Here is a 144,179-nt window from a genome sequence, read left to right on the forward strand (position 1 = left end):
CTTCTCGGCAACAGCAGCTCATGTAACCGTAAGATTTTCCGGGAAATGCTGGCGGCGAACACTGTGCACGAAGACAGGCTTTGTGTTTTTTTATGTATCTTCATTTTATAGTGCTGCAAGGAACCGAGTGGACAGCGCCAATAAGAAAGACCTAAAGCTGCAGCTGGAAAACGCTATCGTGGTAGAAAGGGTTCGTGTTTGAGTTTCCGCGTAACAGCATTACATTTTCTCGTATATTCAAATTACAGTCCTACGCTATCATGTCTGTAGGTTGCGTGTAAGTATGACTTTAAGAATTTATGAAAGCATTTCACTTTGCGAAATTCACTTAGTTCAGTAACACGTCTGTTCCACAAAGAGGGCCTTTGTGGATCAGGATGATTGGTTGGATATGACTTACTTTCGGCCGGTGACGCGGTCGTCAGCGCCAACACCGGATTTTCTGCGACAAGGGTTCTTTAACCCTGTCGTGTTAAAATATCCTTTCGAACTTCTATGGTGCTTGGTAGAATTGAACTTGCGTTAGGTATAGACTTCGTGGCGGAGCTACTACATCGTGCAGCTTGTGCAGTTTGGAGTGTGAGAAAGGAGCCTCGCTGCATGCACGCTTCGGCGTTCGCTGTACGGTGTGTCGCAACATAGCTACAATACTAATCGCACTGACGTCGAAATTCTTCACGAGATGCGTTCAGCAGAAATTGTGTTCTTCAATGTCCTTTGCAAGAAACGTGGAAACGTCGCACCTTTAAACGGGTAAACTAACTCTGTTATTTCCAAGACACGCAAAGCGTGCCATTTACAGAGGAGAAAATAATAACTGCGATGGATCTCAAAGTTACGGATACCATAATAGAGAAACAGATTCATCGAAGGAAACAATCCATTGCGGGTAGGCAGTGCCTATAAGATCCTGCTCGTATAATGATGTCTAGGTGGACGTGTTGGAAGTGCTCTGCGGGATGGTAGATTTCTCGGAGGGGCGAAATGACGTACCGAGTAATTTTGGAACTTTGGCATTAATTCACTTGCGCGCCCAGGTACAACAGTCACGCTGTATGAACAGCCAAACATAGCGGTCAAGCTGCCTGAGAAGATGTAAGAAATGCATTGAAGGCACAGAAACTACGTTCTGCGGTGGATATGTCGTAGTGGACAGTAGTTCCTGACTAAGGGACGGGAAGTTGCTGTAGCTTCTACGAAGAGACGCCGTTGAGCAGCTGCTGCAGTTCGGCGTGAGTTGTCACAGCTTCGGCGAGTACGTCATTAGTGGCGGGTGAAGAATTGATGGTGCAGGCAATGGGCATAGCGTCACTGATAACATTAGAAAAACTGAAAGCTAGGCGAGTTGCTATCTATTGATAATCATACTTTGCGTAGCGCGTGAAATACTCGGACGAAGGCAAGAACCAGACAACAGGAGTTCTCAACTGGTTCATTAAATGAATTTTATTTATTCCGGATGCCACTCACTTTATTGACGGAAAATGAATGTGCCTATTTTTTCAGCATGTGTCCGGGTACCAATTAATAGCAAATGCCGCCAACCTTCGTTTTTAATGTTTAGAATATCCGTTCTTTGTGGGGTGTTTTCTCCGCCCAAGTGGTGTTTCCAGGTTACTTTAAATATTAGCTCTTCAGTAAACAAACCAGCTGAGTGTTCGCGCTCGGTTCATCCTTTCGTTCGTCCGTTTGTTAATTCTATGTGCACTCTAAACTACGAAAATGACTGATAATATTATCTTGCCCGCTGAATGATGTCGGCAGTAAACTGGGCGGCAAACGACAGCGGATTCATCTGTACCTGCGGAAGTGTAACGTAGCGTTGACAGAAGGCACAATTGGGAGGTTCATGCTTGGTATAGATGGGGCATTTCTGGCTTCGAGAATATGGCAAAAATGTTGAGCTTCCTTATAGATGAATAGGAGCTCTCTGTACTAGAATGACAGTTCCTATACGTTCGTGTCATAGTTGTCTGTGTCATAGAGGCAGCCTTCCGGCTGGGGAATTTCATATAGAAGAATGCCAAGTGATCCATCTTGTCCGCGCGTTAACTTGGGGTTCCTCCTACGGCGGTGCTTGAGGCATCTGGGACGAGTCACATGGGACGCCGTCCTGGATGAGACATAGTGGCATCGCACAGACGATCTTCGCACTCCTGAAATTCTTGCGTGAAAAGTGGTTTCAAGGCAACGAACTGGTCACCTCGGAGACCAGCCAAGGCCTCCGTGAATAGAATCCTGATAGACGGATGCTTTAGGAACGCACGCTGGTAGAAGTTAAGCATGACAATTGAGCGGCGCAAATATTTGGCTTTTTTGGGCTGAGCATAATCTCGTAGGGCCAAGCTGCGATGCCGGCACAAATTTAGGTCATTCTGCTCAGACTTGGCAGCTCATAAAAGGCGAAGCCTAGTTTCCTGTATATATATCAGTAAGCTGTGGTCAGCAATATTGACACGTGCACTTATTTGTCTTTGTCGTGCGACGCGTTTCACTACTTAACAAATGTTATTGCACAGTGAACGACGCGCCTGCATGTATCGGAAGTTTCTGGAATGTTATCAATGCTTCCATCCGCTGTCTGTCACCGAACCTTGTGGAATCTGATCGCATGTGTGCGCGACGCGAATTATGTAGAACTTTATGGAAGGCAAGCGGGTCCCCGCGATTACTCTGGGACATTCGATGACTGATGTATAAAATCCACGCGCTTGACCCGCTGATCACATTTTGGACGATCGTTGACTGTGTTCTCCGCTATTGTTGTTCTTGGAGTGTAGCCTGTTTTTGAGGGCAAAGTTCGCCCAATAAAACGCTAGTTTCGTCTTTCCCAGTTTGGCTGCTTTCTTCACCGGCACTACCACCTTACAATATGGTTGGAAAGTAGAGGAAGATACTGGTAGTGGCCATCATCGCTCCAAGACAAGACGAGTATCTAGTCAAGACAGACAAAGCAGAAGTCGAGTAGAAGATATAACGTCGTGGGAACCTGGTATGTTGTGGGTGATTTATTGTATGTGACAAACGGAATAGCTGTCCAGAACAGTGCGGCGTTCAGGGAACGACAATACCGTCAAGGTCACCAGCCAGCCGTTGTCTTTGGTACCAGGGGAAGCACCGCATCATTTATGTTTACAGCAGATATTTGTACTCAGCTTCGGGGATGCGCAGTTGTTCTGCAGCTAGGTAAGGATGCGGAAGGAAGGCGGAAATTCTGAAGTGGTCCAGATGTAATGTAGTATTATGGCACACATCAAGTTAAAGCCTGCTTGGGCTATTGAGGTCAGGAACTTCGGCAAGAAAGGCGTGATAAGGCGACAAATTTTTTACGGAAAGTACCTTATTGCTTGAAAGATTGGTAGCTTTACGCTAGGCTGCAAATGAAAGACGCTGGGGCGTCGGTGACGTGCTCGTGGCGACACTGGGGAATAAGATTTTAGCACTCAAGGACAAAGAAACTGATTATTGGCTAAGAGATCTCGGCAATGATAAATTCCAGGTAATTCATAGCATATGTTTTTGAGTTGGATGCACAGATCCAGCAAGCGGCCTCCATGGTACAGAGGTTCGGTGCATTGAGCGAGAAAGATGCTGACGGACGGTAATCGTTTAAGTGGGCTCGTGGATAACAGCAAATGTCGGAGCCCCAAATTATTAGGAACCGCTGTCTTCTTATGCCATTTGGGAGAAATATGCGTTGAACTGACTTGGAACTTTCACGCCGTGGTTCTGAATTGACGTGAGCTTCCTTGACGTGCAGCAGAAAAGCACGCTTAATATTCGTGGGCTCTATTGCAAAAGCGTCGAAGGTTGTGACAGCGACCACTCTTATCTGGCTGTGATGAGTCAGGGTCAAGATCACAGGATTGAGGATGATAATGGGCTTTGCAAGCATTGATACACGCGCGGAATTCACTAAGCTGCGCCATTCTTACGCAGTTTCTTAGCCAAAGAGTTCTTTAGATGAGGGGCAACGTCCTTTTATTGACGTGCGCTACAACGCCGACAAGCCTCACCGCGCTCGCTTGTTCACTGCACGGCTGTGACAGGAATGATAGCAGATGTGTCCCGCATTCTCCTCAAATTTGGGCGAGACACATGATTGATAGACATGTGGTGACATACTTGGCGCAGGAAGAGACGCTCACGTGAAGCAGTTGTCGACCAGGTATGCCAAGCTAACGCCGTCTGTAGCAACATCCTCCACCACTGCTGCCACATTACCAATACTTCATAGGGAAAGAAAAAAAAAACTTGCCTGCGTAATAAAAAATTGGGCAGAAACACCTAAGACTGATTACGTGCGGGAATTCGAAAGCATTGTAGCCTCTTTTCTGAAATATATTTTTTCCGCGCGTTCCTTTCCACGCAAGCTCTCCCGGCGTTATAACTACATCGTGGTAAGGCCAAATAAACACGCGGCAAGCGTCTCAGCGCACTAGCTTGCCTGCGAAGGGTTCAGAACTGCAACTCCCGCTCAGCGGCATTCAATGGGATATTAATGCTTTTATTTTTATACACTCATGACATGGGCGCCGCCTCCAACCCATTGGTTGCGCCCTCAGGAGCCCCCACGACGCACGAACTACGGAACACCTTTAGTGAGCCATATGGCTGCCACGTGACGCACGCAATGACTTGCACACTAGGCACAGATTTTAGTCAACCAGAACCCTGGAGCCACCATTGCGTCGGGGAAGCGTGCCCTTCTCGCACTCCGAAGGCTCGACCTTAATCCCATACCGAACTTCTCGTAATTTTCTTATAAAAGGCTGAACTTTATTCAAAGGAACCTCGCTGCGAAATTTCGCGTCAATTATAGTATTTCTTGATACTTGTTTTCTCGAGAAAGAAATACCGACATTTGGCGTCGGCCATTCTCGGCACCGACATTCGGTCACGCTGCCGACTACAACGCCAGTTTTCACGTAGTGGGGAATATAATGCATTCGTATTAAAATAGCTGAAATGGCCTGAAGTCAAAGCTAGCAGCACCTGTACCTCCATCTGGATGTCATGTGATTACGCTTCACACAGTTGCAGATGCGGTTCTAACGGCGCTCAGAGGATCAATATTGGCACTCTCACTAGCAAGTACCGTATAAGGCGCTGGTTGATTAGGTCGTCGAATGCCAACCGACCACGAAATTCGCACTCCCTTTCCATAGGATCCCTGCCAAAGGAACATGAGCGATGAAAGCAGCCACGAAAAACAGATATGCGTCTGTACGTGCATGTTTAACTGCCTAGCCAACTTTGAGGTCGTATCGGAGTTCAACACTTCTTGCCTTCTTCTTGGCTGAGAAAATATGATGATCCCTCGCACTAAATGCAGAGTGCGTTTTGAAAGTTCGGGCTCCAAAGAAGATCTCCAAAGAAGTGAAATTCACAAACGCATGCACGGCAATTTTGAAGCTTGGCAATAAATCATAGTTTGGTGATGTCTACTGTAAAGAGTTAAGATGAAGAGGTATACAGTAGCCCTCGACAAAATCTGACATTCGGTCCGTTTTTTTCGTGAATCCTTAAATTTAGCAGAAAGGCATGCAATGGTAATTGTAGGGGACTTTAATGCACCACACGCGGCTTGGGGATACCGTTTCCAGGACGTCAAGGGTCGTAATCTATGGTTACACGCTCAGCAGGAGGGTCTTACTCTTGTAACGGATCCACAGGTGCCCACTAGAATGGGTAACAGCGTGAGCAATGACACCACACCAGATCTAACTTTTACAAATAACACAGCCGATGCAAAATGGATAAACACACAAGAAAACCTGCATAGTGATCACTTCATTGTAGCAACAACTGTACACGCAGGCCCATCAAAAAAGAAAGGCAGGAAAATAACGATTGTCAATTGGGATCCTTCCGCAAAATCCGGGAGGAGGAAGCTGATGAAGTCATACACAACATCGAGATCTGGACTGAAAAACTTCATCAAAGTGTGAAACGAGCCACCAAGACTATTCCGGAAAAAGCCGGGATAGAGGAGGCAGACAGCACACTCCTACATATGTGGGAGGCAAAAGGAAGCATGCAGAAAAGCTGGAAACAGCAAAAGCTTAACAGAAACCTCAGAAGGAAAATCGCCATGCTCAATAAGGAAATAGAGGACTATGCGAGCAGATTAAGGCGTCGAAATTGGGAGGCCACGTGCAACACCATGCAGAGACAGACAGGGCTACCTAAAATCTGGAATCGTCTGCGTTACTTTTTAGACCCGGAAAACAGCAAGTCCGCCCAACGACACTGCCTGCACAAAATATTTCGCAGGTACAAAGGCACGAAAGAAGAACTTTCACAGGAACTACAAAGGCTATACGCAGGAAATACAACAAAAAAACGACAGCATCAGTATACTGGTAAGGAAAACCGGGATCTTGACAGTCCCATAACCGATGCGGAACTTCGAGCGGAGCCATCAGGCTCAACACAAGATTCAAGCCAGGCCCGGATGGAATCACCAACAAGAACCTGCGAAATCTGGATGATGAGTCTATCTCGACCCTCACCAATTATATTAACAACTGCTGGGAACAGGGTAATATTTCACGCTAATGGAAAACCGCCCCCGTTACAATGATTCCAAAGCCGGGAAAGAAACTTCCACTTGAGAATCTCAGGCCTCTATCTTTAACGTCGTGTGCCGTCAAGCTCATGGTACACGTCGTCCTCAAACGTCTATCTAATTACATGGACGATAGTCGCCCTTTCCCGCACACCATGATCGGGTTTAGACCAAAACTGTCTACACAAGTCATTATGTTGCAAACCAAACACCAAATAATAGACGCGGCACCTCAGACACTAGACACCAAAGCCATCTTTGGTCTTGATCTTACGAAGGCCTTTGACAATATCACCCACAAGGCTATTTTATAAAACTTAGAAGGACTAGGAGTGGGACAATGAACCCATTCGTATGGTAAAGACTTTCTCTGTTGCCGTATTGCGCAAATCATAATCAGTGAAGTGAAATCCAAAGAGATCAAACTCGGAAACCGGGGCACACCCCAGGGATCAATCTTATCTTCCTTTCTTTTCAATGTAGCTAGGATTGGCCTGCCAGCAGAACTAGAACATATAGAAAGATTACAGCATAGCCTGTACGCCTATGATATCACCCTTTGGGTAACAAGTGGAATTGATGGGCATATAGAGGAAATTCTCCAAACAGACATACATACGGTCGAGAAATATGTAGTGGATAAAGGATTTAGATGCTCGTCGCAAAAATGAGAATTACTTCTATACCGACTGACACGCAGGGGCCGTAAGACTTCTACGGATAAACCAACCATCACGCTTTTTTAAATGGCAACCAAATATCTATTGTCGCCAGCATTAGAGTCCTCGGACTCCACGTATCAGCGAACGGTCACAACGGAGAAACTATCAGAATGCTAGAAAACAGTGCACAACAAACAATGAGACTAATTAAGAGAATAGCTAATCGCCATTATGGGATGAAAGAGGACAATCTGGTACGACTAGTCCATGCTTTTGTCATTAGCCGCATAGTATATGTAACCCCTTACATATATCTCCCAGTCGAAAAATTGAATACACCATTCAGACAAAAATCAAAGGCATCATTAGACGGTCATTAAAACAAGCCATAGGTTAGCCGATAAGCACATCGAATGACAGGCTCCTAGCCTTAGGGGTCCACATCGCGCTCGAAGAACTCATAGAAGCCCATACGATAGCGCAATACGAAAGACTCACACAAATACTTACTGGTATACACATATTTAACAAGCTTAGAGTAACGTACGCATCACCGTATGCCACTAAAGTAGACATTCCCCAAGACATAAGGAAGCATCCTATTATCGCACCGTTACCCAAAAACGTGCATCCCGAACACCACAGGGAAAGGCGGGAGGTAAGGGCAAGGACTATACACAGGACATTCCAACGCTCTCAGGACGTGGTGTACGTTGACGCGGCAGTGTACACGACTAATCAGAATATATCTATCGTTGCAGTGAACTCGGAAGGTCATCTTATGGTCAGCGGATCTATTATAACCAACAGAGCCGAGGTGGCTGAAGAGTCGGCCATTGCTCTCGCAATGGATTCCACACTGGCCACGATAATAGTTAGTTATTCTAAAACCGCCATGTTAAATTACGCAAAGGGGCCCATTTAGGCGGAATCACAAGGAATCCTCGCAAACTTCTGCGGTCAGCGGGTTGTCCATATCATCTGGGTGCCTGTACACTCCTCCCTCCCCGGCAATGAGGCGGCCGACACCGTGGCTCGAGGACTCACAAGCTGAGCCACTGGGGCGCCGCGGCTGGGGCTTACAGGAACCGGCTGGTTGGCTACAGGGAGATAACTTACTATTACAGATTGGGGAGGGTGCGTTTCCCTCCGGCACACCCATCACTTAATAAGCAGTAGGCGGGGGCATGGCGCCTCATTCAAACAAGTACGTGTCCAAATCCGGTGACTTATAATCTTTTATTACCGGGACCAATATTCGGCCAAATGTAAATTTTTCAAGAAACGGCGGTCCTTGATCACATTTTCTGGGCCTGTCCTCGGGCGCCGCGAAAGCGCAAGAAAAGTAAGGATAGGAAGCAGTGGGAGACCATGTTGCTCAGCTCGAACCCCGAAGACCAACTTCGGCCGTCCAGCCGGCCGAGCATGCCGCTAGAGCTCAAGGGTTTCTGGCCGCCATATAGGTGGGGTTGGCCCCTCCACCAATCTGCCGGCTATATAAACAAAAGTTATTTCTCTCTCTCTCTCGCTTGGTGATGTCTAACTTGCAGCCGCTAATTAACGTGTCTGTCATAGCCCTATTGGCACTTCATAGAAGTTAAGGCTAATCAGTCAACATCCACAATGATCACCGCCGACGTATTCCTAAATTTACCGTTTTGACAGGAACACAAGTTCTAGTGCCGCACCGCATGCCAATCCCATAACAATGTAACCATCGTGCTGGTTTCGGATCAAATCAGTTTAAGTAATCGATCTTGCTACCCTACCGAACATTGTTCGTACCTGTCACTCGACAGGTACCAACAATGTTCCCGAGAGGGGGTATCCAAGTGGTGGTAGACGCCGTAATCTAAACGTAGAAATCTGGTCTTTCAATACGAAACTAACTGCCCTTCAAGAGCAACAGTGTGTGAAAATTTGGGCCAATTTGCCTCTTGTAAAATGTCATCCGCCTATTTCATGTCCACTCCAGAACGAAGAAGTCGTAATGTGTCAAGCTCTCGGTGATGCATTCTAGGGACACTGGGCCTTGACCTGCGTGAACCATACTTCAGGCAAGTCCTCTCAAATTGGTGGAATCTATATGGCTCTACAATTGACGCCTGAGCTGAGGGAGCAGCGCTCAGGAAGCAGCTTTTTGTAGGCAGGCGATGCTGCTCTTGATGAAGCTTCTGCTGGCTGGCAGCTGCTGCTTGGGAGTTCATGCACCTTGAATACTTTCTTTAGCGCAAAACAACAGACACAAGAAAGACGACATGACAAGGCGCTGTCTCTTGCTTTGCGCTAAACAAAGTATTCATGGATTCGCACCAACTAGCCCGCCAACGCATTGTGCTGAACTATCATGCACCTCGTTGACAAGCTACGAGGGGTTCCTGGTGGTCCGTGGTAGTTGGTTCTCTCCGTCGCCCGAGCTAGCAGATGGGAGATAATGAAGCGACCGATCTCAAGACGAAGTAAAAGCATAGAGAACCATTTGCCGATGTATATCTTCAGTGAACGAGGTGCATAAAATGCATTAAAATAGCCTTAAAGAAGCCGCAGCCACAGTTACGGTACGGCAATTCGTGAACCGCTCCGGAAGACTAATGAGAAAACAGGCTGATATCCGCCCTGCTGCCAGAAAAGACGCCAGAAACCCTTCTTACAGCGGTCTAATCAGCTGCGCATTTCGAGACCAAACAGGCGCAGAGTGTTGCCGACGAATCAGGAAGCAATGCCTCACATTGGCGAAGCGGTGAGAGGACAGAAAGTATGCTGCATGTTTTTAACGATAGACGTTCGCGACACATTCTTCCTCAAACAAGGGTTTAAAGTAATTTTCCAGTTTGTAAAGTGCAATACGTTCGCCCTTGGGGAACAAACCATCTTGCACATCTGATGAAGTATGTGGAGGCGTTCTACTTCAGAGAATGCAGTGCGTGTAAAAACAGTCTACGCTGTTTTTGAGGGCGTTAGTGTCGGTTCTTTTCGTTCGCAGACGACCACAAGGAATACTAAAATGAACGGGGGTGCTTAGTGTGTATGCCATATATTGTGTTTGGTATGCTGACACTGCGTAGACCTGTATTTCTGAGTCGTCATGCTGGTAATAACAGCGCCGACCGCAAGAATATTCACACGCAACAATGATGGTAATGAAACTAGCACATCGCATATACTCAGAACGGATGAGGGTCCAAGAATAAGACTGTTAGTGGAAAGGCAGATCGAAAGCATCGACAACGCCACCAGTGACGCATCAAACGAATAAATCTAGACAAGCAAGAGAGAGAAAAAAAAAGGCAAAGTATAAACGCGGAAGTTAACGAGAGGATATTTCCGGTTGGCTACCTTTTAAGGGGAAGAAAAAAGGGAATGCGAAAAATGAGAGAAAAAGGAGAGAGAAACAAAAACACAATACAGAACTATTTTTGTGGGAGAGAGAGAGGTATTTGTTATGATAGAAAAGCTGAGAGGTCGGCCTCAATCAAAGTTTTGACCTTCTACTCGGCGTTAGAAGGGGAAAAGGAGAAAACAAAGATAGAATAGAGAAGATGTTGGTTATGAGGATGAAGATGGTAGTGAGAATTTTCCCCACTCCAAGACCCTTCAGTCCCTTGTCCAGTCTTGTTGTTTTTGTTGAGTGCCTTCAGACTATCAAGCTCATGACAAGGATCAGGCGAAGGTCCCAATAGAACATCTTCAGTTAATGGTCCAAGGACAAATTCTGAGAATGCGTCTATCAGCGATTTTCTCTGCATATCCAATCGCGGACAGGTGCGCAAGACGTGTTCTGTTGTCTCAGGAATACCACATTCCTCAGAATTAGGACTTCAGAAGAGGTTTATTGGCGGCTCCTAATGCAAAGGTACAGCGACCGCGAATGGGGAAACAGCCCGAATCACTGTCCAAAAAGACGCCAGCAATCAACAGCAAGAGCCGAGCCGAGCCGCGCGTTGGCGATGCGGCTGTGTCGCGAGACGCGTCTTCTTCTTCACAATCTCCCACCGGACAAAAAGAGTCAACCAGGCGCCTTAAGAATTGGAGGCAAAGGGTCGTGGTAGGGCTTGAGACGCGAGACGTGGACAATATCACGTCCACGCTGACACAAGTCTTCAGGTGGTGACAGTGGCTCAATGAGAAAGTTCACCGGAGATGTTTGTTCCAAGACTCGGTAAGGCACTTCGAATTTTGGGACGAGTTTCGAGGAAAGCCCAGGCGTTTGCAAAGGGACAGACAACCACACAAGAACGCCTGGAGCGTAGGTGGTGTTTGGAAGCGTGTCGGTGCGGTTTTCTTTCTGGCGCTGCTCTTGCTCTGCAGTAAAGGAGCGCGCTAGCTGGTGGCATTCTTCGGCTTGTCGGGCGACGTCGGACACAGGTAGACACTCGGAGGCCTCAGCACGGTATGGAAGGAGCGTGTCGATGGTACGCGTAAGCTCGTGGCCATACAAGAGGAAGAAAGGTGAAAATCCCGTACTAGGCTGAATCGCGGCGTTGTGCGCGAACGTGATGAATGGAAAGATGCGGTCGCAGTTACCATGGTCAGTTGCCACGTACATCGAGAGCATATCACTAAGTGTGCGGTTAAATCGCTCTGTGAGCCCGTTAGTCTGGGGATGGTATGCCGTGCTTGTCCGGTGAATAATATGGCATTCCGAAAGCAAACTTTTGATGACTTCGGAGAAAAAGGCGCGACCTCGATCGCTGAGGAGTTCTCGAGGTGCGCCATGCCGAAGCAAGAAGCGATGTAGGACGAAAGAGGCTACATCCCGCGCTGTAGCACTTGGTAAAGCAGCAGTTTCGGCGTAACGTGCCACATGGTCAACAGCAACTACGATCCACCGACTGCCGTCTGGCGTCATGGTAAGCGGGCCGTATAGGTTGATGCCGACGCGATCGAAGGGTGTGGCAATGCACGGGAGCGGCTACAAGGCACCTAATGGGCGTAAAGCTGGCGATTTGGGGCGTTGACAGTCAAGAGAGCATCGAACAAACTTTTGTACAAAATTGTACATGCCGCGGCAGTGGCAGCGGTGGTGAATTCGTTCGTAAGTATTCAAGAGTCCGGCTTGGCCAGACTGCGGATCGTTGTGGAAAGAGGCACATATTTGTGACCTTAAGCTGCGGGGAATCCCCAGAAGCCACCGACGGCCTCCAGTAGTGCAAGTGCGTCGGTGGAGCAGCTGGTCACGAATGGCGTAATGAAGTGCATGGCGTCGGAGGGTTCGGGATACAAGGATGGTCAATGATCCAGATAGATAGTCGAAAAGAGAAGCGATCCACGGGTCACAACGTTGTGCGGTGGCAAAGGAGTCCATTTTGAGGGATGACACGGAGTGCGCGGAAGTTGCTCCGCAGGCCGAGTCTGCAGGTAAAGGTGTACGAGACAGGGCGTCGGCGTCTGAGTGTGTGACTCCACCGCGGTAAACGACGCGAATATCGCACTCCTGGATACGCAGTGCCCAACGGGCCAGGCGGCCAGTAGGATCTTTCAAGTTCGCGAGCCAGCAAAGCGCGTGGTGATCTGTGACCAAGTCGAACGGGCGCCCGTACAGATATGGTCGGAACTTGCGAAATACCCATACTAAGGCCAAGCACTCTTTTTCGGTCACGCTGTAATTGCCCTCAGGCTTCGTCAGCGTGCGACTCGCATAGGCGACTACGTATTAGGGGTAACCGGGCTTTCGTTGGGCGAGGACGGCGCCGAGACCAACCCCGCTGGCTCAGTTATGTACCTCAGTTGCAGCTAACGGGTCGAAATGGCGAAGAATAGGCGGGGAGGTGAGAAGACGACGCAGCGTAGCAAAGGCGGAGCCACATGCAGGGGACCAAGAGGAGAGGGCGGCGTCACCGCGTAAAAGCTGAGTCAATGGTGCCAGGATCGATGCGAAATTCCGGACAAAGCGCCGGAAATATGAGCATAAGCCCACAAAGTTTCGAAGTTGTGTGATGGTCTGAGGCCTCGGAAACTCAGCGACTGCTCGAAGTTTTGCAGGATCGGGTAGAACGCCGTGCTTCGACACAACATGGCCTAAAATGGTGAGCTCTCGGGCGGCGAAGCGGGCACTTCTTGAGGTTGAGTTGGAGGCCAGCGTTCGTTAGACAGGTCAAAACCAGTCTGAGGCGGAACAGGTGAGTCGAAAAATCAGGCGACAGAACCACGACCTCGTCGATGTAACACCGAAATATAGACCACTTGAGGCCACGCAGCGTGTTATCCACGAGTCGTTCAAAGGTGGCAGGGGCGTTACAAAGCCCGAAAGGCAACACGTTGAATTCATATAAGCCGTCAGGCGTAATGAATGCGGTTTTCTGGCGATCTGCTGCAGCCATCGGGACCTGCCAGTACCCTGAACGCAAGGCGAGGGACGAGAAGAATTCTGCTCCCTGAAGACTGCCGAGGGCGTCGTCGATGCGCGGCAAAGGATAGACGTCTTTGCGCATTACCTTATTTAACCGACGGTAGTCGACGCAAAAGCGAATAGACCCGTCCTTGCGAACGAGGACGACAGGAGATGCCCAGGGACTGTGCGAAGGTTGAATAACATCACGGCGCAGCATATCTTTGACTTGGGTGGTAATGATACGACGCTCTTCGGCAGAGACACGGTACGGTCGTTGACGTAACGGCTGATGTGAACCGGAGTCAATGTAGTGCTGCACTTCCGACGTGCCGCCCAGGTGAGGTTCTCAAACGTCGAGTGAACTTCTAAAGTGGTGCAGGAGATCAAGAAGGTCGGCGCGTTCGGCAGGTGTGAGGGTATCGGCAATTGCACTCGAGAACGCATCCCTGGACGTCTCCTCAAGCGCGGAAATCGAAGATAGTTGGCCGGAGTCGACATAAAAAGAGTCTTCGGGGACATCAACCAAAGACGAGGAGTCGAGCGCTTCCAGGAAGCCAAGGCATTCGCCAACGAGCAACGTAATAGGCGCACAGAGGGGATTGTAAAAGTATATATTCCTGCAGCTGCTGGCCATGTCAAGCGTTGCGAAGGGTAGTGGGAGAGCTTTACGGCTCATGAAGACGTCGGACGGTGTGAAGAGGACCGTTGCATCAGGGATGGCATCGCAAGAGACGGGTACGATGGCGAAGGAGCCAGGTGGAATATCTGTGTCCTCGCGCACGGTAAGTTTAAAAGGGCGGTCACAATCTTCATCCAAGGTTGCGTCACAAGGGGCAAATTCAACTTTGGTGCGTGCGCAGTCGATCACAGCTTTATGACGGGGTAAGAAGTCCCATCCGAGGATGACGTCATGCGAGCAGGTGGGAAGAACAATAAACTCGACGATGTCAACAATGCCGTGAATGAACACACGTACAGTACAGGCTGCATGCGGAGTGACGTGCTGCGCGCTAGCCGTACGAAGCGACAGTCCAGAAAGCGGCGTGGTCACCTTGCGCAGCGAACGACACAGTTTGGCGGCTATCACAGAAACGGTTGCGCCGGTATCCACAAGAGCGAACGCAGGAACACCTTCTACGCAAATTTCGACCACGTTAGCAGGACAGGCGCCATCACTTAGACAGTTCGAATGGGGTGCAATTGTTGCTTCTTGAACTGCGACGTTCAGTTTTCCTAGTCAGGTGGTGCCGGTCGCCGGCGCATTGGGGAGGGCGAGCGTCGGCGGAGGGATGGCGAACGACGCGACGGAAATTCTGGGAGGTCATCACGAGCATACGGTTGGGGTGAAGGAGCGGCGTATTGGCGAAAGGGCTGGCTGCCGCACTGGAAGGGCCCAGAGGCATCGTCGAACGCTTGAGGGCGACGGCGGCAATATCGGGCGACGTGTCCAGGAGGGCAGCAAGAATAACAGATGGGACGATTGTCACGCGTCCTCCGAGGATTAGCTCTCGGTGCGGTCCAAGATGCAGCATGGGCTTCCGGTGGCACTGGTTGGGACTAGAGTCACTGGAAAAAATTTTAGAGTACCGCAAAGGTCGGGATTTGAGTGGCAACACTGAGCGGCCACCGCCATATACCTCCCAAGCCGACTGTGTCGCGGGAAGGCCGCCGTAATGGAAGAGCTTGATATTCGGTGACACATCGGGTTGCGTGTTTACTGAAGTACAAGTACTTTGTGCACGGAGATAATGGTTGCTAAGAACGAAAATAAAATTTTATTTTGTGCGAAGTAATGCAGCCGGTGGCTGTTTTGCACGCCGATCGTGTTTATACTGCTGGGACTGCGCTACGATTGTGGGCAGCAGCTTAGCGCTGCTATCGGGAGCTTCTGCGTGCGTTTTTTTCCCCTTCCGCAGAGCGAGCTACAAAGGAAACATTTCGTCACTTCTAGCCGGAATGAGGCAAGCTTGTACTTTTGGGCATGAACATCCTGGACCGCCGTCGGCTTCTATTGAATGTTTTCAAGCAGGACGAAGCAAACACCTGACAGTGTGACAGGCACGTACGTTCATTTTATAATTTCACAAGCTAAATCGGACACATTTAATTTAGTTTGTAAACGGATACCGCGCGTTCTCGATTCTGCTGGGTGACTTCGTCCGCCGTATACGCACGAGACACTGCGACTGCCGTGTGCGCACCGGTGTTTGGCCGTGATCGTAAGACGATCTGTGCACACCAGGCGTAAAAACCAACTTCGATGACCATTTTTCGCACTAAATCTTGTGGAAGGTCAATATGAGCCATTTGCGTGAAGGGTTTGCTACATTGCGACTTATGAACACGGCTGTATAGTGCGTACCCCATGCGCGGCTACTGTTCTCAACTTATTTATGACTGTTTTCTGAAACTGCCAAAATTTGCTGCCTGTGTAAAAAAGCAGGAACGCAGCACTATTTTTTATAAGTTACATAGGCGATGTATAGAAGTCTTGTGCTTTTGGAGCATTTTAGGTAACATGCATAGTGACAGAGTAAAACTAAAGCTACTGGGTGTTCTGTTGTTTTGTATTTCTTGTTATGCATCAAGCACAACATTATTTGGGTATGCACCATAGCATTTCAACATAAAACATATGTATGCTCACTTCAGTTCATTGCGTGTGCTCGGCTTACAAGCTGAAAGTTTGAAGCATGCGTTGTGAATATCACCTGGCCACTGGTTTCAAGTTCGAAATGCGTATGTATAAATGAGCAAAGGATAAGTGGAAAAAAGGAAGTATCATGGGCCTCGTATTGGCCATGTTGTTATTGACTGCGATCGTCACGATCTGGGAAAAACAAGTGCCATATATGGGGCGAGTGACTGGAGGCGAGAGCCCGCTCACGTGCGCGGAGAAATCATGCGAGTACCTGGTGTACGTGAGGACGCGGAATTGCCGCGCGACAAGTTTGCCTTCGCATGCCACGAGCACAGAATAACAGCGTGTGTTGAGCAACAAACGCGTACACGTGTACCCGCGTCAAGCGTGCAAGACGCGAACGATCCTTGCAATGAACTCCTATTTTTGTAGCATCGCTAACACCGCGTGCACTTTGCTTAAATATCTTCTAAAGCAGTGCCGAAAAGCACAAGCAAGGTGTACTTATACCTCGCACACGCCGGTGTTTTTTGTAGGCTTGAAGTTCTCCCGGCCGATCCTGTGTAACCACGCAGAACGACGCTGTCGGTCATTTTTCCCAGTCGGAATCTAGAAAAAAGTCTTTCCAGACTCAGTTCGATTGTTGCATCCGAAGGCGGAGCAGCCAGGCATGATTTCCTTGCAGTCAAACGCGGGCGCGACAATCGGATCACAAAGAACGTAGGGAACCTGCGCTGCCTGCGCTCTAACTCAGCCGGCCCGCCCGGCGCTTGGAAGGTATATGGCACCCCAAAGTCACGTGGTACAGTTGGGCCAAAGAACGCGTCGACGGCGCGGGGAAAACGAATGCGGCAGTCTGAAATTTTTTCCAGTGACCCTAGTTAGGACTGGGTCGCGAAAGACGCCGGCGGAGGCCTGCGTACTGCCTGCGCGCACGTAATGGTCCAACCACTGGCACGCGACGGGAAGCTTCGGCACCGCGCCGACAAGCGAACGCTTCGCTTCTCGTTGGTGGGAGGAAGAGGGCACGCAACCACTGGACAGAAGCTCCGACGCGCGCCGAAGCTCGCTCCTCGACTGCGGCGCACTGTTGCTGGACTATTCTGTCTTTATCCGTCAAAGTCCGGCCTAAAGCAGCCTGCTGTAAACTAAGCTTGAAACAATAAGTTAGTGATCTGTATGTGATTTTAGATATAAAAAACACCTTTGAATAATGAATATACACCTGCCGCAACAGTTTGTTTTATTTTTGAAGTAACAATAGTGTACAAAATGTCGACATCAGCGCTCGCGCGTCGTCTGTCTGCAAGATCGCTTTGCAAACACCTGCACGACGATGCCATGTCATATCAAAAACTGTTGTACCATTTCATTTATTGGTAGCTGATTGCACAGCCAAGTATGTAAAAATTTGGCGTGCAAAGTATCACTGAAAAAATCTGTGTTGGAAATATTACCACGTAGTAGCGACGGTAAATAAATAGTGCTGACTCAATCGCAACGATAGCGGCGAGAAATGTCGGCAATCGTCGAAAATCTCATCTGCGGGTCAAGCGCGTCGGCTTGCATACGTCAGTCGTCGAAAGTTACAGCATATTCGCTGGTGCCCACGTGCCTTCCAGAAACTACTACAAAATTCGTGTCGCGTATGCAATCAGATTAACAAGGCTCGTCGAAAACAGACAGCACCATCGATAGCATTCGCGAAAATTCCGATACGTGCAGGCGCGTCCTGCACCGAGCGATAACGTTTAAGATTTTTAGCCGGTGAAATACGGTAACCGGATACACATAAAGCATCCGTGTCAATATAATTGCGCTTGTTGGTGCATGAAAGAAACGTGAAAATGTGGATTCTGAGAAAATCAGCAAAAGAGGATTGAAACATCTGTAGCACTCACAAAAAAAAAAGAAAACTAGAACAGCTAAAATGTATGTAATTCGTATCTTGTCTCCCCCCAATTCTTGATTCTGTAAAATCTAGCCCATGGAGCACGTCTATTATTCTAGGTTGTTTTGATGCATCAGCAGCGCATCCAGAGGCCTTCACATTGATTGTATTGCTACAAAACATTTTCACAGTGCAAGGGCCATGTTCTATTGTAACTGGTTTCCACATGTCAAGTTTGTCTTTCATTACATTAATGAAATGACATACCGTCAGATAATACAAGCTTGAGAATAGGAGGGCTTTAATAGGGGTCTTTCATTTCCCTCCGCCAAGTCGTACTATTGAAACGCTTATTCGAATGTATGGAAGCAGCTCATTTGCATAGTATAACCATATATAAACAGGTTATTTTCACAATTTATGCACTTCGTCACAACAAAAAGAAAAATTGCAGTTTATTGTTTTCAGCCTGCTATGATGTTTTGACTGAGAAATATACATTCAATTTGTTCTGCGACGCACGCAATAATTGCTGCGGCATATTATTTTATTGCACAACACTGCATACAGTAGCCAGCCATTATTAAAACTCAGAAGAAATTAATAGCACAATGCTTATGATCAGGCACATTATTATGGCACTTTCTTAATTGACGCCTTTTTTATGTGCACAAAAGCTACTACACTGAAAAAGTATACTAGTACATACTTAAAAAGCATGATATTATACGACGATAATAATCAGTCATGCAAATTTTTATTGTAGTGCCCAGGAAAAGATAGAGAGCCTTTGTACTGGTGCACTTAACGGGCACTATGCGTGACAAAATGTACAGAAAACATGAATGTAGTAGACAAAAAAATGCAAGATAGAGAAACAAATAGGGAAAAAAGGAAACGAAAAGTAAAAGGGAGTTAATCCTACGTGATTATCTACAGATACACAAAACACAGGAAATGAACTCTGAAGTATGTTTTTGAGTCGAGTCTTACTTGCACAACCTTGCAACAAGCCCAGGCAACGAATGTGGAATGCTACCTGGTATACTGTTGCGGCACGAACAAATGCATATGATCAAGAAGCTTTAGGGAATGTATAATGTCATGGACCACCTTATAAAGGAACAGGAGGTGTGATTAATTAAGTGTTAAATCTAGAGGTGCGAGTTGAAGTATACTTGAGAAGGCTCAACTGTGGTCGCCAGAATGGCAAAAGTGGTGCTTTATATAGATATCAATTTATTCTGGATGCGTTTAATCAGGTCAGAATTAGATTTGCTGATTGCACCCCCTCCTACAAAGACATACTCTAGTAGTTGCAGGCACACAGTAGAATTTCAGGAACACAGCAGGTGAGTGGAAATGTTGTGTAATTATCTATGTGAAGAGAAGCTTAGCATTTTGTCAAAGTACACACCAAGATCTTTCATTTCATCGACACTAAGGAGTGGAGCGTCACGTAGGGTGTATCAAAATTTCACATGGTACGTTTTCTGCATATAACTTAATGCCATAGTGTTGGAAGCATTTAATAGTGCTTATTGTTTCTGCACAAGTTTGAGAGTGAAAAAATGTCATTTTGGAAGTCGATGCAGTGGTGAACACTGTTGACAGTCTGAAATAGTTTTAAGTTGGCAGCCCACAAAGTCATGCTGTTCATTTATTAAAATATTTTTAGCACTAACACAAAGCCAGGAATCCAATATCGATTCAAACATTTTTGAAGCACTGCAGAGGATAGATATAGATCGGCAGTTAGTAACTACCCATCTAGCACCTGACTTGTGCATGGGCGCATGGGCAATGTCCATGCTACCTTCCGAGTGCTAGAAAAGGTACTAGACTTTAGGGAACTATTGAAGGTGCTTGTGAGAATGGGGAACAAGTATGCTTCCATACGTCTTAACCCTTTCAGACGCCACTTTATCCCGTTGATTGAAAAGTTGCTTTCACCACATCTCTTGCATCTTTAGAATCGTAGAAAGTGTACAGCTGCAGAAAATATTAAGAATTTTCAATTGTTTAGCGAGTTTTGTCAAGTTTACAAAATTTCGACTCCATGCAAAAACTCACTATAGGAACACAAGATATGAGAACATGTACTATTTCGTGTTTTGAAAAGCTTGAAAAGCACTTATCCACCCACTTGAAAATTATGCCGGGTTAACGGCATTGTAAAAAGCAACGAAAGAAGTGAACCCGCTACATACAACATACTGACAGAGTAAAAACACCCAGCCGTCTACCTTCCCACTCATTTTGTTAAAACATTCTACATGTTATTCAAAATTGCAACACAGTTCCAAAAATAGGTGTTTCAAGATGTATGAAAAACAGTTTAAATACGATTACTTTCATCGGTGCTTTCGCTATTGATGCACTCTCCTGCTGTGCACAATTGTGTAGACAGCGTCTCAAAGGGTTAAGCTCCGCGGAAGAAATACCAACAACACCACAAGAAAGGGAAGGTTTAAGGCAAAGTTTAAGGCACTTCATATACTTGGAAACAAGGTTTTCATTGACTGATAGCGTACAAGGTGCCAGACTGAGAAGGAAGGTTACTTGAAGCATATTTCACACCACATAGCAAACTGAAATGTTCTGCAAAGGCATCAGCAGTGTTCGAGACAACACCACTATTTTCATGAAGAAGGCGCACGCCTTTGGCACTCTTTTTAGAAGAGAGAGCCCACAAAGCTCCAGAAATATCTTGAATTGTGTGTCGCGCTGGCTTCAACACTATGAATGTGGTCGTAGGGATGATTCTAATAATAACCTTAGTGGTAACTTGGCACTCTAGGCTAAAAAAAAGGCTGATGCCTGTATGTTAGAGCATCTGATAACCAGCCATCTAGAGCAGGAATTTGCAGGATGCAGAAGACACTTCCTTCCCCTCCACGCGCACACACACTTGCTCAATAACACAGCATGGCACACACGCACATATTCGACAGGTGCACAACACACAGGAGTGCCAATTCAGTCTGGTTCCAAGGAGGGAGAATCCAAATGGCCAGGGGGGTGGAGAGAAAGCTCTGTATGCCAGATATAATCATGGAGTTGTGGTGTCGGGCCATAGAGGCGCAATGAGGGCTCAGGCTGTGCTGACTTATTCAGACGAACTGAGGAAAGATTACTGCTGTCCAGAGAGTCGTCAAGCACCCTGCAGTATAGACTAGTGCAATGTTCCGCGGGTATTGCAGGGTGTGCTACTTGAGGGGTTTTAGGCAAACCTCGGAGGCTGGCATGAGCTTGCGACAACCGAAAAGACGGGAGTAAAGGGTGCTAGGTGTCCGGCGCTTAACAAGCTTAAGTTTGTTAGCGTCGCGAGTTTGGTACAGGAACTATACTGATGAGCAGTACTCAAGTCGTGACAGAATGATAGAAGTGTAGAGTGCTCGGAAAACAGGTCATCAGGGAAGGGAGACACGAGACACAAACCCAAGAATGGACCAGTGCTTACATACAGTGCTGGTGACATATGCGGAAAAGTTGAGAGAAGAACTAATTGTTACACCCAGAATGGGAAGGGCCCAAAAAGTCTTTGTAGAGGTGCCTCCAAAGAAGAAGGTTGGACGTGCAGCAGTTTCGTTGTGGCTAATACGCATGGTAGCACTTTTTACGGTGCTACTACAATGTTTGATATTGTAGGCCCAGTCGCTCACCTTTACGGAATGTATTTATTATAAGCACATATGCTGTGCATCAGCATATTGTTATTGTGGAAGTGTTAACTTGTTAATCAAACACATTCTGCGCAGATGCATCAGTAACTTGGTTTTGAGTAGATCTTTGCCCTGACTACAATTTATAGTATCGCAGCAAGAAAGATTTTAGTAGAAGCTCAAGAGATTCAAGCCGTTTAAGCATACACGCTGCACAAAGCACTGATGACATCTTTTCACCTTCCCCACAATGCATTCACACAATCTACACTATCCATAAACAAAAAGTGATAAAAAATCAATTACAGTTTCATTGACTCCGTACTTGCTGCTTCTGAAGCGGGCATCGAAGCAATCGTGGTATACGCTGCTACACGAGCGATTTATCCCCAACTAGCCCAAAAGACGGATGCACTTGAAAGAGTTGAGCGAAGGACTACAGCGAACTTGTACTGAACTGCATTCACATGCCGAATAGAAGAGCGCAGTGTCAACTGAAACAGGCGGCACGGCTGATTATGTAAGTACTTCCCATAGTTGGGCTACTAGTGTCTTTCGCTTTCGGAAGTTATCTTTACCGCTGGAAACATTGCAGAGCTTGCCCGTTAAACTTGAGTCACCCGACACCACACGAAACACGGCGCGGTTGACCAACTCAAGCTCCACACGGTTCATTCACCACTTCACACATCACACGAAGTAAGGAGTGCCATATTTTAAATCACTGCAGCACCTAACGGACCCGAAAATTCATTTCCTTCGACAGAGTTTCTCAGCTGAGTCCGTTCACTCGCCAGTTACGAACACCTGTCGAATGGGCGCGCTAGGCCTACGCGCAACGTAAACAACATCGGCGGTAGGCGAGTGCTGATTATCCAGACTTCGGAGCTCGTAAACATGTTTCCATTCGTTTTGAGCACAACAAAATACACATACAACAAGCACAGACGTTGCGGCAATCGTGATTCGGTTGGCTGTTTTAGCAGACGATCGCACTGACCCCGGCGGAACCCAGTGGACAAGGTGGATCAGTCGGCGTCGTTCGAAGTAGCTTCGGATCCACGTCGCACTGCCACAACCCACGGTCGTCGGTCGGTCGTGTCGTTGTCGGCCTACTATTACAACACTGTCTTTCAGGAACACTGTCGCGCGCGTCGTGCGTCCAAAGAACTCGGACAATCGTTGGTGCCGGTGCCTTCGCATGGTCGGCGATTACAGGCATAGCAGGCGGAGGCTGCGTGGCCTTCGATTGGTTGACGCCTGCAACGCGTCGCGGCCTCTCATTGGTGCACGCCGGCGCAGCTTCGCCGCGCGTCGGCAAACTTCTAGCATCGGCAGTAGACATAATCGCTGCGCGTCGTTACGCTTCACCGTGTTGCCGACCGACGCTTTTGACGCTTTTGAAGCTTCGGCGCGCGCCGAAGCTTTCCGGCGCGTGCCAGTCAGGGGCGTACCCAGGGGGGGGGGGCTTATGGGGCTCCAGCCCTCCCCCCCCCCGAAATTTTTTCGTGGTGTCCATGCGCCGCCGGCCAAAACAACCCTCGGCGCCGGAACTCATGCTCGATTTTGTCTAGAGTGTCCTTTTCACGCTCGAAAACAAAAAAAAAACATTTTAGCGCGAACATTGCGAAATCGGGGTGGATTTCGCGACAACGCCCATGCACCGGGAGTCACATATCGGAACGCAAGGAGCTCCATCCGAGCACAAAGTTCCAAAGGCATGGCGGCGGGCTTGTCGCGGCATCTCGCTGAGGCTGCGGAATCGGGAGCGCTTGGATTTCAATTCTGACACTTTATGGGCATAAAGTTCTAATAAAATTTTGATGCGAAAGGTGAATTGATATTTCCAAAGTCTTGCTTTAAATTTTCAATACCGGAACATTGTGGGCTTAATGATGTTATAAACATTTGACGCCAAAAGCGCATTGACTTTTTTACAGTCTTGGATTGGAACATACAACGAGACAAGCCAAATCAACACACTACCAGACAAGTTGACAAAACACGCAGCGAGATACGATAAGACGAAGCGTTGTGGTGGTTCACTTGTGCCGTCATGTCGCATAAAAAATTATCAGCATTTCTTTCCCCTGCGCCAAAGCATCCATGTCAAGACACTAAAGCCAGCCAGGGTAACTACGTTCTTCTTTATTTTTTCTATTTTGACTTTTAATCGTGAGGACATATTGAGCCTCTTAAATTTTTTTATTCTCGCTACTCTACCGGCGGGCTGCCAGAGCCAGCCAGAGCGCATGCGTTTTTCTTGTGTTGCCCCGAAACCACCGCGCGGCGTACTTCGGTGCGCGTTTGGTTTTCTCTGGCCCTAGTGAATTTTCGCCTGGCAGAGTTTTGGATGCTTTCTGGCTAGCAGACGAGAAAAAGAAACAATGGTCGCTCACCGCCATCACTGTGAAGACTTGACGGATTACACCGTGTTCGCTTGAACACGGTGTAATCCAGAAAGTCTCTCCGGATTCTTGTCTGGCCGGTGTAAAATACCGAGCACTATGCGTATGGGTCTCGGTGGACCAAGCGTCTCACGTTTTCTTCGATATTCATTCGGTAGGCACATTAGGTGCCCAAAGTAGGCATTGGACTGTGGCCAACATACTTTCACTTGCGTTTTTTTTTCTCATTTCTGTGCCTCCTCCCCACAAAAGGAAAAAAACAAGATACATTGTTGCGGCGCAGCGAATTGTCGTATGGCGACAGTTCATTACTTCTTTTGTGGAAAGTAATCGGCCACGGCACGTTTCCGTTGCCGGATAGTATTATTATATTATTGTGATAGCAATTATATGAAGACTCCAAGCGCATTCCTGCTGTCGCTGTCGCCCTCATGTTTCGTATCATGCATAGGGCAAAAACGTCGTGACCGCGTGCCGCATGCTGTATGTGCGAGTGAAACAGTAGGGGGGGGGTGGAATGGGTGAGCCGACGATGGTGGCTCAGTCTTGCGTGCACAAAGGAGAAAAGCGGGGAGCAAGCGCGCCGTCTTCCATCGCACGAGATACATCGGATGGTGTGGATGGTATAGGGGCGGGATCTAGGATTCTGTGAATCTGTGATTGCGATACATGTTTATTTGCCTTGTTTGACACATTATATACAGTGACTTTTGCTTAGATACATAGATTTAGTGGATACTTATACGTATATTTAAATATCTTGTTGCGAGGTTTTGTGTATACGTGCAGTGACCTTTCTTTCCAGTGACACTTTCTTGCCCTTTATCAAGCATTTGTATATTCCATTGTATCTTCGCATTTCTAATGAACGAGGGCGAGTTAAATGAAAGTGAGCCTACCCACCCCGCGCAATAATGGTTCGGTTCATTATCTGCGAGTCATGCGCATAGCACACAGGCATCTTTCATTTGCAAAAGTGACACGCAGATGTGAGGGTAAATGTTCTTTAATGCTCTCATACACTTGACTGAAAATGGTTGCGTGACGTAATGCACAATTCAGAAGTTGAGCAGCGGGGTGGCGTGAATGTTTTGACAGATGAAGGTGTTTCCCAAAAGGAAATTATTCGCCGTATGGCTGCCGTGTACGTTGAACATTGCATTTCATTGGCCGCTGTGAAGCATTGGAGCAAACGGTTGAAAAAGCACGTGAATGTTGCAAAGACGATCCAAGATCGGGTCAAAGCCATCGTGCAATCACCCCCAACACAAGTACAAAAGTTGGTGAGCTGATGAGACAAGAACGGAGGATAAACATCGACGAACTGGCAGAGCGTGTGAACATCAGTCGTGATTTGGTTCACACCATAATTCATGAACATCTCGGTCATCGGCTCTTGTGTGCGCAATGGATGCCCAAGATTTTGAACCACCACCAGAACAAGGTTGTACGCTGCTTTGAGTCATCTGATCCGGTATCGCAATGAGGGTGACGACTTCTTGTCTGCAATTGTGATCGGGGACGAACCATGGTGTCACTACTACGAGCCTGAAACACGACGACAAAGCTTACAGTGGAAACATTCGAATTCACCGCCCCCAAAGAAAGCAAAGGCCGTCATTTCTGCCGGAAAGGTGTTGTTTACAATTTTTTTCGATCGTCAGGGGCCATTACTAATAGAATTTTTTATAGCCGGAGAGACTATCAATTGTTTCCGGTATTGGGAAACGCCGGATCAGCTGCGTGTCGCAATCAAGTACAAACGACGTGGAAAATTGACGAATGGGTTCATCTTGTTCCACGACCTGGCTATGGTGTTGGGCTGTTGAGCACGATGTCGCGGAATCGAATCCCGGCCACGGTGGCCGCATTTCGATGGGGCGAAATACGATAACACCCGTGTACTTAGATTTAGGTGCACGTTAAAGAACCCCAGGTGGTCGAATTTCCGGAGTCCTCCACTACGGCGTGCCTTATAATCAGAAAGTGGTTTTGACACCTAAAACCCCATAATGTAATTTTTAATTTTTCCACAATGCCCGTCCCCACGTCGCTGATGTGGTTAATACAAAACTGGAAAAGTTCAAGTGGGAAACGCTGCAACATCCGCCAAACAGCTAAGACCTGTCGCTTTGCGACTTCCTCATTTTGGGGCACATGAAAAAACAGCTTAAGGGAAACAGATTCGTGTCGATACGATGACGTGAAAGAATCAGTTACAGATTTGTTGAAGCAGCAACCCAAGGAGTTTTATGATACGGGAATCACCCGACTCGTTAGTCAATGGGATAAATGTCTAAATGCTCACGGAGAATACTTTTAATTTAAATACCCCGTTTGTCATACATTTGCATTGGCTCACTTTCATTTGACTCGCCCTCGTATATTTTGCAGAACGGCTTTATATAGGTGCTCTCTGTTGGGACAATAATTTCGGTGCAATTACTCACGATACACGACCGGTGACAGCTGCTCCTGCGTAATACATTGGAATAAATGACAGCGTTATTGAGATTTTTCAGTGGCCGTTGCCTACATGCAAAAACGTAAACAATGGTTGTTGAATGACAAAGTTTCATTAACATATTTGTCCTCAACTTGTTCATTTCATGGTATTTACATTTTTCATATCAGTGGCATGCACTACTTTGCCGGTTTCGAACTGATATAGTTCTAAGGATCGTGTGACATTTTGTTTACTTATTAGACAAAAGCATGGAAGCATTGATATCAGTTATTTTGAGCACAATTTCTGGCACATACGAGTAAACCTTTTTATTAAAAAATACATATATTACTTGTTTTGTCAGCGCGTAGCGTTCAACAATTCGTTTGCAGCATGTTTGGCAATGGCAATGCAGTTATTATTCATGTATTTGATCGCTCAAAAAATTGTTTAAGAGGAAACTTTAGCTCGGGCCCAACTCCGACGCGGCCTATTCAAATAAATGTAAAACGGAGAAACGCGTTTCTGAGATAACCCCAGGATCACCTTTAATGGAATTTGTTGAATTTGAGAAAGTCAACTTCTAGTATCTGGTGAAAGCGGAAGTTTGATTTAGGGCCTGAATTTTGTTTAAAATATTCTGAAAATTTTGAAAGGGCGAAGAAAATAGAAGCAGCACGACGTTTACAAACTAAAAGCTCTTCATCAAAAACAGATATCGCGGTTCTTCAAACGGCATCTATTATAAGAGTCAAAGCGGACTAATTCGGTATGTCAATTTGTATCTTACGTGAATTAGTTACGTGGGCACAAGGGTTCTGCAGAAGCCGTATTTCGATAATGCTAAATTGTTTCAGATTCATTTGTAACATATCAATTTTGTCCGCTGTAGATGTACAATTATATGCAATTCAGAGAATTGTGATATTATTTTTCATCGTCGAGTTACAGAGCTTTAAACGTGATAGTTTCGTTTCCTGAAAATTGGAGATTTGTGCAAATTTTTAATGAAAATTGAAACCTAAATGAAAAATTCGAAGCCGGAAGACAGTAGAATTTAAGTTTTTGTTTTAAATGCAACAAACCTCATCAAATTTTGTGCAGTGGTTTCCGAGAAAAAACAAATTCACCTTCTACATGTATTTAGATAGGAGCATCCGAGATAAAGCTTCCTCTGAAGGAGGAGGCCAAGAGAGGCAAGACCCCCCCCCCCCCCGAACTAAATTTCTGGCTACGCCACTGGTGCCAGTGGTTAGGGCCTGAGAAGCGCGGGCACGGGCAGGACTGGCTGCGCATAGGTGAAAGGCGTGGCAACAGGCTGTACTGCCTGCACAGAGTTTAGATTCGCGGCTGCAGGCGGCTGATGGTGTGTGGAAGGGACAACTTGAGCGACCTATTCGGAAATAAGAGTGTGGAGCGTGTTTGGAGAACGGGAGGTGGGCTCCTTAGTGAAGGGGACTAAAGAAACTTGGCGGGCAACTTCCTCACGCACGAAGTCGTTGACCCGCTGAAAGAATGAGGATGGGTCGTACATGCTGTCAAGGCTCGCCAACGAGTCGTCGCTTCCCAGAGCACGCCGAGTCGAAGCGCGTTGCTTCCTTAACTCATCGTAACTTTGACGTAGGCTGACGACTTCGGACACAGTGCGCGGATTCCTGGCTAGGAGCATCTAGAATGCGCCGTCATCGATGCCTTTCAATCTATGGTAAATTCGCTCAGCTTCGAGCATTGCGACATTGACTCGTTTAAAAAGGTCCACGACGTCTTCAATGTAGCTCGTGAACGTTTCTGCCGTCTGCTGTGACCGAGCGCGCAAGCACTGTTCAGCGCGCAGCTTGCGAATAGCGGATCGGCCGAACATTTCCGTAAAGGTTCTTGAAGATTCACCATATGGGTATACGTCACTTTCGTGGTATGAAACCAGAGTTGGGAAAGACCAGCCAGATAAAAGATGACGTGTTTTCACTTCGCTGGATCATCCCACTTGTGCGCGCTCACCCGTTCGTACGACGCGAACCAGTCGTCTACGTCTTCGTTGTCGGCACCGCTAAAGATCTTTGGGTCCCGTTATCGTGGAACGCCGGTTCAGGTGACCGACTGTGGCATCGGCGCCATTTGGGATGAGCTGTCGGTCATGGCGGGTGGTAGCGTTGTTGATCGCAGCTCCAAGGTTTCAAGCGACGGGGTTTGAGTCCCAGCACCCCCACCAATTGAGAAAAGGTTTATTGGCGACTCCTAATGCAAAGGCACAGCGACCGGGAACGGTGAGACAGCCCGAAGCACTGCCCAAAAACGCCGCCGACGCCGACGACACCGGCTTTTCTGCGACACGAGCTCCTGAACGCTCTCGCGTTAACAGACGCCAGCAATCAACAGCGGGAGCCGAGCCGAGCCGGGTGTTGGCGATGCGGCTGTGCCGCGAGACGCGTCTTCTTCACAGACTGTTCGCCCGGCCCAATACTACTGCCACCAGGCGACGCGGCTGGGTCCTTCTGCAGCCTGCTCCTCCAAGATCATCAAAAACGGTGAGTACACCCTTTCATATCCTCTTTTCAGCTATCGTAAGTTGTTCGCGAATGTTCCAGGACAAAAAGCATGCATAAATTATCTGCGTAGCACCTACATTCTCTTAATTACACCGGTTTTAGTTACTACCACGTGGGAGCCACACGGTTTAGTATCACAACTATAAGAACACTAATTTAAATCCCTTCCCATCTGAAGAAATTTACACCAATCAGAAATAACAACTATCGGAACATAACCTTTATACCCCGGGCTACTTAACTCCAACATAATTTTAAAGCTATGACGCTTACTTAGCTGTATTTTTGCACATTAGCAAACCCCTTCAAACAGGCGACTTCACGCACCTCGAGCACATGGTCACATAATCCGAACCCATCCAGCTTAATCACTCGTAAGAAATAAATAATCTCCTGATCAGCATAGCCGCTGAGACCCCGGCCAACGCAACCGCTAATAAGTTCGCCACTATTTTCAGTGAAAGATCGATAATTTGCATTTTGAAAACCGTTCACAAAGTGCTCAATCAGCAGCCATCCGGGCAGCCATTTTTTTAACATAGAACCCCTTCATATGCGCTCTAGGCTCCATCAACCTACACAAAGCGAGTCAACACCAGCTGTCGTCCAGTAGAGTACAGAGAACTTTTGTGTTATAGTAGCGAAGCCACCCACACAGGGGAAATTCAGAAAATGTTTTCCAATGAATGGAAAAACAAGCTCGAAAACGACAAAATGGGGAAATCAGACAAATAAAAGAGCATACAAATGACTAAACTCCATATGAGAAACAATGGAGAACCTCGAATGGCCAACAATAACAGGGAAGGCCCCTGCAAAGGGAGACTGAAGCCAACCCCTAAACAACCCCTGAGCAAAGCAGACTTTTTCAATAGCACAAGCACTAAAAAAAAATCACCTGAGTCATCACTCCCCAACACCAACTACCATCAAGATACGTGGCGCGACCATGATGATTGGGACTCCACAAGAGAAGACCCTACTTAAAGTGAATGCGAACAAGTAGTGTTTGCCGGAAAGCATCACTACAAAAAATGCAAGAATCCAGCTCTAAGCAGCCCACTGCATTCAGACTCTGAAAAAGCAAGCTCTGACGGCAGAGTGACTAACAAACAACGAGAACACACTGTTGTTAGCGACGCACCGCAACGACAGACCGACAACTGCGGTATAATCCATCTAAACGGCGATAACGCCGATGCATCACCACCGAGAACCAGACAAGTCGTAATAGACATTCATGCCCACGAAGTAAACTTCTATAAGGCGCTTATTCAAGCCCAACAAGAAAGAGCACGACCCGACACATGTTCCGAACTGATGAAAGCCTTCCTAGAAGTTAAAACTCTGTTGTCTGACTTTGCATTACAAAAAGAAGCCCTCAAAGCAGAAGTTGAGCTGCTTAGGTTCAAGAACCAGTCCCCGCGGGATTCTCGATCGTACGCGCAAGTGTTCAAACAACCTCATTCTGCTGGAACGACCCAAACCGCTAATACCGAATGCGAATCATCTATCTTGCTGACAAGTTCAGACTACGCACTCACCTCAAGGTATATCATCGAAGCCGTTGCAAAGACCATTAACCCAGCCTCCATTAACCTTATCAATGATCAAATCAAACTACAAGGGTCTCGGGTTCGCATCACATCGACCAACAAAACAGCAATTGAGGCTCTTCAAGGAGAGATAAAGCGGCTTCCCGAAGCCTCCAAAGTAGAAATCCATGTTAGTATATTTACTTCAAGTATCTTCTTCCAGTACTTGCTAAGCATGCATGACTCGAATAGGCATTGCCAACTGGAAAGTTGTCCAGAGCAACCTAGTCTATAAGAGTGTGAATATTTTGGCAAGAGAAGTGCACCCTCAACCATTTATTTTCACTCTACTCTCTTGTGATATGCTTCATCGTTAGCTTTCTTCCTTTAACTCAGTACATGTCTAAGTCCTTAGCATTGCACAAAAGGAAAAACTTTGATACTCTGTACCTTGTGTGGCACAATTAAGTTATGATGTCATCGCGTAAGTGTGTTACATGATGCTTTGTATTATATAGTGTAAATTTCAAGTGTGTAGAAATACTCTCAAGCTTGGAATACGAACTCAATACAACACACTAGCTATTTATGTTCGAAAATGAACTATTTGGTATATTCAAATACTTCACAACCTCTGAATGTTACGTTCTGGTTACTGTTGTCTGTCTGCTAAACAAAACATCAGAAATAATTAGAAGTTAGAACACAAGTGTTATCAAGCAATACAGAAACAAAATGAGCAATGCAAGTTTTTTTCACAATTTCGCAAAAAACTCCTACACCGCAACTGGTAATTTTTGCTTCTAATGTTGTTAAATGTCAGTTAATCTTTATGACAGCCTAGTTATATAGCAGTTTTATCTTTTAATGCTGTAACCCGGGATATTTTCATTGCGAAGGGTCGTTTTTTATGTGTCTGCAGTGTAGAAATCTTTCAGCAGCCTTTTCTCCCAATAGGATCTTTTTTCTTCAACCATTTATTGATATTTGCAGCTAGTCATGCAGCAACGACTCTATTGTGAAGAGCTTGTTTGCGCGTAGGCTTTAACTTGTTGAGAGGCATGCACACTAGCTATTCACACTATTTTCTCTCACTTTTGGCTCTGTATTTAGGTGACATCAGCATTATTGCTAAAATATTTTATACAATATTCAACTACTGTTTGCGAGACTATTTCACCTTAATCATTTTTATACTCTGTTTTCTGCAACATACTATGTTCTTGTTATTACTTTATGTGTGAACTAACGTTCTGTTTCTTTGAGACTTGGCTTATATTCATATTACCTACATCAAAGTGGGGCACAACTTGTACTATGACGTCAAGCCCTGATTTCTGTCTGGTTACAAGGTCTCTGTCAAGATGCAGTAAACTGGGCTAACCATTCCACGATTGTATAGGAAAAAATAAAAGGAATTCTGTTACAAGATGGCTCTGTTGGTTAAAAGGCAGCGAATATTGACGCATGGCAAGAAGATACAAGCTTGCCCTAGAAAGAAGTGTTCAATCTTTGCATCATACCAGTAATAAGATGCCAGTAGGCTTCAGCATTTTTAATTTAAACTGAAAAAAATACACCAACTCTTTTTTAGAATTCAGTTTTAATGAAAAAAGGTCAAAGAGCAAATATACTCCCTGGCTATAACAGTTATAAGTGCGCAGCGGGGATCTTAAACATGTTCTTGATGCAGGAGACCTGCCAACGTCAACGTCATGTGCCAGCCTGCCTCAAAAGCAATCTTTACTCCTTTCGTTGCATTTGTTTTGCCTGTTGCTTTAACGAAATAGATAGGGGGATACATGAAGGAGTCGTGAGGGCCCTGGCCCAAGTTTTTGTAGTCATTGCAGTGTGGTGGACAAACTAATGAAAATGCGGGTCATTCTACGTAGCCATTTTTTCTATATTTGTTGGAGCTCTGTTGCTGCATAATTTCACTAATAAAGTATTTTTTCAATATCAAACACAGTCACTGATCCGTAGATGGTCCCAACTTCACATGGTTTGTTCAATGTGAATTTGAATTTATTACTCTTAAACAAAACATACAGGGAGGAGCCAGAAAATGCTACTAAGCTCCAAGCTTGGCAGGGTGACTTTCCCTTTACATGGCAGCTAGAGCGTACTCTTTTTACACACAACTGCGGAGAATGAAATCACAAGGTAAATAATGTGTTTTACTTAAAGCATTGTTTTACTTAAAAGGAAAACCAGGGATAAATCTGTGTTCGTTGCTTGTAAGACTAGAATGAAGGATTTTTCTCGCTAATATCGCGAACATTAGTACACGCAATGTCCTCTTTCTGAACACAAACATACTTAAACAAGTGAAATCACTCACGTCTAAATGTAATCGAAAAGAGCTGTTTGTAAGTGGTGGGATGAACTCCTTACACAAATTCTTGTTGGCAAGCACTATTTGTATACTAAAGGAGCCACGTAAGGACGAACAAGTAGACACGTTTGGCAAAATGAAAGTACTTTTTTATGACAGCAATCTGATACAGAAGTATCCCAAACAGCAACAACAAGGGACACATCAGCATAGGCAATACTACCTAAACGGTTCTTCATCTTAATTTCCTCGCAGAATAACAGCGCGATGCGCATATATTCCTGCAATATATTTTGCATTGGCATTGCAACATCTACGACCTCAATAAACTTAGGCATATATGTAGCAATGAAAATATTAAATTTGTTGTTTTACGTGTCAAAACCATGATATAATTATGAGGCATGCTGTAGTGGGTGGGGGATTATGGATTAACTTTACCACCTCAGGTACTTTAACGTGCACTTAAATCAAATTACACGAGTGCTCCTGCTCTTGCAGCTCCCCTATTAAAACGTGGCGGCTGGGGCTGGGAACCGAACCCACTTCTCCATCTCAGCAGCGCGACGCTCTACCTGCTAAACTACCACTGCGTGTTGCATGTAAAAATTATGCGGCTGCTTGTATAATTGAATCGTTTTTTCCTCGGCAGTAGCATGTTTATCATCAGGGATATGTCAACTAAACAAACTTGGAAGTATGCTGCTCGACACGGACTTACTTGAATGGATGACAGGAGAGCGCTTCATTTGAACAATCAACGGATCTGCTCATTTCTATGTTCAAAGGCGGCACTATTAGTGCTCAGATCAGTGCACTACTGCCACGACCGAGCGTTACCACAAAGTCTCCGTAGTGCTTACAGTGCTGTTTGCGGTGTATAAAAGCTACAGTAGCATGCACAGCAGAATGGCAGCAAAATAAACATACGTCCTTGTACTTTAGGTGTCACCTTTTGCCAGAAAAGCATACATTTTAAACTACATCAAAACCAGCAGGATCTTGACTTGTGGCTCACAGTTATGAAACGGCAGATTCAGTTAAGATTTCAAGGGGAGAGCGATGTAAATGAGATAAAGAGTGGGAGGGTAACCAGAGTTAAAGCCTTCGCTTTGCTACCGTGCACCAGTGGAAGGGAAAGGGGAACTAAAGATGGAAAGAAGAGCGGGGACAAAAAGAAATGCATGAAGAAAGGGCGAGCGGGATCATAGTCTTTCTAATACGCTAGTAGGCCACTGCCACATATATAGGTGAACAAAGTTTTGACCGACTTTTGATGCGACGACAGTTCATGTCGGCATTCCAAGACTGTCTGTTCTGAAAGTGGCATGTCGTCCATGCGCGTCATTACGGCCGCTAGCGACAGCCGGTGCGCACTGTATCCAGGGCAGTGTCAAAGTACGAGTTCTATGGTCTCTTCGCCGCCACAGTCACTGAAAGCTGCGCTCTCGCCCATAACGACTCGTAAGGCAAAATATCTTATGAAAGCGACACCAAGACACAATCGGCAAAGTACGGTTGACTCGAGTCGAAGGAGTCCATGCAGATAGGGGGTGCCTCATAATCACATCGTGGTTTTCGCGGGTAAAACCCCATAGTTTAATTTTTTCCAGAGGGGGGTCGAAGTCGAAGGCACGGGTCTAGTCGGTGCAGACGTGTGTGCTTCAAGCTTGGTGTGTTTCATAAAGATCTTATGGCTTTATTTGATAGCATAATAATTTTTTATTGCTGCGTCTGTTCATAAGAATTGTAAAGGTTTGCAGAACCTTATATCAGAAAGTATTGGTGTCCACAGATTTAAATTACCTCCTATTACAGTGAAGATTTGCTCAAGCGCCCCTGTCATTTCCCAAGGCAATACGTTCTTGAGTTCTATGAATACCTTCATTTTCTGGATCGCTGTTTCAACGTGAACACGTGCGCTAGCAATTTTCAGTGTTTTGCATGCACCTGCAGCTGAGAATTGGTGCAGAGAACGCAAGAAAGGGTTGTATAACATCCAGCCCTAGCTTTGTGCACATTTCATCTACGTTAGGTACCTTATCAACTATTACGTTATCCTGAAAGCTTGTCAGCTTCAAAAGCGCCTGTGATTTCTATAGCAAGCCTTGTCGGATGCCCTAACACCGAAAGCACTCGTTACAAACATTATGAGACCTGCAGGCGATACACCCACATGGACTTTAGCACTATGTGTTCCATTTAGTGAGCGTGTGTAAGTATTCTGCTTGAAGCACAGCGACTCTTTTCTATCTCAACCTTTGTGCAGTCGAGAATTACAAGCACCTGTGAGAAATATGAAAAGCAAATGACATGTCTTTTTTTAATTTCTGGTGTTGGTGGACCAAGAAATGGCATTTTCCAAGACTGCAGCAAGGCTGCGCAATGTGCAGTGAAAGAGCCTGCGCGCTGTTGTTTTGCTGATATCATAAAAGGCACCCGAGAAATCAAATGAAAGACAAGTGTTTATGCGCACATGGACAAGTGCAACACGCTCAAGCACGGACACCTCAGAGGCATTATTGTCAATTAAAGCCAACTCATTGCAAATGTAATGAAAAGTTTTCACATACTGAAAACCTTTGAAAGCTCGAACAGCGTTGTCTGTAGACACCAACTCTACAAGGTTCAGATTCCTGTTTACAGTGGACAAGCAATCTACCTGCACAGATTTTTCGGTGACACTCTTGTCATGGCTAGATGCTGCAAGTTAGAGAAAGGCCTCCACTGCATCTTTTTCTTTATGTACCGTGTCAGCCCCCAGCTCTGGATTCTCTGGTAGCTTCATGCCTCGACTGCTCCACCTGTACTAGTGAAGATTAACAAACTATGCATTCAATGTGTGACAGCATACCATGCAAATGTCTTGTCTTGTTCTGCTGCACCATCCAGATACCGTTCCTTGTCTCCAAGCTCAGTCGACGATAGCTTCTGAAGAGCAGCCAAGCTTAACACACACTAATAAATGTGAAAGGTGTGTGTGTGTGAATTACTGCAAACTAGTGCTGTTGATAATGAATAAGATTTAAATGCATAAATTTACTGCAACGTTGTGACCACCTTGACTCGCCAAGACATTTCTGTTCTGTCACTGTTTTCTGTCAGCAGACTGCCATTGATGCATGATGGCAAATGACAAAGCAGAGTACAGTAACAACAATACTAGGAATTTCTCTGGAATATAGGGCAGAATAGGAGACAATGTTCATTTCTTCAATATTATTTTTATGCAGTGGTTGTTGCTAGGAATGCTGTGTATCAAGGTGCATAACTGCACCTTGAAACTGCCCTGATTTCCATTGAATCTTTTGCACTAATAACCACCATACAAGTCACTACAGCAGCAATTTCTTTCTTAACAGAAATGACTTCAACAGAACAATATCGTCACGTTGAATTTAAACCCGAGTGGAATGTAAACAAAGCAGTTCGTCACTGTACACAAATATAGCGCCAAATAATAGCTGTGCTGCATGTCAATGTTGCGCTGGTGTATCTTACCTCTATGTGATGTTCATACGGAATGTTGTTGTGCCCAGACACTTTTTGGGTCTCGAAAGTCACTCCTGCTCACAAACTAATCACAACGTTTGTTACCATTGAAGAAGTGCCTGTTGATGTTAATAGTGCAACTGTCGATATCTGTTTTAGGCTACAAAAAGTTACGGATTGTTCATAGTAAATTCACGTTTAGAATAACGGACACCGATGGGCTAAATCTCCGATGATAATGTTGCTAGTATAAGTACACGTCTTCAAATTATACAAACCCTGAGAATGCCTTGCAGATGCACGTTTGTTACGTTCTTGGGCTGCTTGCATCCTAGACAAGTTCTTTATGTCATGAGGCCGTACAGGTAAACGTTGCGATTGTCAACTGCAGTCGTCGTCTAGCAGGCTTCCACACCTGCGGGGCTGCATGCCAAAGAAAGAATTAGTTTCGCTGAGGGATATTTTTTGCAAGTTCTCTAAATGGTATTAATTAGCTACCGATATTCTGCAATGCACATTATTTGGTGTTTATATCATCCTAGCCATAACATTTTTCTAAAGCATATTGATTATTGCCTTAAATACTCATATATTGTCGTTGCGCTGAGGCAAGTGCGCAGCTAGAGCTTGGCCGCGCGTTGGCGCGTGGCGTGCAGCCCAGGACGTAATCACATGTGGTTCTGGTGGGACGAGACATAACTGTGGCGACACTGCGAGCTGCTCCCGTTGAAACACGGTCAAATACTCACTACACCCGCCCATGTAAATATACTGTAGCATTTCTCTAGAGCTGCGTCATAGAGCTCCAAACTTGTAATTTTGTATTTTAAATGCCCGTAACTTCGCGTTGCGCTGGCCACAAATGCGCAGCACGAGCTTGGCCGTGCGGCAGTGTAGGGGATGCAGCGAGAACAAAAACATGCGCTACTGGCGAAACGAGACACCCCGGCAACCACACACTACGAGTTGATGCAAGCGAAATCTGCGCAATCACTTCCAACGCTCGCCCACGTGCATATACTCGGGATCAAAGCCACGCCGTTGTTCGTGCTGCTGCAATACACTGCCGCAAGCTCTATTTTTCTAAAACATCGATTTTCCGTAACAAAACAAATGAAAGAATGTACATCACCAGAAAACTTTCGTTTTCTTTCGTGACTCCAGAAGAAGTCACTTGCGACGAAATGCGCACTGTACACTTTCATCGGTGGCCTGACCGGCTTGCCAATTCTCAACTTGACTACCTATTCTTTCTTCTTTGCCCCATCTTAAGGGAACGAGTGGAGGCGCACTCCGCTTGCAGCTCTTTTGCTGCATTGAGGCACGTAGCACATGCGATTGCTCTTGAATTTGATCATAGAATTAAGCCCACGGTGATCAAGACCACTGACCACCACGAAGAAAGCATGCAAATGTGCTACTGCCGCACCGCCCGCAGTTACTACTATACTTTTTGAAAAAAAATAGCCGTTGGGCTCAGGCTGGTGCGATAGTCTACGGAACTTGCGAATACTCGGCGCTCGCACCCACCGACCCACAACGCTTCCCTGGTCGGATGCTGCGCGCGGACTTGTCAGCAGCTCCACTAGATAGCGCGTCCAGAAGGAAGCCCCTGGATCATCTAAAACTAGCGCCAACTACGTGCAGCGCCTCCAGGTTTGTTGCAAGGGACAAAAATCTATGACGATTGTGATACTGCATAATGCAAAACTTGAGCGTAGCTCTATGGGGGATTTTATTTCGCGATATGTTGAGCCATTGCATCGACCAGAGCCGCACTGGCAGAGCCGCAACGCGCGGTGCTATATATAGGCAGACCACACAGTTGCCGCTTCACGCCAGTTGCAGCGCGTGCAACCGTAATCTTTACTGCAAAACGCTTGCGGCGAACGCTATGCGCGAAAGCGAGCTTCCTGCTTCTTTCCCCCGCACGGCCGGTGGCGCCGCTCCCGCTGACAGGCGGAGGCGAGTGCCATCTTGTGGTCCTTCAAGGTGACTTCCTATGCTTTCCTTCACAAGCTTCTGCTGCACCCTCCTCGTACACTTTCCTTGTAGCGCTCTCCTCGCTCTCGCTGTATTTGAGCCACCGCTGCGCTCCGCGTTCGCTGGATCATCCTTCACTTTGCTCGTTCACTCGCTTACGCCGAGGGACGACACCGAGGCAAACCGACACTCAATGCGGGAACGGGCACCTAAGAGTTCCGCTGGCATTGCTAAACATAACATACTTAACGTGGCCTCATAGCTTTCAGTGCTTTTCTTGTCCTTCTGATTCTCTTCTGATTCCGTTCCATTCTTCTCACTCGGCACCTCCGAAACCTCTTGCCCGAGCGGCCACCAACGTCACTCCGTAACAACGCGGGCTGAAGTCGTCGTCCAATCGCGTAGCATGGCGCACGATCAAAGTCTTTAGCTAGTTTTAGAAGATCCAGGCGCTTAAAATAAAAGTGCAAGAAGGGAGTCCCGTCGGCCCTATGGCGCCTTTCGCAGCGTTTGCACGCACTGGTCTGCCATGCATGTGAATGGCAGCGCCACTAGAAAATGCGCTGCTTGCTTGCGCAGCTGGCGCCGCTAGATGGCAGTGAGTATTGTTATATGATAGTACACTCCTCGTGCATAACTCGTCTAGACTTTGAACATACGTTGTGTCGCTATGTCGATTCTATACGAATGTCAATATCATTGCAATTAATTGTGAGAAAGGTTCTGTCGAATTTTTTTATGTTACTCCTGTCTGATTCACTGTGGAAGCAAACTTTTGCATTTAGGCTGCTTATATATAGTAGTAAACTGGCAAACTGGACACTCTCATCAAGCGGACATGTTCACAGAAATCTTGGCACATGACCTACTGATACTACCGTAAAATTTACTGCGTTTTCATGAGAAACCAACCAAGGTGCATGGCGGCTGCTGCTGCTGCTCTAATTGTGGCCATGCTGTCCCTGCAAACTTCTTAGTCTCATCCGCCCACCTAACTTTCTGCCGTCCCCTGCTACGCTTCCCTTCTCTTGGAATCCAGTCCGTAACCCTTAAAGACCATCTGTTATCTTCCCTCCTCATTACATGCCCTGCCCATGCACCGTTTCTTTTTCTTGATTTCAACTGAGATGTAATTTAATCGCGTTCGTTCCCTCATGCAATCTGCTCTTTTTTTATCCCTTAACCTTACACCCATCATTCTTCTTTCCATAGCTGGTTGCGTCGTCCTCAATTTAAGTAGAACCCTTTTCGGAAGCCTCCAGGTTTGTGCCCCGTAGGTGAGCACTGGTAAGACACAGCTGTTATACACTTTTCTTTTCAGTCATAATGGCAGCCTGCTGTTCATGATCTGAGAATGTCTGCCAAACGCACCGCAGCCCATTCTTAGTCTTCTGATTATTTAAGTCTCACAATGCGGATCCGCGGTCACTACCTGCCCAAGGAGCATGGTATAGCCAAGCGCAACCATTTTGTAAAACACGCATATCATGCGGTAGTCGCTCTGTATATGTAGGAACTCGAACGCCTTAGCATGAACTTCAGCAAAATTGCCGCGTGACTGGTTGCTCGAGGCGCATGGCGTGAATTCGCGCACTTCTTTCACGCTCGGAAAAACACTTGTATTGAGCAACAGGAAGCTGTATATGCTGTTTTTCATGTTGTTCTACAATTTTCTCATTTACATCTTTCATTTATACATAATAGTTGTGAAAATGGTTAATTAAGCAATGTTAATTGTGTAATTTAGTGGAATTAAAGATAATTATCGGAGTATCTCGATGCGATGGCAGAAACGTTACCTTGGTGCTGTCTAGCTACGTGGCATTTGCTTGCATTTAAATCTTGCTGCACGATGGTTCGGACAGCCTGTCTATCACTTGGCAGGAAACCACAGGACGGCGCACTATTTAAGCTAATCTCGGCATGAATTTGCGCTAAATGTAAACCGCTCTTGCACTTTCATTTTTTTTACCAAACCATCATTTTGCTACAATCTCCAGAATAATCTTTAGATTTATTCTCAAGTAGATACGCCTTGCTTACTCATCGGCTAGAATTCGTAATTGCAATTGGTGCTGCAAAATATTTACTTAGAAAGCTATGTAAGGGCAACTTTAGTATTAAACGAGTACGTATTTCTATTTCTCTTTCAAGTAATATCAGTGCTTTTGAGCAACCCAGCTTTATAAGGAATGTTATTATGTTATGTGCAGCCGTCAATTTTTCCAAAATTTTTCATTCTAAAGGACGCTTTGTATAACGGTTTTTCGGAGAGATGGAGAAACGTGGGGGATCTGTATATTCGCACCTGCTTCACCTATAAACTTGCCTTTTGCGTCCCTTTCCCTAATGCGAAGCAGCAGGCCCATGCAAGCTGTACCACAATTTGGCCTCGCTGCCTTTTTAAACATAAATGCGCATTATTTACGCCGTTTACACTGTAGCTGCCATGTACAGCGCACACCTGCTTCGGGCTATAGGCGAGGCTCCGTGCTAGGCGGACTGTAACGCCTGCAAGAAATAAAAAGCTTCGTCAACTTAGTGCCACCACTCGGCTAGGCATATTGGTAGTTTGGTTTTCTTCGCCATGTGCTTGAGAGCACGCATTGTTGCGTAGCCCGGCAGGAAAAACCATAGTGGGTAATTTTTTTTTCGCACGCGCATAAAATGGCTACGCGAAATGCATTACCACGACCGAGGTAACTAAATTATAAATGCGACTGGTATTATTCGTCTTCGGGCAATTTGAATCTTTCTACCTATCTAGCCTTAAGTTTACTACGACGCACTGATTGGTACTGTCCTCCAGCTTGTGCTATTAGTTATGCGCTAGTGGTCGCTACATCTTCGTCATTCAACCGTCGTCATCGGACGCTCGTCGTGCCATCCTGGTCAAGCTATTGTCGTAGTACAGTCATTGTCATCTCACCATTGCCATGCCTTCGTCATCCTGCTGTCGTCTGTCGCAGTCGCTCTCATCGCTACCATCGTTATCATTTCAGAAATTTCACACCAATGTCTTCATGCTGTCGTAGTCATAACGCCTTCGTCGTTTCATCGATGTGATTCCTTCTTCCTAATTCCAGCGTAATCATGCTGTCGTCATTCGATTGTGAATGTCATCGTTGTATAGCCACCCTCGATATTGGACCACGGTCGTGATATCACTGTCATACCGTAATCGCGATGCCTTCTAATCAGTCAGTTGTCGTCAATCAGCCTCGTCTTCAGGTTCTGCTCATACGGTATTTCGTCCCGCCGGCGTCGCCAAATACTGCTGTTCTGACACTGTCATAGTGTCACTGTCGTGATGGTGTCCTGTCTATTTATTTATTTATTTATTTATTTTTACAGATAGTGTCAATTTATGACCATAGTAGGCAGGATTATGATTGTATGATGTATGATTTATACAATGTAGACTGAAGGATAAATATACAATATGCATAAAAATGTCACAATGTGCACGTTTTCTAAGCATGTTCAACGCGCATATCTATAACAATCTTTGTGCCCACAAGCTGTAAATGAAAAATATAAAGTACAATATACCGCCACCAAACCACTTTCACTGTTCCATCAACGCCATTTCTACTTCCTGATTCTATAGTTGCCACTACATCGTAGTCATGCGGAATGGTCATGGCCGACCCTGCCGAGTGTGGCTCACAGCATAGTGGATCTGTCCATGAGACAATTTCTGTCGCATGAAACGAAGCAATGAAAATTTCAAAATAACCTCCAGATGTTAAACAAAGATGTCTTCAGCAGTAAGGTCTGTCCCTAGACTGCTTGAATACTTATCGTAATGAAGTCGACTGAAATCATGAGCTAGTTTTATATATAATTATTTTGCAGTGAAACTCCTTTACCTCAGTGCAGATATTTGGGCTTGTTGGTGTAACATTACGAAGTGTTTATTGTAGCACAAGAACACGAGGAGGCAGAATAGTAAACAGACACGCACAAGTACTGTGTGTTTCTGTTTACTCCTCTGCGTCCTTATGTTTTTTGCGCTGCAAGAAAAACTTCAGAATTCTCTACCTCATGTCCACACATTGCAGATACTGCTTGCTGCAGCCTTGCCGAGTAAAAGATTGAGGTAATTGAGGATTGAGGCATAGGTAATTGCCACTGGTCCCATATCACTCGCATGTGCCCAACGAGCAGAACGAAATGCTAAAAGTGAAGAAAATGACAGTACAAGCTGGAATATTTGGCTACAGAAGTAGTGATGAAGAAATCGGTAACAGAAGCATTTGAATATCGAGTAACAAGTGAAGTGGTCAAATCCAGGTCGGAGCGTTAGCCTGAGCGGCGATGGTTGAGCTACAGAGTCGTGATGAAGTCGGTTTAGGATAATTTAGGTAGGCTTCAGAGAAGTGCGTAAATTTAATTATACGGGCGTCGTTTCAAGCGAAGAGCTTCGTAATTGCTGCTGCGTTTGCATCCTGATATCGTTTGGATTGACATTTGAGGAAAACATAAATACTGCACTTAACGCCGATCACCACCTAAAGGTGAGGTCTGTCGAAACATGTTTTCCAGCGCACTCTTGCAACCTATATGAGATCATGTATCTTCGCACGTGCTTTTGCATGGGTTCTAATTATCGGCTGACGAGTGTGTGACGAGATTACAGTTTCGCAGCTGAGGACTTAATGCGCCTCTTATACAAAATTGCAGGCCGAGTAATTATAGGCTAATGGTATTTTGAGAGTGCATGCAAAGTTATGATCAACTCAGTTACCAACCACAGATGGCCTTTTGCACTGAGCCAAATAGACGTCTCTGGGTGGAGCCCATATCTGCACTCATTTTGGCAGTATTTTTTAAGCTCCCGTGTAGCAGAAATATACGTGCGAAATAAAAAATAACAATAATTTTGTACACAGACGGCCCAATTATATGACTGGTGTCAAGACGCAGATGCCACCTCACTTTCTACTATTGACAGTAGATTTCATTTTGAAAGTTATTTACAATTCATAGACGGCCGTCATTTTAGGATGTCACACAAACAACGCCAGCACAATAACGTCAACATGAAACACCGAACGTCTCAATAGAACCATTTATAATGGTTTTATGCAATTTACTGCAGTTCTGTAATTTCTTTGTAACAGATTGAAAACATTCTAGCGTTAGCAGCCCAAGATGGCGGCGCGTCAATGCTTCGGTAAAGTAAAATATCAAAAGTGCGTTCGAATATAGTTATTATACAGTGTTCTTGCTTGTTCAGCTACATTAAAGCTACCAGCGTGGAGTGCATTTTATCACACCACGAACTTGCTGTATTATTTGTTTTATTACCGCTGCAATTTTTCTGTAGGCAGGCATGCTGATACTTGTTTAAGAATGTACTATTTTTGTCTCCGTTATTCAAGAGCGATGGATGTGCAGCGTTTGCAACAACACTCTCAGTGGACCCCCATTTACTTGTATTGATGGAGATATACAGCCTTTGAGCTAGTGGCGGAGAATATATCAGCAGATATTCGGCAGCGTTCCGTCGCTTTGTTATCGCTATGCTGCCTGCGTTAGGTTGAAGGGTTCATTATTCTTTGACGAGGAACAGGTTACAATCCTTTCTCTGATTGTGAGGCAGAATTCATATAAATGCTTTTCAGTTTGAACGTACACGAGTTGTTTGGCGGTGTTTATCCGCCATAGAAAATGCGATCACTTTTTTTAATTAGGCCTCTATTTATGGAGCATCACATTCCTTGTGTCATAAACAGACGCACGAACTGCATCAAGCACACATACCAGTAAACCGCGAATACGAAAATGTGCCAGAGTTTAATTATGACTCTGCGCTCGCTATACGTGGACAAAATTGCGTAGGCATATTTTTGTTCCTTGTTATTCTCATGAGATTGCAGGTATCCTAAGGTCACATTCGGCCTCTTTCACATGCTGCGATTAGAGAAAAATAAAGAAATATATGTGCGATCGCACGCGTAGGAATGCGTTTTTTAGACAGCTGGTGCGGCGCCCAGAGTTGCTTGCTGCCATGCATTGTGACAGACGGCACAGAATTATTTTAATGTAGTGAGAAAAACGTGCACGTTACAATACTATTGACCTGTCATAATTAGGAGCAAATAATACGCTTGTGATTTAAAAAGTTTTGAAGTTTAAATTTGTATTGGAGTGGGCAACCAGTGTTGGGCAGTACAAAATATGCATGTGTCCTCAATGTTATCTTAGATACTGCTTGGATATCTTCTATCTGTATCATGATTGGTCCGGAAAGACGTGTATCAGTATGTCTATTTGCGATACATGAAATAATGTATGGTGTATCTTAAGATACGATGTACTGCTATCGTAGCATTTCCGCGCGAAACTATAAATGTTGGCTGAACTCCTCAAGCTGATACTGGTGCCACTAAGTACCTTGAATAAAACCAAAGGCAGCAACAGTTTATCTTTCCCCCAGAGCCCTCCAGAGAGGGCAGGCGATAAGGACTGCGCGTTCCTATTAGTCGATAAGGATCACGTGCTGGCGCTCGTGCCACGTCGACAAAAGCAAGCGCATGAACGTATGCGCGCAGCCGGCCTTTTATTTTCTCGATCCATTTTTTGTTTTGTTTTTGCTGGATTCGGTACTATGAACTTACGGTGCCATGATACTTGTAGCAACAATACTGTGCCGCATACGTCAATGCGTGCGGCGTCTTTGGCACAAATTCTGATGCCGCTATAGAATCGTTATCGAAGTTTCTCTTGCGTGGTGCTATAAAACAAAGTCTGGAGAATGCTAGATGTTAGGAAGGAGATTAGAGAAAGATTGTAATACCGAATACACCGTTTTTCTCATCAACGTCCACAAGAGCCGGTTGAAGCTATTTTCCACAGGCATTGAATTTTCTATTGTCTGATCTTATTAACAGGTAAGTTGACAATTCTTCATTCTTAAATTTCATACCTATTAGTGGTGCTGCCTGTATCGTGTTTCTACGTATTCACTGTGATTGTGTGATACGGAACCACCGTTCTATCTTACTGAAATATTTGTTTTGTTTTTTTAGCCCACCTTCAAATTTCTTACTGTTACAAGTCACCAGGTAGTCGTAGTTGTAAGTGGCAGTAATGTAAATAGCAGCAGTATGCTGCAACGCTTTATGTAAAGGGATCACATATGAAACGTTTCTGGTCTCCACATTTTTCCCATAGAAGCAAAATCATAAAAGGGTTGCACTTAATGAGCAGTCGCTAACGAAAGCTCTGCGCAAGTAGATAAGTAGAATATGAAAGGTGATTGCAGCTTTATGTTCTCTGTGTAAACGATGCGTTACAAAAGATGTCACTCCCCTCGTTGTTGATGCTATACACCGATCCGGTGACCCGGTATTGCATAAGTAGTAATACTGCTAGGGTAATATTCCTCTAGAGGGGCGTCGATGAAGAACACGCCTTTGATCTGGCGCGCGCATTCGACCACATGGTTCAGTGCTTGCTCTCCTTGTAAATATATTATAAATACGTCTCCCTGTTGTATTTGCGTTCACGTAACACCTCGGTGAAAGTGCTGGGCATCTGACTCAAGATGGAGCGCCGCAGTGGTCGCCAAGTCACCACTCTAGGCTAATCTTCCGCCGGTGAAACTACGTCAGCTGCGGCCGCCATGGTGCAGCCATCATCCTGGCTGCACCATGTGATCCTGGCACCTTTTCCAGCGCTGATGGCGACGACGTCGACGATTGGATTCGACTCTTTGAGTGCGTAAGCGCACATTACACGTGGTACTCGACCTTCCTGCTGGCGGACCTAATATTTTACCCAAACGGAACTGCGGAGGTCTACTTTGATAACACTGAAGATGAGCTCACAAGCTGGAGCTTTTGTAAGGCCAAACTACGCCAGTTGTTTGGCCAAGCTTCAGGCTGCGAGCGTGCCACCAAGAACTTGCCTCACATGTGAAGACTTCTACCAAGTCGTACCTGACGTACATTCAGGATGGGCTGGCCTTTTGCCGAAAAGTTTACGTCAAGATGCCAGAAGCCGATGAGGTCGCGCATGTTATGGAAAGGAATCGCGGACTTTGCGTTTAACCTGACCGTGTTTAAAGACTCTTTGATGGTCAACGAAATTGCTGCTGAATGTCGACGCTTCGATGATGCTAAAAGCCGATGCACCGCCCACGACTTCACCCGCCTTCCAAACACGGGAGCGACATCAACGTGGGAGGGTGTTCGTATCACGTTTCACGGATATAAGAACAGGCTGTTTGCCAGCTTTTGACATCGTTGCAGAAGTTTTAGTTGACGTTGCGGTAGGGTGCGTTGTCACTCTGCCACTATAGCAAGTCAATTATGGTATGTAATTCTATAGGTAATTACCGTTCAAAACAAGGAATAATACAGGTGCTGTAAGGGTACAAAATGCTCAACATATGTAACGTTTATTGGTTTCTGTGTTGGCAAAAAGAAATTCTTCCTCGAAGAAGAGATACAATATAACGTGTACGAAATATTGGAAAACAGGTTGACGATACTGTTTACTGAAGTGACGGGCTGAAATATGCAGTCGTTGACAATTCATTACGATAGCCGGCATGTTAAGCATATCAACTTTAATGAGCAGGTTAGGTTTGATAACATTGTCCTGCTCCCAGTCATCACGATTCGAATGCGTGGAGAACGCCTGACATGCCAATTTGCTTCCGATGAGGAGGTCTCGACACATTTCACCGTATTGCCGAAGTCCTTGGCTTATGACTTCTCGAACAAGCTTGTGCTGCTTGCACTATCTACTCCGAAACCATCACCAGGTGCCAACCCAAGTTGAACCAGAAACATCTTCCGCGAACACTACAACCGTGGCCCGGTCCTGTCGCCCGCTCTGACCACGTCGACGACCTTCTCGTTCACCTTCACCACGCCGTTCCTCGTTCCCGTCCTAGTACCGTCGTTCTCCTTCAAGAAACTGACGGCTGCAGGTCCTGGAGGTGACGCTGCTATTACTCCCTGCCTTCAAAGTCCTCTGTTGACTCTCGCTACCCATCAGAACCTTCCATAATAATATTCTTATTCAGTTACCCTGACAAACCGTTTGATATCTTTGCCAAACAAAGCAGCTCACCTTATTCTTCTAATAAAATAATTTACACTCTTGGGTGTTACGACCCAGAACCACAATTTGATTAATATAATCCGATTATGACTCCGGATTAATTTGGACAACCTGGAGTTTTTTGATGTGCAATTGATGCACAGTGCACGAGTGCTTTTGCGGCATCCTTCCATTAAAATATGCCCGCGGCGGCAGGGACCGCGACTTGGTGCTTAGCAATGCAACGCCATAACCTCTAAGCCTCCACAACGGGTACCGTTTTATTTTTTCCTTTTACATCCGGCAAGGCCCTATCTGACGTAAAGGAGGCTGTTTCTACAAGATTTTGCTAATACGTACTCTCTTTGTTCTTGCATAAGCGGTATTTACAATGCCCTCTATAAAAGTTTCTGCTGCTTACCGCACCCTCATTTCTCGCAGAAGAGACAACTCTTGAAAGATATTTTCTTTCTGCAGTGTACATAGTGTAGTGTGAGCATTCATGTTTTTTTACATTTATACATCTGTAGAACCAATTACGTGATGGAGTACTTACTATGCATTATCATGCTTATTTGTGCAGCACTGTTGAAAAATGCATATTGACGCAGCGAATATTTTCCACATTCCATGTCTCGGAAAGATGCTTCTGTTACAATTCGGCCCTTTGCTTTGAAATGTTGTATTGCCTCCTACAGTTTGCGCAAGCATGCCCCCCCAAGAGCCTTTGGAAGTTGAAGGGTTCAATGAAAGATGAGAAACTAAATAAATGTACAAGAGTTTTTTTTCCTGTGACCCTCATCGAAATGCCACAGTCACGGCTAGTAATTCAATGTTCCATCATGTGTTAGCAGCAGAATGACATAGCGACAATAGCAGGCGAATAAAGTGAAGAACAATTCGTTGTTTAAATACTTTTTTCTTGTCTGTGTGAAGGCAAGAATTGCAATCAATGAGTGTGTCATTTAAAAAGAAAAGCTATGTGCGGCCCTTTATTGGACCAACTGCATATTGTGTATACCTGAAATACAATTTTTTTTTCAAAATATCAGAGTGAATCCGTCTGCCAAGTGGCATGGTACTTTACTATTTATAAAGGTAGTAATGACACAAGAGTATCCTTATATCGGTGTACACACTAAATATGTGGTCATAAATTTATTCGAAACAATATTTCTGCACACTTGATTAGCTGTTGACGTGCAAAAAACTCTTATGCTTCAAGGATACAGACATTCACAGAAAGGGATGCAACTGGCTTGCTTCAGTGCATAGTTTTAATGATTTTTTTTTACCGTGTGGCCTTCTACTGTTTCAGGGATATAAAAACAGGGTGTTTGCCACCGTTTCACATTGTTGTAGGGGTTTTACTTGACGTTGCGGTAGGATGCATTGTCACTCTGCCGCTATAGCAAGCCAATAATGTTATGTAACGTTATAGGTAATTACCGTTCAAAGTGAAAACATAATTAAGACACATCAACAAATTTTTTTCAGTGACATGAAAATAACCTTGTACATTTATGACGGTCTGATACTAAGAAAATTTAGCATACGTACTCTTGAAGATATGTACAGTGCTGATACGTACTTGAAATTGCAATATCGGCCAGTAGTAGTTGTGAAAGTAGAAATTTATATTTAAGATAATCGTGAAAGAAAATTGTTGATATGCTCGAATATTGTTGTATATTTCCAGTAGTCGTACACGCTGTTTCGCTAGATATCGGCTCTTTGCGATCTACACGGAGCTAAACAACCAGCAGCACAATAATGTATGTGAAAATTTAGTACATATTGCCATTGTTCATAACATAACTGAACAACTATAAAAGCTACACAAAAAGTAGTGAAGCAATTGAAATCTGCTTAGACAACTCTATAAATAGCCTAAATATGAAACCTCTTGTTCAAGTAACAAAAAAGTATTACGAGGAGCGTCTCTCCTTAACAATTAACAAAATTGTGACGACCACAAAATGCCATTTCGTCTCGTGGGGATCGAATACCTCGTCGTAATGGGAACTCGCAAAGGTGCGTAGTAAGTACTAGGTCTGTAGCATACAAAGCAAACGTGAACATGCACCCTATTTGCAACGCAGTATGTCAACGAACGCATAGAAATGGGAGAACGGAGTCTGCAGTACAAGTTCTTTTTTTTTTTTTCTCGCTTCGCGTGTTGGTGCTACGTACCGGATTCCAAAAATTCACGTCTCCGCCCATTGAACTTGTTAAGCGAGATGCCATTTCCCGAAACAAGCAGCGAAATAGCGCATGGTGCCATTTCGTCGAAAATCTCAGCCGGTGTGACGTGCGACCGATTCGTCACAGTCGAAAAATGTATGGGGGTATCGACATTGTGACGGCTATTTCCGCCGCATGTGGCGGAAACTGCACTTCCTGTACGATGAAAATGCCAGCATGTGCAACAGTCTTTAGCTACGCTCTCCATATGATAACGAAATGAAAGGAGAAAAAGTGAGCAAAAATAAAGTATGAAAAAACACGAAGCAAAAAGTAATTACCAGCCTTGCTGCCTATCGCTTATTTGTTTTTGCGCTCTCGTCGGTAACTAGGTATTTTGTAGCCTCGTACTGATGGCAGGTAGAGGTTATGCCTCTTTCTCTTTCCCTTCTCCTACAGCTGTAGCTATATGTTTCTCCTAACGCGCATTTGAAGCTATGCGGCGCTCTTCTCTGCCCCTTCCACGGCTTAAGTGAGCATTCGTGGAAAGTTGCGTGTAAAGGAAGCTTCTGCCTATCAGCTTTGAGACCCGGAATCTGCGCAGCAAAGCGTCGTTCGGGTGTCTCTAAAAGACAGGTACAGTTTCTCACTGAATGCATTTGGATTTACTGTCCTACACGTTGTTTATTGCGTTCTCTGCACTAATTCGCGGCCAATTGCAGTAAGAACATTTGTTGCGCAGGAAAATTTACGTATATATAGGTCCACAACAAGCTAGTTTCTTCCTCAGTTTGCATCACCGAGATAACCCTTTCGCTGGCCAGTTTACTTACACTACACATGTTTGTAAACTAGCGGCATTAGGTGTCCAAATAATGGACTTCATTTGCGTTTTTTGAAGATGGGAATTGTGGATGAACCGCCTATTGCGTTGTACTTCAACGCATTTCATGGTGTGTTGAATGTGCATATTTTCTGAGGGGAAGCACAGACTTCAAGCTAGTTTGCGCTCCTAAAGTAGACAAAATCGAAGAAATCAAATGGACACAATTAGATTTTAATAAATTCGTTATGATTTCATTTATTTGACAGTTTTGACACATGTACTTATTTCTTACCGGGCACTCCATTTCACGCGCATACAACTAAAAGCTAGGCCTATCGCTCCATGCAAGACGCACCTCCATGATTTGGAACGGACTCAAATGTTATCGTTGATTCTATCTGTTGTGTGTCTTCTAGTGGAACTCTATGTAATCATGAGGCATGCGCTATACGAATCATCTAGTGCTTTCTGGAAGACTCGTGGCCACGAGTGATTAGGCTGGAACGTTTGACGAGTCATCTATAAATTCCCACGCACTTGACCCGCACATCATATTTCGACGATCACCCTCTGTGCTAGCCGCTATCGTTGTGTTTTGAGTGCCACTCGCTTTGCTGAGCACAGGTTTGCCAAATAAAGAGTTAACGTTTTGAAGTCATACTGTTTCCAGTGTGTTATTGCACGCCGCCATGGCACCGTGACGTCTGGTGGAGGTGCTTCTGCGTTTCTTTACCGGATGCCCCTACGAAGCCATAATCCAAGGCTAAACCTTGCAGACATCGTCCACGACACATCAGCGCGGATCTGTGAGCTAGACCAACTCTACAATTGCTACCGGTGCACGGTATTCTACACGAGACCCTTAAGCTCACGCCCAAGTTAGCAGCCAGAATGACAGCCTGAGCGTCGTTTGCGCCTGTGATGCTACCGCTACCAAGGTAACCACGGATCAATGACGGAACACCCATATACCTGGCTGCATACATACAAAAGGGACGCGACGTTCAATAACTTGAACTCCGGCGGCAGTTTACGGCATGTCTATTTCTATGTCGACGCTCCTGTGACGTGGTTCTAGAACCGGGAGACCACTTTAACGACGAGCGAGCTCTTTCGACGCACCTTCTTGGAGACCGTTACGAGCGTCGTTATAAGAGAAAGGGCTGAACTTCTGCTGCAATCCCGAGCGCAGCTGCCCAAAGATAATATCACCACCTTCGCGGAGGAAATGACCCGTCTTTCCCACCACGCTGACACCCACCATGATCGAGAAAAACGAAAGGTCCACTTTTTTGATGCACGGCATTAAAGAAATATTCACCGGACTGAATAAAAACATGACCAATGACCGTCGCGCAATTTCTGACACAAGCCACGACCGTCAAATAGACGCTGGAAATGCGCAATAGGCAATATGACCACCAAGTGCTCACGCTCAAGTTATAAGTGCAAGAATTATATTCCATCAACTTCTGAGAGACTATTAGGGCAATTGCGCGCAAAGAACTGCGTGAAATGATCTTGCATCTTTGTCTCCGACCTCGTCCGTGATGAAATCCATCTGTCGCTGGGATTTCCTGAAACGCCACAACCTCAGCTGGAATTCATAAGCTACGCCACCCCTGTCCGCCACCATGTTCCTTCCCACAGCCACGCCAAGACCCCGTCACGCCGCATTCTCGTCGTCCGCCGCCGCCAGCAGGTGCGGCCGTCGCCCGGCGCAGCTATACTAGGGAATTGGACGTATGAGGCCCTCCAGGCCACTGATCGGTTTGCTATCACCGTGGAGAAGCCGGCCATGCCTATCACCGATGTCTATACCGTGACTTGAGACTACGAGGGTTCACCGTCAACGTTCTGTGCCCACAGGAAAGCGTTCGGCCTTGATATGACGCCGACTACCTCGCTGCCACGCAATGAAGACCCTGATGACCTTCTCGTTCGCCGTCGAAAAAAAGCTACCTGTCGGTGCACCGCCGACAACACGCTAGACGAGCCCAGGTCCGGCCAGGCAGCCCATAACCGAGAAACTATAAGCAGCAACCGGTAGAGGTGCGGTTGCTGTTCTTCTAAATACCCGAGATCCTCCTCCTCCTCCTCCGACGACGACGTGGTAGGAGCCACCTCGACGATGCCGCAACGAAACGCATCCATTCAAATGTCGCCTCGAAGCCAAGCAGATACCGCCTCAAGGAAGCTCGACGATGTGAAGTCACAGTACCGGGACAACACGACGCAGCCTTGATACGGCGCCATGGCCTGGCCAAAATAAGGAAGGCCAGGAAACACTGACCTCGACCTTCCCATAAATGGCCAGAACGTCAACATCCCAGAAGAGACAGGGGCCAACTTCTGTCATCAGTGGAAACTTCGCCGCCAAGTCAATTGAGTAAAGATGGCCTGGGAAGTCCGTCCAACTCCGCATGGCTCGAGGACACCTGATAACGCCGACTTGAATCTGGAGTACTAGAATGACCGTTCATGACCGGACTTAACCTGCGAGTTTCCTTATCCTCCAACAGTGCTCACGTGACTTAATTCACGGTATCGACTTCATGAATCAACACGGCGTGATCATCGACCACAAGTGCCAGCCGATAACGCCTTCTGATGATCAAGTGATACCGCCGGAGACCTCTCTGCCACCAAACCTTGACTGGGCTCGAAGATCAAGTCAGTGTCCCGCCTTGCTTCATGAAGCCGGACTCGCATTCAGCGTTTTCGCGGGGTTCCGCCACCCGGCGTCGCTCGCTGTCTACGCAGAGGGTGGCGCGCTCAAGAGACACGAGATCTCGCCGCGGCCGCAGGAAGCAATTCGATGAGCGCAGAGCAATGATAAATCATCCGCGCGTCGTTCGTGTGGCTGGACGCTCTTTCTGGCGTCGTTCATACGACGATGCCGAGTGACGCAACACCAGAAAATGCCAGTAGGAACGATGATATGGGTTGGCCTTTATCATTATTTATGACGGCACCGAAATACGCGCAGATGTAGAAGGCGTCGTCGAGGGTGACCAACTTCCAATGCTCGACCTTCAAGTTTCCGCGCAAGAGCAATCGCTCGACGAAAGTAGTGCCGTCAACCTTCAGTGACGAATTTAAACACCCGAACAAGGGCACAAAGGTTGCCTGCGTGGAAGGAGGGACAGCGGTCGACAGTCCCTCTCGTATTGAGCTGAACCTAAAACGACGGTCCACGTTATTGAACGAGCCTCCGTTATAACTCTGAGTCTTCCAAGGCATAAGCAAGCACAGCTCAAACTTGTCCTGAAGGAATACAAAGACTTAGTTTCATTGCCCTACCCACATAGAACAGTTGCTAAGGATCGCATAAAATTCGAGAACGCCATCACCGAGTTTCGACACGAGAACGAGAAGCAATAATGAACGAAGCTGACGAAATGCTGCCCTACGTCACCATTCCGCCGTCGGAAATCCCGTGGGCCTCTTCTACTCTTGGTGAAGAAGAAAAGGATGGAACTATGCGTTTCTGTGTCGATTGGCGTCACCTGAACAAAAGCATGAAGAAGGACGTGTACCCTTTCCCGCGGAAAGACGACGCATAGGACGGGCCCTGCAATGCACAGCATATTTTGTCGATGGACCTTAAGACGGGGTACTGGCAAAATGAACTCGACTAGAAGGACGAGAAGATTGCCATTGTCACGCCAAACAGCCTCTGTGAATCAAAGTCATGCGATTTGTTCTTTAGTCGGCACCAGCAAATTTCCAGCGCGAGATAGACACGGTATTGACTGTCGTGAAATTGATGTTTTTGCGTGAATATATGGCGCGTACCAACGTTGAAGATTGGCATAAAGAGAGTGATTGAGGAGCACACCCAACAAACTGTGAAACAGGTTAAAGACAAAAATTGAAAACTAAGCATAATACAAATACGTGTATTAATTAATAAATAATTTACTTATTTATTTATTTATTTACTTACCTCTTTTCAATATTGCGATACCTTGTGAGATTTTCCAGGATGGTCGTATTCACAACACTAAAAACAAAATGTGCAAACCATATACAAAGAGCGCAACATAGCTCTTCATACAAATAAATAAACGCGCAATTCAAATCAAACTATAAATGATCCTAACTTCATTTCTAAAATCGCGAGGGAGTTTGTACTGTCAAATATTTCGGAATTTAATTTTTCCACTCAAGTATAGTATTGATCAGAAATGAATGTAAACATTAACTCTAGGCACATAAAAATCCAAAACCATATGCTTTACATTAGCAGTATGACACTCTGCAGGGACGCCGTAAGCAGAGTTCAGGGTTTATATTTAACTTGTCATTGATCAGTTAATAAAAACATTTTGCCAGCGTACTTTCATGCGTGAAGCAAGTTTGGGGAGGTTTGTCCTAACAAGCAACGCGGCAAATGATTCAGTCTTAGAAAGCCAATATGAATGCTACCACACGCCCACACAGAGTTTATGTTAAGAAGAGTGTTGTCCGCTTTTGTAATTTTATATCTACTAATAATTGGGCTGACGTATGCAATTAAGCAGACTCATCTCGTGCGTACGATATATTAATTAAAGAAGTATTAGAATGCTATGACACTGCATTTCTCACACAAATATATCAAAAGCATAGGGAGGCTAGAAAAGAATAGATGACAGGTGAACTTTTGAAACGAATTGAACAAAAACATAAAATGTTATCTGGCTTCTTGGAAACAAGAAATCCCGATGACTTATCTGAGTTTAAGAAGTCCCGCAAAAGATTAAACTCAGATTTAAAGAAGGCAATGTCTTTATTCTACATTAATAAGCTTTCGTCTACCTTGCACAACCCTAAACTACATTGGCAAGGTATCAACTCAATGACAGGGGGCAAAAAACAATACCTCCGCTCGGAATTAAGGATCAGTTGAGTAACGTATTCAGGGGTCTTGCTTGCTAATAAACCTAATGATCACTTTATGGCAGCAGGAGCGTACCATGCATCCGTTAACTCTCATTTGACCGGGACTATAGGTTCATACTTGCCCTCCTGTAGTGCCGATTCTATATCTCTGTCACCTACTTCAACAGATGGAGTCGTTAGAATCATTAATACCTTTAGGAACACGTGCTCACCTGGGGAGGATGAAATTGTTGTCTTTCCTATTAAATGTGCTGTTATTATTGTTGCTGGCCCACTTACCCATATATTCAATAGTATGCTGCTCACGAGTATTCGCAGACAAAATGAAAGTGGCGCGTGTTACCGTTTTGTTCAATGCAGGCAGCAAACACGACCCGAGCATTTATCATCCGATTCCAGTACTTCCAATATTCTCAAAAGTAGCTGACAGCGTACTTTTTAATCGGCTAAACAACATCATACAAGTTAAAAACTTAATTTTTCAACAACAGTAGGGTTTTCAATCAGGCAAATCGATTCAGCATCATGAAACATATCACAATCACAACCAACTAGCACAGCTGTCCATACTTAGCGAAATCGATTAACGCAGCACTGTTAGCTATCAAAAACAGCTTTATTAACAATATTCAAAATACACTGTTTTCTGTAGGAATTTCTCTAGATTTTTGTAAAGCCTTAGACCCTGTGAAGCATCCAATACTACTAAAAGAATTAGACATTTACGGATTTCGCGGAGTTGTAAATGCACTTGTGAAGAGTTATATAATTGGACGGCCACAGTATACACAGATGTACGGTGTAAAATCTAATTTCGGTATGGTGAATTTTGGTGTCCCACAGGGTTCAATTTTGGGACCTCTTTTATTTACTGCATATATTAATCACATGTCAACGTTTCATTAACTGCTAACATTGCGCTGTATGCTGATGATACAAATGTATTTCTTTTCTGGTCTAATGTTAATGTATTGGAGCAGCAGTGTAATGCCTGGTTGAACGAGCTATTCATTTGCCTTTCTGTCAAGCAGCTTCAACTGAATGTAAAAAAACGAAGTTTACGATCTTTCATCCAAAAACCAAACCATTAAGTTATCATATCCCATTACACTTCTATAACCCGGGTATTGAACAAGTGCATAGTTGTCGGTTCCTGGTTGTATACTTCCGTGGAGACCTAGAGTGGACAGATTATGTGAACTATATTAGCATGAAAATGGGCAGATCTATTTGTGTAATCTATCGTATGAGGCATTTTCTTCCATAAGAAATAGCGAAACAATTTGATTTTCCTCTCGTTCATTCCCATGTTGTATACTGTAACCTAGAATGGGGTACGTGCAATAAAACTGATTCCTCTAAATTATTTTCTCTTCAGAAAAGAGTCGTACGAGCGTTGCGTGCATGCCCAGCAGTTGAAGCAAATGTTTTCGAGACTTGTCATGTTCGCAATCCTTTTTTCGTTTTTATAACTTGAGTTTGGCAGTTTACATTTTCCATAAAATCAAGCAATATTTTGATACTCTCAGTAACACTTATTTGTCGAGGGATATAACATATGATTTACGTGTTGTCTCGTTTCCCACCACTTAGATCTACTACCAATTATGGAAAACAATATTCACGTTACCAAATCGCAACCTTCTGAAATACGTACCAGTCGATTGTGGAACTAGCTGTAGAAAGTATTAGTGTATCAATGTTTAAGAAAAAAGTAAAGATGCTTTTTCCTTCTGTATAATTTTGAAACACATAAGTTGGCATCAATTGGTTTGTTCTATCTTTACTGATTGAGTAATGAGGTTTTTGTTTTCGCCGCAGCGTTTTCCGTTTTTTATGCAGTGCTAAATATTTTGTGGAGTTCTTTATTATTAGTGTTGGTGTAAATTTTTTTCTTTTTTGTGGTATTAGTTATAGTGAGCCACGACAGGTAATCCGGGGACAAGGCCTTGTCAGAATGCATGATTTATGTGCCTTCTTTAGCCTCTTCTCGGGGGCATATTTTATAATATGGCCCTAATAAATACTACTACTACGTATTCAGAGAAAAAAAGCGCACAGCAAGACGCTGTACTCGTTCGATTTTACTTATAAACGTTAGTCCGCACTGGCCCCACACTATACTTGCGTACTGCAAGGCAGGTCGAACAAGTGCAATGTAAACCTTGAATTTCATGTCACGAGAGGCCTGTTACAATTTACGCCACCGCATTTCGATTTCGCTGTACAGTTCCGCAAATGCTTTGGTAGAATTCCTTTGTTTCCATTTTGTAATAATATTCTAATGGTGATGCTTTAGATGAAACACTCCTGCAGAATGACTTATGAAAGTTAATTTCCACGTCGTGTGTTCCACCATCAGTGAAAGATATTTAACGAATCATTTAGCGAAATATGGACATGAACGCTTTTCACTTGACAAAATAAAAAAAATAACAACAGAAAGAGACATTCGTCTACGAGAAGGCGAATCTTTAGCTGTGGATGCACATATTTAGAAAAATTGTTTATATACAGAAGAAATAGCTGGGTTCCTTAAGCACATTCTCGGGGCACCTAAGAAGTAGCAGGCAATGCAGCTGAGCGCTCATTGGTTATTTCTACAAACTGCGATCTCATGTAGAAGTGTGTGTGTGTGTGTGAAAACTTTTATTGTGATGAGGTCTGGAGGCTCGACTTCTTAAGACAAGGCGGGCCGCTCCCATGTTGGCACTGTCAGGCCAAGCCTTTCGGCGACATCATGGGCACTCTGGACTGCCCTTAGTTGGTCCTGAAACAATGGGCTTTGAATACTTTTCTCCCATTGTTTCCATTGTTCAACGAGGTTGGGGAGAGTCGCGGGACACCCCGCTAGCATATGTCTGATTCCAATGATGCCATTACAATCGTTGCAGTCCACCTTAATCTCCCTCTCTGGACATATTAATGGTGTGCGGTGTGGGACATGTACACGTTTGCAATAAGCGCAATAAGAGCAGGGCCTGAGCCCTGTTCAGTTTTGAATGTGGCAGTGGAATTGTCTGCGTCCTAAATACTAATGTTTGTTACGTCATTGTATGTTATTAAATGATCTCTAGATTCCCTGGCTTGATGGTGAACGGCTCGGTTGTGACTGTCACGGTTAGCAAGTCCTCGTGCCAAGTCATGAGCAGCCTCATTGAGGTTTACCCGAGTCTCGTCCACTTTCCCCATATGCGCAGGGAACCATCGGATTTCAGCTCTCATAATCCCAATGTTTTCAAAAAGTTTAGCTGCAACTCCAGCTACGTAGCCTTTAACAAAACAGTTTACAGCGGATTTCGAGTCACTGTAAATGCAGGCCCACTTATTACTCCTGAGGACTAGAGCAATTGCCGCTTGTTCAGCCACAATGGGGTCCTTGGTAAACATAGTGAGAGCATCTTGCACCTTCCCTTGATAATTTGATACAATGGCCGTATATGGTTGTTTACCTTTCACCCTGGCAGCATCAACTATAGCTGTCAGTTGGTTCTGCTGCTCTATTTACTGCTTTAGCTCTTGCCTTTCTCCTTTCGACATTATATTCTAGATGCATGTTTCTGGGGAGAGGGTTGGTTTTGATCTTGTTCCTAACTTCAGTCCTTAATTGTACTTCAGCCTCTCTTGAGCTCCTTGATGTATTCAGTTCTGCACCTATTGCCTGTAGTATGTTCCTGCCAGCTCGTGACTTTGTCAGTCGTTCGTGTTGCGCTAGCTGGTGGGCCTCCGCGATTTCTTCCATTGTGTTGTGCACCCCTAGACTCATGAGTTTGTCGGTTGCAGCGCTACTGGGTATCCCTAGGGCTACTTTAACGAGCTTCCTGAGCATCACGGTAAGTTTGTTAAGTTCTGCCTGCTTCCATTTGAATAATCCAGCCACATAAGTGAAGTGACAGAGAGCAAAGGCGTGTATTAGCCTCAAAGCGCTGTCTTCTCCTAAGCCTCTGTGTCTATTGGTAATTCTCCTCAGTAACCTAATGACTTCATCTGTTTTATTTGAGATATGTTATATTGTTCTATAGTTAGTATTGTTTCTGTCTATGTGATACCCAAGAGCCTTGATTTTTTCAACTAGCCTAATTGCGGATCCTTCATGAGTGTATAAGCACACTTTTGGCTCATCTTCCGGAATGTAACCTCTTGGTTTACGACCTTTTCTGCGATATTTATTGACTAAGAGTTCTGATTTGGCTGCCGAGCATTTCAACCCCATGCCTTTCAGTGTGTTCTCTACAACATATAAACTTTCCTGTAATCTGGTCTCTGTCCTTCCTACATTGCCCTTGGCACTCCATTTGGTTATGTCGTAGGCATATATCACATGATGTATACACTCAATTTTCTCCAGATTTCTTGCAACCTTGGACATTGCTAAATTGAATAGCATGGGTGAGAGCACAGCCCCTTGTGGAGTGCCCCTATTTCCCAAATTCTTAGCTTCTGATTTAAGCTCACCCAGCATGAGTTGTGCAGTTCTATTTCTAAGAAAGTCCTTAATCATGTTAAAAAGTCTCTTACCTAAACACATCTCCGAGAGAACGTCAAGTATTGCCTTATGCTTTATACGATCACAAGCTTTTTCCACATCCAATCCCAAAAGAGCTTTCGTATGCGCTGGGATGGCCTCTATAAGTTGATGTTTGATCAGCAGTATAGCATCCTGAGTTGACAGCCCGGGACGAATGCCGATCAAGTTGTATGGGAGTATGTCGTTCTGCTCAACGTATTTCGTGAGTCGATTTAGGATGACATGTTCTATAGCTTTGCCTAGACATGACGGTAAGGAAAAAGGACGGAGGTTGGCTAGAGTGAGTTGTTTGCCTGGCTTTGGTATGAGGATAGTATTGGCCACCTTCCTTTCCTCTGAGTATACCCCTTTTCTCCAACATTCATTGAACTGTTCAGTTAGATAAGAGATTGATTCATCATCTAGATTTCTTAATATCTTGTTAGTTATTCCGTCACGTTCAACCGCCGATCTACCATTAAGACTGAAGAGCCGCCCTCACTTCACTCTCAGTGAAGTCCCGGTCAAGTTCTTCACATATGCCTTCCGTATATTCGGGGCTCTCGTCTCCTTCGTTTGGTTCTTTAAGTGGGAGATATTTGGCTGCGCGACTATCCACGATATCCCTCTCTGTTTTACCTTGGCTTTCATGATGAACCAACTTAGCTATAGCTGTTCTCTAGCTTGTCCTTGTTTCATTCTCGTTGAGCGAGTGCTTGAGGAGGTTCCAGCTACCTCCATGTTTGAGTCTACCATCAGCCGAATTACAGATCTCATCCCACTGCTGCTTCACGAGGGTCTTCGAATGATCATCAATTTCTTTGTTTAATTGCACTATTTTTTTCCTTAGCCTTCTGTTAACTCTCTGCGTTTTCCATCTCTGTAATATAGCCTGTTTGGCCGCAATCAGATGCGCCAGCCTGCTGTCCATAGCTTCAATATTGAGGCAATATTTTCAATATTTGCCTCAATCCATTTTACTACCATGGGACTTACCCCATACATTTTGAGTTTTTGATAAGAGTAACGCGGCATATTTTACCAGGTAATTTTCAGAAATCCAAAGCATTAACATCAACTTCGTCGATCTGGTCAAACAAATTGAAGTGTAGCATTTTACGGGCATAAACCACGATGTGGTTATGAGGCACGCCGTAGTGGGGACTACTTTAACGTGCACCTAAATATAAGTGCACAATTGTTGCTGCAATTCGCCCCCTTAGATATGCGCCTGCCGTGGCCGGTATTCGACCACGGTCTCGTGCTTAGCAGCACAACATCAAAGCCGCTAAGCCACCACGGCACGTTCTCCTTCTGGTTAAATATTTCTGCGAAATTGCTGAAAAATGTTGAACCGTATCAAAACGTCGAGTGACTGCTGACAAGCGCCTATGGAAGCAATGCTGCTTACAATAAATTAAGTTATCATTTTTAGCCTACTGGATCAAACATTCGCTAACTGCATGTTCAAGCAGTTTGCATAGGGCGCATGTTATTGAGGTGCCACGCTAGTTACCTATCTTTAAGTTATCCCTAGCGGGACGAGTGCTACCACTTGCAAGCAACCAATCATCAGGCAAAGCACACATGTCGAGCGAAGTAGTAATCGTTTGAAGAAGGTATTTGGAAACCCATTCACAGTAACATTTTAAAAATTAGTTGGGTATTTTTTTGGGCACAACATTTTCCAACGTCTAAACTTAGCAGTAGCGCTACAATTCCTTCATTATAAATGATGACGTCATACTTGCGTACCTTATTTCGTCTCGTAACTTCTACAGGATATCCTTTCTGTGAGGGAAATATTGTGACAAAGTAGGTAAAGGCTTCAGCTATTCTTACCGGTACGTAGCAAGCGGTTTGCTTGTCTACAATGCTATGTATCATTGTCTCTGAACCAGATAAGCATCTTAAACATCTTTTTTGCGGGCTGTGCACCATGTCATCAGCCAGTGTGGTCGAAAAATATGTTCAGGTATCTTTTTCCACTTTCCCTGCATGCGTACTAAGACGTGAAATGGTCGCAATTTTACTTAGAATCGTTTTTGCGCACGTTGAAGTCGGCGCTTTAAATGAAAAGTATTGCGGGTTACCCGCCGGCTACCCCTTTCTATTCGTTTTACTTTCCTCGGAACAATACAATATTAGCATTTCTACACAAGAAACTGAAAGTGTTCCCAGAATTTATTGCCATCGTGTTCCCGTGGAAGCGTGTCAAGTCAAACTTCCAAAGTATCCACATTTCACGAGTTCATCAGCTGGTTGAAAATTTTGCACGTAGGTAATTTCAGTTTTCGATAGGATCCCATCTTCAACACTGATATCAGGGCTGAAGGTTTTATCAACAAGTCCCCGAATGGAGTGGTAATTGTAATGGGTCCGTGTTGTGTAATCGGCTACTTAAACTAGACTATGGTTTACCACTATTCCTAGCATTACGTTGGCGTGCGCGCGATTCAAGGCACCTGAAATTCGGCTATGCAAATCTATAGATTGAAATCGCCCATTAGTATTATTCTGCTGCGTATATTTCTGAATGCCTTTAGACGAGCATCGGTTTTTTTTTTCAGGAAGCTCAAGGGAACTAGTTGATTGTCTGTGAAGGTGCCAATCATTAATCTACTCTCACCTAGAAATATTCTGCAGCAAGCATTTGCATGCTCATTGATGTGTGGAGTGATTCACATATTAATGTTTTTTTTTTTAATCAGTAGGGCAACACCACCGCACCTGCTCGTCCTGTCCTTCCGGATAACTTTGTAGTAGTCAGGAAAGACCTCATCCTTCTAAATGTCACTTGGAATGAAGTTTCCGTTATTCCTATGAAACGTGCATCCTACAACAATGACATAGTAGTTGTAGTAATAATAGTAGTAGTAGTAGTAGTAGTAGTAGTAGTAGTAGTAGTAGTAGTAGTAGTAGTAGTTGTAGTAGTAGTAGTAGTAGCAGTATAAGACTTTATTCAGCCTAAAAATTACAGGCCGACTATACCGACCGCCTCGGCGGCAAATCGACGCTGTTATTCGTCCCCTTGAGCCCCAAGGCAGTCGAGCCAGGAGGCGATGCAAGCGTACGGGGAGAATAGGAAACATTGCTGAGAAGCCGAGCAGTAGGATAGGCAATGTGATAGGTCCGCATATGTAGAAGGGCAATTGGGACAGGAGGGGTCGGATCGATAGCGACAGTGAAAGAGGCGGGAGGGGGTAATCAATGCGTTCATTTGGATGTGCCGCAAAAGGTGCACCTCTGGCGCAGTGAGTGATGGATGAGGGGAATGATAATAGCGCTTGTCGAGAGGGAGCTCGAGGAAAACGTACTTGATGGTGTGGTGCAGGGAGAGTCTGTCATAGTCCTCCGAGGACTCGGGCCAGGGAATCAATAATGCCTAGTAAAAAGTGTCGTGGCCGAGCTGATGAGCCAGCTCATTGCCGTCCAACCCGGAGCGCCTTGGGATCCAGCGGAGGAAAACGGTGGAAGCCTGCGCTGCAGTGACCGCTCGTTCGACCATCTGTCAGCGCAAATAAGGGAGGGTGCGTTTCTGTATGTGGAGGATGGCGGCTTGGGAATCACGGTATATTGTATATTTTGGGAGAGAGGGAGGTAAGGGAAATTATTGCAGGGCATGGGCAATGGCAAAGACCTCGATAGAGACTGCATCTGGATGCTGTAGGTACGGCTCGTTGGTGTGCGTTTCAGGCGCGGGAGGGGGGATAGTAGCGAGCGTAACTGCAGGAACCTTAAGGAGCCATGACAGAGGCATTTCTGTAGGCTACTCCAGGGGTAGTAAAGGGGGTTAAAGTTACTGCAAAGCCGCGTGACGACGGTGGGTATGAGGCGAGTTACAGATTGGCAGATCATGACAGCGGGGTTGAGGACTTGCATATTCTAGGCTGCAGCCATAAAGAAGCCAAGAAGTTTGTATAGGGATACGATAGAAATAGGAAAACCTGAAAATGGAGGGAGATAAGTGCGTTGTAGGAGCGCTGCTATGAGGAGCGGTTAAAAATTAGAAGCTAGAATTCCCCCGGAGCAGAAAAAAAAAGGCCAGCAGTGGTGACAAAGTAATGGGGTCTAGGCTACGTTTCAGGGCCTCCTATACGTGACTGAGAGAGCCAGACAAATACTAGAGATTTGCCGTAGCTTCTGATGTCAGTCATTGTCGCGGGATGCAGAAGCAGAGTCTTTAAGCACTTTTACACGAGTTTGGGTGCGCTAATCTATATGTAGTCCATAGTAGTCGACTGATAAAACGTTTAGCGTTAACGAGCTTCACTTTTGTGTCAGCATTCCAATATGATTGCACTTAACACAAAAGTTCTTCCCTTTTTCGATGCGATTCTCGTGACTAGTCATGTGAAGTAGTTGTGTCTGCTTCTTTTTCATGTTTCAAATATCGCTTCCTTTTGCGGTTACAAACTTTACAAAGATCGCTTCCTTCTGTCGTTTCCTTTCTATTGTTACAAACCTTCAACAGGTCTATCTGGATTTCTCTTCCGTTGTTCCAGCCAGTGAATCCGTTCCACTGACGTCACTTCCACACCGAAGCGATCTGGAAAAAATGCCCTTCCCAAATGTATTTTGAGTTCCTTCCTTGGTTTTATTCGGGCTTCACGAGACCCCATAAAGATTACGTTGTTCCACCTAGCCCTGGCTTTCAATTCAACGGTTTTCCTGTCATGCTGCTTAACTGTGGGTTCCTGATTGCGTACAGCTGTTTCGAGGCCTTCCAATTTCGCGCACGTCTCCGCAACTTTATAAATTTTTTGTTCCAGCGATGACAGCATAAAATTCATCTATGCTTGTTTCTCAAAAAGAAGCTGAAGCAGTTCAGCAGTAGGAGGACCGGGTTCTATCTCCATATCCCCACAAAGTACGTGTTTCGTATCATACCACAACAAGCTGATCATATCACTACAGTTCTGTGGGAGTGGCAGAAAAATTAGGCACAGAATTTTAATTGAAACAGGAGAATAATAACGCACCTGTAACTGAAGTCGTGCGATTTTGGGTGAGATGGCTGCTGTGCTGCTGCCGCTCCCACGTCATGATGCGGCGAAAGCTTTAGAAGCTCCGAAAAGTAGCACGATGTCCCTTCGTTAGACGAATCTGAGTTGCCTGGCGATGTGACGTCATCCTCTTCCAATGCAAAAATGAAAAGTAGGTGTGAGAAACGCGGCATGCTAGCTCAATTGGTTAGAGCATCGCAGGCGTAATGCGAAGACGTGGGATCGTTCCCCACCTGCGGCAAGTTGTGTTTTCATGTACTTTCATTGCCATTAATTTATCATTTCTTTAATTCAATTGGTAAGTAAAATTACCCGTATGCTTTCCTTTCTGTCTTTGTTTGTTGGCTTCTCGTGATATATATAATAAAAAATCGGGCCCCTCGGTTAACCTCATTTCTTCTCGTCCTAGCTTAGGGACTGTGCTTTCTAAGAAGGGGGCAATGATGCGTTTACTTACATATCATTTATCCCGGCACTGCATTTAACCAGCTAACATCTTAAGTTTATCGCAGAGCGCAAGACGCGCTTGCACGATTGTGAACTTAATCGAATGTTATCGCTGATTCTACCTGTCGTGTATGTTCTCCGCGAACTATGCGTAATTGAAGTGTCATCCCGACGCGAATTGTTTAGCATTTTATAAATACATGAGTAGCCCAGGGTGTATGCTGGGACATTTGACAAGTCATGTATAAAAGCCGACGAGCTTGACCCGCACATCAAATTTGGACGATTGCTGATTGTTGTCACCGCTAATGTTGCGCTTTGAGTGCTACTTGTATTGCTGAGCACTAGCCCGTTCGATAAAAAGTTGAAGTATTGTAGTCTCGCTTTTGGAAAACATTATTCTACGCTGTCACAACGTCAGAATAATGGAGACATATGCGCTGGGGAAAAAGTTACTTAAAGAGGTCGCTTAGCTCAAGGCTTATTTGAGACCTCTGTGAACTGGTACATAACATACTACACGAGGAGCTGCTCTTTATGGAGCAACACAACATAATTCGGTTATCAGAGCGTGGGCGCAGTTTTCCTTGTATTCCATCTACCTTTTTAGAAAGGATAGAACAAGAAAACTCAGTAGTTTTTTTTTAACTACACAGGCATAGGTAATGTCATGTCAGAAACGTACAGTTGATCCCTGTTTCATAGAAACTGGTAGAATACAAATCGAAACGTGTCTTCACAACACCTATGGCATCTTTGCTTCGTGATCTCACGGTAGGCTGCAGTGAAAGGAGCACGGCTTGTGGATATGCGACCATGCTGCTGGTTTGCTTAGCGCACCGCGTCCTGTTGGCGCGCGGCGTCCTGATACCGAGTTGCTTCGGCGGGCGTACGAGCATTATGGTGCGGCTACGTAGTGTCTTGCGCAGCCAGTTGAGCTGCATCGCGGTCAGCTTCAGGAATGCGAGTGGCAGAGTTGGCAGCGAGCGCGCGAAGGCGTTCTGCTTCGCGCAAGCATGTCGTTCGCCGGACCAAAGCAAAATTCACCCGTCGACGTCGTTTCCTTTCAGCACCGCGTAGCGGAGCAGTTTTATTAGTTAATGTCATCGCAAGCGAAGCTTTGAGCGGCGTGTAAGCACTGCTCATACATGTTTAAGCCGCACTCCGTAGGCGACGAGGCGTTGCAGGCTAACAGAACACGTAAGACAAACTATGTGCGGAAACAGTGCTCTCACCTCAGCAGAAGGCCTACACCGTCTACTAAGCCTAAACCGCGTTGGAGCCTCCGCTGCGCTGAGACTACCGAAGCGCTCTCCGTCGGCGCTCGTAAGTGCCATGATGCATTACTTCGCTTCACCTTCCCTAGATGATGGTCGCATGCCTGTCAAAAGCGAGAAACTCTTACTCGTTCGCGCCGATGTCCCATACGTTAGAGGAAGTTGATTGTGGAGCCCGCATAACACTCTCGTGTTAACATGCACCGACGGTTACGATACTCCATAATGCGAAATTTCAGCGCATTCCTATACGTGTTTTCATTTCGCGACATATTGAGGCATCGCGCCGATCACCAAACTGACTCGCAGAGCGGCGACGCCCGGAGCTATATACTGGCTGGCCACACAGTTACCGCTTCACGGCGCCTGTGCCTTATGTAACCTTAATGTTTACCGGAGAAGACTTGCGGTGAACGCTATGCGCGGAGGCGATCTTCCTTTTTCATTTCCTCCGGACGGCCGGCGCCATTGCGGACCTGAGCTTTAAGCTGACTTCCCCGCTTTCCTCCTCACGTTCTCTTCGCTATCGCAATTTTCTTATTTACTCCAAAACCTTTCACCCTACTCTCCTCCTTCACTTTCGGCTCCATGCTTGTAGCGTAAACAAGGGAAGATCGCGACATGAAGGGGAACACACAGCTGTGCTGTCTGACGACTCAATTATTTATTAAGAAGGAGCACACACATATACCTAAACAAAACAAAGGTGCAACACTGTAGCCTCCTCCTCCGCTTTCCCATCTGCGCTCTTATCGCTCTAGCCTTCTTTCACTCCCCGCTGCGCTCCACGTTCGCTTGGCTACACCAAGGGAGCAAGAGGCACGCGGACGCTCAACGCAGGAACGGACGCCTAAGAGGCGCGCTATAGAACGGTCTTCATTGGCAATAATAGAGAGCTATTGTACATGTAACATTAAAGTGAACCGCCTATAGAACAAGTTTTTATATGAAACCATGGAATAACTTCTCTAATGCACTTCTCTAATACATTGCAATTATATCCAGTTATACGGGAGCGTCATATAGATTGAAGACCCAAGAACACAATTATGCAGAAAAGAAATTGTCATTATTGGTCGCTAGGTCCGTTGTTTGCACGCTGAGGTTCTGACGAAAATTCTCTTTTACGCGTCTTCTGTAGTACATCTAAAAAATAGCCTTTCCCAACAAAAAAGGTAGTGTGATTCCTATGCCCCTAGTAAACCCACTTTCTTTAGAAAAGTTCTGACTGGTAGAGTCCCTGCATCGAACATAATTAAAGTCGTCGTTGCTCCCGCTACCACGTGCATTTGGTAAGACTCAATGAAGTGCTAACTTAGGCCGTCTGGCACATGCATAAAAAAACAAGTAGCAATAAAATACATAGGACATAAAAGGAGACGCTCAGTGCTCACTATCAACATATTTTATAGCGCGCACAGCGTAAATAAAGGGTGTTTCAGTGGCCACCTTCAATTTTTTTTAACTTGTCTGTGGCAGATAGAACAATTTTAGTCCATGAGCGAGTCTGCTTGAAGAGACAGACATTACTGCAGAAAATATTTATATGCATAATCAAATAATTGCGAAAAATGTAATAATTATAATTTCAAGATAATTCTCTGATATTTTATCTTCTATGCGTTTGATTTAAAGCCAAGAAAGATGTGTAGTTATAATTTATGAACACATGTTCTCAAAAACACCAAACATCGAGCTGAGAGGGTAGCCTTGATGCACAGAATCTTGAACTTTATTAAGGGGCTCCCATGGCTTTACTAAGCATTATTTCGCCTTCTGCAATTCTAGTACACAACGGCTACTCTCTCTCTGAATATGAACCCAAGGTAATGTAATAACGAACATTGTGCAAAAGGACATAGACCACATTCAAACGCGTTCGAAAAGTCGATCTGGAGAACAGCTACGGCAGTTTAGATAGCTTCGCAGCACTCAAGCTTCCAAGGAATTTCATGAATGCTTAGCGAATTGCTACTCCTTTCATACCACACGTTTCTTGGAGGGGGGGGGGGGGAGGCATCAATGACTCTTACAACTAACTCAAGTTTTCTTGCAAGGACCTTCACTAAAATTTTCTAGTGAACATTAATATGTGATTGGGGCCTGTCTGATGTCACTTGTATAAAATTTTTATGCTGTTGGAATTCGGCATTTGTACCATATGGGATACTTTGAATTACAATTGCGTCGTTTTCTTCTCATAATCTTCAATAAAATGGGCAGTGTGAAATGGCCAAAATTTTTTGCATGTTGTGCAATATAGTGTGTTGAGACCAGGGGGTGCGGGTGATTTACGGGGGTTCAAACTATCGATGGCACATTCCATTTCCAGAGCCCTTATTGGCATTTTTAATCAAATTTTAGATGCCTCGCTGAGCCGTAGCTTCTTTCAAGAAAGCTTTGAATACATCCATGTGAATGGGTCTAAGACGCTTGGAGTTCTCATAGAACACACGCTCTGTACTGTGAGCGTCTCTCACTACAAGCCAATCATTCTCGATAACGCATATAGATACCCTGCAGATGTAACTGAAGCTGCTACGAGAGCGCTCCTAGTGGTGGCTCGAGTATACGATGAGATTAGAAGCCGCAGCAGAGACGGCATGGTTATACATTGTCCGGCCACGATCATGACTATGTTTCTTTTTTTTATTATTTAAATGTCAGCTGAAGGCCGACGTTCTCGACGCTTACAGCAATAAGTCCGCTTCGAAACCACAAGAAGGCCTGTGCTATGGAGTGCTACAGTGTTTACATCAATGCCCCAGGTGCGAGGATTATTAAAGAGGAGCAGTAACGATGTAGCGTTTTTCAGTGGAGATATAAAAGCTTCAAAAGTCTGACTGTATTCTGCGTGCTGAATTTGCGCAGCACCCGTGTTTGCGCGAAAAACGCCTTGCATGCTGGCTTGTACGAGCAACGGCGAGTGTGGTTGGGCAAATGACCACCGCTACTTAGTCAAGCAGCGTCCGTGCGATGCTCTAGCAAGTGCTAACTAAGACAGTGCCCGGTTTGGCCAATATAACATATTGTCACGTGGGGGGTGAAGTTGAAGAACACAGTATCAATACTGTGAAAGACAAACTAACTTTTATTAGGCGAACCCATGCCCACAAAAAAGAGGCTACTCTTATAGCGCAACGCTAGCGGCGAACAACGTCGGCGATCGTCGAAAATCTGATCAGCGTGTCAAGCGCGTCCGCTTTTATACAGCAGTCGTCGAACGATCCAGACTAACCGTTGGGACCCGCGTGCCTTCCACAAAGTTCTGCACCATTCGCGTCAGGCGATGAAATCAGATAACATAAGGTTCGCCGACAACAGACAGCGGATAAAAGCATCGAGAACTTTCCAGAAACTTCGGATACATGCAGGCGCGTCCCGCGCTGTGCGATAACATTTGTTGGGCGGCGAAACGTTGTCGCCCGATACAGATAAGTACACGTCTCATTAACCCCCTCTTAAAAAGCATCGACCCGATGCTGCAAAGAAACGAAAGTAATAAAGAAAAGCACTCTAAGCAAAGAAAACAGCAAAATGAGGAAGTTCGTCAGTGTCCGTAAAAGGGTTTAAGGCCCACCACGTGGACCACTTCAGATCGTACGCGGCGGCGCTGTGAATGCGAAATGCCATCTCGCACGACCTCATAGTCCAGCACGCCAATACGTCGGATGACCTTGTAGGGTCCGAAATAGCGCTGCAATAATTTCTCACTCAGTCCTCGTCGGCGTATCGGGGTCCATACCCAAACATGGTCACCGGGATGGTACTCGACGAAGCGACGTCGGAGGTTGTAGTGTCGGCTGTAGGTCCTCTGCTGGTTTTTGATCCGCAGGCGGGCGAGCTGTCCGGCTTCTTCGGCGCGCTGGTGATAGGTAGCGACATCAAGACTCTCCTCGTCAGTGATGTGCGGCAGCATGGCGTCGAGCGGCGTCCTGCCGTAAACCAGCTTAAATGGCGTGATCTGTGTTTCTTGCACCGCCGTGTGGTAAGCGAGTGTTACGTACGGCAGGACCGCATCCCACGTCTTGTGCTCGACGTCGACGTACATTGCTAGCATGTCGGCGAGGTTGTGGTTCAGGCGCTCCGTGAGACCATTCGTCTACAGATTGTAGGCAGTTCTCCTCCTGTGACTAATCTGGCTGTATTGCAGAATGGCTTGCGTGAGCTCTGCTGTAAAAGCAGTTCCTCTGTCCGTGATGAGGACTTCTGGAGCACCATGTCGGAACAGGATTTTCTCGACGAAAAATTTCGCCACTTCAGCAGCGCTGCCTTTCGGTCGAGCTTTAGTTTCAGCGAAGCGGCTGAGATAGTCCGTCGCCATGACGATACACTTATTTCCGGGAGTTGATGTCAGAAACGGTGCCAACAAGTCCATCCCGATCGTCTGAAAAGGTCGGCAAGGAGGCTTGATCGGCTGTAGTAATCTCGCTGGCCTTGTCGGTGGTGTCTTGCGTCGCTGACAGTGTCGGCATGTCTTGACGTAACTGGCGATTCGGGGGTTAGGTGCGGCCAGTAATACCTTTCTTGTACCCTCTATAGCGTAGGGGAGAAACCGAGGTGTCCAGCGGTCGGATCGTCATGTAGGGCGTGCAGTACTCCTGGACGCAGCGCCGACGGTACAAGAAGGTAGTTGGCGCGGACTGGTGAGAAGTTCTTCTTCACGAGTAGGTTGTTTTGAAGCGTGAACGAAGGCAATCAACGCTTAAATGCCTTAGGGACAACGTCGGTGTGTCCTTCCAAATACTCGACTTGGACTTTTGGCTCCGGGTCTCCTCTTTGCTGTTCGGCGAAGTCTTCCGAGCTTATTATTCCGAGGAAGGCGGTCGCCATCCTCATCATCTTGCGGCGGCGGGTAAATGGGGCGCGTGATAGGCAATCGGCATCTGAGTGTTTTCGTCCGGTCTTCTATGTTACAGTGACGTCGTATTCTTGTAGTCTGAGGCTCCACCGTGCCAGCTGTCCTGAAGGGTCCTTTAAGTTAGCTAGCCAACACAACGCGTGATGATCGCTGATCACTTTGAATGGCCCGTCATATAGGTAAGGGCGAAACTTCTCTGTAGCCCAAACAATGGCGAGGCAATTCTTTTCGGTTGTAGAATAATTGCCTTCCGCTTTGGACAACGACCGGCTCGCGTAAGCTATCACGTGTTCATGTCCATCTTTTCTCTGGACTAGGAGGGCACCGAGGCCTAGGCTACTGGCGTCAGTGTGGATTTCGGTATCGGCGTCCTCGTCGAAGTGCGCAAGTACGGGCGGCGACTGCATGCGTCGTTTGAGTTCTTGAAATGCGTCGGCCTGCGGCGTTTTCCACTTGAACTCGACGTCACATTTAGTGAGCTGTGTCAGCGTCTCAGCGATGCGTGAAAAGTCCTTGACAAATCGCCTGTAGTAGGCGCACATGCCAAGAAATCTACGCACTGCCTACTCGTCGATGGGCTGCGGGAACTTTGCGATGGTAGCTGTTTTCTGCGGGTCGGGGCGGACTACAGACTTGCTGATGACGCGGCATAGGCACAGAAGCTCATCGTAAGCGAAGCGGCACTTTTCTGGCTTCACATTGAGCCCTCATGAGCCCACCTAAGGTGATCGTCGAAATTACCGGCGTAGACAACGACGTCATCCAAGTAAACGAGACAGGTCTGCTACTTCAATCCTGCTAAAACCGTGTCCATCACGCGCTGGAACGTTGCAGGCGCCTAGGACAGTCCAAATGGCATAACCTTGAACTCGTAGAGGCCGTCTCGGGTGATGAAGGCGGTCTTTTGGCGATCTCTTTCGCCGAATTCTATTTGCCAATACCCAGACTTGAGGTCCATCGATGAGAAGTATTTAGCGTTGCAGAGCCGATCCAGTGCGCCGTCTATCCGTGGGAGGGGGGTATACGTCCTCTTTCGTGATCTTGTTCAGACAACGCTAATCGACGCAGAAACGTAGGGTTCCGTCATTTTCGTCACCAGGACAATAGGGGATGCCCGCGCGCTTTTCGATGGCTGGATGATGTCGTCGCGCAGCATTTCGTCGACTTGTTCTCTTATAGCTTCACGTTCTCACGGCGAAACTCGGTAAGGGCTCTGGCCGAGTGGTCGAGCGCACTCCTCGGTGATTATGCGATGCTTGGCGACTGGTGTTTGTCGAATCCTCGATGACGTCGAAAAGCAGCCTTTGTATCGTTGGAGCAGTCTTCTGAGCTATTGTTGCTTAATCACGGGGAGACTGGGATTAATGTCATAATCTGGTTCGGGAACCATGGTCGTCGGGGTAGGTGCGGCGGAATCCGAGAGGACAACGCGTTACTGGTTTCCAGAATTTCCTCGATGTACGCGATCGTTGTGCCCTTGTTGATGTGCTTGAACTCCTGGCTGAAGTTTGTCAGCAACACTTCAGTTTTCCCTCCATGCAGTCCAGCGATCCCTCTTGCGACGCAAATTTCACGGTGTAGCGGTAGACGTTGGTCGCCATCGATGGCGCCTTCTACATCAGCGGGTGTTTTGGTGCGACCGAAATAACAATGCCAGAGCTAGGCAGGATGCTCACTTGATCTTTGAGCACACTCAAGGCGTGGTGACTACAAGGGCTCTCTAGCGGTATCGCTTTATCTTCCGACAGCGTTATTGACTTCGACTTCAGGTCGATGATTGCGCCCTGTTGGTTCAGGAAGTCCATACCGAGAATGACGTCTCGTGAACACTGTTGGAGGATAACGAAGGTGGCAGGGTAAGTCCGGTCATGAATGGTTATTGTTGCCGTGCAGATTCCAGTCGGCGTGATCAGGTGTCCTCCAGCGGTCCGAATTTCAGAGCCTTCCCATGCGGTCTTAACTTTTTTCAACTGGGCGCTGATGTGTCCACTCATTACGGAGTAATCAGCCCCTGTGTCCACTAAGGCGGTAACTGCGCGGCTGTCAAGAAGCACGTCGAGGTCGGTGGTTCGTTGTCTGGCGTTGCAGTTAGGTCTTGGCGTCGGATCATGGCTGCGTCGTGTTGAACTGAAGTTGCAACGTCGCGTCGCCAAGGCGTCTTTCATCGGTGTGCTCTTGGCTTCCTGACTACGTCGGGACGGCGGCGTGTCGTTATTATGTCGTGGAGATTGTCTCTTCGTCGTCTTCGTCGGCGCGGAGGATCTTCGTCAGTTCGACGAACAGCAACCGCACCTGGATCGGTTGCTGCTTTTAGTTTTCAGGATATGGGCTCGCAGAGTGGCCCCGTGCTGGGCCAGTGTATGGACGGCGCTGCGGCGGCAGATAGCGGCCTGGTGACGGCGACCCGGGCGGCGCTCGGGGGCTCCACTGAGTAGCGGCGAGGTAGTCGGCGATGTCACGAGGGCTTTCACCTTCCCGAGGGCGCGGTGCGTGGACGGCGAACCCTCGCAATCCCAGGTTACGGTATGGGCATCAGCGGCACACGTGGCCGGCTTCCCCGCAGTGGTAGCAGAGCGGGCGGTGGTCAGGAGCGTCCAAACGTCTGTCTTCCTCGGGTAGTTGCGCTGGGCGATGGGTGGGCGTGCTGGCGGCGGCGGCGGCGGCGGCGGCGGTTGACGGAATTGCGGCGTTACAGGGCCCTGGTGCGGTGGTGGAGGGAGACCTTGACGGCGGGCAACGGCCGCGTGGGTCACCGCTTCTGGCTGGGGCTGCGATGATTGTGGTTGTACCTCGGGAACTCCAAGCGATCGCTGGACTTCTTTGACAATTTCGGCGATTGAGGCGACTTGATGTTGCGATGAAGGGTATATTCTTTAAAGCTCCTCTCGTACGACTGCCCAGATGGTCTCGCGCAGGTCGTCGGTGGCCATTGATTGAACTCCGGCGTAGCTTGTTGGCTTGGTGCATCGGTCGAATTGCCGGTTCCGCATTTCCAGTGTCTTCTCGATGCTCGGCGCCTCACGAAGAAATTCGTCGACGGTCTTCGGTGGGTTTCTTACCATTCCGGCGAAAACTTCCTCCTTTACACCACGTATCAGTAGGCGGACTTTCTTCTCCTCTGACATTTCCGGGTCGGCGTGGCGGAACAGACGGCTCATTTCCTTAGTGAAGGTCGCGATCGTCTCATTCGGCAGCTGCGCTCTGGTCTCCAGTAGAGCTTGGGCTCGCTGTTTTCGCACGACACTTGTAAATGTTGGCAGGAAGCCACTTCGGAACAGGTCCCACGTCGTCAACGTGGCTTCTCGATTCTCAAACCACGTCCTCGCAGCGTCCTCCAATGCGAAATAGACATGTCGCAGCTTGTCGTCGCTTGCCCAGCTGTTAAACGTAGCGACCCTCTCATACGTTTCCAGCCACCTTTCCGGGTCCTCAAATGTGGAACCGCGGAACGTCGGTGGTTCCCTGGGCTGCTGGAGCACGATGGGCGTGGCTGGGACTGCCATTGGGGTTGCCTTGGCCACCATCTTCTTGGTATTCTCAGGCAGAAGTCCGTGCTCCAGGGGCAGCTGCTGAAGACGACGGCTTGCTCGATGGTCCGGGACTACGTTGGTGTTCTCTTTGCGGTACGGGCTTGGATCACGGCTTGTCGGGGGCGTCAGGTACATGAACAAAAAGCACCTCCACCAGATGTCACGGGGTGGTGACGTTGAAGAACACAGTAGCAATACTGTGAAAGACAAAACTAACTTTTATTGGGCGAACCTGTGCCCACAAAAAGAGGTTACACTTTAGCACAACGATAGCGGCGAACACGGCCGGCGATCGTCGAAAATCTGATCAGTGGGTCAAGCGCGTGGGCTTTTATACAGCAGTCGTTGAACGTTCCAGACTAATCGTTGGGACCCGCGTGCCTTCCACAAAGTTCTACACCATTCGCGTCAGGCGACGAAATCAGATAACATATGGTTCGGCAACAACAGACAGCGGATAGAAGCATCGATAACTTTCCAGAAACTTCGGATACATGCAGGCGCGTCCCGCGCTGTGCGATAACATTTGTTAGGCGGCGAAACGTGGTGCCCGATAAAATGAGCACACGTGGCAATATCCCACAGGCGAGGGGAATGCTATACACCACACCAACTTCACATTCAAGGAGGGATTTGGTGTACTTTATTTTGCAGGCTGGCCTCTCCTTGTGATCGTTCACTAGGCGGCACATTCCCTCCAGCTTTTCCGGAGCTCGCTGACAACACAACTGATACCGCCTACTTGTCACCGACTTTCTTGAGGTGGTGTGAAACCTGATTGCAGTAAGGCACTAGGACAGGTCGCTGTGGCAGGCGTACGTATTCCCCAGTTGGAGCTTCCTACCAAATTTTACCTCGCGAATCTGGCTTTTTACCACTGAGGCTACAATTTCTCTATGAAAAACAGCTTTGTGAAGACGCCTTAGGTGGGCGTGGATGCTATCACAAACTGGATGTTCGCAGGATCTGGCCAGAGCATAGCCAATGCAGTTTTCTGCTATATCTCTTTTTACGTCCTTGGAATGGGCCGATTGATAATTGAGAATTTTCTTTTCGACCGTAGCATGTACTTCCAGTCCACACGCGTTTCGTGAAAAACGTCAAGTTCGTGATAGCATCGACGCTCAACTAAAACGTCTTGAGAAATCTAGTTTCCATAGAGAAATCGTGGCCTGAGTGGTAGAAAGCTTGATGCGCTAGGTGCCTACGACCCTGTACTGCCAGGTAAAAGTTGGGCAGCACGGCATCCACTGCCTCGAAAATAAGGAGCTAACTCAGTTCCGGGGGAGGCGGGTTCTTGGAGCAATTCAAAACTATATGATTTGATTTGGCTCTATTGCCAAAACTAATGCAGGAGGGAGAGTACTGACCACGGTATATGTGAGATTATACCTCCGGGTTGGGGAAATAGTGGGTCTGTAACAGGCGACAGATGATTTCTTGCGTCTTGTGAGGCGGTGGGTAGAGTTGCCTATTAAGGTTATAGCGGTTAGTTATATCGTGAAGTGAGACCAGCTTGTCTCTCGCAATCTTCAGGTAGGAGACGTCCACGGCCCGGCTAACGAATCCTTGGGCTCTGGGCTGCCTAGTTCCCCGGGTTGAAGGAGCGGGCTGGTAGCCAGGTCAGTTCAATCTCTCGGAGAGGACATAGGGTGTGACGAAGAAGGTGGAGGGCGATTGAGGATATTTCATTTCATTTCGTTTCATTTATTTTCACCTTAAAGGCCCGGAGGCATTACATAAGGGAGGGCTTTAATCCTTGTAACAATGTTAGAAGAAATGTACAGAACAGTAAAGAACAACAATAAACACATACAACTCAGGAACAATTGTGAAAAAGAAGGGAACATCGTGTTAGAGTAAGGGTTGGTGGAATCGGCAATTAAGCAGTGCGGTTATTTAACATTTCTCGGAACGTTTTACGGTCAGTGCATGTCACGATATCTTCTGGAAGATGGTTCCAAAGGGTTATAGCGTCGGGAAAGAATGAAGTCTTCATGGCAGATGATCGGGTATTAATGTTTGCTATGGGACGACTGTGGCTTAAGCGAGAGGATGTACGTAAGGGTGGATTTAGCAGGGAATGCCTGGAGTGTGGATGGTAATAAAAGGTGTGAAGCAAGCAGAGACGAGAGGTGATCCGGCGGGAAGCAAGTGATGGTAGTTCAAGTGAACGTTTTAGTGCGGTTATGCTGGTATCACGAGAGTAATTGGAAGTTATAAACCGAGCAGCGCGATTTTGTATTGCTTCTATGTCATAGGTTAGATATGATTGGGAAGGGTGCCAGATAGATGACGCATATTCTAACTGCGGACGTACGAATGTTAGATATGCTAGCTTTTTTATTTCTGGTGATGCGGCTTTTAGGTTGCGTTTTAAGTATCCAAGGGTGCGTGAAGCATTAGAACAGATGGTGTCAATGTGAGTTGCCCATGATAGTGTCGATGTCAGGTGAACGCCGAGATATTTGTAAGACGGGGCATGATTGATAGGAGCTGAATTTATTGTGTAGGTGTGACTGGTTAAGCTGTGGTTGCGGGTAAATGACAGAGCTGTGCATTTAGTAAGGTTAAGCGGCATGTACCATTTCTCGCACCATACTGCGATGGAATCGAGATCCTGTTGTAGAGCGGCGATTTCAATCGAGCCTTTGCTTGGAGAATATAGGACACAGTCATCCGCGAAAAGACGTAATTTGTTCTTAATGTTAGCAGGCAAGTCATTGATGTAGATGAGGAAAAGTAGAGGCGATAAACCAGCGCCCTGTGGCACACCCGATGTTACGCTGCTAAGAGATGAATTATGGTTATTTGCAGAGGTAAACTGTGTGCGTCCTTTTAAGAAGTGTTCAAGCCAGGTAAGCAAGCTATTTGGGATTCCGATAGATGCAAGTTTTTGAAGTAGGTGATTGTGGGAAACGCGGTCGAATGCTTTTGAGTAATCCAAGAAAATGGCATCAATCTGCAAATGAAGGTCCATGAAATGTAGAATGTCATGGGTGAACTCGGCGAGTTGAGTCTCGCATGAAAATAGTTTTCTGAAGCCGTGCTGGTGAGTGTAAAAGAAGTTGATAGATTCCAGGTGAGACATTAGGTTGGATGAGATTATATGTTCTAGAAGTTTAGAAGGAATGCTGGTCAGAGAAATTGGTCGATAATTTGTAGCACGGGAGCGGTCGCCAGTCTTGAAGATTGGTACGACATGGGCCTTTTTTCAGTCGTCGGGCAAGCTTTCAGTCTTTAAGGATTGCGTAAATATTAGATGTAGTATCTGGCTAGAAATGTTACTGGCGTTAACTAGTATTTTCGCGTTAATTCCATCACACCCGGCTGAGGTGGTTAGTTTGAGTGAATTAATGAGGCTACATATGCCATCAGGGTTGATCTCGATGTCTGGCATTAAGTTTACTGGGAGTGGTGGTATTGGTTCAATGAGAGTGTCATTAGTGTTGGAGAAAACTGAGATGAAGTAGTCATTAAGAGCTGACGCGCATTTCTCAGAATTAATGAGATTACCATCCGGATCTGTTAGTTCAATCTGTCTAGAATCTGTCTTTACTGAAAGTAAGCGCCAGAATTTATTGGGGTTTGATCGTAGAATCTTCAGAAGGTCATGATTAAAGAAGTTATCTTTGGCTATCGTCAGCTCCTGAATGTATTGGTTAGCGCACAGTTCGTATTTTTCCCATGTTTCTGAGTCATTTGTTAGTTTGGCTTTTCGGTAAAGCCTTTTCTTTTTAGCAAGGAGAGCTTTCAGTCGTTTATTAAACCATTCATTGTTAGAGTCGGATTTCACGAGAACTGTTGGTATATATCTAGCTTCCAGGTTGAGCAATACATTCTTATAAAGTTGCCAGTTGCTATCGACAGTTCTTGATAAGTAAGACTGCTGAAAATCATTAAAAAAATTGTGGAGTTCGTTATTTATGGCGTCGAAGTCCGCCCTTTTGTAATCTTTTATTATTTTTCTTGTGGGTGACTTTTTCTTAAGCGCTATTGTCATGCAGATATGGATGAGGTTGTGAGCGCTCAGACCGGGTAGTGTGGTAACGCTACTTAAGCTATCGGGGCAAGATGTGAGCATAGGGTCAAGGGTGTTATCCCCTCTTGTAGGCAATGATATTACCTGATGTAGGTTGAAGTCTAGCATAAGATCAATAAATTGTTTAGCTTCGGATAACGGTGACCTGTTGGTTACAGAAAGCAGAGGCCAGTTAATGTTAGGGTAATTGAAATCGCCAAAGAGGTGAATAGGTGCGTTAGGGAATTTGTCAGGGATGTCGGTTAGTGCTTTACGGAGTGAATCGCAGAATGACGGATGGCTGTCCGGCGGCCTGTAGCACACGCCAAAAATTGGCTTTCCAGCACCGTTGTAAGCGCAAGTCCACAATAGTTCGAGATTATCATCCCGACTGATCAGGGAAGATGAGAAGGTGTTTCTGATAGCTAATAAAACACCCCCACCTCTCCGGTCGCTCCGATCATGGCGATACAGAGCATAGCCGGAATTAGGAGGGAAAATTTCGCTATCTCTTACGTCTCCGTTTAGCCACGTTTCAGTTAGTACTATGATGTCGGCATCGATGTCGTGAGTGAAGCTGCGAAGTTGTTCGCGTTTGGGTAGCAAACTGCGCATGTTAGTGAAGGCTATGTTAAGGAGAGGTAAAGATGAGGGACGATTGCGGGGTGAGGTTGAAGTGATAGGCTTCGTTGTCCGTCATTGCACGTTTTCGTGACTTATTTGGGATGCGCTGTTTCCATGCACCTTTGTGAATGGTCTCGTAGCCTCAATCACACTGTCAGAAGTAGGGTCGTAGTGATAGCGCTTATTGTTCACTAGCAACTTGTCTACGTGTAGTTTGAACGCACATTTTTGTGGTCGTATGAAACCTAACAATTTAGAACGTGCGATGCGAGTAGCAGGAGCGAAATCTTCATGTATAGCGAAGTTTGTTGCCTTTAGTTTCCGCCCACAGGCCAGAATGTTTTCCTTTGACTTGAAGTGAGTTAACTTGACAATTATCGGACGCTTTCTTTCAGGACGGTATTTGCCTATGCGATGAGCACGTTCAATAGCGCTTGGTTCTAGATGCAGTTCCAGCGGGCTAGCGCAGAAATTGATTATTTTTTCTTCAGACTCTTTCCATGTTTCTTTTTCATTGTCTTCCAGTCCGAGGAAAAGCAAGTTATTACGGCGCATCCTGTTGTTTGTGTCAGTGCTCTCGGCTTTTAGCAGCGCTATCTCTTTGATGGCATCATTCTGTCGAGTCGCAATTACTTCGTCCTGATGGTCGTTTTCTAGCACAGAAATACGTTTTGTCAGTGCAGCAATTGTGTTGTCTTTGAGAACGTTGGCTTCTCTGAGCTCATTTATATTGGTACGTATTTCTGAAATTATCTGAAGTAGGTGATTGTGGGAAACGCGGTCGAATGCTTTTGAGTAATCCAAGAAAATGGCATCAATCTGCAAATGAAGGTCCATGAAATGTAGAATTTACGCTTTGCAAAATAGCGTATGATGGCTTTCGAGTCGCTCAAAACTGTATTGGCGGTGGGGTTAGTAGAGCTAGAGCGATGACGCCTCATCCGCTGTTTCGGATGAGGTTGAGTGTTGGGGCGAGTACTTACGGAGTCGCCATCTACGGGAAGTGCCTCGTATGCGTAGTACGTGGCGCCATCCTCATTTGTTTAGCTGTCGGCGCTGAGGAAAAACACCATGCGGGAGCCCTCTTAGACACTATGTACGTACATTCGAACCGAGGGAAGTTTTTACTATCAAACTAGTCACCTCGGCCCAGCAGGAAGCACAAAACGGTTTACAGACTTTATCCTTTTATTAAATATGTAGTGAACGACCATGGAGCGCGCTCGCCGCGACGGAGTCTTACGAACCAGCTTCTTGCGCTAAACGTAGGTAATCACTGAGCGAAAACTACGTGAAATGTGTGCGTACAGTAAGCTGTATCTAAAGCTAAATGGAGCACAACAGAATGAAGCCTCAATGTAGCTATCGCACACGTTCGTAGCAGCCATCTGCGCTTCTTCATTTATGTCCGCGCATAATGTGTTGCTTTCGCCGACAGCCCATTTTCGCACCGCGGTCAATTAAGGCCGCGGAATATGAGCATTTGATAATACACAAGCAACCATTGTTGCGTGGACGCTATCACAGCTGTTGAAAAATTATTTTGTTATAATAATATGGACTCCGACACCTACCGCGACTTCTGATGTGCCGTCATGACGATTCAATCTTTTTTTTAATCTAAATTCTTGCACGTTTCAATATCATTTCTCAATTTGTGTCGCACTGTCCGTTTGTCGGTCTTCTCAGCGAGCAACTTTCCACTGCTTCTATTTATTAATCCAGCACATTCATTGTTTGCATGAACACAACCATGAGCATGTGCAATTACTTTTAGTTGATGTGCTTGTTACCGTACCCTTTTCATTCCAGTGAACTTGTCAGTATATAGCATCACCAGGTCCATAGACAACACTTTCATGACATTAGCCGGGCAGCACGCGCGTGCAAGCATCCATCCCAGTGTGCACTTTCTGCTACTCTCCGCGAACATCGCAGCCCCGACTCCGTACCAGAAATCGTCCCCGCGGAAGTGCTTGCTGCCCACACAAGTTGTAGCCGATTTCTGGTTGCCAGTTGCAAGTTTCGCGATCCAAGCTTCACGCAGCTCCTTGTTCGGCCGCTACGTATGAGGGCTGATACCGGGCCCCGTTGCGCTCGTCCGGCACTGCAGCATTAAGCAGTAGCCGACCGTGACGGACGCCTTCAAAGGCAGCCATGGCTTATTATAGCGCTTTGAAGTGTGGTCCAGCAGGCGCCCGGAGCGGGAAAACCTCCCCACTTAATCAGAACCGCAGCGCAAGTGGCACTTCGAAATTTCGTTTTCAGCTCACTTCGACGCTTCCCAAGCAGCCGACGCGGAAGCTGTGTCCACGTGATCCCTCATACCATGTCGCGCCGACGGTGGCGGCAGCTTGTCCATTGGTGGAGCTCACCCCCAGTATGGTTGCAGTGGCGAGAGAGGTCCCGGTTCCACTTACCGCTGTCAACGCGAACGCCTCTTAGGTAGGAAATTCGGTTACGTCGATGGAGTTGGAGTACTGGCCGTATTTGTCACGGAGGACACGTGCTCATGCCGTATGGCGTGCCTTATGATGGATGAGGGGCATACTTCTAACGCGTTGTGAATGTGTGGTGGTAGTTGAACAGGTCCCGGGCCGAAGCCTCGATGCCCATTTCAAGGCGGTGGAAGACAGCCCTGCCCGATCGAGTGCGAGTGAGGCGATTGTACTGGGAGGTGAGGCGGGCCTCGGGCAGTCCGATAAGAGTGTTGTGGATTCCTACAATGAGTGGCTTTGCCGCGGAGGTTGTCAGTGGGAGATGTAGCGCCGACTTATACGCTTGACCGATGAGACCATCTACCTTTAGCTCTCGGCTGGACTAAGGTAGACATAAGGTAGTGTACGGTAGGGCTAGCTATTATTTATGTATTTGTTAATTTGTTGTTGTTTGCTTAGTTATTTATTGTACCCTCAGGGGCGAAGCATTTCAGAGGGGAGTGGTAAAAAAGAAAGAAAGGACATTTCTGTTAAAATATCCACCAGTAAAAATCATCCAACTATAAAACATTGTAAACTCACAAGAACATGATACAGGTAAGCACAAGCAAACAAACAGAAACAATGAACACGAGTTAAAAGAAACTATATAGTTACTCTTAAAACATTCTTGAAACGTTATGGTCTGCAATGTCTGCAGTGACGGCAGGAAGAAGGTTCCTTTCCTCACAAGTCGTGCAGAAAAACGAATATTGGAAAGTAAAGCCATACCAGATTGAAAGACAACATGATGTCAGTGACAAATGCATGATGATAAATACTGAGTAGGAAAGCTGAAACCATAGTTATTACCATTATTAGTTTTCCATTATTAGTTTTCTTCTTTGTGAAGTCACTTTTCATGTGTGTTCCCGTGCATGTGGCAGCGGAGGTGTGCTCAGCTGCCTTACTCTCCGAAGATAAACTCAGCGACAGATCTACGACAGACGCGCCCACTTTTAAACTACTGAAGTTCTCCCTTTAAAACACAAAGTTTGTGTTTCGGTATGTGATCTACAACCAAGTGCCTGAAATCGGGATGGGTGCTCCAATTTCAGTTACGGCTGAAATTTTTCCTTAGGCTAAAATCCAAATTTCTTATGCACTGTTTGCTTCATATATTAACTACTGTGGTCTAGTTTGGGCTACAACGACAAAAACAAACGTTGCAAAGATAGGTGTACTTCAAAAGAGGATCATGCGACATATTGCAAACCTTGATTACCAATCTCCCACGCAAAGTGCTTTTATAAGCTACAATATAATTATGGCGGAATATATGTATCTGTATCGCTTGCTCCGCTCCTTTTACTTTTCCACTGTAGCTTTCCAAGATTTTCTAATGAATCTAGCATCTCTAAGAAAAAGACATATTACACTATCCACACGTAATGATGATGTTTGGCTTCAACCGAAATTTCGAAATAATTATGAAGTTCAGTCACTACAGCATAATCTGCCATTTATTCTAAATGAGCATAAATGTGTGATCACTTAAGGCGCAAAAGGACTGAGAATGTATTTTGTATCCAAAGAATGAATGGCTATGTATGTTTGCCTTTTGTTTTGCAAGTGCTGTTTCACATGAACATGTATGTATTCTATTTTTCGTTATATTCTGGTGTATTGAACTTCCTTTGTTTGTATTGTCATATGTTCACAACTATACATAAAGTTATTACACACATATTGAAATCATGCTGTAGATTTATTAATTAATTGCCCTTATGCTACTGTATAATTCATTGTTCTTCGCATTTCTTGATGTCACGGACACTACCGGTACATCAATATTGCCTTGTAGAGGAGGTCATGGGCCTAGTCAAGCTGTCGAGACAGCTTTTAGCTCTTGACCCTTTCCAGGACCTATTATTTCGGGAAAAATAAAAATTGAGTTGAATTTAATTGAACCTCGCCATGGATGCTGTGGAGACACGGGCTTTGATTTCATTCGACCGCCCCCAAACATTTTTCTGCGCTATAATCACTTGTTAATCACTTGTTTTTCATCATGAAGAAGGAATCTTTGGATGCGTTGTCGGCACACCTGAACAGGTTAGAGACATCCATTCAGTTTTATCTGAAACTGACGTCGTATTCATTTTCGAGACGTGCCGGTAGAGACAAAAAATGGCCGCCTTTAATTTACGGTCTTTAGGAAGGAGACGCGCACCCGTCGCGACTTGCGTTACGAGTTCCATCAACCGGCCTGCCACAAACGCTTAGTTCCCTCTTCCCTGATACAAAGTGCGCATAGGATTTGCTCCAGCGGAGGTGACCGTGCCTCTGACCTGTCCAAGGTGCACTGCGAGCTTTCCGGTTGCGGGTACCCTGTCACTTTTATTCGTTCCGTAGAATGGCGCGCACGCAGCGGTGCTTCGTCGCGCACGCTGCCACACCGGGCCCAGGCAGCCGTCTCCTATGTGCCAGGGGTGAGTTAGGCGCTGGCACGGGTTCTGGGAAGATTTGGCGTAGTCGTGGTCTAAGCTCCCGCCAGTAAGCTCAAACATGAACCGGTGAACGTAAAAGACCAGCTCAAGACAGAAAAGATTCCGGGCGTTGTTTATAGAATTCCTTGTGCAGAGTATGTTTATATCGAAGAGAGCGGAAATTGAGAAGGACGACTGAAAGAACGTATGCATAACGTCAGAAAGAATAATGTTCACTACAACGCACTTGCAGAAGACGCGGCAACTTCTAGTGGTGAGGTTTACTGGGACAAAGCAAGCATAATAGCGAAAGAAAGAAATTGGTGTTCCCGTCAGTATATCGAAACGCTTCTTATCCAGACTACGAAAAAAAAACGCTAGGCAGGTATGATGGCAATATTCAATAACGGGCCTTAGCGGAGCAAGTGCTCTTCTTTGCTGGGCATTAGTGTTCGTCATAGAAAATTCTATTCCTCCTCCTTCCTCCCCGTGGGCACTCTAGGCCCTTCAGTCACGTACTAACACGGACATATGCTCGCCTCCTGCAGCCACTTCTTTTTTGTGAACAAGGCTTCAGTAAGAAAGCCAGAACGTCATGAAAACTTTAAACGCTTTTAGTTTTGGTCTGCGTTTCTCTGTTTTACTATTTCATTATGACATGGCTCTAAGTTCATTGTAGACGTTTGTGTAGGTCTTCGCTGAGGGTAGATATGTAGCTTTCCAGGAGAATTCAGGCAATGCTTTTCAATCTGGTTCATCGGATTGAACCCATCTGAACGCCTTCATTCATCTTCAGTTATTTATTTTAATGAAGAAAATGGTTTGCTATGCAACGAATGCACAGACGAGCGTAGCCAAGAATTATTAATGTACAGACAAATACATATCTTTAGTAGCCCAGCTCGCACACAGACATAAAAAAACATGACTGTATGGTAACTAATAAGCATGAACACTGCGCCATTCAATCAGTGCGTTATTCAGAAGTGCAGGTTACATAAAACTAGACTAATGCATGCACTATATGTAAAGAAAAAACTAGGATGTACTTATGCGAATTATTCCCACGTGGCATTTAGTGCGCTTAAGCTCCTGACAGGGTGGTAATTTTCCGAAGTTTCTTGTTTGATGAACCTAATTTTTCGCTGACACAAACGCATAGGAAAAAGGAGCAGAACATAGGACCATATTGTTGCTTTTATTTTCATTTTCATGTTATTTATTGCATAATGTTTATTTTTCAAACAAGTGCAGCAGCGAAACTCTGTGTATTTTCGAAGTAGCCGAAATAACACTCGCAAGAAACATCCCGATTCACGATTGCTACCCTCGAACAAAACCCTTGCTCGTCATTGCAGAAGGCATCTGTATATAAAAAAATGGAAATCAATTTCAAAGAACAGTATGGCATTGCTGGTGGTTGACGAGTGTGCACGAAATGATCTTGAAGGGGAGTTAACTGTGATACTGCTGTATCAACCAGTAACCAGCCGCTACCACTTGCTTTTTAGGCTGTCTCCTTGTTGAACTGCAGTACCATCTTGTTCACCAGCTTTCGCGCCACCTTTTCCTTGGGGCATTTCACCTGCTCCCCGGCGACGCGCTTTGCGTTGAGACTAAATGATTTTCTACTGTTCGTAACCGCGCCAGCGCGCAATCACCGTGACTGTGTGAAAGTTTCGTAGACACGAGAATCATTGTTGCCATCTCGTGGTCTCGTGGGTCCATTTGCTTGCAACATGCAACCTTTAATACATGTTGAAAGCACGGCGGTGTATTTTTGTCGATGAGCAGTATTTATTTTAACTGCACGTCCGACATGTACACCGACACCCCCTAGTCCCATATTGAGGATTTTAAATACCGCCAGTGTAGTCTATACTGAGCATAATATTTACCCTAGCCCAAAAAATTCATCTCCACACTATGCCGTCCCTTAACATTTCGTCGCTGAAATCTAGTGCACCGCACAAGTTGCCATACCGGAGATGAGCAGGCCGTGCAACTGCACATCAATCACACCCGCGCGCACTTACCATAGTAGAGACGCGCGCCGTCATTGAGTAGTATTTCTTTACCTCGGACATCATTCTGCATTTTGCTCTCATATGCGATGCCAATCACCTAGTGGACCGTAACTTGCTCGACGAACCGCAATACTTGTCGCGGTAAATATATGAGACCTAAGGCGGGAGTATTGCAAGATGGGATCAATGCAGAGATGTCCTGCCGCTACGGTAGCCACGTCGCTAGCTCATTGCGCTGCTGCGCTCTAGGACACGGGTTGTGTCCTGGCAGCGGTGACCTCATTTTTAGTGGGACGACTTGCCAAAACGCTCCCGCACTTGAATTCGTGTGCAGTGTAAGAACCACGGGCATTCGAACTCCGTAGTCTTCCGCTAGGACGTGCCCCATAATAAAATTGCGGTTTGGGCACGATGAATTCCAGACTGTCTTAGTTTGTGCGAAAAACGTTCGTCTACCAATCTTTAAGCACGCTAGGGGAATGGTTTACTAGAAAGACCGCCTCTTTGACGTCAGTGCGTTGCTTAGGGTCGTTATACCCGATGATTTATTTCTCATAATCAGGTGTGTTACAAAAGAAGTAATTCACTATAGCATTAACAGATTCACTCTCTAGTATGGTACGACACTGCGTTGCACTTACGCTTCGTCAATGGAACGAGCACTCAGTGTTTCATGTATTGCGCGGAGCTTGCGGGTCCAGGATCCCGTTTGTGCACGGGCTTCCTGATTACCCCTCTTCACGCGACGCCGGACGGTGGACATGTGGATACGGGACACCAGTTGGTACGACGCGGTCATGCAGACAACAACAGCGCCGTGGAGCGGCGCTGCCGCGCCGGCGTGAGCAGAGCTCGTGTATATGGGAGCGTATACAGGAACACAAGGCGTGGGAGCGCCGTATGGGGGGTAAAATTTCAACCAGCGGGTGTACGCCTCTCGGATCTCTCCTTCACGCCGCCTTGGTTGCCTGCGGCACTGCACGCGTTCGCCCAGGTATCGCACCGCGCGCCTGAGCGTGTGTGTGGACGTCTCATTCGAAGGACATCTGCACGATGCACACGCTTCATCTGCCTTTAAGAAGAGCTGTGCGGTTGACGACTGTTTCCGTGGCTGCAATGCGGCGAGCGTCTACTTAGCCATGTACGAGACGCGGAGCACTTAATCCGAAACGACATCGCATGTGTCGCCGGGAAAGTCGTCGGCACAAACGATGCGTCTTGTCGAAAGTCATTTTTGCAGTTTCTCACACAATTACTGCAACAAATTCGTGTTGTCTCTGTTGGCGACGATGTACTTCCATCGGCACTGTGCGGAAATATTTATTTATTTATTTATTTATTTATTTATTTATTAAGGAACCAACAGGGCCAATGCCTTACCGCGCGGGAGGGGGGGAGGGGTACAAGAAGAAATACATACGACACCTCTGCTCCTGGACAGTGGTAAAAAATTATAACAAAAGAGGAAAAATGAAAAAAAAACACAAAATACACGAAATCTACAAAATATATCACCGCTTAGCGCAAGTACAACGTGCGTACACAACTTTAACTAGTACATACTCTACAATATAGGATAGAGGCAGCAGCGTAAATAGTTTGGTAACTTTTTAACAGTGGTCAAGAGACGTATGTTGAAACCATTAGTAAGCATCTCTGCTTCAGCAATACCGGCGCGACCAAGACGCGAGCCTGTAGCTTCGAGGAACTCGATTGATCGGTGCAGCGGTGATGCAGGAGTGAGCTACGGTCATGTTCAATGCATCGCACACATATTCAATTCCTCGGCACGCGTAAACTACGACCACTCATAGCGCATGCAAGAGAAGTTTCCATTGTTGGGCAGCGCACACAAAAACTAAACACGAGAAAGAAGACAGCCCAACGCTGGTTAAACAACTGAAAGTTTTTATTTGAAAGAGATCATATACCCAGTAATCATGAAATCCTTGTGAATTATACATGTAAAATCGTCATAAACTCACGAGCGATCATTGAACAAAATTTCTTCGTTTGTCAGTTGTTAATTACATTTTTCAGGGCTCCGCGCTAATCCAGGTTGGTCGCCTGGCTTTTTCGTATCATTTTCTTAGGAATCGTTAGGACTTCACTGGTGGTATTAACCTTATCGCGTTTACATTGCTGTTGTGGCAGTTAACAACACAACATCAATTTCCAGCCTTCCGATGAGGCGCCATCGTAAACAAGAGACGTTTCGCACGCAGCGCGAGTTAAGCGAGAGCGCGACTTTGAAGGGAAGCAACGGAAGCCTACACCGTGTGAGGTGAAATATTCCGCCAGGGCAGAAACCAGCGCTGGCGCGTACGATGAAACTTGACGTGCGGTCGTCAGAGCGCGTCGCGATGTCTGGAAGAGTCGTCCTAGGTAGAGCGCTGGGGACGGACGCGTCGGAGTGCCGTGCCTAAGGGACGTAAGTGCCACCGTTCTTTCTAGCATTATAATTCTACCGCCAGTCCAAACCCTTGAGCGATGAAGGAAGCCTCAGTTACATTCTCAAACTTATGCATTCTTAGAAAGCTTCTGAAGTGTTGAATGTTTGCTTGACTTTTTGTATTGATATGCTTTGAGATTGTTCGCTTAAATCGTCTCGATATCGTCGCCTTCGTGATGACTCAATGTATTGCGCAAGATTGGGTCAGAGCAAAAAATACTAAAGCTTCTTTGTGCTTTATCTCTTCAATATTATGAAATATTTTACGTTATAAAGGCCTCCTATCTACTTATTCGCTCATTTCTTTGTTTCGTCCCTGCCAGAAGAGCTCACGTGTCTCTTTACCGGCGGTGCCGGTATCTTCTGGCTCATACGCAAAACATGCAGAATATACCAGTGAACGGAACAACCAGCAACCCAGCAAATTTTCCAGTTGTTTCAGGAGGACAGACTGTTTTATACTGCATTATATTTATGGTATATTAGCGCAAGCCGCTTAGCCAGTGTTTCACAATTGTTTTGACGAGTAGCTGCCTTCACTACATTCAAGACGATGAGTCTATGGAACATGTAACTTAGCTTGTGACAGTGTTGCTACTATGATCCGGTGTCTTCATGCCAAACAAGCCAAAATCAGCGTGCAAGAGTGACAGCACCGTCTGAACGGCACCTCCCATCACATGCTGTTACATCCGTGAGGCCGCTTTTGATTTCCTGCTGTGAGAGATGAGCGTGGCAACATCTTCAATCTGTCCCCACGGCGGCCTTCAGGTTATCCCTGCAATAAAAACGATTCTTACTGCTACTGAGTTGCCTTGCAACTGAAATAATACGGCGTGACGATTGCAAACTGGTTTGGTGCACTTTGATGGATCATGTTCGTAACGCGTTTTCCTCAGCTTCACATTATCGTAAGACTTCTGGTGTGTCCTACTCAGCGTGAAAAGCGTCGAAAGGAAACAGGGAAGAATGCCTTGTTCACATGCGAAATTCCTTAGAGAAAACTAACGACTAAGCAAATGACGGGTTTCTGCATCGTCGCAAGCTAGGTTGTCAGTGCAAAATGTTTAGGACGAAAGAGAGATCTTTTTTTTTTGGTGGCGAATGCAAGAATGCAGGTCTTCTAATGTTGAACTTTACAAACCCATTGGCTATAGCGTACTCTATTTGCATGAAGTCGCAGGTGTCATTCTTATTTGTGGGTCCTGGTGCGTACGAAAGCAACATGGCATATATTCGGAGATTGGGGTGCACACTAAAGTATAACCCCGCATGGTCAAACATGATACACAGGTATGGAGAGGTGGGCAAGTTCGTATGACTGCTAATTTTAACAAAGCGCGGAATGACAAGACTTCATCATCATCATCATCATCATAAGCCTGGTTACGCCCACTGCAGGCCAAAGGCCTTTCCCATACTTCTCCAACAACCCCGGTCATGTACTAATTGTGGCGATGTCGTCCCTGCAAACTTCTTAATCTCGTCCGCCCACCTAACTTTCTGCCACCCCCTGCTACGCTTCGCTTCCCTTGGAATCCAGCCCATAACCCTTAATGACTATCGGTTATCTTCCCTCCTCATTACATGTTCGGTCCATGCCCCCCCCCCATTTCTTTTTCTTGATTTCAACTAAGATGTCATTAACTCGCGTTTGTTCCCTCGCCCAATCTGCTCTTTTCTTATCCCTTAACGTTACATCCATCATTCTTCTTTCCATAGCTCGTTGCGTCGTCCTCAATTTAAGTAGAACCCTTTTCGTAAGCCTTCAGGTTTCTGCCCCGTAGGTGAGTACTGGTAAGACACAGCTATTATACACTTTTCTCTTGAGGGATAATGGCAACCTGCTGTTCATGATCTGAGAATGCCTGCCAAATGCACCCCAGCCTATTCCTATTCTTCTGATTATTTCCGTCTCATGATCCGGATCCGCCGTCACTACCTGCCCTAAGTAGATGTATTCCTTTACCACTTCCAGTGCCTCGCTACCTATTTTAATTTGCTGTTCTCTTCCGAGACTGTTAAACATTACTTTAGTTTTCTGCAGAATAATTTTTAGACCCACCCTTCGGCTTTGCCTCTCCAGGTCAGTGAGCATGCATTGCAATTGGTCCCCAGAGTTACTAAGCAAGGCAATATCATCAGCGAATTGCAAGTTGCTAAGGTATTCTCCATTAACTTTTATCCCCTTTCTTCCCAATCCAGGTCTCTGAATACCTCCTGTAAACACGCTGTGAATAGCATCGAAGAGATCGTATCTCCCTGCCTGACGCCTTTCTTTATTGGGATTTTGTTGCTTCCTTATGGAGGACTACGGTGGCTGAGGAGCCGCTATATATATCGATCGGTATTTTTACATACGGCTCGTCTACACCCTGATTCCGTAATGCCTCCATGACTGCTCCCAAAGCCTCCTGAAAAGTCCAGACAATGCGAAAGAAGGTCTGGATCATCCAGAGCAACGTTCAGCTGGCACATATTGGCACGTGAATTTGTTTATCTTCATCGGCTGATGTACCGCGTTTCACCGCCTAAATGTTATCGCACAGCGCAGGACGAGCATGTATCGGAAGTTTCTCGAAAGTTATCGATGGTTCTATCCGCTGTCTCTTGTCATCGAACCTTGTGCAATCTGATTTCATCGCGCGACAAGAATGATGTAGAACTTTCTGGAAGACGCGCACGTCCCAGCGATTACTTTCGAACCTTCGATGACTGATGTATAATTGCCGACTTGCTTGACCCGCTGATCAGATTTTCGACGATCGCCGACTTTGTTCGCCGCTATCGTTGTTCTTTGAGTCTGGCTTGGTTTTGAGGGCACGAATTCGCCCAATAAAACACTAGTTTCGTCAATCAGAGTTTCGCTACCTTCTTCACCCTCACTACTACGTCACACCTGGTGGAGGTGCACTATGTTCATGTACCGAACGCCCTTACAAAGCCGTGATCCAAGCCCGAAACCCGAATACAACACCAACGTCGCCCAAGACCAGCGAGCTAGCGGCAGACTGCAAGGACTGGCCCTGGAGCACAGACATCTGCCTGATACGAGCAGGAAGACCGTGGCCAGCTCGACAGCCACAATGACATCCCCAGCATACCCATAGTGCTTCGACAACCCAGAGAGCCCCCTACCTTCCGTGGAGCTTCGTCGGAGGATCCATAAACCTGGCTTGGAAGATTCAAACCGATCTCGGTCTTCAAAAACTGCACCTCTGGGGACAAGCTGCCCCACGTGTATTTCTCCTCGGAAGATACCGCGTTGACATGGTTCGAGAGCCGGTATCTACCCCTACAACGTTGGAGTTCTTCCGAAGTAATTTCCTGAGAACCTTCACAACCATCGTGCAGAAAGAAAGGGAACAAGTTCTATTGGAAGCCCGTGTGCAGCTACCGAACGAGAACGTTGCTATATTTACGGAATAAGTATGCCGTCTATTCCGCCATGTCGACCTAGAAATGTCCGAGGAGAAGAAAGTCCACCTACTCATGCGTAGTATGAAGGAAGAACTTTTTGGCAGAATGATACGAAGCCCACCAAAGACCGTCCACGAGTTTCTTAGCAAGGCCACAAGCATCGAGAAGACACTTCGGAAACGGCAATTCAACCGCCCCACAATCTCAACAAACTACACCGGATTTCAATCCCTGGCCACCGACGGTCTGCGCGAGACTGTCAGAGCCTTCGTGTGGGAAGAGCTCCAGAAGATATGCACAAGGTCGCTGCCTCCAGTGGCCTCAATCGCCAAAATTTTCAGAGGTTCAGCGATCGCTCGAACTTCCTGAGGGGCAACCACAATCATCGCAGCCCTAGCCAGAAGCGATGACCTAAGCCGCCGTCGCCCTCCGTCAAGATCCCCCTCCGCGATGGCACCAGGGCGCTTTAACGCCGAAATTCTGTCGTCCAACGCCACCACCGCCAGCACACCCACACGTTGCCCAGCGCAGCTACGCGAGGTGAACACAGACATTTGGAGGGCCCCTGACCACCGCCCTCTCTACTACCACTGCGGGGAAGCCGCCCATGTGTACCGCCGATGCCCATACCGCGCCTTGGGATTACGAGGGTTCACCGTCAACGCACCGCGCCCTCAAGAAAGTGAACGCACTCGTGACGTCGCAGTCTACCTCGCCGCTACTCAGTGCAGCCCTCCACGACCGTCCCGTTCACCGTCACTAGGCCGCTACCTGTCGCCCAGCCCGGGGCTGGTCTACAAGCCCATATACGGAAAACTAAATGCAGCAAACGAAAGAGGTGTAGTTGCTGTTCGTCGAAATGACGAAGGTCCTCCGCAGCCGATAAGACACCGAAGGGGATATCTCGACGACATGATAATGACACGCTGCCTTCACGAGGAAGCCTGGAAGCGCAGAACGCACCAACCAAGGCCCTGATGCCTCGACGTAGCAGTCAGGTCGGCGTTGGATCGCGACGCAGCCGCGATCCAACGCCGAGACCTAACTGAAACCAAAGACAAAGAACCACCGACCTCGACCTGGTTCTCGATGTTCATGCAGTCACCACTTCAGCGGACGCAGGAGCCGAATACTCCGTGATGAGTGGACCTCTTGCTACCCAGTTGAAGAAAGTTCATGACCGTACTTACCATGCCACCTGCGTTATACTCCAACAACTTTCACAAGACGTCATTTTCCACATGGACTTCGTGAAGTGACACGGCGCAATCATCGACATGATGTCGAAGTCGATAACGCTGCCGGATGATCAAGCGATACCGCCGGAGAGCTGTCGTGATCACCGCGCCTGGAGTGTACTCGAGGGTCAAGTCAGTACTCCGCCCCACTCCAGCATTTTTATTACTGTCGGCATCAAAAGACGTGCAGACATAGAAGGCGTCATCGAGGGCGACCAACGGCTGCTGCTCGACCGTGAAATTCACGTTGCAAGAGGGATCGCTCGACTGAACGGAACAAAACGAAAGTGTTGCTGACAAACTTCAGCCTGGAGTTCAAGCACATCAAGAAGGGCACAAAGATCACATACCTCGAGGGAATTCTGGAAATCAACAATGCGTTTGTCCTTTCGGATTCTGCCGCATCTACCCTGATAACCGTAGTTACCGAAACAGACTTCGATATAAAGGGGGAAGTCTCCCCATGATTAAACAGAAACAGCCCAGAAGTCTGCTCAGACGATACAAAGAGTGCTTTTCGACGTCATCAAGGATTCGGCAAACACCAGTCGTAAAGCATCGCATAGTAACCGAAGTGTGGGCTCGACCGCTCCGCCAGAGCCCCTACCGAGTGTCGACGCGAGAATGTGAAGCTATAAGAAACCAAGTCGAGGAAATGCTGCGCACGACAACATCGTCCAGACGTCGAAAAGCGCGTCGACATCTCGTGTTGTCTTGGTGAAGAAAAAGGACGGAACACTACGTTTCTGCGTCGATTATGGTCGATCAATAAGAAGGACATATACCTCCTCCCACGGATAGACGACGCATTGCATCGGCTCTGCAAAGCTAGATACTTCTCGTCGATGGATCTCAAGTCTGGCCACTGGCAAATGAAATTCGACGAGAGAGATTGCGAAAAGATGGCCATCATCACGCCAGACGGCCTATACGAATTCAAGGTCATGCCATTTGGACTGTGCTCGGCACCTGCAACATTCGAGCGCGTCATGGACACGGTGTTAGCAGGACTGAAGTGGCAGACCTGTCTTTACTTAAATGAAATCCTCGTCTTGGCCCGAAATTTTGATGATCACCTTAGGTGGCTTGCGACATACTAGAGGCCGCGGAGCCATTAGGGCTTACCTTCAAGCCGGAAAAGTGACTTTTCGCTTACGATGAGCTGCTGTTCCTTGGCCACGTCATTAGCAAATCTGGAGTCCGCCCCGACCCGCGCAAGACAGCTGCCATCGCAATGTTCCAGCACCCCATCGACAAGAAGGCAGTGCGTAGATTCCTTGGCATGTGTGCATACTAGAGGCGCGCTGGCAGGAACATTTCACTCATCCATGAGGCGCTGACACATCTAACTAAATGTGAAGGCGAGTGTGAGTGGGAAACGCCGCAGGCCGACGCATTTAAGAGCTCAAACGACCCATGCAGTCGCCGCCGGTCCATGCGCACTTCGACGAGGACGCCGATACTGAAATCTAGACTGACGCCAGTAGCCTAGGCCTTGGTGCCGTCCTAGTCCAAAGGAAACACGGACTTGAATCGGTGATAGCTTACGCTAGCCGGTTGCTGTCCAAAGCGGAAGGTAATTATTCTACGACCGAAAAGGAGTGCCTCGCCATCGCTTGGTCTACAGCAAAATTTCGCCCTTACCTATATGACAGGCCGTTCAAAGACTTCAGCGATCATCACGCGTTCTGTTGGCTAGCGAATTTAAAGGATCGTTCAGGATGGCTGGCGCGGTAGAGCCTCAGACAACAAGAATACGACAACAATGTAACCCACAAGTCCGGACGAAAACACTCCGATACCGATTGCCTATCGCGCGTCCTCAGTGACGCGCCGGCGCAAGATGACGAGGATGACGACGCCTTCCTTGAATTAATAAGCGCGGAAGACTTCCCTGAACAGCAGCGACCAGACCCGGGGCTAAAAAGCCTCGTCGAGTATTTGGAAGGGCGCACCGACGTGTTCCCTAGGGCATTCATGCGAACATTGCATTCGTTCTCGCGTCAAAACAACCTACCAGTAAAGAACTTCTCACCAGTCCGCGCCAACGACCATCTTGTTGTTCCGTCGGCGCTGCGTGAAGTACTTCACGCCCTAAATGACGATCCGACCACTGGGCGCCTCGGTTTCTCCCCGACGCTGTCGAAGATACAAGAAAGGTAGTACTGGCCGCGTCTGACCTCCGACGTCGGCCGTTACATGTCGAGACTGTCAGCGACGAAAGACACCACCGACAAGACCAGCGGTATTACTACAGCCGATCGAGCCTCCTTGCCGACCATTTCAGCAGATCGGGATGGACTTGTTGAGGCCCTTTCCGAAGTCAACATCCGGAAATAAGTGGATCGTTGTGGCGACGGACTACCTCACTTGCTTTGCTCAAACAAAAGCACTGCCAAAAGGCAGCGCGGCCTAAGTGGCGAAATCCTTCGTCGAGAACATCCTGCTGCGATATGGCGCCCCAGATGTCTTTGTTACCGACAGATCGACGACCTTTACAGTGGAGCTCAACCAAGCCATTCTGCAATCCAGCCATACAAGCCACAGGACGACAACTGCCTACCACCCGCAGACGAACGGTCTTACGGAGCACCTGAATAAGACTCTCGCTGACATGATAGCAACGGACGTCGACGTCGAACAAAAGACCTGGGATGCCGTCCTGCCTTACGTAACCTTCGCTTACAACACGGCAGTGCAAGAAGCAACACATATCACGTCGTTCAAGTTGATTTACGGCTGGAACGTGACGACGACTCTCGACGCCATGCTGCCGCATGTCACCGACGAAGAAAACCTTGACGTTGCCACATATCTCCAGGGCACTGAAGACGCCCGACAGCTCCCGCACCTACGACTCAAGAGCAGCAGAGGCCGAGAGCCGATACTACAACCTTCGGCGATGTTACAAACCAAACCGAAACGCGACCGCGCTAGTGTTTCGACCCCAATGCGCCGACGAGGACTTAACGACAAGCTTCTACGCTGCTATTTCAGACTGTACAAGATAATCCGACACGTTGGTGCGCTCGACTATGAGGTTGTACCAGACGGCGTTTCGCTATCACAGCGGCGCCGCTCATGACCTGAAGTAGTCAGCTTTGTACACCTTAAGCCGTTCTACCAGCGCTAATGAACTTTCGGACTTTGTGCAGCTCACCTTTGGACTTTGCTTTTTTCGGATTGTGTTGCCTTGGACTTAGTTTAATTTTTGTTGTCGTTCTTTTGTTACTTTTGTTTATTAAGTGTCCTATTGTGATTCGCGCTCTGATGTTTGTAGCATCGGGACGATGCTTTTAAAGGGGGGGGGGGGGTATTGACGCGTGCACGTCTTTATCTTTATCAGATGACGTACCGCGTTTCAGCGCCTAAGAAATGTTATCGCAAAGCGCATTACGCGCTTGGGTGTATCGGATGTTTCTCGAAAGTTATGGATGGTTCTATCGGCTGTCGTCACCGAAGCTTGTGCAATCTGGGGCGCTTAACGTAAAACTTTTCCAGACTTTTCTATTCTAATTCTGTAGTCAGCCCTCCGCGACTGGTCAAAAGCTTTTCTATACCACCCACACTTCACTTGTCTGTCACGCGACGTCACGAAAACCGCGATAGCTTCCCATCTGATACGACGTGTACACACCGATTATGCATGATTTCACCGAACAAAAGGAAAATTGTTATTTCTTATTCGATGCCTTTTCGCCATTAGCCCTCAACTATTGGCCAAAAGTTTTCGGCCTGCCCCACTTCACCTTCCTGTCACGTGACGTCACAAAACCGCGGTAACAAGCCGCGTCAAAGTGACATGTACGCGTTAAAGATGCATTAATATGCCGAAGAAAACTTAAGTTTCTTCTGAATAGCTGCAAGCTGCCCCGTTCCGAAAGGAATAAAAGACGGTTGCCACCTATCGCTCAGGCACTGGCTCCTCACACCTGCCGGAGGGCATGGGTTTACTTGCGTATAACACAACTTTCTTGCGTGGCCGTGTATCGTTTTCCAACACCTTCGGCGCGTTTAAGACCTCGTTCTGTCAACTCTCCTATGCTGAAAATCCGTTTTAGTGACATTCTTTACCTTCCGTTGCATGCCGCCGCGATTTTCGACCAGCCCCTGCAACCTAAGTGAGGGAAAACGGACCAATCGCAGACGCCGGCCCCACTCTGTTTATCTAGTTATCGATTTTCAGTGCACTAGCTCGGCTCCATCGAATCCTTCTCCACTTCAACGTACTCCTCGCCTATCGTCAGCCAATTAGATAAGACAAGACGCTCAGTGTAAGCAAGGTTATTTGTTTTACAAGCAAATAAAGTGGCCTACTATGAACGAGGAGAGAGTTTGATTGGTTTGCTGAGACAACTCTGCGCGTCACCGCCCGACGCTTGCGTCGGCGGTTACGCAAATTTGACGTCAGGAGATTGGAATAAAAACATCTTGGAATAGCTTTACCTTATAGGGCCTCTGATTTCATCGCGCGAGGCGAATGATGTTGAACTTTCTGGAAGAAACGCAGGTCCCTGCGATTACTCTGGAATATTCGATGACTTATGTGCAAAAACTGACCCAGTGATGCCATTTTGGACAATCGCCGGCTGTGTTGGCCGCTACCGTTGTTCTTTGAGTGTAGCCTGCTTTTGAGTGCCAAAGTTCGCTCAATAAAACGCTAGTTGGGTTAGTCACAGTTTTGCTGCGTGCTTCACCGCTACTACTACGTTACTATTTATATATATATATATATATATATATGTATATATATATATATATATATATATAGAGAGAGAGAGAGAGAGAGAGAGAGAGAATGAGGAAGGAGGGTTCACGAGGTCTGCTCATGGGAAAGCGATCTTTTGCAGGAATACGAGCCGCCTTGTATCGCTCTGCCGCTGCTACCCTGTCGGCATACACGCCGCGCCAACAACAAAAGCTTCAATAATGTAAACCTGTATATAATTATTTAATTTCCCCTTTGACTTGAGCAGTAAATGTTCGTTCTTCGTAAGCGTCACCACAACGCTTGACACGGAGGGCTCCTTCCAAGGGAAGCGGAGCGAGCCAGCCCGCAGCGCAGATGGGAGGGCAGTCCGGTAGATGCCGCTTTAGCGGCCGCAGCCCAGTAAGCAATGACGCGTACTTTTAGTTATTGCGTTAATGACAAGCTGATTTATCGTCAAATAGTTGTTGAAGTTAATACAGTTCCTGTTCATGTCTGGGCGAAGCATGGTCAGAGCGGGTCCAGGTAGTGCTTACTGTAATGTTCTCCTCCCTTGCGGATTGCCCGAATGCCAATGGAATAAAGAAAGGCGGATAAATCTGTTGTATGTCATTGACGTATAGTGTTTTCAGTCCCATTTTATGAAGCATTACAGTGCTTTGCGTTGCTAATATTTTCTGAAGCGTATCGCTCAAATAAGGCACAAAAGTGACTAAAATTCACGCTACAACTGTGAAGTGGATTTTAAGAACGTAGGTGGTTTTGAAACGCTGCAACATAAGCTAAGCTGAAGTAAATCATTGACTTACACGTTCTTGTGTTGCTCTAATGGCCGTGTAGTTGAAGGAAAACCATGAATTTACCATCAGGCTATGGAGGGCTTTAGCTATACTATAGTATTTTTGATAGGGTGAGTGACTAATACATGGTTCAAGAACGAATAGTTGGTCTGTAATAAATTATTCGTATTCCTAAATAAACTATTCTATATTCACGAATGTCAAAATTAACCACCTATTTCTCAACAACCGATTGTGAGAATTTGGTTACTGTTCTCTATCTGCTAAGTACCGCAAATTATACTTATCAACAGTAAAACAGCAACAAAGCTTTTGAATCAACGCAGAAACAAAACTGGAAACGAAAGCTTTGTTTTCGCTTTTGCGGTGGAAATGTGGCACTGGTTCACACTTCTTGGATTAGGTCTTGTACAGAGACACAAATACCCAAGAATGCATGGACGTGGGAACTGCCGTCGCCGTAGTGCAATTGGTATTGCAGCGCGTGCGTAATGCGGAGGTTGTTGGTACGGCTCTCACCGTCAGCAAGTTGATTTTTTCCTCCATTTTGCTTTAGCTTCTCATTTTTACACTTAATTGAAGACCTACAAAAATTTCCCCTATCCTTTTTTTCTTTATATTGGTTTCATACTTTGCTTTCTTTGTTTCATATGATTCTGACTGCCAAATACGTGGAAGCGTTCTTAAAAAACCGGGCCCTTTCGTACCCCTTCTTTTCATCCAATACGGCACATGCGGCTATGTATAGTTGCACGAGCATCGAGTGACACTCTAGTTTCTTGAGCAGCGCTTCCGGTTCACCTGCTCAGACGACTGGGGAGAAAGTTCAAAGTATATCGGGAAAAAATTGAAAAATAGTACAGTACAAAATTCGTGGATTTTCTTATAGATGTATCGGAGCTTTAGTGAGAAGTTGTGGTATTGAAGTGTGTGCAAGAATAAGAACTAATTAAAAAATCGTTGATTACCGCACACAAAAGCACAGAATCGTATACTTTCGGGACTCGCCATGTGAACACGACTATGGCGAAATTCCTGAGAAACCCGGAAGTAGAAAGCACAAGTAATGGCGTCACTAATTACGTCACATACGAGAGGGTGGCTTCATATTTAGCCGGCTAATTAATGGCAAACAGCTGCTTCCCAGTCCGGTCGGCGCGTTGCGCTCGCCTAAAGTTATCACCAGTGTCGAGGTGCGAGCGCGACTGAGAGACACCTAAGTCAAACATAAGGGTCGCGTGCTATTTTTGTTGTTTCTGGACTGCCAATTAGTCTTTCTTGCAGTCTAGTGATGTCGCAGTTTATCTTTTACGTTACAACTAGGGTCGTTTTCCTTGTAACATGCCCTCTGTCGTGTCAAGGGCGCACAAATACGTCATTCGCATTTTATTTTCCATTTCCATAACTTTTGCATTTTCTTCAACTATTTGCTTTGCATTTGTGCAAATTTGGTCGCATAGGAGCCCGTCACTATTCGAAAGCTTGTTTGCCACCACGCTTTAACGGTGTCAAGCAGCTTTTTGTGCTGTTCTTTTCATGACGGTTATAGTGACCTTGTTTTTAAAACGACCCTGATTGCCCTTGATAGTTGACTGTCCATTCAGTAAGAGCGCTTTCCTAATTATACTGAAATAAATATGCCTGCTGTAAACACGAGCGCCTGCGCTTGTTTAATTGATATTCAATACTTGCTATTCGTTCTCGATTCGTATTCCAGAAGGTCGATATTCGATTGCTTACATCTAGTATTTACATGACGGATAATGGAAGCTTATATTCTTTATTACGTACAGATTGGAGGGTTACAAATACGTACAGCACAATTCAAAAGAACACAAACAACGCTGTATTCCTAGCATCAAGATGCACCTAATCTATATAATATTCATAAATTTTCTTGCGGTTCTCGAAGTTCGTGGTAGCAGAACTAGGTTCTGCGGAACGCGCTTAGCCGCATGTTGTCAACACGGCGATGACAATTACCCGTCCTTTCTACAGGTCTGATACAACATTTCCGCCTTGATCCGCCTGAAAGCCGCCGTGAAGCACTGATTGGTCAGCAAGCCGCGGGAAACGGACGCGACCTTGTCAGGGACACGCAGAAGAGCTCAACCGTTCGTATATATAGGCTTTTTTTACGCAGTCGACATCTCTGGTTTGTCTGGTTTAGAGAAAATTTATTCCATTTGGTTATGGTAATTTAGCTCTCTGACATGTTTTTGCACTTCTGTTTTCTTTTTTTTCAGACACCTTAAAGACCCTTGCGGGCATTACATAGGGCGGGGGGGGGATAACAACAAGATATTTCAAACATAATCGGAGGGCTAAGACAGTATAGAACACCGTAGTATACGTTATCGAACACAACAAAAAATAAAGAAGGAAGAAAAAGAAAAAATGCACATAACATGAAAAAAAACTCGGTACAAAGAATGTATATGCACTTACAGTGGGTCAAAAGCACAACATTCTGTGTTTACCCGACATGCGTATTGAAACTGCGTTTCATACGCCTTATAAGCGAGTCATGATCATGTACAGAAGTAACATCTTTTGGCAGCTTGTTCCAGGAATAAATAGCAAGAAATAGCGGTGATTGTCGAAGGCGATTCGTACGCGCAAACATGGGACGCACTTTGAAGGGATGGTCAAGGCGACAGAAAATTCTTCGCGGGGGTTTGATATGGAAGGCTGTAAAGGACGACCGGGTATGATACAATATATGGAAGTGAGAAAGCAGTGCTAACAGTCGTGGTTTTTCTAGAGAGGGTAATTGGAGCGACTATTTGATAGCCGTGATTCTGGATGTTATAGAGTAGGTCTTAGTGGTGAAATGTGCTGCTTTATTTTGTATATTCGAGCTTGTTTATTGGGTATGTCTGATTTGTATTCTAAATGATGGAAGCGTATTCCATCTTTGAACGAACTATTGCGGTGTAAGCTAATAGTTGAATGATTTGCTCAATACAAATTTCGTCTAATGAATCCAAGTGTTTTATTTGCTTTCGATATTATTTCATCAATGTGATCATGCCATGTAAGGTTAGAAGTTGCACATATTGCTCATAAAATATGAACTTAAGGTTACTGGCTCCGGTAAATGTCATAGTTTTTGTTTTAAAAACATTTTCTTGCCATTCTCTCACCAAAGTGAAATTTTGTTTAGCTCTGCCTGTAAAATAGTATCTTCAGAGGTAATAATTTGCCTGTAAAGAAGGTGGTCGTCTGCAAACAATCGAAATGTTGAAGTCATGTTGTTACTGATGTCATTAATGTAAATTAAGAATAAAATTAGTCCAAGTACGGAGCCCCGAGGAACGCCAGATTTAACTTGCGCTAAATAGGAAAACTGATCACTTACGGAAAAAATTGGTAGCGATTGGAGAAAAAACTTCAGATCCAATTAACGAGTTTACCATGTATATTAAGCCGGTTAAGTTTCATCATTAGGCCAGAATGGGGAACATTGTCGAACGCTTTCCTAAAGTCAATAAATATGGCATCGATTTTTATGCAGTCATGAACAGCTTGGTGAAGGTCACTTATCAGTTCAAATAATTGTTTCACAAGAGCGTCGTTACTGACATCCATGCTAAATCCATGATTCTACCAAACCAATGGATTAAGTAACACTGCCCAACCCGTAACGTTTAAGCGCATTCAAACAGGTTTTGCCTGTTTAATAAAGAAACTTCGATTTTTCAAACACTCTGAACATGCCCGTTTTTTGACGATGTATACATTGAATGTGTCTTATAGTTAATTCGGAGGGCTGGAAAACTGCGAATAGCGTCTGTATCGCGTCTTCGAGCACTTCCTGAAAGATTGCTGCACGAAATCTGTATATTATCTACACACGTCACTTTGCCTGCACATCCGCACTTATATTCCACCTGCTTTTAGTAAATCTTATTTCGGTTACAATTAGTTGCGCATAGCAGTTTGTAGTTGAGAAACACGCTTATAACACTCCAGAGCGATTACATACAAAGGTCCCAATTATCCCTAGAACTTAGAATCTTCCTTGTACTTCACTTTTATCTAACCTTATACGTAGCAAATATACCTAGTGGCTTAGCTCAGCTCTGACATCGTGGATGCCTACTGCGAAGCTCACATGATGAGTGGAATTTTCAGAAAACGCGTATTTAGAATTATATACGACGATCGGTGTTAGGTCTAAAAGGTGAAATTTATTCCACACAGCTTCTCTAACTTGGCCCGCATGCCCGCAATATGTTCTACACCTCGGTAAAACAGCGCAGTTAAGAGTGCACATGACAGAGGGCTTCCGAGCGCGTGTTTAATGTTTTTTTTTCCCGAAGCGCTTACTTCATTGCTGCACTTGAAACCTTCTCGTAACCACACATTGCTCATAAGGTACGTACCTCGCTTAATGTGTTGTTGCCTGCTTCATACTTACTCCTTAAAAATGAGGTACAGCGCTTCTATGAGCTTTCTTTTTTTTTGTGCAGAAGCTGTAATAACGCATTTTCACCTCGTTATGTGCACTAGGAATTCGTAACAGAGTGATTTTACCCCAATATAAGATTGCTTGTAATAGTGTTTCCGCAGACCAGCGGGAAACTTTAAGAAAATGTTAGAGGAACTCGAAACAGGGAGGAAACAAGTGCCTGCTTATACCGAAGCTGCCAATGCAAATATACTTAAAACGTCATTTGCGTGTTTTCACAATGCCTTGAAAATAAAATTGTTCATTTGCCGTTTTTGTGTGTATAGGAAAGAAGGAACTCTTTGAGTTCATGTGAACACAAATTTTCCTGTATGTATATATTTATTTATTTATTTATTTATTTATTTATTTATTTAGTTATTATACCCTCAGGGCCAAAGGCATTACAGAGGGGAGTGGGCAATATAGGTTACAAAGACAATAAATACAATACAGTGACTTTTGTTAGAACATAACTTCAACATTCTCCAAAACAAAGGTTGTTAGTGCATCACGAAATCATTGATTATCCTCAATGGCTGCAATATCGGGAGGGAGGCGGTTCAATTCGACAGATGTCTGGGAAAGGTATGACTGAAAACAAGCTTAAGTTTTGCACTTTTGGATGCCAACCGTGTGCCGATGATCAGTGCGATGGGAGATGTATTGCGGTGGTGAAATAAGATCATCATGTAGCGTGACGTGATGATATACCTTGTGGAATAGACTGAGGCAACTGATTTTCCGACAAGATTTTATAGATGGGAGCGAAAGGTTAGTTTTCATGGCTTTGATACTTGCAGTACGGTTGTAAATTGAAAAAATGAAGCGAACGGAGTTATATTGTATAAGTTCAAGAGAATATATAAGATTTTCATGCCTAGGGTCCCATATAGATGACGCGTATTCAAGTTTAAGTCGTATTAGTGATTTATAAAGTAGGAGTTTTAAGGACGAAGGAGCAGCAGAGAAGTTGCGACGAAAATACCCTAACATGCGATTAGCGTTATTGGTAACGTATTCAGTATGGGCATTCCATGTTAAGTTTCGTGATATATGTACGCCTAGATATTTATGTGATGCGACGGAATCAAGAGGAATGCCATTAAGACATTAAGAAGAAAGGGGAGTGTTAGAGCAGCGAGAAACACGCATGAACTTACATTTGTTAATATTTAATTCCATTTTCCATGTTCTACACCAGTTAGAGACCAAACTAAGATTGGTCTGGAGAGTATTAATGTCGTTGAGGTTACGTATTTCACGGAAAATTACACAGTCGTCAGCGAAAAGGTGCCTGGCAGAAGATAGGGTGGACGGAAGGTCATTAATATAAATTAAAGATAGAAGGGGTCCGAGGACGGATCCTTGTGGTACACCAGATAGCACGTTAGTAAGCGGCGAGGCTGTGCCATTAGTGAAAACAAACTGCCAGCGGTTGAGAAGGATATATTGAATCCATCTAAAGACATGTGGATCAAGATTAAGATGACTTAATTTATAAAGCAACAATTGATGGCATACTTTGTCAAAAGCTTTCGTGAAATCTAAAAAGATGCAATCGGCGCAAGATGACTGGTCAAGAATGCAATGCAATTTATCAGTGAATGAGAGTAACTGCGTTTCGCAGGAATATGTTTGACGGAAACCATGCTGCGCAGAAGAAAAAAAAACAGTTATCATCAAGAAAGGTGGCGATGTTTTTAAAAATTATGTGTTCTAGTAATTTGCACCATGTGCTAGTGAGTGATATGGGACGATAATTTTGAGGCAAGTGCTTATTACTGGATTTGTGAAGTGGGACCACCTTCCAGATTTTCCATTCGTTAGGAAGGCTTGATGAATCGAGCGACTGCTGGAACAGTTTTGTTAGTATAATTGAACTATAAGCGCAGGTACATTTTAGGAATTTACAGCTACTTTCATCACGCCCCGGAGATGAATCGTGCTTCAAAGACTCGATTAATTTAGCAATGCCAGCAGCATCAATAGTTATTGGTGACATAATGGAAAATCTGTGATGCGGCATATCTGTAAGATCAACTGTCGTGCTTGAGGAAAAGCTTTCAGTGAATGTTCTATTCAGTATGGTAGCACAAAGGTTATTTGGGATTACGTTGCCGGAGGTATCTGGCAATGTAATTAAAGGGTCGTGTGCAGGGTGTATAATGAACTTTTTAACATTTGTTTTCAAAATAGATGGTAAAGTAGAAGACAATAAATTGTTTTTTGCAAGGTTCAGGATCCTTACGTATGTGTCGGAAGCAGTATTGCATGTCGACCATCGCTCAATAAAAGGTGAAAGTTTGGCAAGACGGAAAAACGTTTCTTTTTGTTAGATAGTCGCCTGATGTATGAATTGTACCAGGGTTCTTGAGGGTTAGAGGTGACGACGCGCTTAAGAATATATTTATCTGATAGTTGGTGTACCTTCGTTTTGAACAGTAGCCAATTTTCTTCGACAGAGCGGGTATCGAAATTAAAAAGAAAATGATCAATAAATGTGGATAGTTCATTATTAATAGCGGCAAAGTTAGCCCGTTTGTAATCTAGGATGGTTTTCTTTATTTTATTCGTTTTAGGACGTGGCGTATTAATGACGAAATTGAGCAGAAGATGATCACTGATACCTGGCAGATATGTTAGATCTGTAGCTAGCTCTGGATTTGTGGTTAGTATTAAATCTAGAGTATTTGCAGTACTTGTTACAGTCCTAGTGGCTTGCGTTACCAACTGTGTTAGCGAAAACAATGTACATAGATCTAAGAATTCTTTAGCTTGGGACAAGGGCGGCGATGAATAAGGTGGATGAGCAGTCCACAAGAATACTTGGAAAGTTAATGTCTCCGAGTATAAAGAGTGGTGATGTAGGATAGCGTATGCGAACCAAGTTTAAAGCATCATGGAGTTCGTTAGAAAATGGGGACGAATAGGATGGAGGACGGTAGCATACACCAATGATTATTTTCAGATGATCGATGACTACCAAAGCGAAAACTTGCTCCAACTCGCTGCAGATTTGAATACATGTAGAAGGAATAACTTTTGAAATGGCAAGCAGAACACCACCGCCACGTCTTGCCGTCCTATCGGAACGATACATCGAGTAAAGATGAGCGTCGTGAAACATTTCAAAATCAGACACGTGCGCTGGGAGCCAGGTTTCTGTTAGTGCAATAATGTGAGGTGTACATGTATCAATGACGGAAGGTAAGTTAGTGTGTTTATTAAGAACGCTTTTGACGTTGGTATAAAGTACAGACACATCAGATAACTTCTCCCTGCCCCTCGCGATTCCCTATGATGCAACTTGCGATGCAGACTCGTTATGTAATCCACTGGCTTCGCCACGTGTGACAATCCCATTGGCAGTGTCACCGGTCACTGTCCCCTGCACACCATGTTCGCCACGTGTCACGACCTCGTTGACAGTACCGGTGATTGCGTTATACATAAAGCATCTGTTATTGAAGCAAATATTGTTGTATCGCAGTTTAAAAGAGAGAGGGCCATCGTGAGTGCTACCGAATTCCAACAGTTTTTTTCGAGCCAAGCGTGTTGCAGGCGAGAAATCTTCACTGATAGTGATGCCTTTTGATTTGAATTCATTACGCAAGGAGAGTATCTTTTCTTTAATTTTTGATTCGGTGAATTTGGCTATGACAGGACGACACTTATCATGTGAAAAAATTCCCAGGCGGTGTGCACGCTGGATTAAAGTACCACAGCACGAGTCGACGACCTCATTCAATGCTTCCAATAGCTTAGATTCGGTATCTGCCCAGGACTCCTTAGCATCTGATATACCCCGAAAGATTAAGTTCTCACGGCGTGATCTATCTTCAGCTCCGTCAAGACGATACTGCAGAGAATCATTTCGATTGCGCTGCTCATCCATTGGTTTCTTTAAGCATGAAAGTTCTTGACTAATGCTGTGAAATTTTATGGCCTTCTCCTCGAGTACTTCCAGCCTCTTGTGCATGCCAGCTAACCTTGATTCGATGTTCTTTTGACTATTTTAATGGTTATTTAGGCGGTGATTAAGATTTCTTACCAATTTTAATTATACCGCAAATAAATCTGGTAGTGCAAAATTCGTTTGCACATCAACCCAAAGAGTCGCTCCCACATTTTCCATAGGTACAATCACACAAAATGAAATAGGAATTTTTTTTCAGTATACTGTCAAAACACGTGTATGGCATGTTAGAATGATTCTAGAATCACTAGTACCTTCGATGTAATATACTCTTATTGTAAGGAGGCAGTAGATTATCACACAACTTATAAAAAGCCTCATTTTCTTTATCTTTGTTTGGTACCATGTGAACTAACACCGTTGTCTTGCAGTAAGCCATGCCAGGGAACAGTAACCGAGAGGGCGAGAGCAGTGCCTTCATCAGCAAATTCTACCCGGATGAGAATGCACGCTCGGCGCTGTCCTACCAGCCTCAAGCCGACGACATCTTCGTCGTGACAAATTTTCCCTTCTGCGGAGACACCTGGGTGCAGCTGATAATCTACCACATTCTCCACAAGAGGGCGCCACCGTCTCCTCTTATGGAACGGGCCGCGCACCTACCCCACCTCGAATTGCAGGTAGGCTTGACATTAGTGTAGTCGCAAAATGTAGGCGATGAATGTGTTTTTCGTAATATGAGGCATGTTATGCATTTGGGTTTTAAACGATTTGTGTGATAGTCCACAGTAAGGTTGGTTTCGTGAGCACTCATGAATTGTCCTTCACCAGAGAAACGTACTGTAACGAAAACTTGTATACTACTTCATAATAATAGAAGTCGCTCAAATAGCTCATTTTCGGGCAAAGTAGTTCAACGTCCTGTTAGTACAGTGTATCATTGAACAGAAGCGCCTGAACTTGAGGTTGTTGAAACAACTAATTGACGTGAAGACAGCCACAAAATCGGGACCAGACTTATTCCGATATCTTCGTCTATCCAAGAGATTCTCCTCGCCTACGTCACGTCATTCCATTTGCCCTTGCTGATCAAACTCTGTTCGCAACTGTTCAAGTCTGCGTTTCTTATACGTATCAACTTAGCGGGAAAATGCTTTGTTGTGTACTCTTGAATCGAGCGCTTGGCCAAAGCAATGGTTACAGGGACTCTGCTGGCACTCTTCAATTTCGTATATGACAAATTAACTTAGTTCATTGCTGGAAATGGCTCAGAACATCTGAAAAAATTAATAAATTGACAGGATATTAGTCCTTTAGTAAAATATGGAAATAAGCAGGGATTTGACGAAGGCAGTGAAGAACACAAAGGCGGAATATAGGACACCCATATGATAGACGTTAGGTTCCCAGGGAGGCTTTGTATTCTATTATTTTAGCTAGGAACGCCACGTATCGTAACGCAGCCCGTTCTCGAATCTATTATGTGGGCGACGTTTTCCCTTGATGAGTTCTGTGCTGAGAATGATAAATTCTCCGATCGTTAAGCCCGAAATAAGCTAGCTGCGGAGTTACCCCGCGAACTGAGCTAGACAAAACTGGTGAGCTTAGTTCTGGATAAGTTTTAGGCGGGTAGTGCTGTACTTCACCGAAGAAATTACGTAAAGGCTACCCTGCGCTTGGAGAACGTGGATGACCTAGTTGTTGAAGCGGTGCACCAAAAGCATTCCGTCTGGGATGGAAGAGGTGAGGCTCTTTATCAAAGCTTTCGAGATACAAACTACGGCGAATTCTGCAAAAGAGCCAACTGGCGACTCCGCTGATTAGGTCCCTCAGTGCTGAAAAGATCACAAATAAACTTGTGCAGCTTGGTGCGTGGGACAGCAGGTCATCAAGTACGAACATATGGCTTGCATTTTTTAAATATGTCGCTGGCAAGAAGGCCCACTCTGATGGAGACAATATTGCTAACATGCCTGTTTACGTCAAATGTGTTTAACAAAAGTGGTACCAGCTTACATTATAGAAGAAGCAGGCAACTATTGGAAACAGTGGGTGGAACAATTCCTGGCGACAATTTCCGAGCAACCTAGGAAATGATGGGACATCACTAGTAGCTCGATTTTTAGGCACCAAGAATGTAGGTTTTCGGCGCATAACACATGCACGTAAAGCCTCATTTTAGGTAATATAGAGGCAGAAATAGGCACTATAAGCTGTTCTCAAGCGACGACCTGTTTTACTTTATAAATGTGTACGGGCCATTTTCATGGTGTGAAACTGACGTAGCGTTCACTTGTCAGATCTAAAGATAGCATCCATCGATAGCAGAATTTAGCTGAAAAGACGCGACACTGCTTTTGGGTCAGTTGGCATATTGCAGCCAACAAGTGCGATCCATTTGTTCTGGCACTATGAGCAAGTTCTCACAATGAACTTCTTATGACACCATGGGCACTACCTCGCACCTGCTGCATAAAGCGGGCGGCCACGATCTCATCGCGCTTACAATTTATATGGATCCTTACGGTGACATTGACGTCAGTGCCGGCGAAGAAAATTGGCTGGCAGTATTTCTGTAATTTGTATCGCAATAACAAAATGTCCCCGAAAAAGCACTTTTGTTGCTAAAAGCAAAAATATGTATATGCAGGCGCGAATGACGTAAATAGGCAGTTATAAGCACTATAAAACCAATCATAAGCTGCTCATTAACCCGTGATTTCTGCTCATACACCAAAATGGCGGGTACTTGGTGCGCGGCCATAAACATGAATTTACCAAAACTCTGGTCTCTAGACATCTTTACTTTAGGTTCAGAGTTTGCTCGTCGACAACTCTTTAGAATAAAGCCGCCTTTTCATGCTAGCTGGGCCTACTCTTTCCATTTCTGAAGTGTTAGCCTTGCTCATGCATAGACTGCATTCTCCTGCCCTGAAGTGATCCCCTGAATTTATAGGTGACATACAGTGGTTTCAGAAGAACCATTTTCTTGGTGGCATCAAATCAAGGCTAACTCGAGCAATCGCTGAAGATGGACTGACGCGAACTGGTGCAGCCGTAATCAGTCAGGACCAAGCAACCGTAGAAGTCACACAGCCAACTTGATGTGCTACAGCCAATCGGGCGAATAACCCAGGCAACGATGCCCAAGGCCTCCCGTCCACAAAAACTAACAAACGAGAATGATCGTACCGATCCGATGAACAAAACACGACTGTTTAATTTCTCTCTAGCTTGTTTCACATCTTCATCAAAGTGAAAGAAAGACATGTGGTAGATTTGGTAGACTGCGGCATCTCTGAGTCTATAATAAATTCCAAGATGCTAAGCAGATGTCACTCACCTATGCTCGCCAACAACTTTCTGTGGCAATGAAGTGAAAGCTACGGGCACGTGCCTGCTGCACAAGTGCTACCACAGCAAGTAGTCTGGCAGCGTTTGACACGGCTTTTGGTTGCTTGGAACAGTGGCTTAATTGATGCATCTTCCACGTGCCACGGTATCGCGTTTTCCTAGACCCGCAAGGGAAAAGCCGCAAAATAAGTAAACATTTACACTAAGTGATGTATTCTGTCTTATTTAACTATTGCTAATAAAGTGTTTGCTTTCTCTACTCCTGCCTAATGACGTGGATTAAAACATGGGACTCTTTTCGGAAGCGCTGTCACTTGTGCACACTTTGCCTCGGTAGCTTTCCCTTCATTGCCACCGAAAGTTGTCCACGAGTATAGTTAAATGAGCTACGTATGCAAGGTTACAAGGCGAAAGTGGTATCCTCTAATCAGCAGGTGTTTAACGCCGACTTCTGCCTTAACCAAGGTAATACTTAGGTACTGGCTATCCTGTTTATGACTTATGACTTCGGTCTGTACGTGTTACAAATAGGCATGAGATATATAATGTATATGAGATGCCGCGGTCTTACTCAAACGACTACCAAGGCAAAAAAGAACTGCTGAGTAGACAAGTGCCCTTGCGGATTGTCAAGTGTGTGGGGGATGCTTCAACTAAGTGTACTGAATTTGTAAAATTTGCAAGTTATCAGAAGAGAATGAAGCCTCACAAGGTTCCACAAGGCCTGCATCCAAAAACCCCCTTACATCACGTCTAAAGAGCGATATATATGGTTCAAGGAAGCTGCGCGGATGATGGTAGACGTTGATATGATCCGACCTTCACTGTCACCCTTAGATTCTTCCATAACATTCGCGCCTAGGAAGAGTCTCAGAGTGCGCATTGAATACTGGGTTCTCAATCGTCACGCAGAACTTTTACCGTTACTCATGCCGGAGTTTAACGCGACCGTAAATAAAAGAAGTGAATGTCGACATTTTCACGCATTCACTTATTCAAAGATTTCTCACAGATCACGATGGTCAAAGGAACAAAAATGAACCCAGCTAGTGTCAACTCTTTCATTCTATGCTAGTAGAATTGACTTCCGTTCAGTTAGAACTTGCCAACATGGTTTTAAAATACCACAAATGATGTCGAAGCCTTGCCTATATGTATATGGTCAGGTAGACATTGTGGTCCTTTGCTTTGAAATAGCGGATGAGCATCGGTTCACCAGTTTCAGGTGATAAATGCCATGAGCTTAGCCCACAGCAAAGTAAATTACAGGAAAGCATCCTCCTTTTAAAGAAAAGTCGTATTTCTTGGCAGTATTTCGCGGGACAAATAAATGCGCAAAACGAAAGCTAGTCAATATGATATCCTCAATGCTAAAAATCACATGACGTCCACTCAGTGCACGCCTTTTGAGGGACTAGCAGACCATTAAAGACTTTTCTTTGAATGTTCCGTATTAAAACCATATGCTTAACACAGGAAAAAGTTTGGTTTGAGCATACTGTGATTAAGTGCGTAAAATATAGGCTGACTCAAGCAATCTCCGCTGACTGCGCCTTATTTTGCACATCACAGATTTCACATTAACCTTTCAATTCGATACCCGGACCTCATGCTATCCAAGTGGTGTAGTTTTGCCTTATCGTTCTTATTGGGTGACAAAGATAGTTGCCTGAAGATGAACATTGCGGGCTGTTTGGTATATCGGTGAAGGAGGGGTCTAAAAAAAGATACCTGGGAAGCTGAAATGTATAGTCCGACCAACAAACGACGAAGAAAGCCAAGAGCTAGGGGAATGTAAAAAGGCAAACGACAGTAGGATAAAACACAGATAGTGTGCAAAACAAGGGAGAGAGCAGCACAAAAATAAATGGTAATGTAAACCGTCAACGAGTGTTACTCTGACAAATGAGATATTTCGGCAAGCGTTCTTTCTAAGAGAGTGCATTACCTAGTGCAGCGTTCCTAAGGGGGGGGGGGCATAGGCGTCCCTTTTGTATGTCGTAGTTATGGGCTAACAGATTCTGCACTACTCTACTAACAGCGGAAGCGTCACATCAAATGGCGTCTAGGGATGCAAACAAACATTCCGCGTTATAGCGGTGCTGATAAAGTAGGCCGCACCAACCAGCCCTTGAGTTCATTGTTCACTCCAGACACTTTTAATCGCAAATGGCAGTGTATAATAATCCTCCCAGGTGAATCGCACAGTCACGCGACAAGTACTCAACAGTCCGTATCGAGGACGGTAAATGGGTTCATTGCGAGACAGGTGGAGCTTTCGCAATATGGCTATTTGACATGATTTTCTTTTTGTGACTGTATTTGTGCACGTGCATGTGGCAGGTTGGCGTGCCCACGCGTGGCATGCACTCTGCTGCGCTGCACTGCGCATAATGCTCTGCCACGTCTTCGTCACAAGCAAATTTGCGCAACCTATACATGCAACAATTCCAATAACATATCACGAACTATTTATGAAATATGTGCACTGACTGCTGCACATACGAACCCTCTGTATTTGTTTCGTTTCATGAACCGTGTCTTTGTTCTCTTTTCACTGTGCTTTGCCACAAACGTGTTGACTATTTCCGCAGCGCCGACCACTGCACTTGTTAAGTAAAACAATCAATCTTTTTTATGTACATAATAATAGGGTGTGCCTTAGCACGTATGGTACCAGCAATACACAAAACTAATTTTAGTCGGGTGAATTACCGAGAAATAATAGAAAACCTGTCATAGTTGTTTTAAATAAAGCTTTAAGATTAGCACTGTGCTACGAATGAAGACTGGATCCAGTGCATGAACAATACTTTCGTAGCTCCCCCAAAAGCTACACCGAAGAACCGCAGTTTGGGCACGGCATATTAGCGATCACGCAGCTTAAGAATATTACACACCTAGTAACCAGGTATGGTCAGCGGACGCTCCCAAATCGCAGGTTTACACACTAAAATATTTCTTTTTCCTACGCACCCAAATGACTTTTGTCAAATTGTGGTCTATTCAGGTAAAGTATCAGGTTAAAGCCGAATTCCCATTCATGAGTCTAACTGTCAAGGTTATCCCGTTTTACTGCTGAATTTATTTGGTTCTCAGCGTCTTGACACGCATTTTCTATAAAACCTTGCGGCACGTTGGCCACGGGTTAAAGTTCATCACCAACACTTTTCATGCAGCGTGAAACGTAATATGGACGCAAGAACGCATATATTAACAGGAAAGAAACAGCGCTACAAGCCATAGCAATCTTTAATATGAAGACAAGACCGCATGTACACTACAGGTGCCGTTGCAGACATGCATCACATGGAAGCACTAACAAACATGCGCGATAAAAGTCAACTATCGAATCATATTTATGGCCAGCAACAACCTACCAGAACAAATTGTTACCACTGACGCAGGAAAACTAATTTCTTAGGAGTCAACGCTCTCGACGACTTCTAACGCACAAATCACCAAGTGCGTCTATATGCTCTGCCTCAAGTATTATGAGGATGAAATCTTTATATCGACGAACAATGATGGTTTTATCAAGCAAAGGTCGGCAACGAGATGCTTGGGTATGGAGGGCGAGAAACCCGTCAGGCGGCAGCTTTTTTGTTGTTGTTGTTGTTGTTTTCTTGTTGTGCTCTCTCAACCGCTGATGTATGAACCTACTGGTATGGACGATGAATTGTTTCCCAGAGGAGACGGGAATACAATAAATCACAAATGACTTGCAATCTACGAACTTGTTTTTATGCGTTTTGAGCACTCAAATTTTTCGGTCCTTGAAGTGTTCCTCTTCGCAGAGATTCTTCCAAGTTCATCGGCTACTGGAAAAAGCATCCGAATGCTATCGCGGAGTGCCAGCTTCTTGAGATTATGTGAAGGTTAGATGATACAGGAAATTACGGCTTTGCTTCTCGTTCGTGCACTTTGCCGGAGTTGAGTGTCAGACCGGCCTGAACTTCCGAGAATTATTTTCAGGTGCTTCTGGTCTCGAAAGGTCTAGATAGACCATCCTTAAGCATGAAGTCTGATTAGTGAAGCTATGCTTTATTTGGTGAGCGCCAGATATTTATTGACTGCTCATGGGAAAGCTCCCGAAATAAAATCAAGCAAGTATTGAATGTGTTCCTCGATTGTTTTAATAATCTTGAAGTGGCACTTGAATGGCCGATTGAATGAACCATTAGATTTGCGGGCTGTAAACTCGTTTGCTCCGACAACCAGTTACGCTGGTGCGAAGATCCAGGGCTAAAAAAGCAACATTCCCTTTTCGCTTTAACCACCCAAAACTAACCAAGAAAGGCATTGTGACAATGTGCCGCAGCAACTAGTTAAGGAAATCTTGACCTCACCTAATAAAGTACAGCTTCCAGAATCAGACTTCACGCTTGAATCAAGCTGACAATCCAGACCATGCTTTAGTGCCTGTAGGAGAGAAGCAGCTGAAATGCAATTGCTGAAGTTCAGGCGAATATGACACTCATTACCGTGCAAGTACAAAAACGAGAAGTACAACCGTGATTCCCTATACTCACCAACTTTCACATAATCTCAAGGAGGTGGCACTCCACGATAACATTAGGGTGGTTTTTGGTACTCAGTAAGCCTAAAAGGCACGGTGTGAAGAGAAATCTTTCTATGACAAAAAAAAAAGTTCAGTACGCAAAAATGAATGAAAAGTAGTTCGTAGATTGCAAGGCATTTGTAATTTATAGTATTCCGCTCTCCTCGGGGAAACAATTCGTCGACTAAAGCAGTAGGTTCATAAATGAGTGGTTGAGACAGCACAATAACAAACCGAAAAGTTCCCGCCTGATAAGCTTACCGACCTGTATACGCAAGCATGTCGTTGCCAACCTTTGTTTGATAAAGGCGTCATTGTTGGTGGATATAAAGAAGATTTCGCTTAATTAATTATTGAGGCAGAGCGTATAGACACACTTGGTGACTTGTGCATTAGAACCCGTCGATAGCGTTGCCTCCGATGAAGTTAGTTTTTTCTGCGTCAGTGCTTACAAGTGGTTTTGGTAGGTTAACCCTGGTCACAAATATGATTCGATAGTTGACTTTAATCGCGCATGTTTCTTAGTGCTTCGACGTGATGAATGCCTGCTACGGCGCCTGTAGTGTATATGCGGTCTTGTCTGCATATTAAACATTGTTATTGCTTGTAGCGCTGTTCTTTTCGTTCTTAAGTGCCTTCTTGCGTCCGTATTACGTTTCACGCTGCGTAAAAAGTGTTCCGGACGATTCACCGACAAGCCACCATTTCTACCCTTGTTGAAGTGCATGTTCTTTAGCCCCACAACAAATTTTTACCCCCCACCCCCTGCTGCCATGAAGAGGTTCTTACTGGTATACTCTGGTATAAAGGTTATAAACAGAATGAGGTGCCTCAGAAAGGATGGCGAACGTTTCGATAGGAGGACTTATCTTCAGCTTTGACGAAGATAAGTCCTCCTATTGAAACGTTGGCCAGCCTTTCTGAGGCACCTTATCCCTGTTTATAAGCTGTATACCACAGTGTGCTATTCCATGTGTCAGCCTGTTTCATAATTTTGGATTTCTTGCTGGTGTAATAAGAGTTGAGCGCCGTATGCACAACTGTACCATTATTCGAGTTACCTCTCCGCGTCCCTGCCATTCAATTAGGAATGTGTTCAGTACGTCAGTCGCTCTACTGGACACTACCATTTTTAATGTTTATTTGTTTCTCCCAGTGTTTTACGCTTAGTAATCTGCGGCATTCTTATATCCCAACACTGTCGCAGGGCTCCGATGCTGTCCAGGCCATGCCGAGACCCGGAAGCATACGCACCCACCTTCCTTTCCACCTTGTTCCTCAAGCAGACTGCGCAAAGTACATCTACGTCGCGAGAAACCCGTACGACTGCTGCGTGCAATTCTTTGAACAGATTTCGAGCGCCCAAGGGAAGAGCGTGGACGAGGCATTCGAGACGTTCCCCTCGTTTTTTGATCAGTTCGTCGAAGGCCGAGCCTTCTGTGGTGATTACCTCACTGACCTTGTGTCCTGGTACAAACGAAGGTTCGACGACAACGTCCTATTTCTCACGTACGAAGACTTGAAAAATGATAATATGACAACAGTTTTGAGGATTGCTGACTTCCTGGACGAGGAAGGCCGGTATGGTGAGTGGCTGAGGCGGAACGGAAAGTTCCTGAGGAAGATCTGTGCCGAGACTCAATACGAGGGTGTTTGGGAGTGTGTGGAGGAGCACACGAAGCTGAAGATGAAGGAGGCAGCCGCCTTGCCTGATGAAGGCAAACCAGACTGGGTGAAGCAACTGCAGAAAGCCTCAGTGACCTTCGGACGGCTGTTCGGCATGAAGTGCGATGAAGGCAAAACGCGGCTAAGCCGAGCAGACATATTTACGCCTGACATGATCAAGAAGCTCGAAGAGCGCCTAAAGATTGGGGCTGGGGGCAGCAACCACATCATGACCTTGTGGACGAGCATTGAGTAATATCTTCTGAATACCTGGCGTTGGTGTGGGCCGTTTATGCGATTTATAGGAGAAGAGTTCCTTGCTGAAAATTTTCTAGGACGTAGTATTATCATTTCAAGATTATACGTCGCCCAAATAAATGTTCACTCATTATTTAACAGCCATGTATTAAGAAACATGAGCACAAGAAAACAGAAGCAGTATTAATAAAGAAAAGACAATGAAAAATTGAACGGAAGCTATTTATTCTGCTTTCATTGAAATACGCTTCTTACCTGGGAATAGTATATTTGCAGCAAAAAAAAAGATAAGCATCATCGGAAAAAATAGTATAACGAAGGTACAATCCAACTTCAATAGCACTCCAGCGTGTTTTAGTGAAGTTATTGTCATGGCGCTATTTTCCCTTTTTCTCTTATGTAGAAATAGAGGTCTGCCAAAGAGGCTTCCGGCGAACAGACCGCACGCGATTGCATAAGCATGAACCTTTCATTACATTAATTTTGGAAACAAGGCCTCTTGCATTTCTAAACAAAACCATAGCATCCCGAGCTTAGTCACCACCACTAGTAAGAATTTATTCTTACTAAAGACGACGTGGCGTGTTGACTTTCTTCATGACTGTCTAATAGAAACGATAGCATCGTGTTATTGTCTTTGCATTGACAGAAGCTGCTGGCAGCCTCGATCGGCACATATTATTTCTTTCTACATGATGGACTTTTGCACATTGATTTAGAGCACTGATATGATTGGGTTGAAACAAACACAGAAACATTTCTAACGCCGGACTTCTTTACGATCTCAATTGCACGGTGAAATCGTAACTGCTCCTTTGTGAAAATTATTTCGCTCAGACTCATTCCCACCTTGGTGACTTGGCGGAAATCAGCTCGAGTTAGCACAGGAGCATTTTCTATGTGCTTCCGAGTTTTTCTAGGCCCACTGAGGAAAACTGTCATCTAAGTCCTATTGCAAAAGCCATCTTCCAGTACCTTCCATGTAAAATCAACGCGTTTTTGACACTGGATCGCAGAGGTTACATTGGCGCTCGTTGGTAATCACTGGAACATCGCTGAGGTAACTGCAAGAAAGCAGGGTCACACTGGCCGAGGCGCTAATTTCGCTGCTATTATGCCTGGATGCAATGGTATATGTTGTTAACGCGCTGGTTCTCTCTGGATTTGGCTGGCTCAAACTGTAAAGTGCGCTGGTTGCGTTGGTACTGCAGTGTTACCAGTACTAAACGAGTGTAGGTGCTTCCGAGTAATAAACACTTCATACAATTGTATCAGGAGATATAGCCACTTGTCCAACATAACGCTATATTTCGAGGTCATAAATCTCTGTTTCGTGTCTAATGTAAAGCTGCGTCAGCTGCTTCTTTTATCCATGCGTATGTGACACTGGAGATTACTTTTTCTTTCTTTCATTTCTCCGTTGACTGTGCGGATAGCTACGTTTCCGAACGAAAATTCGGAAGCACAGATAACGCATCGCTTTTTAGTAGTTTGTATTTCGTTACTTTTTTTTCATCGGTTACTAAATTGGAGCTTATTCCTCAGCAACAGTGCATCTTTACATTTCGTGCACGTTCACCGCACTTCCTATGTGTCTCTAACGTAATCCTACAAAGGTTTTATATTCGTTTATAAGCAATAATGAAACCGATGGCTGTGAGTTGTCGCAGTGCTGTGTAGATGACACGAAATAAAGAAATAAAGGTTTGCTGAGACGCGTCCGAAGGACACCAGGAAGCCTGCCGCTGATTACTGTTAACGCGCCGATAAAAAAACATGAGGCACATCGTACTCTTTTGCTATTGTACTTAAACTTGTCGTTAAAAAATTTACTCGCCATCGCCACCCCGAAAAATCGGATGTCCAGCGAACCTGTTGACGGACACCACTAGAACTACTCGGGGAGGTATGCAGCGCTTTGTTTCTTTAGCATAACTGTAGACGGACGGACGGACGGACGGATGGACGGACGGACGGGCGGGCGGACGGGCAGACAGACAGACACACAGACAGACAGACAGTCAGACAGATAGTTTATTCGTGGCTGTTGGAAATGCAATAAAAATCGGGCCTACCAAAGCCTCAAAGGGAAGAAGTGGCAGCACCTCGCAGATAGCGAACAATGACAGAATTATACAAAAAAGAAAAGACGGACGGCGTAGAGAACGTTGCAAAATGACTTAAATAGCACAGAAAATCAAGAACAACAAAAAATATGTACAGAGACAAAACAACTTCACTATAAAAAGAAATGACGGCATTTTGGAATGATGTCAATAACAGCAGATGTAAACACTTTTTTTATTTAGACAATACTGCAGGCCCGGAAGAGGGCCCAAGCAGGAGCGGTGAAAATGCATAAATATGAATCCAAGCAACGCGTACAAATAATAGCATACAACACGATCATATACCTAGCAACAAAGAGAAGTAGTAATTGTAAAAGCAGTAAAATGAAAAAAAAAAGGCACGAACCGTACAAACATTACCAAATAGGAACATCAAGTGCAGGGCAATGAAGCGTAGCGCACAATGATAAAATTTTATTATGCACTTGAAACACAACCTAATTGTCAAGATCATGTCACGCATGGAGATACACAAAAAAAATTACGAGGCCGTTACTGCACGCCAACGTGAGACAGGATAACAGAACACAATAAAACAGACAAGTGTAGATATAAATTCGCAGTACATAGCGATGTTAAAGACATATTTTCTAAAAATCAGCATTGGATAACTGTGAAAAAGGTAGGTTTTTCCAATCGGTTATGGTGCGTGGAAAGAAAGAATATTTGAAAAGGTTAGTTCGGGTGATATAAGGTGTTAAAGAGTCAGCATGACGATGTCGTGTTTGACGTGCTGTTAGTGGTTTTAAATAAGGACTTGGGTTTATAGACGAGAGATTCGAAAGAGAAATTTTAGTCTGTATTTTTCTTCGTAACTGTAGAATCAATGTTATGCTGCGTCATTAGACTAGAGGGAGAGTCACTTGTACGATATTTAGAATAAATGAACCTGACACTTTTAGGCTGTATCATTTGAGGAGAGGAGCATCGATGTTAGTTTTTGTATAGGGTTCCCAGATAATGCTCGCGTATTCAAGTTCAGGTCGAATTAGATATGTCTAATCCGTTAAACTAGTTCTAATAGGTGCATGTTTTAGCTTTATCTCAGAGAAGCAAAGTTTCCTGAACGAAGAGTTACATATGTTAGAGATGTGAGAACTCCAGCTGAGCTTGTTGGCTATTGTGATTCCCAAGTATACCCAACTCGCTGACTTCCGCAAGCAGTTCCGAACCTAGTTTGTTGACAAACGAGTTTTTTTTTTATTTTCGTTTTGGTTATTGACATTTATACTGCTTTACTCGTATTTAATTCCATGTTCCATTGACGACATCATGAAAGAATGCTTTGGAGATATGAGTTTAGTACTAATTGACCTTCCGGGCAGTTAATTTCATTATAAAGTGCACAATCGTCTCAAATAATCTAATTTGAACCGGGGATTTAATTTCCTTTTTAATGTCGTTAGTGTACATCAAGGATAGTAAAGGGCCCAGTACGCTGCCATGGGGCACTCCAGAGGATACTGGAAGTTCGTTGGATGAGTGAGCATTAATGGAAACAAACTGCATGCGGTTATTCAGGTAAGCAGCCACCCACTTCACTAAGTAGGTTGGAAGGTTAATTGATTCTAGTTTATTAATCAGTTTGCTATGTGATACGAGATCGAACGCCTTCGGAAATCTAAAAATATTACATCAATTTGACCGATCCTATCAAAAACACTAGCAAAATTGTGGATAACTGTTGTTAATTGCGTTAAAGTAGAAAAACCCTTCCGAAAACCATGTTGGCAAGAAGAAAGTATGTTGTTGTCCCCTACAAACTTATTAATTTCCTTAACTTTGACATGTTCAAGTAGTTTGCAACATGATGAAATTAGTGATATAGGACGATAACTTGTTAATAGTGTGGCGTCACCTTTCTTCAGTACAGGTACAACGTGCCAAGAGCCAATCTCTAGGCAGGGTAGCTGAAGACAAGGACACTTGAAATATAATAACCATAAAAGGTGCTAATGCTTCGGCATACCTCCACAAAAAAACGTTGGGTAAGTCATCTGGACCTGGTGAGGATTTAGCTTTATGTTGAGTAGCATTGAATCAACAGCTCGTAATGACACAATATCAGGTGCACAGTTGCATGGAGTACAGTTATGAAATGCAGTAGTATCACAGATAGAAAAACACTGTGTAAGTATTCATTAAAGTATTCTGCAATATTTTACTTTTCATTGATGATAATCTGCTCGTGTACAATATGGCAAATTACTTTTGTTTTTTTTATTAGATAGGCTCAAAATCTTTTTCGGTGTGAAGTGAATAAAATTTGGCAGTGTATGCTGGAAGTACCGACGCCTAACATGCCCCAACTTCTGGTTAAGTTATTCTGGATTTCTTGGATTGCGTCACGTGAACCACATCGCCGTCTTAAGCACTTAGCTCTTCTTTTAAAATGTAAGATTTCTCTTGTAATCCAGGGAGTAACTTTAGAGGTTCGTTTCGTTCTGCTCGGAATAAGATTGTTGAGGTAGTGATTAACAATTTTTTTAATGTGTCCCAAAGTACAGTAATATGCCCTCGGAACTTGTCAGGGCACATTTCAAGGTAATCCAGAACGCTTTCATCATTGGCTCGAGAAAAGTCTATAATAGTAATTGTCTTAATTTTACTGACTTGACACGAGTTCAACGAGCATGTGAAATACACGCGTTCATGGTCGGAAATGCCAGCTTCAACGGAGAGAGAAAAATTTTCGATGGATCGACTTACAAAAACAAGATCAAGGACCGTTGCTGACGTGCCGTGAACAAGTGTCGGATGTTTGACAGCCGGTTGCAAGTTGTGACAAAGCATATTATTGCGTAGGTAGTTGACGTGTAAGTTAGACTCGGTGAAGGAAGATACATTCTCCCAATCAATGTGTGGGAGATTAAAATCGCCTATAAGGAACACATTATCACTTGTAAACGATGCAATATGCTCACAAAGATCACCAAGGAATTGCGCTGGTGAGTCACGGGCTCGATAAATGGCAAACAATAAAAATGCTTCACCACGGCAAGAAAGTTTCAATGTAACAGCTTCTAGGTTACTGGCTTGACGTAAAGGAACAGCAGTAATCTTTTTGTTTACCCGAACTGCTACCCCGTAACCCCGCGATAACCTATCATGACGATAGGCCTGATAATACGGGAGAGAAAGAACTGTGTTATCAATAGCGTCATGCAGCCATGTCTCGGTTAACACAAATACATGGGGATTGTAACTCAACATAGCCGATTCAAGTTTCTCAGTTTTCTTAAGAATGCTGCGATAATTAATGTTTAGATCCAGTAATTCCTTTACTGCAACCGTAATGCGTCAGTCATACTTTGGAGCATCTTGATTACCACGAATTTGTGTTCTTGACTTTTTTTTGTTTATACCAAACAAAGAACTTATTATCCACTCGCACTCTGTCATTAATTAAGCTGACTTTCTTTCCCTGTTCCTTCTCAGCTCTTGCGCTCTTCCATAAAAGTCTTCGCTTACTCAGAGTACTTCGCGAATAGTCGTTCTGGACCGATATTCTGGTGCCTTTTAATTTGTGAGCATTTTTCAACACCAAGCTGCTCTTTATTAAAATCCTGGAAATAAAATGTGACCGGTCTTTGTTTGCCCGGCCTTCCAAGGCGATGAATTCTACCAACGGATTTACACTGAATGTCAAGCTTTGCCTCAAAAATTTTGTGGAGAACTTTATTTTTAGGACCGATTCTGTCTCATCCAGACCTTCAGGAATACCGAAGACCACCATTTGTGAGCGCCTAGTCCTATCTTCTAGGTCAGTTAATTTTCCTTCCAAAGATTTTACTGTTCGTTCAAGGTCGTCGACACGTGAAACTTTTTTTCCAAATCAGCAAACCTGGTTGCAAGATCAGCCACAAGTTTTTCCATGATAGTCTCTTGTTTCATCAGTGCTGTTACATCCGTTTACACATTGTTTTGACCTGCCTATAGTTCCTTGAGCATTGATTTAATGGAAGAGTTACTGTCGCCAGAAGGGCCGGGATTTAACTCAATATCTCCGCACAGTATTAGCAAGCACACACAACACACAGTTTTGCCAATACAGATGCACAGTTGGGGGCACCCAGCAAGACCACAAGACCACGATAATCGCTCTTAATGGTGCTATAGTCATCACTAAGCTGCATGGAGCAGAAGAATGGCTTATAAATCCACATGCTTGTTGGTCCGCCGCGCCCACTGAAATTGCGCAGCTGGGGTCGACGCTTTTCAAGGCAGCGTGCCGACGTCACGTGACGAGCAGGTGGCTCATCTGATAGGCTATCTTGAGACATTGAAGAGGCGCCGTCACGAAGGCTGTGATGCCGCACCAAGGGCACCGGTGGAGCAGTTGTGATGCGGGGGCCCACTTGACAGCTCGACAGATACGGCTCGTGCAGTCCCGCGCTAGCTGTATGTAGTTGCAGAATTCATGTGGCCAGACCAATATTGTACACCTGCATGAAGCAGAAGAATGGCTTATAAATCCACATGCTCGTTTACGGTACGCCGTGCCCACACCACAGAGGGACCGGGGCAGGAAGCGACGTAGAGATGAATTGAGAGATTTTTTTCAGGCCATATTTAGGTTTAATGCGGAACACACTAGGTGGTAGGCTGTGCAAACAAAACGCCGCTTAGTATTGACGTGTGCATTTTCCGTAACAGGTTGAGGTGCGAGGAATGCTATAGCGATATCTTAGCTTTAACATGGAGGAACATATGGAATAGTGAACAGACTTGACCAAAAGTATTTTAATGCAACCGTTTCTATTAACATAGCGTTAAAGTTTGGAAGCATTATTCTCCTAAAATATCAAAGTCATAGCCAATGGGCAGGTCGTAGGCAATATTCTTTAGAATAGAAAGCAGAAGTGCATTCACCCATTGTTGCGAACGAACCGTGCAGTGACCATAAACACTGATACCATACCTAAGCACACTATACGTTACGACATGTATGACACATTTGCGGGGGAAAAAGGTATGAAATGTCTAATGTTATATAGCATATAAGATACCACACAAAGTCTCTGGTATACAAAGGAAAGGTGCGAGTTCCAAGAAAGATCACAGTCAAAGATAAGGTCAAGATATTTGTTCGATTGCGCATAATTCACTGGTGCACGGTCGCACTGAAAACAAACGCAAATATGCAAATAAAGAGAGTACCTCAATTCAACTTAATTCAAAGGGTTATGAAGGCATATAAGCTGCGTTTTAGATTTATTAACAATAGTAATATAATTAAACCAGTTCGTGGCTTCAATAGCTGCCTTTTGTAATGCTCTAAGTGCATCTATGTATTTTTTTACTCGTGAAACAATAACACTGTAGTCAGCATATTGGAAAAATTCAACAGGCACAGTATTAGGAAGATCATTAACACATAAGTTAAATAACAAAGAATTCAATATGGAACCTTGGGGGACACCACATTTAATTGCCGTGAAATCGCTATGAAATCCTGAAGTCGACATATTCTCACGCCCACCATGTAGAGAGTTGCTAAAATATTGCAAAAATAAACCGCGAAACGCCAGTGCTGCAAGTTTATCATGCAAAATAATGTGGCAGATGCTATCCAAGGCGTTGATTACGTAAAACAAATTGAGCACACTACTTGGTTGTTATCAAAAGCAGAATTTAGCATATCGGAGATTTGTTCAAGAAGGTCTGTCTTCTCTTTTCCTCGTATAAGCCTGTACTTACAAGGTGACAGTAGGCTGTGAACATTTAAAAAAATTGTCATAGTAAGTAGTAAGCGCTTTTCGAAAATTGGGCCAATGCATGTCAGGATTGATAATGGCCTATAATTAGCCAAATGTTTGTGAAGCCTGCCTTTTACATAGGTATAACTAACTCTATTCATTGAAGTCGTTATTAAACTCCCAGAGAATACACAGTTCAAAATATCTGGCAGGACATCATATTTTGATTCAAAGTTCCCGCCGAAGTCTGAAACTGTGATTCCATAATGAGCGGGAGATTTCCTACGTTTAGGACTAAAAAGAATAAACTTTAGAATAAATGCAGTCACACCAGCGAGGAACGATATTATGAATAATATCACAGCTAATTCCTTTCTGACTATTGACAAGCGACCATATTTTCTTGCTGTTAAACGTGCATCAATACACCACTCTGCAAGTGGCCGTGTGAATGATGACGTTGCGAAGTCAAGCTCAGCCAAAAAAAAGCCTTTGTTATAACATGGAGTGCGGTAAATTGTGAGAACAACAAACAAGCAAGGTGAGGTCTGGTGCATCGAAACTACTTCAGCATCAGTAAGATTAATACTAATTTCCGAAGTGGTACAAGCGTTTTTAAGAAACGCTGCAATTCCTCCACTTCTTCCTTGTGGACTAATGTAAGAAAAACTTTGGTAACGTGATAGCAGGAAATGAGATAAATCATCTGATGTACCGTTCGCTTCCGTGCGACCAACTGAATCAAGAATTCAGTGAAAAGGGGAGAGTTACTGCAAAAGAATGACGCAATGTTTCCACATGCTGGTAATATTAACATAAGTGTACTGCAAGGAATTGCCTTTGTTTTGTTGGAAGAACCTTGGGGCATAAGAAAAATTCAAGTATTTCATGAAACTTGTATCAGACATTATGATGTTAGTTTTTCAAGGTCCCAAAACATATTGATGCGAATGAGAGGTGCGCCTTCGGACGTCTTCGCTGGGACTTACCCATTTTCGCGCAGACGAGCTTCAATCCTTATTATTTGAACCGAGACTTTGCCAGTCGGAACAACTCATGCTTAACGCGAGAGAGGTTGTCGTTCAAAATGAGCCGAGGACCTCTTTCATCATGCACAAAATCACGAAGCGCCTTCCGAGCCCAGACCCATTTCTCTTCAACTCCATATATCTGAGTTCCAACTAAAATAGGTGAAATATAGTCACCTCTGGATGGCAGTCGATGTACTGCTGAGGTACCTGCCCACTTAGATTCTGTTATGTTTAACTGGCCGGCTACATTAAATAAGAAGGAGAGCAATATTTCATCAGATTTGACCGAAATACCGTGAATTTCGAAGTTAGATTATCTGCTATATTGTTCGAGATTATTTGTATCTCCGGTCATCCTGTCACGTATCCAGCTTTTCTGGACATGAGGGTTTAGTTCGCGTGAGTGCCACCACGTGGCGTACTAACCTTAAACTTTTCAAACTTCCCGCGGTGACGCGTGATGACGTCAACCAAACAAAATAAAAAAAAATAAAAGCTATCCCTGCGCATTGAACTTCGCCACAATGCTTGTCCCGCCGGTGTTATCAGTGTTCTTGATCAAGCGTATTCGCTCGTCGCCTAGAAATTACTCGTCATCCTAAGAGCGTTTAGTCGCGACGAGCAATGGTTGATTCTGGGCTTTTGATGCGGTTCTTTTTTTTTTCTTTTTTTTCTTTTCCTTTTCTTTTTTTCATTCTACGGAGTAAAGAAGCTAGCCTAATCGTCAGAAGTACTTCGGGGCAGCCTTTCTTCAGTCGGCATACATTGTTAACGTCCGAACATCGCACAGCGCCTACTAGAGACGCCGTCGTAGACGGATTTTGATTTTCCACTATCGAATTCGTTAGGGTGCACAAAATTATTTCACTAGCGACATTGCAATGCGCACACATGGGCCACCGCCGCAGCTGCAAATCTAGATGTGCTTAAGCATTAAGACATATGCATGGATAAGTTGCTTTTTCACCTTAACACAAAAGTCACGATACCAGAGTTGAGCAAACTGTCCCTGTGTCGTCGCAGGCTGTGAGACCGGGCTAGTTGGTATTCCATGCTAAAGTGACTAGCGCAAGAGTGGACCCGGGACACTAGAGGCGACAAGGATAAGCGCGCAAACATCCAACTGGGCGCTTGTCCTTGTAGCGTCTTTAGTGTTCCCTGTCCACTCTTGCACTAGTCACTTCAGTTTGTGTCGTTGTCCGTTAGCACGCTATAGCCGAAGCTGTTCGCAATATTACGTCTCCATTTACTGGCCACCAGGCCAGGTACACCATTGGGTACGACATATACAGTACTTGCAGTTAGTTTCCAAAGTAGTCTCCTATGGCGGTTGTCCACGTGCGTGAAGCAAGAACGATATTTAAAATTATTGTGCAGTAATATATGCGGGATTTGTGTGTTCTCCCCATTCTCTACCATGTTGCCGTTCCGCCTTTATTATATAGCCGCAATGTAGACTAGCAGCTATCGAACGCCATAAAGGCTATCCACATACTCAAAGACCTCGCGCACAACTCCTGACGCTTAATTGTACTCAAGAGTTGTGCGACTGCCCAGGACATCCTTAACGAATGTTACATAACACATTATGAGGTTTTACTTGCCAAAACCACGATTTCATTAGGAGGCACACCGTAGTGCAGGATTCGAGAATAATTTAGACCACTTGGGATTTTTTAAAGTGTGCCTAGCCCTAAGTACGCGGGTTTTCGCATTTCACACCCATTGAAATACCGCTGCCGTGGTTGGGATTCGATCTCGAGACCTCGTGATTAGCAGCCGAACCCAATAAAAGCTAAGCAACTACGGAGGGGAAGGAATGTTGGCAGTAGGAGAAAGGTGACAGCCGGAAGGTGAGACAATTTGTTCCAATCCTCATTACGCGAAAATCGGTACCATCTGTTTTGTCGAAGAATGACACCGTAGAATGCACTGTATTCAATGAGTGAAAAAATTATGCGAATCCTATGTATGTGCGAATCGATGTAAGCAAAGCTTTCTGCGTTTGATGTCATTGTCATGCGTAATCTCCACAGAGTACGTAGGCACTCTCTAATGAAATGCTGTCAATGTTTGCCTGGTTACGCCTGCCATTGTGATGCAAATAAACGGGCGCCTTCAACTCTTTTTCTCAGAAAGAAACGCTGAATGAAATGCTGACGTGATCCTAAAGAAGATCAACAAGCGCCGAAGTGCTCGATCTTACGACGCCCATATTCGTAAGCTTATATTCGTGATTTTTTTTTTTGGGGGGGGGGGGGGGTTGTGCTCTTGTACCCTAGAAATGTCCCTCGGACGTCTCTGACGTGCTCGTTTTTATTCTCAAGTATGCAATGAAAACTCTCATCACTGCAAGTTCATGATGTATTGGTGGCAGGCCACCATGGCGTGTCGCGCAAGTATGACCACGCTGATTCGTTTGGGTTGACATATACTATTTTGTGCGTCATACTTCCCCACATTCATTTTTCAAACTATGCCAGAGCTCGAAAAGGGCGGCCAACTCAGTACGTCCCTTTCCTCTGTTTACTTCCGCAAAATGTGTGTTTATCGCTGTGGTTACCAAATACGCCCAGCGGTATGCTACGACACAAGCCTTTCTGGCGGCTGAGCAACTGAAGTCGCAGGCTTTATTCAACATGGCGTCGACGTTCTATATGGCTATCCTCAATTACTTTTCGCGGACTTCGCTCACCGCCTCCTCTCCAGTGTCATCTCTTACGCTACTAGCTCCTGCTAGACACAACACAAACACGCAACGACCTTAATGAAGTATCAATTACACGCTAATTGACACACTGTCGACGTATATTTCCGCTGAGCACCAGGATGGGAGCGTTGTCCTGTCTATGGTGACATTATCCGTCTACAGCCTCGCTCAACAACACCGCTCGTTACTCATCACGTTTTTTTTTTTGTCGGCAAGAGTATAGTGTATTTCCTCCGAATGTGCTTTCGGCTTTAGACGTGACCTTGCACGCCCGCTTATTCTGTTACGTTGACGGCGACCGTTGTCGTCAGGATGCCGCCTCATTCTGAGCTTCGCAGTCACCAGAGACCAGAGAAAGCTGTCTTCACAAACAAACCACCGAGATTCGAGCCCATCTCCCAAATGCTCCATCTTGCATTTGGGAAATGGGCACGCTAACCATTACGCTGCCACCTGCCTCCACCAATTTCTGCTTATCTATCTGCCTGGAGCAATTGCCGGACTTGTTCGCCAGGCTATACCCGCCTGCTGCTACAATTCACCACCACCACCACCACCATCCCACTTCACGTTTTTGCCGCAGACGCAGGCAGAATGGATGCAGAAACGAAAAAAAAGTAAAGATTGCTTGAGCGGCCAGCTGACACATGACCTTAACTTTGGCAGGTTATTCTCAGTGGAGCGCATGTAGGCTTGCGGCTGTGTGCAGATTGTGGGTCGCCTTAGCTTTATTGTAAATTTGCTTTCACCGACTCTTTTCAGCTAGAACTCAAATGCCGGACAAAAATGATACCTACCGTTGAATATTTCTTTCTTGGTTTCAACCAAAAACGCTGATTTACACAAATAGTGATCTTTTTAAGAAATGGCATAAGGATACTACATTTCGGGTCATGTCGTTGTGTCAGTACGGGCCGGCACCACGTATCGACGAAAGGGCATCACAATGCCGATGCACGCGGCAGGTTACTGAATGAAGAAATCAGGAAGCGACTGTTTTTCAGTTCTCGCAACACATTGTAACAGACACGAAAGGCACGGACAAGAAGAGAAGAAAGAGAGGACGAAGAAAACGAGGAGTTAGAGAGGCCGGGCTGCGCTACGATCACGCTACCATCATCGTCCAATTCTCCTGTAAATAAAACCATTTCTTCGCAACTCCTCGTAACAGTTGTGGTGAAAGGTGCTGCGTAATCGACACCTGAAGACGGAGGCTGAACCACAAGTTCTTCGACGGAGCCGTCGCCTTGCTGGACTCCCACCGAATCTACCGGAGTTGAATATGTCCCACGACGCAGACGAACAGCGGCCCATTCCGACTGCTGCCCCAAGTTCTGCTCTGCAACTGAGAGATGCGCGTCCCTTCGCCGGAAGATCGGACGAAGACATCGAGGAATGGCTCATCCATTATCACCGGGTGAGTGCCGCCAACAGGTGGAACAGCGCTTCTCAGCTTTCGAACGTCGTGTTCTTTCTAACCGATACTTCATTGGTGTGGTTCGACAACCACGAGGAAACATTCACAACATGGGGAAGATCTGTTTCGGAAATCAAAGAGCGATTCGGTGACTCCGCGACGAAAAAGAAAAGGGCAGAACAGACGCTACTGCAACGTGCGCAAGTACCAGGCGAAACCTGCACGACCTACATTGAGGCAGTAATAAAGCTGTGTAGGATGGTGGACTCTGGAATGTCCGAGGAAGACAAAGTCGGGCACATCCTAAAAGGAATTGCCGAGGATGTTTACAATTTCCTCATTGCAAAAGACAGCCTGGCTTCCGTCGCTTACATCATTCGGCACTGTCGTACTTTCGAGCAACTAACGACGAGGCGCATAACGCCGAAGTTTGGCAGGCTAGCCAATGTAACGACAGTTGCAAGCGTGGACAGCAACCAGCCCCTTGATCTTGAATCAACGATCCGACAAATAGTTCGGGAAGAACTCAGCCTGCACGCGCAAGTGACATATCCAGGCACTCGTAGCTTCCGCCTACCACCAGATTTTGAGCCAAACGTGGCATCCTTCTCCCCGTATCCTGCGGCAAGGGGCACTGAGGATTATGAACTCGCGCCCCGACAGCAGTCACGTCTCTACGACAGAGGCCCTACTTATGGCGCTCGGCCACAACAAGAGCAGCCGCGTTTTTACCCCCGAGGCCCTGCGACTTCTGTCAGGCCACGACAAGAACAGCACCGACCCTACTACCACGACGCGACTTATGAAAGATATAACAGATTTCAGCAAGCAGCAGAGACACGTTATCCACATGACCACGAACTTTCTCGCCGCCCGCAGCCGTCTACCATTCGTTTCGAGGTAGACGCTGTGAACCGCGACCCTCCCGTGTGCTACAACTGTCGTTCCACAGGCCATATAGTTCGGTATTGTCGCCAAGCCCGTCAATCACGTAGGACACCATCGATGTTCTCGCCACCCAGAACCCGTACTTCATATGACCTGCGGACGACCGATTTGCTTCCAAGGGATCACTTCTCACACGAGACCAGACGCAGCGATTCGCCAGCATCTGAGCAGAGTTTCACGCCTCCAAATAGCCGTCCCCGTCGCTCTGCGTCCCCTCGGCGCCGTTCTTCCTGACCGCCCCCGGGAAACTAGCATCCGCGGCCAGTGGATGTGTGGTCGCCGGACGGTCTTTGCAAGAAATACCTCTGCCTGTTGTGATGTTCAAAAAAACAGTGAATGTCTCGATTGACGGAATACCGACCATGGCGTTAGTTGATACTGGGGCGACTGTGTCTGTGATGAGCCTCGCTTTGAAAAACCGGCAAGGCCACAAAGTTATGTTTTCTTGGAACGACGGTATTACCTTTCGTGGAGTAGGCGGCGAGTGGTTTCATCCCCTTGGTGTTTGTGCTGTGAGTGTTTTGTTGGCTGGGAAAGTGTTTGTGTCGGAATTCCTTGTTCTTTCTCGTTGTTCGCACGACGTTATTCTTGGTATCGATTTTCTTGAACAGTGCGGCGCTTCCGTGGACTGTGGTTGTGGCGAAATCTCATTGAACAAGTTATTTATATCAGCACATTCTGAACAAAGCTTGGGTAGTGAAGACAAGGACACAGACACAGTCAGTGTTCTTGATGAAGTGATTGTACCATCGTGGTGCCGGACGCCCGTTCGTGTTTCTACAACTACTGTTGATACTGATTGTGTTGACCTTGTAGTTAGGCCTCTCCGCATAAACGGTGCTAAAAAATATACTTGTGCCCTGCTCTGTCGTGTGAATGACGAAAGGAGTCGCCACATTGTGGGCGCTGAACTCTTCCGCCACGCCGGTTGTCCTTCCTCGCGGTATGAAAATCGCTCTTTTCGATGAAGCCGCATGTACTTCAATAGCGGCACTAACTACGGACGTTTCTACAGCTTACTTTCCTTGCGATAATCGCCATTCTGAAGAGCTAATGCTTGGCATGATCAGCAAGGCTCTCGGTACATCGGAACGGCAAGCACTGGTACAAGTCCTTGCGAGGCATGAGGCCGAATTTGATTTCACGCATGGAGATGCACCCCTTCATTTACCGTCATACCGCGTCCTGCGCTCGTCACAGAATAGATACTGGCTCAGCACACCCCATCCGCCAGAAGCCCTACCGAGTGCCATCGTCCGAGCGCAAAGTTATTGCCGAGCAAGCCAAGGAGATGATGAACAAAAGTGTCGTTCAAGAGTAATCTAGTCCATGGGCAGCCCCAGTAATCCTGGTCCGAAAAAAAGATGGCTCCTGGAGATTCTGCGTGGATTACAGACATCTAAACGCAGTGACGAAGAAGGATGTCTATCCACTACCGCGAATCGATGACGTCAGTGATTGCTTACACGCTGCTTCTTACTTCTCAACACTTGATTTGCGATTGGGGTACTGGCAAATACCTATGGACCCTGCCGACAAGGAAAAGATCGCTTTCGTGACTCCAGATGGCCTATTCGAATTTAATGTTATGCCTTTTGGCCTTTGCAATGCTCCTGCCACCTTTGAAAGATTCATGGACACAGTACTACGCGGTCTAAAGTGGGAGATATGCATGTGTTACCTCGATGATGTTGTAATCTTTGGCCGCACGTTTGAAGAACATAACGAACGCCTCAGCCTCGTTCTCGACTGCATTGAGAAAGCTGGACTGGTCCTAAACTCAAAAAAGTGTCGGTTCGACGAACGTCAAATACTGGTCCTGGGACACTTAGTCGACAAGGATGGCGTCAGACCCGATCCTCGTAAGATTGAAGCAGTGAGCTCCTTCAAGCCACCGCAGTCAACACGAGAACTCCGCTCATTCATTTGCCTATGTTCGTATTTTCGTCGTTTTCTTCCCCGGTTTGCCGACATCGTTTACCCGTTGACAAGTATTTTGCGACAAAATGCATCCTTCAATTGGACGCCAGAGTGTGACGCATCATTCTCTCAACTGAAGTTTATACTAACGTCAGCACTCCTCTTGCGTCACTTCGATCCATCTTGCCCGACTGAAGTTCACACTGATGCGAGGGGAATCGGGATAGGAGCGGTGCTTGTACAACGTCACAGTGGTGCAGAACAGGTTGTCGCATATGCCAGCCGTTGTCTGAGCAAATCTGAACGCAATTATACGGTCACGGAACAGGAATTCCTGGCAGCCGTTTTCGCCGTACAAAAGTTTCGATGTTATCTTTACGGTAGACCATTCAAGATTATCAACGACCATCATCCTTTATGCTGGCTGGTCGGTGTGCGTGATCCCTCTGGTCGCCTCGCACGTTAGGCGCTGCGCCTCCAGGAATACGACTTTGTGGGTACAAGAGTGGCCGTCGTCACGCTGACGCAGACTGCTTCTCTCGGATTCCTCTTGCGACTACCGACTGCGATGCTGAGAATTTTGACGACTGTCTCGCTGCTGTTGCTCCTACGTTCCCTGACGCGGCAGACTTTCAGCGAGAACAACGGGATGATGTTACCCTTGATCCGCTTTTTGTCGCCGCCCGTACTTCTAAAGGCAGCGGTCGCTTTACTGTCCGTGATAAATTGCTGTACAAAACTAATTACTCCGGGCATGGAGCGCGTTTTCTGCTTCTTGTCCCCGAGAGTCTCCGCTCCGAGGTTCTACGCGCCATGCATGATGATGTGACATCCGGCCATTTCGGCTTCGTACGAACGCTGCACCGCACGCAGGAGCGCTTTTACTGGCCCAAGATGTACGAAGCAACCAAGCGCTATGTCGCTATGTCGCTAGTTGTGAAACGTGCCAACGTCACAAGCGACCGACCACCGCAGCCCCGGGTCCCCTTCGGCCATTGACACCGCCCAGTACGCCGTTCGAGCAAGTAGGCATTGACCTTCTGGGTCCATTCCCGCCATCTAACAACAGGAACCGCTGGATAATTGTCTGCGTAGACCATCTTACACGGTATGCAGAAACTGCAGCCATACCGTCTTCCACCGCTGCTTGCGTGGCGGCCTTCCTTCTCCGTTCCGTGGTCCTTCGTCATGGCCCACCACGTGTCATCATCAGCGACCGTGGTCACCGTGGTCGCCAGTTCACGGCTGATCCCATTGAAGAGTTACTTCGTTTGTGCACTTCACAGTTCCATCATTCCATGCCATATCATCCACAGACCAATGGCCTCGTTGAAAGGACAAACAGAACGCCGACTAACATGCTTGCTATGTACGTCTCCTCCAATCATAAGAACTGGGACGACGTGCTGCCCTTCATCACTTATGCATACAACACTGCGAAGCACGAAACCACGAATTATAGCCCATTTTACCTCCTGTATGCAAGGTTACTGCGAAGCCCTCTGGACACTTTCCTACCCTTCGTTCTGCACAGTGATGATTCTGTATCGAAGACATTGTGTCTCGCTGAAGAAGCGCGTCGAATAGCTCGTCTTCGTACTCTGGCCTCGCAAAGTCATTCGAAAGAGCGATACGACGACCGTCACGTACAAGTATCGCTGCAAAAAGATGACTTATTCCTCCTTTGGACACCGCAACGCAAGCGTGGACTGTACCAAAAGTTCTTGTCACAATATTCAGGCCCATTTGTAGTTGTGGACCGCCTGAGCGAACTCACTTACGTCATAGCTCGCCTCCTGTGCAATGGTCGGCGATCAAGCAGAACTCAGCTGACTCATATTGCTCGCCTGAAGCCTTTCTACCCTGCTTGTACATCCTGACTCGCCCCACGGGCTTCGTCTGCTTGCGGGGAAATTTAACAGATACGAAAGGCACGGACAGGAAGAGAAGAAAGAGAGGACGAAGAAAACGAGGAGTTAGAGAGGCCGGGCTGCACTACGATCACGCTACCATCATCGTCCAATTCTCCTGTAAATAAAACCATTTCTTCGCAACTCCTCGTAACAATATTGTACACAGCACACTAGGCAGCCACCCCCATGACATTTTATTTTTGACAACTGCGACACCAAATGGCGGACTGATATACTTCCTAAAGGGGTTTAACTTTATTTTTTCATCGCAGAACCGCAAGCACAGGTTGCGTCACGCGTATACCGCAGCCACGTACTGTGGCCGCACTCCTTTTCCTCTAACAATGTGGCCCCCGGCGGCTTCACGCGCTCCCGTAGGTGGCGGATTGGACTGTCACTCCAGAAGTTTAAATACACAACCTCTTTGCATAGAAACGACGGCATGATTGTTAACATATTGTTGGCTTGGATATGTTTGGCACGAGGCCCAAGACCCTGTCTTCTAACACGTTCTTATGTTTGCGTTCGCGTCTCTGTCTTGAAGGGACTCACACCGTGACATGCTACAATGGTGCTTGCGTTGGGCGTATGTAAGGCGAAAAACGCGGTTCTAAAATGTCTGTTCACTAATTTGTGCAGTAAACCCATGTTTATAGTATTCGCGCAGTATAGTAATATAGTAAGAGTCACGAGTATGGCATCCGTAACCGCAAGTGCCACGTTATGGTCGTAACTTGTCGGGACAGCGTAGATGTAATCCACAGACCCTGCCACTAAGGAATACATGGCTAGGCATGGCTGATGAATAAGTAATTGCGAAGGTTGGTTTTCAGTAAAGGTTTGTTACCAAGAACGGTGGGAGCTTATACTGCCTCAAAGGACGGATGCTGGGCGGTGACTCCAATCATTTACTCGGCACATCACACATCTACACTGGAATTCAACTGGTTTCGCCAACTCTTGCTTATATTTTCTCGCCTCTAAGCTGCGACTTCGCCTGCCACCCAGGCCCCAGCTTTTCGTCTTTGTCCCCCGCTTCTTTCCCAGTCTGCTGAGACGTGCTTCCACTGAGTCTTGCTCCTCCTTTTTCTCAATAAATAAAGGCATTCATCCATGCATGCCTAGGTTACTGCAGAAAATAGCCTGTCTTTATCTCCATAACCACCCCGTCTCTCACCTGGACTCTCCCATCGCAAAACAAAGTTGCTGTGTTCCAAATGGCTGGGCGTCACATATACAATTTTCTAGGAAAGGCCAGTAGCACGGCGGGCAATTTTCGGTGGGTGACGAGACATTATATAGAACACCTTCTCTGCCATATCCACACTCAGTGCTCTGCTTCGTGAGCTACTATTAGCCGCTACGACGATGTACGAAATGAAAGAAACCTAGCTGGGCTGGTCGCGCGCAGCTCTTTTTAAATTCGTGATGCGTCGGTTTAAAATAATAATATTTCTTATCTAAGCCTAAATGACAGCGATATAGGCGAGGTGAGTTACGGTAGCTAGTTGGCTTGGACTAACGACGCTCTTCAAGCAGCACTTTCGTCTTATGCGTGTTTGCGAACGGGAATGAAAGACAGGAGGGTAACACGCCTTCCTGAAATGAAACATTCGGAATGACCCTTTCTTTGGCGGTTGGACATATGTCGAGGGTGCCCAATACGAACAATCTGCAAGTCTGTATTACCTTGCAAAGGGGAACTCAGATGAAACGCTGTCAAACAGATAGGCTTTTAATTATCGTAAGTAGATCTTTATTGGAATTCTTTACCATGAAGTGAAAGCCGACTAATAAGCATTTAAATTTTCTTTGTTAATAAAACATCCTGTTAGTAAAAGGTTGCTGTGCTTTACAGCCCCCTAAATTAAAACGTAAGTTATGGAAAATAAATTGGTGTGGTTAATGTGTGAACGCATACGCAAGAAAAGGCCTAGTCCATTTCCCAGTATTCTCTCAATGAAGATGGAGCACCTCTATACTCTCACGTTGTAGTGATGTGAAGAACAAAACACTTCCAAAAGAGTCAGTCACGAATGTTACTCATTATAAGATGAGCTTGCGCTGGAAAAGAAAATAACACTCAAAGATACCGATGGCTGCGCGCAAAGTGCTTCCTCTGATTCCGATCTACGGATCAAGGCGTCGGTTCGTCAGATTGGAATGCTCGTACATCGCAGCGCAATCTCGGGTCGGCAAATGTGATGGAGAATGTACGCCAGTATTCGCTTCACGCGCGCAATCTGATAAGATAGCGCTCTTTCGCTATTGAATCCGTGCCAACATACTGGATATTAGAAACACATGCAGGCGCATCTTGAGCTAACTGATAACTTTGGAACTGTGGTTAGACGCTAAACCCCCCCCCCCTTAAAAGAAGGAATACAGTTGCTTTCAATATTAGCTGAAACATAGTGCTGGTGGTATAAAAAGGGCCCACAACACTGCACAGCGGCGCCGATTGACATACAGGAAATTCAAGAGCGAACCACTTTACAATTACTGGTATTTATCAAACCAGCATATCGTGGTTTAATGTAGCCCTGTATTCCAGGGGCCAGTTCCAACACGGGTACTGTGTCGGAGCTCATATTTCATGTCAGCATTATTTGTCACAAAATCAAAGCATTTTTTCTTTAGATCTTAACATTAGACAGCCAAAATACATGCAGCGAAACCCTCACCTTAATATTTCAGTACTTTTCGTTCTAACGTACATATCCGTGCTGATCCATATGTTACAAAGTGCTGAAAATGTACCCAATGCTTTCCTCCAGGAAGCTGTTTTTATTCCTTATGATGCCAGGAAACCGAGTCTGATGCCACCAACGCTCAGAAACCTAGTCGGGAGCGCGCACAATGTTCTCGCACACCTTGTGGGATGTACCGTAGCGCTGAGGTGCTTCTTGTATAATGTATGAGAATCGGTTTTAAAGACAGACGTGCAAGGTTGGGTCATGTGCTTAAGCTCATGAAGTTGATTTGTGCCAAGATAACCTGTCCAAACTTTCACACTTACTTTATAAGAAGTCTACAGCACCATCAATATGCCGGCTGCTTTTAACTGCACAAAACAAAACCATTCGAACGATGCAAACAATGTTAACATCATTTTATCATTCAAGTGTTCAGATTGGTAACCTCTAGATGCGGAGTAAGTTGAGAAGTTGTTTGCGTAATTAACAAAGCTACGTAATTAAATTTTCAGTAAGGGTTTTTACGTGGTTAAAGAAAATAAGCAGTTTGGAGCCCGTCCTCGAGATTAAGCAGCCAAACGAACAAATTTCGACTAAATATGCTTCTGTAAGAGCAATGCGAACAAAAATTTTCCAAGTAAACACTCTTGGAAGACGTAACTGACGCAGAAAAAGAACATCTGTGAAGTCAAAGAAAGAACAGCACTTCACGACGGGACACACACAGGGGGAACCACACACAAACTGCGCTAACATTAAGTGCTGTTCTTAATGTGATAATGAAGCAACTAGCCCGTCAGTCTTTCCTTCCAAACCTGTAAAGTCAACCTGAACACATCCAGCCTTTTGTGGTGCTGTCATCAATAGTATGGCCCCGTGAACATGTTCCCCATGGTCACATAGTCGCGTTCCATTTTTATTCACGCTGCTTTCTCGAAGGCAAGCATTTTAAAGTTTTAGTGTCAATACGGCAGTGAACGTGTGCCTCCGAAAGCTTGCTTGGTCGCAGAAGCGATGCATGACGGAATGATGGTGCAGATTTAGCGTGTCGTCGGCATCAAGACAGTGCACTGCCGCCGAGCGAAGGAAGATAACGAAAGGGAACAGCTTGGTAGCTGCTCAAGAAGCCGTGCCGATGGTGGCGGTGCCATCATGACAAAATCTGAGGCGGCGATATTGACGGCTGAGGCGATTTTTTTTCTTTTATTCTTTTATTACTTTTTTTACAACGAAGTCGTTAAGAGTATGCTTTAACTCGGGCCCAATTCCGACGTGGCCTATTCACATAAATGTAAAACGCCGAAACGATTTTCTGAGATAACCCCTGGGCCGATTTTAATAAATTTTGCTGGATTCGGGAGAGAAAGGTAAATTCTAGTGACTATTAGAAGCGCAAATTTCTATTTAGGGCTTGAATTCTGGTAAAAGATTTTCAAAAATTCAAAAGTGCGAAAAATACAGAAGCACGAAGTTTACAAAATTAATAACTCCGCATCAAGAACTGATATCGCGGTTATGTAAACAGAATCCTTTAGACAATTCAAAGCGGACAAATCCAATATGCCGATTTATATCTTACGTGAAGTCGTTACGTTGTGAACAAGGGTTGTGGAAAAGCTGCATTTCCACATTACTAAATTTTTTTAGATTCATGCGTATTATATCAATTTTGTCCGCTTTAGATGTGCTGTTAGATACAATGTACAGAATTGTGATATCAGTTTTGATTGCCGAAAGACAGAGCTGTAAAGTTGGTTTCGTTTTCTGAAAATTTGTGATTTTTGCCAATTTTGAATAAACAAATGATGACCCAAATAAAAGATTTTAAACCAACAGTCACTAGATTTTAAGTATTTCTTTCAAATGCAACAAACCTTGTAAAATTTGATGCAGTGGTTGTGGAGAAAAACGAGTTCTCCTTTTACATGTATTTATATAGGACCACCAGAGCTAAAGGTTCCTCTTAAGGGCTACTTTCCCCACTATCGCGTCCGCGTATAGAGCAAAATCCCGAAGATAGCATAATACCGGCCTGACCCGCAGCAGAGGTGCAGCAAACGTTCAGCTCTCCCCATACGTGGGCTGATCCCGAATGTAACGCCATGCCAGGCCGACCAGCGGCGGAGGTGAAGCAGGCATTAAGCACTCCCCATACGTGGGCCGATCCTGAAGACAGTGCAACGCGGTGCCGACATACGGCGGAGGTGCAGTTCGCCATTAAGGGGCCCACATACACAGCTTTGCGGGTCGTATTTCTTCAGAGAGTGGGAGGGCACTGAGATTTTTTACTTATCAAACATCAGGTCATCGACGGCGAAACTAGGGACACCAAAGCCGTCCTCGGGCTCCACCTAGAAAGCGCCTTCGACAAAGATACGCACTCTGCCATCCTCGCGCAGGTATCGCATCTAAACCTAGGCGAGAGGTCGTACGAATATTTCAAAGGCATCCTCACCGGCAGATGGCGGAGCTCAGACTCGGCGACCTGAAGACGGACGAGAAGACATTAGGGAGCCAGGGCACTTCCCAAGGCTCCGTCATCTCACCCATGCTATTTATTCTTGCTATGATTCAAGTTGCCAAAAGACTACGCCAGCTTGAAGGACTGAAGCACACGATATACGCGGACGACATTACGCTGTGGGTGGACGGGGGCAGTGATGCCCGCACAAAATCCACGCCACAGACGGCAGTCGACACGATCGAAGAAAGCTTGGAATGTACGGGACTGCGTTGCTCCCCAAGTAAGTTGGAGCTCCTGCTTTACCAACCGATCAAAACGCACAGAATCAAGAAGCAAAGGAAACACGAAAAGATCAAGATCCGCACCAGGGATGGTAACACAATACCGACGGTCAGCAAGATCCGAGTCCTGGGCATGACGATCGAAGCGCTCGGCAGGAACGGAGACACCATCACCCTCAGGATTGGTGAGGCGTCCAATGCCAGCAGACTGCTCAAGCGCGTTACCACCAAGAAGGGAGTCATGAAGGAGGAAAACTTCATCAGGCTTATACACTCCTTCGTACTCTGCCAGTGTACGTGGCAGCCTTCCACAAGTGGGTGAAAAGCGAAAAGAACAAGCTAGACATCCTAATCCGGAGGGCTTACAAGACACCCCTCGGTCTACTTGAAACTACCAACATGAAACGTCTCCTCCAGCTGGGCATACACAACACGCTCGACGAGGTCATCGAAGCGCAAAGAGCCGCTCAGTTGGAAAGATTGTCATCAACAAAGGCCGGCAGAAAGATCCTGTGCAGTCTAGGCATCGGTTATCATGAACAGCAGGGACCAAAATGCCCCGTCCCCGACCACGTACGATGAAACGCGCAGGTTGACCCCTTGCCGAAGAGCATGCATCCGGAATTCAACGAAGGCAGAAGACGCGCTATAGCCAAGGCACTAACGGACCTGCACGCGGAAGACACCGGTGCCAGATACGTGGATGCAGCCGAATATGCCGGCCGCAACTGCTTCGCGATCGCGGTGGTCGACTCCGTGCGGGCGACTGCCAGCACATCGAGCAAGCAAGTGGAGGAAGCAGAAGAAATAGCCATCGCCCTGGCCATCGTAACCCGAGAATGCCACATGATCCTCAGCGACTCCAGACAGGCGGTGAGGAACTACGCCAAAGGAAGAATTGCCCCAACGTCGGCACGCGTCCTGCTCCGACAGGCATACCGCGACAAGAGGACTCGAATCAAGTGGTTCCCGGAGCACGCAGGACAAGCGTCGGAGAAGCATGCCAATCGCAACGAAACGGCACACGCCCGAGCGCGAGGATTAACCGACCGCGCCCAAGGCAATGGCTGCCCGCTGTGTTTCAGCGCCAAAGACCGGATGACCACCTATAACGAACTGACCAAGGCTTTCGGCTGCCCCGTAGACTTCTCCCGCCGCCCTGCAAAGGGCTCAGCAGGTCGCAGGCCGTGCTGTTCAGGTAACTACAAACGAGAACACTTCCAAGCCCGGCGCTATTGCATAGGATGTAACCAGAATCGCACCACCATGACAAGTGCAGAGCGTGCTGCAGGGAGAAGGCCACATTCGAGCACATGCTATGGGATTGCTCCAAACATCCAAGCCAAGCTAACTCAGGACATATACCGCCGCAGCTTGAGGAAGCAACGTGGAGCGAAGACCAAGAAATACAACTACAGGCCGTCGAGCAGGTCATCGAGGCGATGGCTAGGCAGGAGCCTGGTGAGCCGGCAACGGCGAGCGGGGATCCTCGCAGAGCACCCGCTGTAAGAGTCGGCAGTCGTAGCCGTAGGGAGGACCTTGTGGCGACAGGACTAGGCGAGCAGGATTTATTTACATATTAACATTTTAAGGAAGATACATTGGCAGTTTAGCGCGACTCCCATATGGAGCCCGCAAGACTATCATACAGCAAACAGCTTACGAGCACACAGCTCACTAGTACATTTCTAGCATGACAACGAGCACTCAGCTCCCGACGACGAGCACGCTCTAGCAGCCGGTAAACGCTGCTTATAAGCTCTCCGCTCGACGTCATAGTTCGATGTCCCCGTGGACCAGCCCTTCTGGCGGAGGGCTCACAAACACGTGCCGCACACACGCACAGGGGAAAAGGGTCCGGAGCCGACGTCAGAGGGCTTCGTAGAACTCTGCTTTGTCTCGGGTTGCGCAGCCGAGTACCACATTCCTGAGTTGACCGCGCGCCACGTGGCTGCCGGTCATCCGCAGTTCTCTGAAGTGCGCCCTGTCTGGTGGGATTGGAACAGGTGCTGCGGGCTGAAAGCTGGCACGTTGCCACCCCGTGCGGCCATTCCTAACACCACCACGATGACGACGTAGGTCACGTCCGAAGCGCGCCTTCGCGCATTACTGCAGGCTCAATAGACGTTTTCCCAATCTAATCCAATTACTTATCCGCGTTTGTCCTGCACGCGTGTGCAATAGAAACAAGAAGCAGGTATGCATAGAAAATCTGAGGTGGCGGCGGCGGGTCGTAGCGCAGAAGTTAGCATGCCCAGCCCCTCCAGGTACTTACATCTGCATTGACATGGGTTCGTGGTAGTGATAGCGACCACAGCTCTACTTTTTCTGCGCGCGATAGCCATTGTGGCAGCACGCGCAGAACTGGCAGAACTTTCGAAGTTAATCAACAAGCGTAAGACAGCTGACATAAGGAAATATAATATGGATAGAATTGAACATGCTCTCAGGAACGGAAGAAGCCTAAAAACAGTAAAGAAACTAGGAATTGGCAAGAATCAGATGTATGCGTTAAGAGACAAAGCCGGCAATATCATTACTAATATGGATGAGATAGTTCAAGTGGCTGAGGAGTTCTATAGAGATTTATACAGTACCAGTGGCACCCACGACGATAATGGAAGAGAAAATAGTCTAGACGAATTCGAAATCCCAAAGGTAATGCCGGAAGAAGTAAAGAAAGCCTCGGGAGATATGCAAAGGGGGAAGGCAGCTGGGGAGGACCAGGTAACAGCAGATTTGTTAAAGGATGGTGGACAGATTGTTCTAGAGAAACTGGCCACCCTGTATACGCAATGCCTCATGACCTCGAGCGTACCGGAATCTTGGAAGAACGCTAACATAATCCTAATCCATAAGAAAGCGGACGCCAAAGACTTGAAAAATTATAGACCGATCAGCTTACTGTCCGTTGCGTACAAACTATTTACTAAGGTAATTGCATATAGAATCAGGAGCACCTTAGACTTCTGTCAAGAAAGGACCAGGCAGGATTCCGTAAAGGCCACTCAACAATAGATCATATTCACACTATCAATCAGGTGATAGAGAAATGTGCGGAATATAACCAACCCTTATATATAGCTTTCATTGATTACGAGAAAGCGTTTGATTCTGTCGAAACCTCAGCAGTCATGGAGGCATTACGGAATCAGGGTGTAGACGAGCCGTATGTAAAAATACTGAAAGATATCTATAGCGGCTCCACAGCCACCATAGTCCTCCATAAAGCAAGCAACAAAATCCCAATAAAGAAAGGCGTCAGGCAGGGAGATACGATATCTCCAATGCTATTCACAGCGTGTTTACAGGAGGTATTCAGAGACCTGGATTGGGAAGAATTGGGGATAAAGGTTAATGGAGAATACCTTAGTAACTTGCCATTCGCTGATGATATTGCCTTGCATAGTAACTCAGGGGACCAATTGCAATGCATGCTCACTGACCTGGAGAGGCAAAGCAGAAGAGTGGGTC

The 144,179-nt window shown here is 45.7% G+C and overlaps 1 protein-coding gene across 7 annotated transcripts; it reads left to right on the forward strand.

The window, feature by feature from the left end:
- The first annotated feature begins 28,981 nt into the window (after positions 1–28,981).
- Positions 28,982–117,710, forward strand: LOC142587393 (amine sulfotransferase-like). Of its 7 annotated transcripts, none has more exons than XM_075698363.1 (4): positions 28,982–29,140; positions 101,286–101,401; positions 108,091–108,339; positions 116,782–117,710. In XM_075698363.1, the coding sequence occupies exons 3-4, from the start codon at positions 108,097–108,099 to the stop codon at positions 117,493–117,495; spliced, it is 957 nt and encodes a 318-aa protein (XP_075554478.1). In that variant the 5' UTR covers positions 28,982–29,140; positions 101,286–101,401; positions 108,091–108,096; the 3' UTR covers positions 117,496–117,710. The 7 variants fall into 7 exon arrangements, with proteins under 7 accessions (XP_075554478.1, XP_075554480.1, XP_075554476.1 ...); XM_075698361.1 differs by lacking the exon at positions 101,286–101,401 and adding an exon at positions 45,336–45,405 and having other exon boundaries at positions 28,983–29,140; XM_075698362.1 differs by lacking the exon at positions 28,982–29,140 and adding an exon at positions 45,339–45,405.
- Positions 117,711–144,179: the final 26,469 nt, after the last annotated feature.

This window comes from Dermacentor variabilis, chromosome 7, assembly GCF_050947875.1.
Source record: "Dermacentor variabilis isolate Ectoservices chromosome 7, ASM5094787v1, whole genome shotgun sequence".
NCBI lineage: Eukaryota > Metazoa > Arthropoda > Arachnida > Ixodida > Ixodidae > Dermacentor > Dermacentor variabilis.

Excerpts from the sequence above, each read along its gene's own strand:
- LOC142587393 (XM_075698363.1), top strand. The coding sequence starts at position 108,097 with ATGCCAGGGAACAGTAACCGAGAGGGCGAGAGCAGTGCCTTCATCAGC. Across the intron at positions 108,340-116,781 it reads TACCCCACCTCGAATTGCAG|GGCTCCGATGCTGTCCAGGC; the intron begins GTAGGCTTGACA and ends ACACTGTCGCAG.